Raw genomic sequence first — 144179 nt, 5'->3', positions numbered from 1 at the left:
CTGATGATGCTGGCTGCCTTTTGCAGGCACTGACTCCTGTAAATCTCTTTGATGGTGGGGAGGTCAGAGCCAGTGATGGACTGGGCAGTGTTCACCACTTTTTGCAGTCCTCTTCGCTCTTGGGCCTTCAAGTTGCCGAACCAGGCTGTGATGCAACCAATCAGTATTCTCTCTACTGTACACCTGTAGAAGTTCAAGAAGGTCCTCTCTGACATATCAAAGTCTTCTTAGGAAGTACAGACATTGATGGGCTTTCTTTATAATTGCATCAGTGTGCTGGGTCCAGGAAAGATCTTTAGAGATATGTACGCCCAGGAATTTGAAGCTTTTGACTCTCTCCTCCATCATCCTGTTGATATAAACATGTTTCTGGATCCTCATCCTTCCTCTTCCAAAGTCCACAATTAGTTCCTTGGTCTTACTGACATAGAGGGCCATGTTGTTGTGCTGGCACCATTTGGTCAGTCGATCGATCTCCCTTCTATACTCTGACTCATCACCATCTGTAATTCGTCCAACAACGGTGGTGTCATTGGCGAACTTGCCCTGGAAGAACTATGGGGTTCAAGTGGTGGGCACATCAATTTAATATGAATTGGAAATAATACAAACAAAATAAACAGTGGCTTTGCAAGGTACATAGATCACAAGACCACGAGGCCATACCAATGTGATAACACTGAAGGCAAAAGGATTTTGGAAAGAAAAGGATGAATAAATGCAAGAATGGACATGAAATATTGGTGACATGGCAAGGGAGTTGGGAGGCAAGGGAGGTGGTGATTATTCTGCGAGTCAGCATGCACTCAATGGCCTGAAAGGACATTTTTCTGAGCCATTGGAAAAAATATCCTATGAGCCTATAAAAATCAGAAGGTACTCTTCAAACTGTTGGTTTCTTCCCCCATGCGTCTGGTTCCGCTCTTGCCCTAACGTACTGTGCATTATTTGCTTGTTACTTTGTTCCATGTTCAGGCTTTTCAACATTGTCACTTAGTTACACATTAATAAGGTAATTTAATGTTTAGCTCCATCCAATCAAATGATGGTTAAACATTACCCTTCTATTTCCTGAGGTGTGCCCTACAGCATAGTTCCAGCTAATATTACCAATGAATATCAGCCGACACAGAATGGAAATAAGCAAGATTCAAAGCACCTCAACCGTTTCCAGCTAGTTACTGAAAAACGGTACTTGCTATTAACACAAAGATTGCTTTAATTCAGTCAATCAAATATTGTATATTCATATTAATCTTCAGTCCTGGTTTTAATTTATTTTCACAATCTTATCCTCTGCTTCTAACAACACAGCAGAATGCCTTTCCGCCCGATTCCATGTTCACTCCCAAGGTGGCAAACCTCTCAGCCCTTCTTTATTTTCCCCGTTTCCTTTAACTTGTCTCTCTCACACACACACACAACTCCTCTCTAGCACATTTACTTAGGGGTAATACATAGTAGCTAATGATTTTTATATTTAAGGTAGGGGCTGAAAATGAAGCACTTTGAAGTACTTGAAGTTATACCGCTGGGTTGTAAGCTGCCCAAACGGAAAATGAAATGCTGTTCCAACAATTTACGTTTGGCCTCACTCTGACAATGGAGGAGGCCCAGGACAGAACGGTCAGATTGGGAATTTGAAAAGTAATTAAACTGGTTAGCAACCACGAGATCCAGTAGGCCTTGGCATAACGAGCGCAAATGTTCGGTGTAATGACCAGCCGATGTACAGGAGGCCACATCAGGAACACCAGATGCCGTAGATAAGGTTAGAGGAGGTGTTTGTGAACCTCCTTTTCACCTGGAAGGACTGCTGGGGTCCCTGGATGGAGGTGAGGGAGGAGGTATAAGGACAGGTGTTTGCAGGGGCAAGTATCTGGGAAGGGGATGATTGGGTGGGAAAGGATGAGTGAACCAAGAACACAGTTCTCATGCAGTTCTCAAAATGACTGTTCATTCAGGTGCTGCACAAGGGAATTTCATTGTTCCATTGTCAGCCCACATGACAATTAAACACTCGAACTATTAAAATGTCTTCATTTTCTAATTTTGAGAAATAAATATCCTGTCCATTCTAAGTCTAGTTCAGGACATAGTTTGTAAAGAATTAGCATGCATCATAAAGATAATCGAGTGTGTGACCCAGGATTAATATTCATGTCAATACCTTGTGAGATTTCCAGCAACTGCATTTTGCTTTTCAAATCTTTCCAGCAACAATGGGGATGTATATTATCATTTGACATCAATAGAAAGCAGTTCCATGTGCCTACCAATACAAAAATGCAGTGTAATTCAAGTGTCACGTCCAATCTGACGCTTGAATGCACCAAAGACAAACAATCCAATCCAAATCTTATTTGACTGTTATCTCGAAAGGGATTAAGTTAATCAAGTGTAAAAGTGCATGTTGAACACAATTAAGTTTCAGTGAAATTTGTTGAAACTCTTACAACTTCCAGCATTATTAATGGATTATAGAGCCACACCTACAGACGTCGGGAATCACCATTCATGTATGCATGTTTAAATGACTCCGGTCTCTATAACATTGCCCAGTTCTATTCTAGCCTCCTGTGTGCCACTGTTTCATTCTCCCACTACTCCTCACCTTGCCTTCATCCATATGGAACCCAAACCAGAAACATACCTTTATGATAAGCACTTTGTCATCTGCCTGAATAGCACAACTTTTAATTTTGTTCACTATCTGAGAGATAACATTCCAAGATTACAGCTTGGAACCTTGCTTTTTTAAAGCCACTGTATAAATGCAAATGGTTGCTGTTTATGTAGCTGCAGAACTCCTTAGTCAATGTCAATGTATCAACTAGACAGAGATGTTGCCGGCAGCATAATCCAGGTCTGTTGACTGCACACATAGTTCAGTCTGACTCATGCAGTTACAGTACAGTGTGGCCTCTATTAAATGAGGAGCAGAACGAGGTTCCAGGAATAAAGTTTATCTGGAAGGAATTTTACTATCCGAGCAAACCAAGTATTTATTCCGAACTTCACACAGGAGAGTTCAATAAAAATATGATTACCAGAGTTGTAAGTAGACTGGTTCGATTCAGAGACACCAAGAAAAGGCTCAAAATCACTGACTACTGAACAGAGATAATGCAGAGAAATTTGAAGAAAATGATTTTGGTTTCCCCAGTATTTACTTGGCAGAAAATGCAGCGTTTTCAGGTGACTGAGAGTTGAGGCTCTATAATGGAGAGGTCAAGGCTGCCGTTATATCATGGCTGATTTATTTATTTCCTGGGAGTCACCACAGGCCAGCCATTCAATGAACCAGCCCCATAAATACCAAGGCTACGAGCGCAAGTCAGAGGTCAAAGGCAACATATCCTGCAGTGAGTGATTAATTTCACCACACCTTAAAGCACTTCCACCATCGCCAAGGCACAAGTCATTTACCTGGACTAGTACGGTGCCAAAACATTCTTAAGAAGCTCTACAGCATTCAGGACAAAGTAGGCACAAGTGTTGATGCCCCATCAATATCCCTAACCATTTACTCTATCCACCTAGGGAGCACAGTGACTGGAGTGTGTACCATCAACTAAATGCATCACAGCTGCTTACCAAGGCTACTCCAACAGCATATCCCAAACCCATGGCCTCCAAAACATAGGAGCAGTACTACCGAGGATAGCACTGCAAGTCACGCATCATCCTGACTTGCAAATACATCATCATTGTCACTAGGTCTTAACATTGCAACCCCCAGCACCAGCAACACTGCAGCTGTTTAAGAAGGCAGCTCGTCCCCATGTTCTCAAGAGCAATTAGAGGCAAGCCATCAACACTGACCCTGCCAATGATGCCCAAGTCCCTAAAACAAATATGAAAGAAACACATAAACTGACTGTTTGTCCAATAAGGATTACATTTCTGGGAAATAGCTGAGCACATTAAATTCACTTTATTTGAAATGCTTAATCCTGACAGGACATTCTCAGCCATTGACCTGATAGTAAATTAAACATGTCCCAGTACAGAATATTCTCAGTGATATAATCAGTGCTTGGAGGCGAATATACAAACAGATGGAGCAATGTTTAAAGGAATAAAAGGCACAAACCCCATTACTGTTGTAGATGCTAGACAAGCTAAAAGCTTTCTGATGCTATTCTAATTTTATTTGATAAACTATCTACAATAAAATAAAAGGCCAAAAGCAATATTGAGACACCAGAAACTGCAGATGCAGCAATTTTGAACACAAAACAAATTGCAGTAGGAACTCCACATCCACTCAATACATCAGGCAGCATCTGTGGAGGCAAATGGATCGATGACAATTCAAGTTGGGACCCTTTCCCACCCAAAACGTTGTCTGTCCATTTCCCACCACAGATGCTGCCTGATCTCTTGAGTTCCTTCAGCAATTTACCTTTCTGATTTTCTGCATTACGTATTCTTGTAAAGTGTAACTTTTAGATAAATTTCTTCCATAAGTTTAGAGGCATCCTCGGTTTTGATATTAAGACGTAAAAAGGGACGTTACCCCATGGCACAGATTGGAATCAGAGATTTCCTATCCATTAGACCCATCAATGAGTTCAGGATGAATCATCCAAATTTGTTTTAAGATCACCAACTCACTGTCACGAGGTTAATATTTACTCTGTAAATCCAATCTAGGGGTAAGATGTCCTCTGGGCACACGTTGAAACAAAATCATAAGTCATAACTTTCTGAAAGTGAATTACTGGCCCTGCATTTCCTACTAAAAGACAGTTTTAATGTAAACTGATTGGTGAATCAGTGTTAAATATAGATTTTATTCATTAAAATGCCCGGAGGCAAATTCTCTATGATTATTTTCTTCGGTGTGATAACTCACTTCAGCCTTGGCCATTTAAAATATTATGCAGTTTAACTGAAATCTATCGAGAAGATATTAATCAAGATAAAAATAAAGGCACAGCAAAAACATTTTCTCCTGATGCCAAGTTGCAAAGACAGTGAGTAGCCTGAAGTTGTTACAAATTGCCAAAAAATCAGAAATGGGGTGTGATAATGGGAAGTGAATCATTAACTCTCAGAAGTTTGAAATAATCAGCGCTACGAATATATAATTGTGGCTTAATGTTTACCTTTTTTGCTTCAAAGTGCCATACCTCGCACTTGCTTGGGTTAAACACCATGTGCCATTTCTCTGCTCATTTCGGTAGCTGAAAGGTTGGATGCACTTGAGGAGTTCTTTATCAACTACGGAATCAAGGCGTACGGGGTACTGATTGTGGATGATCAGCCATGATCACATTGAATGGGGGTGCTGGCTCAAAGGGCCAAATGGCCTACTCCTGCACCTATTGTCTACGTACAGTATCTAGGTAACTGGAATGACATGATGGGCTGAGTGGACCCAAGTGTTGTAGGTTTGCTCTGAGCTACGCACAGCAGCGTTTTTCTATTGAGAACAACCTCCTTTTTTCATTTTTGAAACCAAAATATCTTGCAATGTCTCCACCTTTCACCAAGCCACATGACTTCCCCTGATACATTTGTAGGAAATGGAATGTTAGGGCTACTTGAAAAAAAAATCTACTTGATCCAATTTTGAATTTATGCTGAAAGAATTTATCAATTTATAGTAAATGACACTGCTCATGAAATTAGGCAAAACCCAGTCCTGTCAGGAAACATCCGTCCCATTTAGAGTCCCTTAGTGACTAATTCCACATTTTGCAGGGATCCTGAATTAGTACTTCATTAAACAGCAGCTTCAAGGTAATGTTTCTTTGGTAAGCTGCCTTCCTCATTGCCTTTAGAATACCATCGATATCCTCCCCACCAGACACCGCCCACTCGTATTTCAACTGCAAATTCCGTTCTTACCCAATCTCATGAAATGAGGCCCATGCATGGATAAGCACCAAGAGACTGCATTATGAAATGATTAGACGCGAGGCAGGATACATACTTCCGCACACATCAGTTATGTCAAGGCCAGGTACTATCTAATAGGAAGGGCAAAGCAGAAAACTCATAGTTCTATTAATAGTGTGCCATACAGTTTAATGAAGCATTTCATTGTGGTTATAAATATTGGGTAGATGCAGCTCCTAACACCATTAGTCAACCTTCATAGGAACTACATTGCACCATACAAGACATGTCATGAATGTTAAGTTCACTGACACAAACAGGGAGACAAGGCCAAGGTTGCGCTCGTGCATTTAAAGTGCCCTGCACATCAGATAAAAGTATAATATACCACTGATGTACAGAATTAATTTTATATTTGGTGCAATTTAAGATAATAAGGAATCAAGACAATCACAGAGGGAATCCTTGATGTACTTTAGAGAGATGGAATTCTGTATAAAACTATAACATTAATGTTGTGAATTGAGAATTTGAGAACTACAGCAGACAGTTCACTGTGTAAACAGTATGCAAGTTTAGACAATTTCACACCCACTGTTGCTATTGAGATAGTCAAATAGTCTCCAAGAAAAACAAAAACAATGATGTTTGCTGAAATTCTAGAATAATTAATGTACAGTTCGCCATATCGAAGCATTTAATTTTGAAGAGTCTCGACCTGAAACGTCACCTATCCATGTTTTACAGACTTGCTGCCTGACCCGTTGAGTTACTCCAAGACTTTGTGCCTTTTCTTGTAGACTAGCATTTGCAACTTGTGTCTAATACTTTAGTTTAGAGATGGAGGCCCACCGGGTCCACACCGACCAGCGATCCCCGAACATTAACACTATCCTATACCCAGTAGGGACAATTTTTACATTTACCAAGCCAATTATCCTACAAATCTGTACATCTTTGGAGTGTGGGAGGAAACCGGAGATCTCGGAGAAAACCCACGCAGGTCACGGGGAAAACATACAAATTCCATACAGACAGCACCCGTAGTCGGGATCGAACCCGGGTCTCCGACGCTGCATTCGCTGTAAGGCAGCAACTCTACCACTGTGCCACCAGGCCTCCCGCTTCAATACTGAAGCATTGTTTGAGGAAACTACAATTTCTGTGCAAGGATTTCTCACACAGAGGCAGCCAATAGCTTTACCCTTTCTGTAGATAATATAAATCCCAAATCTTCACATGGGAAGAAATGTATTTTTGGAACACTAACAATGCTGCCAAGGGATCACAATTTTGTGGTTGCATTATACGTTTTTGAAGAATATAACCAACTGCTGAGAAGAAAAATCATCAACAGTATTTCAAAGATAATGTCAGTGGGATGCAATGGAGGAATCTGTGAATTAAATTAGGATTGGATTTGGTCTGACTTTCTATTTTGTCGTGTATATAATTAACTTCTAACATTATTCAGAAGTTTCTTACATCACCGAGGGATTTATTACGAATCAATAGAAACCACTTGCGGTTTCTCACTGCAGACAAACATCATGTAACTTAATTTTAATTGTACAATAATGATCACATTTCTTGATTTAGAGAGTAATTCATCTCAGCTACTAAGGTCAGTGTGTCATTTGGAACATTACGATGGGGCATTTGACTGAAATGAGTGTAATCACATCCCTGGAGGCAGACTTGTCCAATGAGGAGTGTGGGCGGTGGCCCAACGGTAGAGTTGCTGATTTACAGCGCTTGCCGCGCCGGATACCCGGGTTCGAACCTGACTACGGGTGCTGTTTGTACGTAGTTTGTGCGTTCTTCCCCGTGACCTGCATAGGTTTTCTCCGAGATCTTCGGCTTCCTCCCACAGTCCAAAGACGTATAGGTCTGTAGGTTAATTGGTTTGGTATAAGTGTAAATTGTCTCTAGTGTGTGTCAGATAGTGTTAATGTGCGGGAGTCACTGGACTCAGAGGGCCAATGGGCCTGTTTTCACTCTGTATCTCTAAACTAAACTAAAACTAAACTAAAATTATGTAGACTGGGCCTATGTTCTCCAGAGATTAGAAGAATGAGAGATGATTTTAGTTAAATTACAAGATTCTTAAAGGAATTGCCAGGTAGATGAAAAGTTCCTGACCAAGTGTCTGGACCTAGAGGATACTGTCTCTAAGTGTTTGGCCACTTGGGTCAGAGATAAATGGAAACTTATTTATCCAGCATGTAGTGATTCTCTGTCATTCTCTTCCTGAATTGGTGAGTCACTGACTACATTCCATTCAGAGAAATATTGATTTTTAGATATTTCTGGAAATCAAAAGGGCATGAAGTTAAAACAGGAAAATAGGTCTGAGCAAAATAATAGATCACCCTTGAATTTCCTGAATGGCAGAGCAGGCATGATGAGCTGACTAGCCTACTTTTCCTTCTACTTTCGAATTACAAACAGTGAGTGAATAGCACTAGATCAAATCTCCAATAATATGAAACCAGAATAAGCAATCCTAAATATCACACTTGGTATAAACACTTTATGGCTCTCATAAGACGTAAGAATTTATTCTGAGATACTTTGTCTTTCTAGTCATAGTCATATCGCGTGGAAACAGACCCTTCAGCCCAATTGCCCACACCGGCCAACATGTCCCAGCTCCACTAATCCTACCTGCCTGCATTTGGCCCATATCCCTCTAAAACTGTCCTATCCATGAACCTGTCTAATTGTTTCTTAAATGTTGGGAAAGACTCTGCCTCAACGACCTCCTCCTTGCAGCGCGTTCCATACACCCACCGCCCTTTGAGTGAAAAAGTCACCCCTCAGATTTCTATTAATTGTTATCCCCTTCACCTTAAACCAATGTCCTCTGGTCCTGAATTCCCCTGCTCTGTGTGTCTATTTTTTTTGATGAATGGATGTTATGGTCTAAATCCCAAACACTGCATGAGAGGAGAAACACACACATGCTAAGGATAATTAGACATCTTCCTTTAGGTCGATCAAATTAATCATCAAAGTCGTTCATTGCAGTAGCAGCCAGGTGTAAACCAGACTCATATGCAGCAGATACATGTCTCTCACACCCCCAACAGCTGATTACTTCACTTCAGAGCATAATTTTGCTTAATTTCTGGATTCTAGACTTGATCAGCCAGGAGAAGAACTGAATAGAGAAGAACAGGCACTTAGAAACTGAACACACCATGTGTTTCATTCCCAGGCATAAATTGTGCAAGTTAAAAGCTAAAGTAAAAATGACACCTTCTATTTCCGGGTTCATCATAACAAGTGAATCCGAGGTGTAAAAATAAATACATCAAATTCACCGGTGCCATCAGATCATAAAATATAATTTCAAGATACAGTTCCTGTTCCAAAACAATGAAATGACAAAGTTTTTGCAAGATCATAAACTTCTAACTGAGAAACACAATGCAAAGCTTATTAATTAAATTGGGTGTCCATGGAATATTCCCAGTGGGAATTGGAATATCAGATAACATGGTCCAATTATGTGGTGTTGGACAGGAAATTGAAACAAGAGTTTTGAATGAAAACCTCATTATGACAAATTGTAAATATGAAACCAGCAAACCTGGTCATTTCAAGGGTGATATGTAAGAAAATTGATTGCATTAAGGGCTCAGCAGCAGGTCAACTACTCAGCTGGCCATTTATTAATCATAACTATTGACCATAAAGATGACAATGGATGTATTTCAGTCAAGTTCATGTTATAGTCTTGAACTTCTATAGAGAAGCCATGAAACACACTTGTTTTCCAGATACTCTGCTTTATGAGGTTGATTATAAAATGATCTAAAAATCCTTGGATTTTTGTTTTACGCTTGTGAGGTACAAACTTATTGCTGAATGGGTCATACTGTGTTGCAATACTTTGCTGGTTCCTAACATAGCCAAAGGCAAAGGCATCTCTGTTCTTGCTGTGGTAAGCACATTATTCTGGCACTGGTTCAAGATGCATGCACCTTCGCACTGGAGAGAAAATGAGCTCCCTTCATTTAATATATTGTGAATCAAACCAAAATAGGTATCATTTCAAAATGAAAATTAAACTGGTTCCAAGAAAAATGCATGCAATTACAGGCATTCTTTAATGTCATGAAGTCTTTGCAAATAAGACAGCATACCAAGTTTTCACTTAAATATTTGAATGTCAAGTTTTCCACACTTCATCCTAAATTATTCACATTTGGATGAGGAAGCACCCCAATGTCCCAGACTGGAAGGAATGAAATGTGAAAAATATGTGAATCATTATGTGGAAGGTTTTTCGGATATTTTAAAATTCAAGCTCAATAGTTCGCATAGTTCCAAACAGCACTTTATCTGAAGAAGGGTTTCGGCCCAAAATGTTGCCTATTTCCTTCGCACCATAGATGCTGCCTCACCCGCTGAGTTTCTTCAGCACTTTTGTCTACCAGCACTTTAAGAAGCCTGCATTTGATCCAGGATTGGTAAATTCAAATTGCAAATTTCTTCCGAAAGAGCAAGAGCAAAAGAAGAACCTGAAGTAATTATCAAAAAATATGCAAAATAAAGTCATTTGTCAGATTACCAACCATGTCTCATTTTGAATCTTTTTGAAGACAGCCTACCTGCTGGATTAAGTGTTTTTATGTGTAGGAAGCACCAGAGACCCAGGTTTGATCGTGACAATGGGTGCTACCTGTGTGGAGTTTGTACGTTCTCCCTGTGACTGCGTGGGTTTTCTCTGGGTGCTCTGGTTTCCTCCCACATTCCAAAGATGTGCAGGTTTGTAGATTCATTGCCTACTGTAAATTGCCCCTAGTGTGGAGGATGTGAAAGTGGTTGCCGGAGGTTGCAGGTAGTGGAAGCAGGTAGGGAGACTGACAAAAACCTCCGGGAACCGCACGGAAACCTTGGGTGGGGCGCAAAGTCTCCAGAGGTTTCCGTTCAGGTTTCCTAAGTGGGACAGGGGCATTACTGTACAAGGAATTATGGCATCCTAGGTATCCCAGATGGGGAATTCACATCAGGGGTGCTAAGCTGACCCGCACCCAGAAACATTTACAAATTAACATGAAACAGCCTGAATATTGTCAGCGTCATGCTAAAAATCAATTTTCAGTTGCGTAACACTGAAAGAGTCTGATGCAATTGAATTTCTGGGCACATGTTTTATAAACAAGATGTTCTCTGCAGATGGTTGAAAAAACCCAGCCAGTTTACTTTGGGCTTGCTGCCAGCAACATATGACCCATATACTGCAACATCAGTTTGGCATCAATCAATACAAAAGCGCTTGATTCTTTGTAACTTGCTTCTGTTCTTTCCTCCTTGACTGACCAACTCCTCATGTCCACAGACAAAAAGACATCTCTGATTTCCTTCAGGGATGTTTTCTTCTGAGATTCGAGATCAGTGAAAAAGTCGAGTGTGTGAAGTGTGGTGAGATAGGACCACGCAGAAAAAAAATAACTTTACATTTTCAGAGCCAATTTTTAAAAAATCCAACATGCGTGGCTGAATGAATATGAGGATACACAGCAGATTAATTTGAAGCCAAATTTATTTTTAGGTGTTGCTTTTGGATCGAGTCTCAACTCTGAAGCAGGAGTGCAAAATAAAAGTATCACTGCGCAAATCTTCTTTGGTTGAAAAAGATCCTTTAGGTTTTGCCTATTTAATGTCATTTATATGGAACACCATCACTACCCCTTTCCTGTTGCAGAATGTGCCTGTTGCTTAATTGAATAATCCTGTGTCATAGCCTCAAGTCTTACTGGCAGCTCTTCTAGCTGTTGATCAACATCGGCATTGAGTAATATGTCCTAGCTGATGTTCTAATCTTGCCGTTGACAATCCTACATCTGTATCCTCATTCCTTACAGCCATAGAGTCATCCAGCATGGAAACAGGCACTTCGGCTCAACTTGCCCACACCAACCAACCCCTCCACACTTGCCCACCTGCCCAGGTTTGCCCTCCAAGCCTTTCCTATCCATGTACCTGTTCAAATGTCTTTTAAATGTGGTTACAGTACCTGCCTCAACAACCTCCTCTGACAGCTCGTTCCATATAGGGTGATTTCACGAAAGGTCACTGGGTCATAGGTCTTCATGCACGGAGCCACATAATCCAACTGGGGTACAAACGTCACTTCCAGTACATGTTATTGACGCTAGAAACGCGAACTTTCAAACCTGTTAAAAACCGCGAAAACGGTTAGTTTTTGCGCTATAAATAACTGTGCCAGTCGGGATGACCGTGAGACACAGTTATCCTGCTTTAGAGTTCTAAAGATTAAGGAAAATGAAGGTAAAGAGAAGAGAGGGCTGAAGGGAAAATAACAGCGGAAGTTGTTGGCCGTGCAGATATAAAGATAGAAAATATCGGGAATTATCGTGTTTGCTCTACGCATTTCATCAAAACTAAGTCATTATTGAACCGTTTTCGCGGTTTTTAAACAGGTTTGAAAGTACGCGTTTCTAGATCAATACCATGTACTGGAAGTGACGTTTGTACCCCAGTTGGATTTTGCGGCTCCATGCGTGAAGACCTATGACCCAGTGACCTTTCGTGAAATCACCCTATACTCTCTGTATGAAAAAGCTACCCCCTCAGGTTCCTTTTAAATCTTTCCCCTCTCACCTAAATTATTAAATATGTCCCTTAACTCTTGCTACAGTATTACAGGTTCACTGTGCACTGTTCAGGATGAAACTAAACAAAACATCCCAATATTGCTTTGAGGCCTTTAGCAGATTCAGCACCTCTGTAAATCAACTACTTATTTCAGTGAAGTTGTCATTGGTATTAATATAAACAAGACAATTTTAGAAAACCAGCAGTCTTATCATATTGGGAATGATTCCCTACGGCTGTGGTGCAATGTATTACCAAAGTATTCATCAAAAGCCATCTCCTGGAGGGTCCTATGTGTCAGAGTTGTTCCATGGGCATGTATCACAGCTGCTCAGCTGGAGTAAGTTTTCCTCTGAATTGTATGTTTTAAAGGCAAATCATCTTCAGAGATTTGCACATGTACATGTGCTCTGCATTATCAAAGGAGCATCTAGTAAAGCATAGATGAAAAGATTCTGTACACACAAGGAACTGCAGATGCTTGTTTACAAAAAAAGACACAGAGTATTGGAGTAAGTGGATCAGATAGAATGTCTGGGGAAATGGATAGATGACGTTTCAGGTCGGGACCTTCCTTCAGGCTCAACATCAGAGATACTGCCTGACCCTCTGAGTTACTCCAGCACTTTGAGTCATTAAAAAATTATGTGGTCAAAGCAAAGCACCATTTCTCCTTGATCCAATACTGATCCCTCAATCAGCATCACTGGAAATATATTAGCTGGTCAGCATCATATTGTTTCCTGTGTTTTAAACATTAGGACCATGCCTTTTTGCTTCAGAATAACTCAACCAGTTGTGTACAGTTTTAGTGGCAGTTTGTAACTATGAAGGTTCTCCCTAGTTTCATCTTATGCCCAGGACTTGCGAAGAGAATGCCACGTGCTTGGAGGTGTTCATAAGAACATAGCATCAAGTGAATGGTTCGAGCTCAAACAGTTCAGGGAATTTTAGTTCTAAATTATTTTCATGAAAGGCTTTGATATGGAACGTGGCATAGACTGGGCAACAGGGAAGATCACTGCAGGCACAGACCATGACTCAATACTCATGAATGTTACTCAGTTACTGTATGAAGTCTATAAAATACAAAGCACTTCCACAAAAACATCCTTGCGGCAGTACCAAGGAGATTCCAAACTAGTTCACCAATTTTTATCATCCGATTATCAAATAATCTTTGGCATCACAAACCAGAAAACTAGGTGTCACCCTCAAACTTACTAACTAACCCATCTGCGTTTAATTCATTTATATATAATGAACAGCAAAGGTCCCAGCACAGTCCTTCCACCATAGCCCTCTGTCAGCCAGTTCTGAATTCAGATCACCAAGTCACCGTTAATCCCAGGCATCTTAATCTTCTGGTTCAGCCTACTATGGGGGACTTTATGAAATTCCTTACTAAAATTCTTACAGACAACATCCACCTCCATACCCTCATCGATCACCTTAGGTACTGCACAAAAAACTTGATCAAATTAGTGTCGCACTAGTGTACAACAGAAAATGTCAATTTGACTATATTGGCTGCAGAAGTAAAAGTTGTCTCAGATGCTAGGGGCAAAAGTTGGAGAGCTTTAAGAAGAAACCAAAGTAGAGATTGTTACAGGTTGCAGATGCTGCAGATCCTTCGCTCCATATCTGCTGCCTCACCCGCTGAGTTTCTCCAGCATTTTTGTCTACCTGTAACAATCTCTACTTTGGTTTCTTCTTAAAGCTCTCCATAGAAACATAGAAAATAGGTGCAGGAGTAGGCCATTCGGCTCTTCGAGCCTGCACCGCCATTCAATATGATCATGGCTGATCATCCAAATCAATATCCCATACCTGCCTTCTCTCCATACCCCCTGATCCCTTTAGCCACAAGGGTCACATCTAACTCCCTCTTAAATATAGCCAATGAACTGGCCTCAACTACCTTCTGTGGCAGAGAATTCCACAGATTCACCACTCTCTGTGTAAAAAAGGATTTTCTCATCTCGGTCCTAAAAGACTTCCCTCTTATCCTTAAACTGTGACCCCTTGTTCTGGACTTCCCCAACATCGGGAATAATCTTCCTGCATCTAGCCTGTCCAACCCCTTAAGAATTTTGTAAGTTTCTATAAGATCCCCCCTCAATCTTCTAAATTCTAGCATGTACAAGCCGAGTCTTTTGCCCCTATTTTCATGTTGCCTTGCTTCTTGGCTCCCTATCCAACTTTCGTAGCCACTGGCACTTTCTGCTTTTCTCCTGTTGTTTTGAAGTAACAAATGCATCTGCTCTCCTTCTCCCTACTAGGATCATCATGCTTGGTTTCAATTCGACCTTGATTGTTTGCAGCTTCACTTGCCAGACGGTGGCTACACTGTATTAGACTGACATTAGTCATCCTGATCTCCAATGCTGTTTGTGTGGAGTTTGCATGTTCTCCCCAACACCCATGTGGGTTTCCTGTAGATACTCCAGTTTCTTCCCACATGCCAAAGGTTGTTAGGTTAATTGACCACTGCAATTTGCCTCCAGTAAGTAGGTGAGCGGTAGAATCTGGAGAAGTTCATGGGAATGTGAGAAGATTAAAATTGGATAATTATAGGATTTGTGTAAATGGTGTTTGATATTCAGCACAGGCGAGCCAGCATCCACACGGTGTAGTATCATCTCTTTTTAAGGGAGCATATCAGTAATTTATGGGAGCAATGGACTCATAAATCTCTCATTCATCTTCAGCTCTGACTCTGACAACAACATCTTTTTCCTTTTCTCATATATCAATCTGTTCTCTTTCCTCCCCCAGAAATTTGATGATACCATTTGTCCACCCACGCCCCGCACGTTCACCAATGTATTTTCCACATCCACTGCCCCCCATCATTGCTATTTCATCAGACCCCCTCCACCAGTCACAATCCAAACATCAGCGTCTGCAATCTCCGTGCTCTTCTCAACATTGCAGATCTCCAAAGGAAAACAACTGGGCCAGAGCTCATAACAGAACATACTTTATAACGGTGGTGTTTGCTACAACAATATATCAGGCATACCTCCCAGTACATTTACTTCTCTAGGCACACTGCTCCATAATATAATCTTAATATACAACTGTATATTTTCAGCATTTTATGGGGAAAAAAAATCAATCAAAACCAGTGAACACCGGCAAAATACTTTCATCTGAGACTACATCCAAATCATTCACTGCTTAAATGACACATTGAAAAGAAATGCAAGTTATATGATGTAAATCTACATCAATTAATTTTGTATTTGTAAATAAATGCAAAAAAAACCTGGTAAAACAGGCATTATAAATTCAGGTCTGCAGAGGTACCTACATTTCTCATGGACAAGAGTTGCTCCCGTTAGAAGTACGTGTCTTTTATTACTTATATGAATGAAAATAACTACCTAATTATTGAATCATGTGACACATGAAAGAGATAATCATGCCCTTTGGATATATATTTTTCAATCTCCATAATATTAGGGTGGAGGAAATCCAGGCACAAATTATTGCACAGCTTTATTTTACAGCATGTGTAGATAGAGAGTGGAAAAATAAAATAACAAACTTCCCATGCAATTGCACTTTTTGTCGGATTGCCTTACTGGTACTTCCGGAACTATCTAACGTATTGAACCGTTAACCCTCTACATTTTGGCATTAAGCCCAGGAACTTCATTTCCCTGTGGTCCACTGTTTTTGTTTCAAGTGTCACTTCTGAGTCAAACAGGAAACTCCATGTCCGAGAGCAGATTCGAGCGGCCTGACTTGGCAATGATCTATAAATGACTGAAGGTCATAGGTGTAATGATTACTAAGCACTTTTAAGCTTTTTTTTCGCAGGACATATTTTCTAACATTCCATTTCGATTCAAAAGGTTTTACCTCATCTAGATCCACATCCATGTTCCCATCCTATTCTTCTCTGACAGTTGCACGTGCCATTGGCAACAGTGATGTCCCCAATAGCCCAATTACTGGTAATGTCAGAATAAGCAGCCAGTTATTCAAAGATGTTCTTTTAACAAGAATTATGTTAGAAGGAAGGAGTAAATTAATTTGATTGGAAACATTGGAGGAAGCTTCCAATACTTATGTGTCTCATGAGTGCAATCTTAAACATTCATTTTATCAACCCACTGCATAAATGGCCAGAACATTTCTCACCGCCACCATTGCTCTTACATTATAAACCATTTAGACAATCACCAAATCTTGCAAATGAATGAACGAATTAAAGCATTCATATCCATTTTGAGCATTATCTTGTACACGTTAGTTTTTGCTTATTATTTTTCCAAAACATAATAATTTATATTCTATTGGTCATCCCTTATGATTTGACACATGCTTACAGATAATTCAAACTCCCAGTATCTTACATGGTTGGCTCTGAACTCTAACAGTGAGCTCCAACTCTCCATTCTGATGTGCAGCACAAAATAACACATCCCATTCCATCATTCACAAATGGGAACGTATTTTACAGCAGAACTCACCAGCTGTTGGTAAAAGCTGGTTAACCTGGTTTGTTTCTGCCCGGTAAGCTCAAAAGCATCAACATCGGCATCAACATTTCCCAAGATAAGCTAACTAACTGCAGATCTAAAAAGGATTGCCTAAAAATGCCTTAAAAAAGGATGGATTTCTTCCTAGCATAATGCATGATAAAGTGGTTCAATGCAGTGACGGATCACAACATTGCTTTCTGGATGTAGGCCTGTCATCTGAACAGAAGGGAAATAGGCCAGGCTTCAACTCTCAACAGATAACAAGACAGAGAAGAGACCACACTGAAACATACATTTTTGTTTATAAAAGGAGGGCTTCACTGTGTAGATATGGAGAGGATTCAGTATTCAGTATTTCTTTAATATCATTTTCACTGAGTACTCACATACAGAGAGGAAACGAAAAAACGTTGCTCGATCGGTTTCCATTCAGTGTATAAATAAAAAAAGGATAAATACATAGAGCTTTAAAAACAAATTAAAATTACCATGTTTACAACAGAAAGTAGGCCTAAAATTAACAATATGATAAAAACAGACATTCTGATCGACAGTGGCTTTACAGTGGCCTTACTTTGACAGGTGCCTAACTGTCAAAGTATGGGCGGGGTTGGATGTGTTGGTGAGCGATATTTTGGGAGGGGACAAAGTCCGTTAATCAGTCTTATTGCCTGTGGGAAGCTGAGGAGCATCCTGCTGGTTTTGCAGCTGATGCTCCTGTACCTCTTCCCAGATGGCAGAATGGAGAAGATGTGATGTGATGGGTGGTAGGGGTCCTGGATGATGGATATGGCTCTACTGATGCTCCTCTTCTTGTATATCTCCAGCAGGAAAGGGAGTGGGGCACCAATAATCCTGCTGGCGGTCTTCACTATCCTGTTTAGTTGATATTGTTCGTAAGCCTTGCAGTTCCCAAACCAGGAAGTGATGCCGTAGGTTATTATGCTTTCAATTGTGCCCCTGTAGAAGGTTCTTAGATGGGCAGTGGGGAGACCTGCTTTCCTTAGTCTCCGGAGAGGGTGGAGTCGCTGTTGGGCTCTTTTGACCACTGCTGTGGTGTTGGTCATAGAGGTCAGGTCATCCAACAGCGGAGTCCTTGGAACTTCACACTGCTGACCCTCTCCACAGCAGCTCCATCAATATACAGCGGTGTGTGGTGTTGGTTTCCCGCCCTCCTGAAGTCGACCACCATCTCCTTAGTTTTTTCCACATTAAGAGTGAGGTTGTGGGATCTGCACCATCCTGTGAGCAGCTCCACCTCCACCCTGTACGCCGACTCATTATTGTCGCTGATGAGACCCACCACTGTTGTGTCATCAGCGAACTTGTTGATATAGTTGTTGTTGAGTCTAGCAGTACAATCATGTGTAAGCAGACTAAACAGCAGGGGGCTTAGGACACAGTGGATGTTCTTCCACTGCAAGTTGAAGGAAGACACAAATTACCACCTTCAATGTTTGGCACAGACTTTGATAGGTATAGGAAAAGGCTATTTGAAGTCCAAGACCTCAGGGCTGGGCAGCAATGACCTCTTCACTCCCATAAGCTTCTGAAACCTGGATCATCTACAGAAGACATCAGAAAGCATTGGAAAAATACCACCAACCCATCTTTGTAATATTCTCCAGATGCACTGGAAGGATAATCAAACCAATAATGTCCTCTCCCAGCCCTTGGTTACACTCTATACTCTACATTGGGCTGTTCAGGTCCGTCATGAGCCCATGCCAGGCAGGAGATCCCGAAGCATTAAGTCCACACCACCAGGTTCACAGTAAACAGTTTATTTCCTACAAACATAGCTTCTTCAACTGACCAACACAATCCCAAACAAAATAAAGTGCTGGAGGAGCTCAAATGGGTCAGGCAGCATCTGTGGAAGGATGGATGAAATGGATCTTTTGTTTGGGAACCCTTCTTCAGTCAAATGAAAAGTCTCGACTCAAAACCTTGTCTGTCCATTTCCTCCATAAAAGCTGCCTGACCTGGTGAGATCCTCCAGCAATTGGTGTTTTACGAGGTGCTGCCCCAGACATCGTTCATCAAAGTTCCTTGTGTCTTCAGCACAGTCCTAATCCTATCGCAGCAACGGAACATTGTGGACCACGTTTTGTACTAGCATGGACCTGTTTTACTAAGTGTTTGCACTAATGTTTGTTCTTGTTTTTGTCGTCTTTTGTCTTTCATCGTCTTGTACAGTACAATTTAAGTATAATTTATGTTTTGTTTGTCGCCAGCGTCTACGTGTGTCTGTGATGCTGCTGCAACACATTCATTGTACCTGTTCCTCACCATACCTTTGCAATGACAATAAACACCACTTAACTTCCATATACTGATCACACAACGTCATTAATACATACACCAGTGATGTACTGAAACTTGGTGGTTCTTTTATTTCAGGATAAGTGATTGTGATTTGAGGTGAGTCAAGAATCTAATGATGCATAACAATATTTCAGCACTGATTAGATTATGATTCATGTTATCTTGTCTCTGAGGTTAGAAAGAGTTCTTATCAAGAAGTTGATACACAGTATGGAAATGTGTTTCATTGGATGACAATAATACATATCTGAGTGGCAGAACAACAATAAATTAGGCCCCGACCCATTTAAATATGTTTGAGCTAAATAACTGATTTGAAATGAACAGGTGCTTAAGCAATAGGCTGCTATCCCTGACTAGATTGTAGGTATTGAGCTGTATTGCTGTTGAAATCCAGGAGGGTGGGGAAAGTGGAGGGTCAGAAGACATCAAGTCAGGATAAGGCAATGGTGCAGATGGTAGAGGGCAATTAGAGCATGGCCTCATCACACGTGAAAGCCAGATACCAGTGGCTAGAGGGTCAGGAAGTAACTGTGTGTGTGTGGGGAAACTAGTGAGGGAATGAGTGAGAGCTGAATAGCAAAGGGGGTGAGAGGAAGAGAGGACATGAGGGTTGGCATGCGAGGGGACTGGGGAGGTGATGAATGAAAAGAGCATGTATGCTTGTATCTATCCGAGTGTGAATATAATGTAAGTGCACACATTCAGCTAACGATCAGTCTGAAGAAGGGTTTTGGCCAGAAACGTCACCTATTTCCTTCGCTCCATAGATGCTGCTGCACCCGCTGAGTTTCTCCAGCATTTTTGTGTACCTTCGATCTTCCAGCATCTGCAGTTCCTTCTTGAACACTTCAGCTAACGTTTGGCTGGTTACCTGTGCACATGTTCACATGCATGTGTGGGCACACAGAATGGTGTGCTGCTTGGTCTGGTCTCCAATCACCCTACACCTCCATGCCATCCTTGTCCTGTCAGAGGGATATGGGTCAAACATGGGCTAATGACACTCTTTGAGGTCAGCATGTGGGTCAACATGGATGAGTTACAGTGAAGGGCCTGTTTCCGTGGAGTATACAAGACCAGGCTGTAGCTGCTGCTCAGCTTCTATCCTATATTAAAATTAGAGTACAAACACCTTCCACTTATCCATGAATGTAGAGGACTTTCTCCAAAGAGAAGGTACACTGCTAATAAACAAAACAGTACAGAAACCAATAGATACAGATGATCAAAATGCTTCTGAGAAGAGAATGGTGTGTAATGTGGAAATGATTCAGTGTTGCTTTAACAGTTGAAAGTAGGATGGATCAGCTGAGTTGTGGCTTGTCACAGTTTTCCATGAGTTACGGTGGAGGATGACCTACATAAACCTTCTCTGTTAATTGCAGAAAACGATGGCATTGTTGCTGAACTAATGCATTTAGTACTCATGGCAAGCATAACAAATACTCGTGTGCTTCAAAGCACTTATGTATAAAAATCAATTCAATCATTTGGTATTTCATACAATGAAATAATATAAAGAATAAACAAGTAATACTGCTCTTTACACAATTGAAGATATCACTATAAAGCAACATGTTTGCCAACATACCATCAGCAGCAAGTTTTATATTAGGAGAACAGTGTCTGGAGTAAATAAGATCAGAATCAAATGATGATGTCAAAATATATTAATATTTTGGAGTTCAACTTTAATTGCCTCTGTGTTTAGAGAATATTTAAACGCATTTTTTCCGCAGAAGTCGAAGCAAAATCTATAATTGGATGGATTACGTGATCCTTGTAAAAAGCTGTCTTGCTATCCACATTGTGTTACTGTGGTTATGTATTAATAGGTGACTACATGTAGGTTACTATTATGGGGCAGAAGCAATATACTGTTGGTACATCACTGCTGTGTCATAATAAGCCAAAAACCTTTATTAAATATGTTCAGGACAGGAGGAAAATGATAGTATTATTTCATGTGAAAAGAAATTAGAAATAACAGCAGATTGCTGAAGCTCTCGACCTTCTGTGCCATTAAATAAGAACATTAGAGCTTCTGGAAACATATTCTGGTATACTGAAGATGCACGGGATTCATGGAGACTAGGGTATATGGATTCAGTACTGGCTCACTCATAGAAGACAGTGGGTTGTGGTGGAAGGACAATATTCAAGCTGAAGGTCCATTATCAATAGATCTCCACAGGGATCCAATCTGGGACCTCTGATGTTTGTGATAGTAGTTTTGGTTTGTAACTTTGCAGATGACACCAAAATGGTGGTGTTGCAGACAGTCAAGACAGTCAGTGTTGCTGTCAAGGTGTACAGCGACATGTAGATCAGCTACAGAAATGGGCGGAGAAATGGAATGTGGAGTGTAATCCCAGTAAACATGAGGTTCTGCACTCTGAGAGGTCAAAATGAATGTATTGCATATATAGTAGGAGTCTGGAAGTTATGTTTCAGCTTTATAGGACTTTGGTTAGGTTGCATGTCCAGTATTTTGTGCAGTTCTTCTCACCCCATTAGAGGAATTATTTTTTTCCAGGATGAGGTCAAAGGTTAGATGGTATAGCTTTAACTTAGAGGGTAAAATTGTAAAAGAGATGTGCGGGGAAAATATTTTTTACAGAGTGGTGGATGCCCAGAACATACTGCCTGGGGTGGTGTTGGCGTCTGGAGCAATAGTGGGATTTAAGAGGCTTTTAGATAGGCACATGAATGGAGGGCTATAGATCACGTGTAGACAAAGATTAGTTTAATGTGGCATCAAACTCAGTTGGAATATTTTGAGCTGATGGGTCTGTTCCTGTGCTCTGTTCAATGCTCCATCTTGGATGATCTGATCTTGGCTTCAGTTTCATTCTTTAATCTGGTTACTCTCTCCTATAGATCCAACTGTTTTATCCCTGCCTTGAATATATTAAACAATTCATCCTCCACTGCACTCTGTGCCACTCCCTGAAAGGATAAATTGCACCTTATCTCCACCAAAAATGGTGTGTTTATTCTAAAACCAAGCCATGGGTTTTAGATTCCTCCATGCAGGGAGAAATCTACTCATCAAAAAAACCACATCGTCCCATCAGAATCAGGCATGTTTCAGTAAAATCACATTTCATTCTTCTAGATTTCAATGAGTTCAAATCCACCTTGATAAGGTTTTCCTCATATGACAATCTATTCATCCCAACAATCAGGCCAATTAACATTCTCTGAACTCTCTAGAAGAACATCCCCCCTCCCCCCCCCCCCCCCCCCCCCCACAAAGAATATACCCTGATCTCACCAATATCTGAATAATTAAAGCAGCATTTCTTAAACTCATCCCTTTTGCAATATAGGTCAATATACTTATCGTCTTAGTCATTTGCAGTACCAATGCCAACACCCACATCTGCCCAGTGCATTTTTATAGTCTCTCTCGGTTTAAATAACATTCTATTTTTCTATTCTTCCTACCAACCTGGATAACCTTGAACTTCCCCACATTACACATTATCAGGCAATGTGTTACACACTTGCTTAACCCATCTGAATCCATTTACTGGTCTATTACAAACTTGGTTTTTTCTTGTATTGCAGCCATACAAGCTGAAGATACACTTGGCTTTCTTCACCCATGTTATTACAATATATTCCAATGGTTGGGGCCCCAGCATTGATTTATTTGGTATCTGACTGGTTATATCTCACCAATCTGAAAACGATCCATTTATCCCAACATTTCATTTTCTAACAACTAACAAATCCTCCATCCATGTTTATATGAAATCCAAAATGACAAATTGGACTAAGAAATGGTTTTAATTCATCATCTACCTACTAATTTATGGGAAGCATGTGTGCAGATTTAGTGGTAGTAACACATGTGTAGGGAACTCCATGAGAGTAGCTTGAATTAAAGATTGTTTCTTCCAATATTTTCTGAAGCAAATATTATGGTGTAAAAGTAATAGTCACAAGAATGCTGAGTGCATAATCAGTTTAAATAAGATCTAGGTCTTGTCAAAGACAGAGATGCCATTGAGGATTTGATGTATTCTGTTAGCTGTATCAATCCAAAATAAACCAAACAGAATATTGAGAGAGAAGCAACACTGCCAGTCAGCAGTTTGCAGGAAATTCAACTGTGTAGCATTTTTAATCTTATTATAGAATCAAAACACCATAACAACCATATTCAAGACATCTTGTGCTACTTGAATATACGGCCAAGTATTTCCTACTATGAGTCATCTTTGCAACCTCAACATAATTTTTGTGTTACCAATATGGATGGGCTCATTCTACATTCAGCGATCATTTCGCACCACTGTGGAAATACATGGTTGTTGGCCTTACTTGCACGGAACACGAAGACCTTCATGATAAGTAGAATATATACCTGAATGCTTGGCAAGCTCTTCAGACAGAGTAGTGCAAAGATATTCCACACTGCAGCAGTAACCACTGATGTCTGGAAGCTGCACAGTTCCTTAATCTGAATCCCTCACTGTAATTCTAACATAACAATTCAGAGATATTAATATTCCTCCACCATGAATGAGAATTTTCCCTATGACCCACCCCAATTCCTGACCTAGATTACAAACTCTACACACAGCACCCGAGGCATAGTGATAAACCTTTTCTCCCAGTTCCCAATGTAGATTATTGTTCCTTCCCCCAATCCTTGATATGGAACACCAGTCCTCTCTCACCCCCACTTCCCAGAAGTAGTATGCTAATTCTTCCAACAATCCCTGTCTTCCCCAGTCCTTCCCCCAAATCCAATACAGAATGCCAGTCATTCCCCAATTGCTGATGGAGAATGTCTATCCTCTCCCCCACCCCACCTCACCTCACAACTGCTGACATGAAATGCAAGCCCTTCCACCAATCCCTGATGCAGAATGGTGGTCCCTTCCTCCTCATCCCCCCAATCCCAATTATTCTGCTGCGAATACCTTCCTCTTCCCAACCTTCCCCTCACACACCCCAGCCCAGCGGGGTCTGAAAGTGACCAACGGCCCAGTATGTTGCTGCTGCTGCAGGCTTGGACCTTAATCTCAACTGGAACATAATGCATTGGGTTGGTTGGTGACCCAAATATTTGAACACTCTTCTGCGCTCCTTACTGCTAGTGGCCTAAGACAAATATCCACCTTAAATCTATATATTTAAAATTGACGATGAGGATGTCCATTCTAATTGGAAAGAAACTAAGATAAGAAAAGAGAAGTCAGACCTGGATGGGGAAGATCATGCGATAAAACCTCTAGGATAACCAGGGATGGTCAAGCAGGCAAAGGTTAATTACTGATATAGGTTAATCGAGTTTTAATTAGAAAAGCTAACGCTAAGCATGCATCTCACGCCCTTAATTAATGATCTCCTGGTTAAAAAATCCTTCAAATCCAGAAATGCAACTGGTCGGATGATCCAGGTTAAGCGGCTGCTGCATACTTGGTATTTTCAGGATAACATTTTGGAACAGAAGAGACATTTTAACTTATATTAAATGAGAATTATTTCAATCTGATCGTAGTTTTCATTGAATGGTTAACCTTATTTTAGTTTTCAAAACCAATCTATGTTTTGCATTTTGATGAACTGCTGTGCGAATTCATAAAATCAAGAACTACAGCTATATGGATATTAGGGTTTTGCTAACATTAACACACACACATGTACATACATAAATGTGTGTGTGTGCATAAATATGTGTGTGTGCGTATACATAAATTTGTGTGCATCTAAAAAATTATCTAAACCCTCGGGAACTAACCCAAAATGTCAACATTAAGAATATTCCCGATGTTGGGGAAGTCCAGAACTAGGGGTCACAGTTTAAGGATAAGAGGGAAGTCTTTTATGACAGAGATGAGAAAATCATTTTTTACACAGAGTGGTGAATCTGTGGAATTATCCGCCACAGAAGGTAGTTGAGGCCAGTTCATTGGCTATATTTAAGAGGGAGTTAGATGTGACCCTTGTGGCTAAAGGGATCAGGGGGTATGGAGAGAAGGCAGGGATGGGATACTGAGTTGGATGATCAGCCATGATCATATCGAATGGCGGTGCAGGCTCGAAGGGCCGAATGGCCTACTCCACCTATTTTCTATGTCTATGTAACATTAAATCTACATACAGGGGTAATGTATATTTCTAGACTTTCTTTCCCGAGTGAAAATTAATCAAAGTGTTGAGAAGTCCTCTGCCCCCCTCATTGACACCTTGAGCCCAGGCCGAGCCCCGGCGTGGACAGCGAGGACTGGGACAAACATGCCGCTGGGTGTGGGCTGGACACCAAGATGTTGGCATCTTCGCAGTTGCTCCACATTTCTGTTTACGCGCGTTGCCCTCTAGCGGAATGTGACAAGCGGGCGGCGGAGGCAGGAACTGGCCAGATTCCCCCACAACCAACACTGCCACACAACAATTCCAGAAGAGGCAGGGAGGGAATCAGTAAATCATCTTCATTCCCAACTCCACCTTCAAACTGTGACAACTTCCTTTGCAATGGGCTCACTGTGCAAACTTTAAATAAACGATTCTCCAATAATTGCCCAAGATCCCCACAATAATGTCAGAATTTCCGGACCGTTGAACCGATGTTTACTCCGTATCTTTGCATCATCAGAGCCGTGCTCATGTTGCTGTGTCTATCGCAAGGCATACGAGCACAACCCAGCTCTCTCAAGTCTCACAATTAAATTAAAACAGCGCTCAAATCCCCCGTGACCACATCTGGCCAGCCTGCAACTTGAGTCACGGGTCCTGCCCCGTCCTGCAGCGATTCACAAGTGAGGAGTGAGGAGAGTAGAGGGGGAGAGTGTGGGGGCATTTCTGCCTGGCTTACCTCTAGAATCTCCACGTAACTAGCAGGGAACCATCCCCTGACACCGTCCTTCTCACCTTCCCACCATCCGCCGTTCAGCACCTGTAACACCTTGATAATCTCCCCAGCCTCGAACTTCAGCCCGTGCTGGTGTTGGTCTCCGGAAAACGCGTACAAAGTTTTGCACAGAACTCCGGCCATGGCAACACCCTCGACTTTTCTCCCCCTTATTTTTGTCACCAGTGAAAAGCTGAAGTGAAGAACGGTGGGAGCAGGGTCGTTTCCTTCCTTCCTTCTCCTCCTCCTCCTCCCGGGGTGGATCCGATGCTAGAGACGGGACTCCCTCATTGTTTGTTCCATCTGTGACTCAGTGCTTGGTTCATGACGAAACGGGACGGGCAAGACTCGGGGCGGGCGATAGAGGGATAGAGGGAGAGCGCCGCCGCTCCGGTATCCTCTCGGTCAGATCCAGCGCCCGGCTAGCGTGCACTGCGGGCCGCTGCAGTTCTGAATGGTGGCGCTTTGAGGGGAAGGAAACGGAGCGATGGCTCAGACTCAGCTGCTGTGATTAATTCCTGTGCGTTGGGGGATCGCGGCGTGCGTTCGCTTTATGTAAACAAAGCAACATTACCAATCACATTGAGCACAAATAGCAGTCGCACTGCCGTGTCTTTCACATCTTAGGGTTTTATTGGCTTTCCCTGAATTTTATTTTGATAAATATTAATTTCATCTTTAATAATTTTAGTTTCCTTAATAATCACATTCGGGGCTCGGCTGGAATGGTTGTAACTTTTGTTGAAAAAGTGGTAAATTATTTATCCAATCCGTCCCATTATCCTACACAATCCCAGTCCTGTTCACTTTAATGATGTCTTCAGTGAGTGAGATGCGTGGCTTCTGCCCGCTGCTCATGTGGAGATGTGTTCACTTATCTGTGACCCCACGCGTGAAGCGTTTGTGCAGGAGCTTCGTTTTAATGATAGGACAGACAGACTCCTCTTTGGCTCCCCGCGTGTCCACCAGTTTCCCACTCCCCTGCCAATATTATGCGTGGTGCGTTTTTCCCGTGCAGCTCGGTGAAATGCAGTCGGCGCCCCTCCTGTCCTCAAACTGTAAGCAACATCTCTGCTTTAAACGCGAGGGGATTCGGGATTTTGCCAGGAGGATGGCATTCTAAATTTAGCGCCTTTCCTCTTGACTTCTAATGACCCTTATTCTGGATGTCAGGAAATTTGCTTTTCCTTAATTTATCCTTTTGGGGGGGTTCTGTACTGTTCGAAGTTACAAATACAATAACATTGATCATCCACAGCATCATGACTGAATTGGCGATCAAAAGAATCGTGGTCAATTGTTGACTTTCATATTCTTTCTCCTTTTGCCTCTTAAAATCAGATTTAATTCTACTGAATAGATCTTTGGCCATTACTATCTAGTTTGCATGTCTGAATGTGCAAACATTCCCCAGTCTCGGGGTCCTGAGCCCAAAGGTTTACATTTTCAAGATTCAAGGGGAGTCAATAGTGTTTTATTGTCATATGTCCCAGATAGAACAATGACATTCTCACTTGCAGCAGCACAAGAGAGTATGTAAAGCAAAGATGTTGGTTATTGGAAACAAAAATAAAAACGAGAAATAGAAGTTAAGTATTGTTACTGATATTTTTCAATCATAATTTAATCATTAATTTGCACATATCATAATTCCACATAAGCAACGAGATAATCTCTTTTTGCTGGGTGTTGATTGAATAACCATCCACCAAAAACAGAAGTTCATTTTCTTTGAGCAGTGAATGACATAAGTTCAGTACAGATCCAAGCCATTCCACCCTGCTGGATTACTGTGTGTGTGCCATTTCAGCCTCCTGCAACTCAACTTCATTTAACCCTATCAGCAGAGCCTCCATATTCCTACAGTCTGAAGAAGGGTTCCGGCCCGAAACGTTGCCTATCTCCTTCGCTCCATAGATGCTGCTGCACCCGCTGAGTTTCTCCAGCATTTTTGTCTACCTCCATATTCCTACACTCGTTTATCAAGTTTCCTCTTATGCTGTGTTATTTTTTTCCTGATCAGCTGTAACACTGCAGGCCAACTGATTTCCTGCGGGATCAATTGTCAAGCTATTCCAGACAGGAAGCTGCTGATGGTACCATCACTGGATTTAAAATGACGGAATTTGCAGCACAGAAATAGGCCATTTTCTCCATTAGGCTGGGATTCATTCTACACTCAAAGCTCCTATTCCAATTAGTGTTTTACATCTTCTTCCTCATAGATGGATCATTTTTTATCTTAAACACATCACTGTTTTTAGTACGGCTATTCCACACATTCCTGCAAGACACACACTCCTTCCAGGCTGTGAAAGTACAGAACCAGTAAATATTTTAAATGTCTGATTGCGATTTATGCCATCTTTTCCTGCATTCATCTCTTTCCTTTCAGATCTATCGTATTGAATCAAATTGTGATTTGAAATATTTGTATATTGGGCATCTTCTATCCTTTATTCCATAATAAAAAGCTCCAGCTTGCGTAGTTTTTCTTGCTGGATATATACCCCTAACAAACCCCTATTCTGTTACGATTTCAACCATTCTCACTTGCTTCTGTGGGTTATTCTGCCTTTTACCACATGAAACCTTCTGTAATGACGAGCAGTAACTGTTTATCTCCTGGTAATATCAAATTTCAATTGAAATATATACATGTGTTTATCATCAAACCTTCCAACCCTACATCTTTTCAATATGCATTAGAAGAGAAAAATAATGCTATTTAAAGAATATTTTTTCCATATTTCTGAAGTTAATGACCATGCACTGTAAATTTAGTAAGGCCTGCAGCAAAAATGTAAAAGGGCAATAGAATCTTTGGCATTCAGATGGTGCTCATTTTTGACATATCACCCAGGAGACAGCAATACCTTAAATGCAAGCCTCCTGCATCGTATTCAGAGTCACCCTGAGGCTGTGAGAGGCAGTATTTAAATACAGGTTTTCTCCTTGATTCAATGATTTTTGTAAAAAGTCTGGGTCTCACAGATCATAAGAAGCATCTGATAGATAGGCTGGCTCAGGGGAAAAAATTGCAATGTTAATACTGAATAAAATTCTAGGTTCTATAAATTTCCCACTGGACCATTTAACCTGAAACAAGGTTCCCTCAATGAAGTTAATGAAAAGAAACAACTGCTGGAACCTATTTATAGATCAACCTATTTAACTGATTTATTCAGTAATTTTAAGGTGCCACGTGTGAGGTCTGCTAAACAAGGGAGCCCATGGTATTAGAGGGAAGATACTAGCATGAATAGAAGGTTAGCTGAATGGCAGAAAGCAAAGAGGGGTGCAGGATTGCTTAATACGAGTGTCAGAGGTTATGGGGTGAATGCAGGTGAATGGGGTTAGGTGAGAGATAGATCAGCCATGATTAAATGGCGGAGTAGGTTTGATGGGCTGAATGGCCTAATTCTGCCCCTATCACTTATGATCTTATGAGCGGGAATAAAGGGGGATTTTTTCTGGTTGGTCTCCATTGATTAGTGATGTTCTGCTGGGGCCAGTGTTGCAACCAATCCCCCCCCCCCCCCCCCCCATAGCTTGTATCTGCCTATCACTTGCCTGCCCTCTCCTGCCCCCAACTCTCTTCCAACTTTTTGCCTCCACTCCCACAACAATCAGTCTGAAGAAGGGTCCCAAACTGAAATGACGCCTCTCCATGACCCCCGGAGATGTTGCCTGATCAGCTGTGTTACTCCAGCACTGTGTATTTCCTTGCAGATCCCAGTTGCCTCCCTTTCCAGCAGTTTTCCATTCTTCTTCTTACTGCTGAAGAACACCCTAGTGCAGCACACAGTTCATCTGTTTGACTTTTGTATTTGCAGCAGAATAACAGGCCTGTAAACACAATACACAATACACATAGATAATATATAACAATCAGAAGTTCGATTTTATGAGGATGTTGCCTGGGCTTGAGGGCCTGAGCAACAAGGAAATGCTGGGCTGGCTCGGACTATTCCTTGGAGTGCAGGAGGCTGAGGGATGATCTTACAGAGGTGTTTAAAATCATGAGGGGAATAGATAGGGTGAATGAACAGAGCCTGTTAACCAGGATAGGGGAATCAGGAATCAGAGGACATAGATTTAAGGTGTGAGGGCAAAGATTGAACAGGAACCTGAGGGGCAACTTTCTCACTCAGTGGGTGGTGAATATGTGAAACAAGCTGCCAGAGGAGGCACTTGGGGCAGGTACTACAACAACAACATTTAGAAGACATTTGGAGAGGTACAAGCAAAGTAAAGGTTTATAGGATATTGAGTCAAGTCAAGTTTTATTCGTCACTTGCACATAAAGTGCAGTGAAATGAAAATGATATGGGCCAAACATTGGCAAATAGGACTAGCTTAGGTGGGGTATCTCAGTCGACATGGGCTTGTTGGGCTGAATAGCCTGTCTCTGTGCTCGATGACTCTATGACGAGTACAAAAAAAGCTTCACCAATTCCCAAAATATGCAGTTTGGTAGGTTAATTGGCCACTCTAAAGTGTAGCTGCAATATAGAATCTATGGCGAAACGTGGGGAGAACTTTAAAAAAATGATTAATTAATGTAAATAATAGTTGATGGATTCAGTGGACGGATTGGCCTGTTTTCATTCTGTATCTCCACGACAATATGAATTATTGTAATCTGTTGCGTGCCAGATTTCTGCACACTTAGACATCAGACAGATGTTGGTTGTGGTCATTGTTGTCATGCATCAGCCCATCCAACCTTGTGTCCAGGCTAGAACACAACCTCCCAACAAACTTAAGTCACTTCCTCACTGGCTGGTATGTGCTCACAATTCAGTGCAAATACCCAAGGCAAGATACAGTTGGAGTCCTGGTGTGGATGGCTCAGTGACACTGAGCTGCTGCCTAGTGGGTGCAGTGATACAAGTTCAAACCAGCGCCTGGAACTGCCGGTGTAGTGTGTGCACATACACCCTGTGACTGCGTGGGTTTCCTTTGGGTGATCTGGTTTCCTTCCACATCCCACGATGTGCACGTTGGTAGTTTCATTGTAAATTGCCCCTTGTGTGGTTTGGTGTGTACTGAAACCTGCATAGAGTTGATCGGTATGTTGAGAAAGTAAAAACATGAGATTAGTGCATAGAACTGTGGAGGTATCCAGCCCATGTATGATCTCTTAAAACTCATCCTGGCCTTGATGCTTATCTATGCCATCCCATTTACCTGCATTAGGCTGGCATCTCTCTATACCTCATCAATCCAAGTACATGTCCAAATGCTGTATAAAGAGTGTAAATATATGAAAAGCACAAGGCACAAATTACCACTAACTGCATTTCCTGATAGAGAATATTGGTTGGTGAGTAATTGGCGCATATTAAATAGAAATGTTTCTGGGGTAGTGGAGCAGATCGCATGATACAATATAGGAATAGGAGAAAGGGAGGGGGGTTTGTAGGGGTTATTTAAATATTTCACAAGCCCCTGGTCCATGAACATACAAAGTGAAAAGTAGAGGATGATATTAACACTTGAATCAATTAATCAGGAGTGGATAGAAACAGACTACTTCACAAGCTGTCACTCTATCTCATGAGGCATCTCCTGGTCTTTCTGTGGGAAGATGGACAGTTTAGACATTGGCATCCTCAACCACGTCAGCATGGAACCAAGTCAACATGGACTTTATGGACTGGCCCAGATGAAGGTAAAGAAACCATCACTAATTATTTCATCCTTTCATGATGACTTCCTCCTGTTCCTGCCTTAATTCTCTTGCTCTTATAGAGCACTAAACTAGCTATTTTAAACATTTGACACCCGCTCACAAGATGCAATCAGCCATTGATGGAACAGATAGTTCTTTAGCGGCAATCATAGAAATGCACACACAGCATTAAGTTGGATTAGTCATATTTAGCTTCCTCTTCCATCAATCCTAACAACATATTCTTCTCCTTTCTGCTTCATACACTTGTGTGATATATTTGGGTATGATCAAATAAGGGAACAAACATACTTTTAATGAGACTGCATAAGAAAGAGACCCAGAGTTGCATAATGCTTTGCAGATTGTCAAAATGGTTAACAAAAGTATGTGGGATCTTCAGCTTTGTAACCCAGCCAACATTTTCTGTGCTGGAACAATTCACAATTTGTATGGTGTGTGGGCATCTTTCCCCTGATACAGCTATTCTTTTAAAGGAGCTATTTGCCTCAACAACATGTGGTGACAGGTTCCACTTTCGAACTATTCCTTTTGGTATAAAATCAATTCAGTCTTTTTTTGGAAGCATTCGTGACTATTGATGGCACCTAGTTTTAGGCTTCCCGACAAATTGAAAAATCGTCTTTGCATTAATTCTCCCTGCGTGGGTGAACCTGCAGTTCCAACATTCCCCTCATCAACCAACCACTTTAGAAACCCACAGTTTCAAATGATCCTAGATCTGGAGGGACAGCCTGAGCAGAAGGGAAAAAAGACCATTACTAAACATTTCATTGCTTTCTTGATCATTTTCACTTTCTCCAGCTACAATGCACCTTCACTTATGGGGACTGTTGAAAGCCCCTAACTGAGAGACTCTAAAGTTAGCTTTTGAAAAAACTCCCTAATGCCTTCCTGTACCAATTCAATTCAATTCAATTCAATTCAACTTTAATGTCATTGCACAAATACTGAGTATGGGTACAACGAAATGCAGTTTTGCGTCAGTCCGTAGTAGTGCAATATAGAAATTTAAAAAAAAAGAGGATACAGAATAATAAAAAATACAGAATAATTAAACAATGGGGACGGAGGGACCGGAGGAATCTATCGGCGGGACTCCGAGTTCAACAATGCGACGGTATGATTGTAGAAGCTGTTCCTCATCCTACTGGTACGAGACCTGAAGCTCCTGTACCGCCTCCCTGATGGGAGGAGGGCAAACAGTCCATGGTTGGGGTGGGAGGGGTCTTTAATGATCTTCCCAGCTCGTTTCAGACACCGTTTTCGGTGGAGGGCATCCATGGCAGGGAGCGGGGCACCGATGATGTGCTGCGCGGTTTTCACCACCCGTTGTAGTGCCTTCCTGTCCGCAACAGTGCAGCTGCTGTACCATACCGTGAAGCAGGTGGTCAGGATGCTCTCGATGGTACACCGGTAGAAGTTGGTCAGGATCTGGGGGGACAGGTGGGCTTTCTTGAGCCTCCTCAGGAAGTAAAGGCGCTGCTGTGCCTTTTTGATCAGCTTGGAGGTGTTGAGGGACCAGGACAAATCCTCCGAGATATGTACCCCGAGGAATTTGTAGCTGGAGACGCTCCACCTCAGTCCCGTTTATATGGATGGGGGTATGTCTGCCCCCTCTGGCCTTCCTGAAGTCGACAATAAGTTCCTTCGTCTTCTTGGAGTTGAGGACGAGGTTATTATTGGCACACCAGGTTGTCAGGTGCTGGACCTCCTCTCTGTAGGCTGACTCATCGTTGTCACTGATCAGTCCTACCACCGTGGTGTCGTCAGCAAACTTAATGATGGCGTTGGATCCGTACTTAGGGATGCAGTCATGGGTGAAGAGGGAGTAGAGGAGAGGGCTGAGCACACAGCCCTGTGGCATGCCGGTGTTCAGTGTTATAGTGGTGGAGGTGAGGTTGTTGACCCTAACAGACTGTGGTCTGTTGGTGAGGAAATCCAGTGTCCAGTTGCAGAGGGAGGTGGAGATGCCAAGCCCGCTGAGTTTGGTGATCAAGCTGGCGGGGATGACAGTGTTAAAAGCGGAGCTGAAATCAATGAACAGCAACCTGATGTAGGAGTTGTTGTTGTCCAGGTGGGTCAGTGCAGAGTGTAGGGCCGCCGATATGGCGTCCTTTGTAGACCTGTTGGCCCGGTAGGCAAACTGATGGGGGTCCAGTGTGGGGGGGGAGGCTGGCTTTGAGGTGAGCAAGATCAGCCGCTCAAAGCCAGAAAGAAAACTAACGATTACTGTCTAATTCAATCATGTCTGATAGCTATAAACGAGACTTTCTATAATACATTTCATAAATAATTCTTGGCATTTCCCACAATATTAGATAATTTTAGACAATATATTAAGTTGTCTATAATTCCTACACTTTCATGGTGAGGACCAATAAATTACTTCGGAAAACCTGATCTAATTTGCAATATTTCTCCTCTGCCAAATTGTTCAATTACCAAAAGCTTCCATTTAAAACTCTTAAGCGGTCTTTTCTCCCATAACTATGTGCCTAACTTGAAAGATGCTTTAAAATATCCCCCCAAATAATATAAATGATGTTGCTTTAATTGTTACAAAATATAAATTAAAATACAATGTAAAATTGCAAAGTTCCACTCAGAAGTAAGTAGTATGCAGTGATTGGGACGACAGATGGCACAATGGGCTAAGTGTTCGGCTGGCAACCGGAAGGTAGCCGGTTCGAATCCCGCTTGGAGTGCATACTGTCGTTGTGTCCTTGGGCAAGACACTTCACCCACCTTTGCCTGTGTGTGGATGTGTGTGAGTGATTGGTGGTGGTCGGAGGGGCCGTAGGCGCAGATTGGCAGCCACGCTTCCGTCAGTCTGCCCCAGGGCAGCTGTGGCTACAGAAGTAGCTTACCACCACCGAGTGTGACTGAGGAGTGAATGAATAATGCGATGTAAAGTGCCTTGAGTATTAGAAAGGCGCTATATAAATCCCATCCATTATTATTATTATTATTGTTGAAGAAATGGGCCGAAAATATAAATGACCTAAATTGATCTTTTTAAAGCAAAAAATCACCTCAGTGAAAGTCAAAGTGATTAAAGGATTGAATTGGTTTTGCTTTAGCGCTTGTGGACAGATTGTGAACTGTATTATGGTCCAAACTGCAGGCTTCTCACATTTCTTCTCCTGGCTTTTCTGATCATTATCCAAGGAAGTGACTATCTGTGTTCCCAATTCAGATTCGCAAGTCCTCTTTCACGCTATCATTCTTCAATAATCAAAAATAACTTCCGGGCCCTGGGTCACAGAGGCCGTGTGAAACGAGGGACAGTGCACTCATGGATTGATTTTTCTAGATCAAGGTGCTGGTGGAGTTTGAAAGCTGGAGACCCTGCAGCAGCCTGGGACTTGATGAGATTGAACGCCGCTCCACGAGGCCAAGCACGCAGAACGATCACGGTCTGTAGCGAAACTGAGCGGCAGGGCAAATGTGGAGGACATCGATAATAACACCTGGTCAGGCCGACCCCTGCAACTATAATAGTGTTGCCGCTAGGACAATGAGCTGTTATGGCCAAGTTAAGACTCTTAACATTTGTAACAACCCTGAACGTGAAAGATGCAAGATGATGTTGGAAATGTGATAACTCGTGCACTGTCTCATTGTCCATTGTGTACATTTGTACTGAGGTATGATTGTGCTATGTATAGTAAGATTTTCACTGTATGCATAAAAATAATGTCACTGAACATGTATACGTGATAACTAAGTACCAATCAACCATTGAAAAAATCATCAAGTAAATAAATTTAATTTAGTAGTGAAACACAGGTGAATTGCTATTGAGATAAATGTACTTGTGTCTCAGCAGCTTAGGCTCAAATGGCTAAAAATTGGAGCAAATAATTAAATTTATGGTCGGCACATTGGTATAACTGGTAGAGATGCTGCCTCACAATGCCAGTGACCTAGGTTGGATTCTGGTCTTGGCTGCTGTCTGGGTGGAGTTTACTCGTTTCCTCTATGATCGTGTGGGTTTCCTCCGGGCGTTCTAGTTTCCTTCCACATCCCAAAGACGTGCAGGTTTGTAGGTCTGTAAATTGCCCCTCCTTTGTCGGGAGTGCATGTGAAGGTGGGATAACATAGAACTAGTCTGGTCTGGTGCTCAACGTTTGGCATGGATTCGGTGGCCTGAAGGACCTATTTCAATGCTGTATCTTTCAATCAAATAATAAAGGTAAAATACATTCCCTTCACTGCTTCTTACATAACATTTTCCAATTAGGGAAAATTAGCTCAAAAGTGACATAAAGAATTAAAGATCACAACAGATAATCCTCCGACATTTTCATCACCTCCAACGGGATCCCACCACTGCCCACATTTTCCCATCTCCTCCCCTTTCGGCTTTTCCCAGAGACGGCTCCCTCCGTAATTCCTTGGTCAATTTGTCCCTTCCCACCCGAACCACCTCCTCCCCTGATACTTTCCCTTGCAACCGCAGGAAATGCTACACTTGTCGCTTTACCTCCCCCTTCGACTCCATCTAAGGAACCAAGCAGTCTTTCCAGGTGAGGCAGAGGTTCACCTGCACCTCCTCCAACCGCATCTATTGCATCCACTGTTCTAGGTGTCAACTGATCTACGTAGGTGGGACCAAGCGCAGGCTTGGCGATCGCTTCGCCCAACCTCTCCGCTCAGTCCGTATTAACCAACCTGATCTCCCGGTGGCTCAGCACTTCAACTTCCCCTCCCATTCCGAATCCGACCTTTCTGTCCTGGGCCTCCTCCATGGCCAGAGTGAGTCCACTGCAAATTGGAGGAGCAGCACCTCATATTTCACTTGGGTAATTTACACACCAGCGGTATGAACATTGACTTCTCCAATTTCAGATAGTCCTTGCTTTCTCCCTCCTTCCCCTCCCCTTCCCAGCTCTCCCACAACCTACTGTCTCCACCTCTTACTCTTTTCTTCCCCCCCCCCCCTGCACCTCCACATCAGTCTGAAGAAGGGTCTTGACCCGAAACGTCACCAATTCCTTCGCTCCATAGATGCTGCCTCACCCGCTGAGTTTCTCCAGCATTTTTGTCTACCTCTGATTTTTCCAGCATCTGCAGTTCTTTCTTAGAGATTAAGATTAAAGTTACTACAAAATAGTTGAAGAAACAGTAAATTTGATTCAACATGCAGGCTGGGATATGATGAGATGAGGAAGTAGGTAGCTGTTCAGAATGGTGCATGACCTCATTCCATGACTGAATAAAGAACCATCTCAAACCACAGGTGGGCAGCAGTGCAGAAAAGGGCAAGAAAAAGGAACATTAGATTTCTTCTTTTCTAGGTATCGTTGAAATCTCATTTGTGTCATGTGGATCTGGTGCTACAAGCTGACTTCACATTCAACAAAGAATAAAATGGTCACATTCGAGTAGTATTGATATTGTAAGTGGCACATTGTTCATTTAATTAAATTGTAAAATATTGACAATATCTGTACAGTTAATTGTTCAGCTCTTATACATCAGAATAAAATACAAGTTGCAAAACTATTCTGTACGCACTCACTAACTGCTTTCAATCTCACTAGTATTTTACCTCTGTTGCCGATCTTTCCAAACAAATGCATTCATCCATGCATGCTACATATGAAAGCATATGAGTCTATGTCTTTCATTTGAAATGATAAAAAAAGGTAAAAATCTACTGTATGTGAGTGTATAGAAATGACATGCTAGCAATTCTATGCTTACTGTCCACATAACAACCTAACTGACACCCTTACCAGCACTCTCAATAAAATGAACAAAAACAAGGAATGACTTTAAAAAAGGCAAAGAAACAGAAAAACAATATGTATAGTATAGTATAGTATATCTTTATTGTCATTTTCCTGAGTACTCACATACCCAGAGGAAACAAAAAAACGTTGCTCAACCAGTGTCCATTCAGTGTGCATTAAAAATAAAATAGAAATAAAAATACATATATCATGAACAAATTAAACACTCTACTCTCTACTAAACATCAACAGGCGTTCCGATCGGCAGCGGCACGACAGTGGCTCTGCTGCAGTGTGTCCAGGTTGGTGGTTGGTGCGCGATACTTTGGCAGGGGGCAAAGTACGTTTATCAGTCTTATAGCCTGCGGGAAGAAGCTGAGGAGCATCCTGCTGGTTTTGCAGTTAATGCTCCTGTACCTCTTCCCAGATGGCAGGATGGAGAATATGTGATGCGATGGGTGGTAGGAGTCTTTGATGATGGAGAAGGCTCTGCTGATACATCTCTTCCTGTATATGTCCAGCAGGAAAGGGAGTGGAGCACCAATAATCCTGCTGGCGGTCTTCACAATCCTGTCTAGTTGGTGCCGTTCGTAGGCCTTGCAGCTCCCGAACTGGTTATGGTGATGCCGTAGGTTAATGTGCTCTCGATTGTCCCCCTATAAAAAGTTCGTAGGTGTGTAGTGGGGAGACCTGCTTTCCGTAGTCTTCGGAAAGGGTGTAGTCGCTGCTGGGCTCTCTTGACCAGTGCTGTGGTGTTGGTCGTGGACGTCAGGTCATCTGACAGGTGGAGTCCTAGGAACTTCACACTGCTGACCCTTTCCACATCAGCTCCATCGTATAGCAGAGGTGTATGGTGTTGTTTTCCCGCCCTCCTGAAGTCAACCACCATCTCCTTAGTTTTTCCCACGTTGAGAATGAGGTTGTGGGATTTGCACCATCCTGTGAGCAGCTCCACCTCCATCCTGTACGCCGACTCATCATTGTCACTGATGAGACCCACCACTGTTGTGTCATCAGCGAACTTGTTGATGAAGTTGTTGTTGAGTCTAGCAGTACAGTCGTGTGTAAGCAGACTAAACAGCAGGGGGCTTAGGACACAGCCTTGGGGCGAGCCAGTGCTCACGGCTATGGTTTTTGATGTCCTACTGCCAATCCTGACTGTCTGCTGCCGTTGCGATAGAAAGTTCAGGACCCAGTTACATGTGCCAGCATCAACCCCCAATAGCTCCAACTTCTCCACCAGCTGCTACGGAATGATTGTGTTAAAAGCAGAGCTGAAGTCTATGAAGAGGATCCTGGCATAAGTATTTTTCCGATCAAGGTGTGACAGTACGAGGTTCAGTGTTGTTGAGACTGCGTCCTCTGTGGATCGGTTGGCTCTGTAGGCGAACTGCAGTGGGTCTAGGTCGGCAGGTAGACTATTTTTGATATGCTGCACAACCAGTCGCTCAAAACACTTCATTACTATGGGTGTTAGAGCCACTGGTCGAAAGTCATTGTGTAAGGCAATATAACAATATCACAAAGTGCTTGAGTAACTCAGTGGGTCAAGCTGTATCTCTGGAGAAAATGGATGTGATGTTTCAGGTCAGGTCCCTTCTTCAAACTGTATGATGTAGTTACATGTATAGTGACATGTGTAGGAAGGAACCGCAGATGCTGGTTTAAACCGAAGATAGACACAAAAAGCTGGAGTAACTGCAGGACAGGCAGCATCTCTGGAGAGAAGGAATGGGTGACGTTTTGGGTCGAGACCCTTCTTCAGACTGGTCAGGGATAAGGCAAACGAGAGATATAGACGATGATGTAGAGAGCTAAAGAACAATTAATAAAAGATATGCAAAAAAGTACTGATGATAAAGGAAACAGGCCATTGTTAGCTGTTTGTTGGGTGATAACGAGAAGTTGGTGTGACTTGGGTGGGTGAGGGATAGAGAGAGAGGGAAAGCCTCTCTCAAGACCAAAGTTGGACCCTAAAGACAGAAACAGGTAAATTTATTATAGGTAACAAGGAAATGGCAGGCACGTTGAACAGGTTCTTTGGATCTGTCTTCACTAAGGAAGACACAAACAATCTCCCAGATGTACTAGTGGCCAGAGGGCTTAGGGTGACAGAGGAACATTAGGCAGGAAATGGCGTCGGGTAGACTGATGGGACCGAACACTGATAAATCCCCAGGGCCTGATGGTCTGCATCCCAGGGTACTAAACGAAGTGGCTTTTCGGAGGTACCCGAAGCAGCCCAGCCCCAAGCAGCCCAGCATCGGAGACCCAGCATGGGAGACCCAGCATGGGAGACCCAGCCCAGCATCGGAGACCCAGCATGGGAGACCCAGCCCAGCATGGGAGACCCAGCATGGGAGACCCAGCCCAGCATGGGAGACCCAGCATGGGAGACCCAGCCCAGCATGGGAGACCCAGCCCAGCATCGGACACCCAGCATGGGATACCCAGCCCAGCATGGGAGACCCAGCCCAGCATGGGAGACCCAGCCCAGCATGGGAGACCCAGCCCAGCATCGGACACCCAGCATGGGAGACCCAGCCCAGCATGGGAGACCCAGCCCAGCATCGGACACCCAGCATGGGATACCCAGCCCAGCATGGGAGACCCAGCCCAGCATGGGAGACCCAGCCCAGCATGGGATACCCAGCCCAGCATGGGAGACCCAGCCCAGCATGGGAGACCCAGCCCAGCATGGGAGACCCAGCATGGGAGACCCAGCCCAGCATGGGAGACCCAGCATGGGAGACCCAGCCCAGCATGGGAGACCCAGCCCAGCATGGGAGACCCGACCCAGTCCGGAGTTGGAGATGTTGCCAAAAGGAAAGTGGAGACTCTTTTCCCAGCGGAGGAGAACAACCAGCGACCAGTGACCAGCGCTCACTGTGAGTCCCCATCGCACCGCCAATTCCAGCCACTACCCCTCTGGTCCCTCTCGCTGGCTCCTCCCCCCCCTCCCCAGTGATACCCCGCTATCCCCCTTGGCTCTTCCCTGCCTTTTCTCTTAGCTCACTCCTCTCCCTATCCCCCTGCCCACACACCCCTCTCCCCCCACATCTCCCCCCACCCACACCCCCCCCCCCTTTCCCCACAACTCCCCACACCCCCTCCCCCCACAACACCCCCCCTCCTGCCATAACACCCCCCCACAAGCCCCCCACCCCCACAACCCCCACAATCAAAGGGGACAAAGATGAAGGAAATTGCAGAATAGATCATTTTTAGCTCGGGGAAAGTGTCAACGAGGCATACAAAGTAATTTGAATCAGGAGATCAGTCAAACTAGTCAGAGAACTAGGATGGGGGAGGGATGGAGAGAGTGGGAAAGTAAGGGTTACTTGGTGGTCAATATTCATACCGCTGGGTTGTAAGCTGCCCCAGCGAAATATGAGGTGTTGTTCCTCCAATTTGCGTTGGGCCTCACTCTGAGAGTGGAGGAGGCCCAGGGCAGAAAGATCAATATGGGAATGGGAGGAAGAGTTAAAGTGTTTAGCAACCGGGAGACCACATAGGCCTAGGCAAATTGAACGGAGGTGGGGAACTTGGCAGCTCACAACCCAGTGGTATGAATATTGACTAACTTCAAGTAACACTTGCTTTCTCTCTCACTGAGACCAGCTTGATTCAATTTCAGACATTTTCCCAAGGAAGGTGATGAAATGTTTAAGAAGGAGCTGCAGATGCTGGAAAATCGAAGGTACACAAAAATGCTGGAGAAACTCAGCGGGTGCAGCAGCATCTATGGAGCGAAGGAAATAGGCAATGTTTCGGGCCGAAACCCTAAGGTGATGAAATCATTGGTTAAGGAAGGTATTTGGTGGCAGAGACAAAAAACACAGGATTCAGTCTTCTCTTTAGTTTGTGGGAGAAACTTTCTCTCCACCTGACATGAAAAATTGGGGTCATTATTTGCACAACAGGAAACGTTCAGCAGAGTTTAGTGGACATAATCTAAATCATGATAGAATAACAACAAAAAAAACAGTTTATGACAGCAGAATGGTCACGCACAGACTTAATGTGATTTATAATAGATGTGAGGAAACCAATCTTAAAAGCAAGTGAATTACTGTGATCTGTGGAGCATGGTGGTAGGAGATGCAACTGCAAATTCTTGACTGAAATGATTTCGATCAAACATTATAGCCGAACTTTACCATGGGATGAGTGATGATAGCTAGCAGTGGAAGCCGAACATTCCTGTCCACATTCAAGTTCGTTAATATCTGTATCATTTTGTAAATGAACAGACATCAATTTGAATTATCCTGATATTACACATTTCAGTGCTCATAAGAGTTGAAAGGGGATTATTGCGCTTTGAGAAAACACCGAGTGAGTGAGATTAATTTGATAATTATGAATGAGCTGATGAAGGTGTGGTGAGCTACATGAATGCACCCAGTGCTGCATCAGTCCCAAATACCAATTTTGCAGCAAAAACACTGAAGGAGCTGAAGAAAGGAAATGAATCAGTGCAAGAGTGTAAAACGTTTCTATGCATTCAGAACAATGCACCAAAATGTTGCTTGTCACATAGACAGAATAGATCTGTGCCAATGGATCAAGATGTAAGGAATTAATTATGAACTTATTCTAAAGATCTCCCGAAGCACAATTGTTCACAAGTTTACAATCAGCTTGCTCTGCACAGATTACTTTGTGTGTTTTTCAAAACACTGCAAAACTCAAAACTTAAAACTCTTCAAGTTTGCTTCATTGGGTGTGCAGTGTTTTGGAACAGGCCAAAATCTTGAAAGATGCTCGATAAATGCAATACTTTCTCCAGAAGTGAGAACTGCTCTCAAGATCACTCTCAAAGTTCTGATATCCAAAGACAATCCTTTTTATAAAGCCATCTGATTTTGACAAGAGTATAACAGAATTATGTTTCTTGTTGTACATTGACTTCAAACAGCAGCAAGAATTTTATTGCTTTGTTCTCCCGAGCATAATATTTTTCCATTTTTCACAAACTCTTTTTTTCCAAGCAATGATGTATTTTGCTCCATTTTCTATTTCTTTTGGTCCAAACTCGAGATGGATGACCTAGATGTAGCTCTTATTGTTTTGTCATCATGAAATACTTGCGAAAGTTCAAGGTGCCAGGAGTTGTGATTTGTCACCATGTCTGTGGGAAGTGCTTGTGTTCTGCACTAACAGGAGATTGATCATGTACTGAATCACAGCTTAAACTTAACATTGAACTTCACAACACAGCTTTTTTATTCGGCAACCAAAGTGATCATGCACTATGCACACCACAGGATGAAATCACTGTTTAAAAAGTAAAGACAAAATAAGACATCTACAGTAGACACAAAATGCTGGAGTAACTCAGCGGGTCAGGCAGCATGTCTGGAGAGAAGGGATGGGTGACATTTCGGGTGAAGACCCTTCTTCAGTCTGAACTCGAAATGTCACTCATCCCTTCTCTCCAGAGATGCTGCCTGACCCGCTGAGTTACCCCAGCATTTTGTGACGACCTTCGATTTAAACCAGCACCTGCAGTTCTTCCCTGGACAAGACATCTACAGTGGCAGCTAGCTATCTGCATTGCTAGTGGATGTGTTAATGTTTATTTACTATTCTAGGTTCCTTTCTAAATGTAAAGGATTATTTGAATTTGCAAAGAACATTTTTAAATGAGCTGGACACTTGGCAGATGGATTACAGAATTTACCGTGTCCAAAATGTTCAAAAGCCATTGAAATAACTTTGAATCCAGGCAAGTGACACACAGGAGGAAATGCAACGTCCAGTTCAGACAAAGTAAACTCCCACCAACAGGAATACAATATTGAGCAGATCATCTGTTTTAGAATGATTGAATGAGGGTTGTGACAGCAAGATAACTACCCTGATTTTCGTCAAGAGGTACCGTGGGCGCACGTACATTCACCAGAGGGAGCAGATTGCACCTTGGTGTTATGTCTCCTCTGAATGACGACACCATTTGCTTTATCCCACTGTAGGAATATGTTATGCTTTGGTCTTCAAGCCTCTGAAGTGGATCTTTAGAAAGTTAGGCATCGTGACTCTGGAGATCTAAAAGAATCACAAACTAAAATGGCTGCGAACTGTATCACGATTTATAAAAAAGTGAGACCAGATCCCGCTGAGCCATCACAGACAGGGAGTTGAAGGTAGACACAGGGGGGGGTCAACCTTCAACTTCAGAGCCAAACAAAAAACACAGAGTGCTGGAGGAACTCAGCGGGCACCCGCGGAAGGAACATATCACTTATCAGGAGCCGCCGGGGGCAAGGACTCTCCCCCCCCCAAAAAGAAAGGAACCGTAGATGCAGCTGTCACCGCAAAATGTCTAAGAAGGAACTGCAGATGCTGGAAAATCGAAGGTAGACAAAAATGCTGGAGAAACTCAGCGGGTGAGGCAGCATCTATGGAGCGAAGGAAATAGCCAACGTTTCCAGCTGGGTCTGAAGAAGGGTTTCAACCCGAAACGTTGCCTATTTCCTTCGCTCCATAGATGCTGCCTCACCCGCTGAGTTTCTCCAGCATTTTTGTCTACCGCAAAACGTCAATGATTCAGGGAATGCCGAGGCAACAGGGTGAGGTAGAGGGAATGAGAGGGCTAGAGAGAGACGAGATGGGGAGCGGGAGAGAGAGCGAGAGAGAGAGAGGGAGGGAGAGAGCGAAAGACAGAGAGACACAACGTGGGTTGGTAGGTAAATTGAATGACTAACCTGCACACCAAGAAGCTCACCAAGAAGAAGCCCTCAATCATGATGGTGAGTTTTAAGAAATTCTTAATGTGTCATCAATGCATCTATCTACATTCCTCAGTAAATGTAATTGTGTTTTGGACAAGTATTAATGACGCTGCGTGAATTGTATTCAAAGGAACGCAGATTCATTAATACTTGTTCAAAACACAATTACATTTAATGAGGAATGTGGATCGATGCATTGATGATACATTGTATAACTACTTGTTAACTACTGGCTGTTAACAAGTGCTAGTAACAAGTAATAGTAGTAATTAACAAATCGTTTGTGTCTGATGGCCGTGCAGCGGTTGTTATCCATGTTCATTTCGTAAAATAATCCGCATGGCAAATGTTTTTTTTAAAATCTTTATTTAACAAAACAAATTTGTATTTCTGTATGAAATACGGAAAATTAACGCCAGGACCCCATTAGGCACAGGGCTCAATTGGGAGAAATCGGTCCAATTGGCTTCAGGCCGGCCCTGATCCTGCTGGCAGAAATTCCTATGCAACATTTTCTGCTGCACAGGCAGAATGTGTTAGACTTCTGAGCATCCAAGTAATGTTCCTGCTAAGTTCACTTTGCCAAGGAAGACGTAACGGGATACACACTTGGCAGAAGCAGAATTTATGAGGATGAAACCTCAAAAAAGCTGTACAGATGTAATTTGATCAGTGGATTAATAACACATGAAGCAGGGATAAATAGTGAACTTTATTAATAAGTTACATATTTATTACAGTACCTTTAGAAGGAACAACTGATAAAATCACTACCCCAAAAAAGTACTTAATTATTAAGTCATTTATTGATGAATAAATATGATAAGGTCAAAGCAATGAAATTAAATCATCAAGGCAGCACATCTGTTATGGCTTAATCATGATGATTGAAATTTACAAGTAATTCAGTTGCTCAAGTGATTATCTAAATGTACATTACCTATAAATGTGGATTGTTATATTTGTATGAAAAAACCATACTGTTGGAAATACAAACTATTGCTTTTAGTCAAATTCATAGAACACATTCCCATTTGAAAGATTAAATGGCCTATTCATATTTCAAATAATATGCTCTAAAAGAGAAACCCCCAAATATTTATCATACCTGTTTTTTCAGATGCTGAAGGTTTCCAGGATTCACTCATTCCGTTCATATTTGCAATATTTGCATTTTGATTTTTGCAGAAACTCTGTATGATCAACATACAGTTTACTGACTATTAATACTTAGCCGACCTCTATATTTGAGTGGAATTTGAAATGTGAGTGAAGCTGGAACAGATTCCACAGCTCATCTGAAGTTTAGCAAATATGGTGTCATTAGTGCGGTGAGAAATATTAGAATTGTTCTTTCCATAAGTTACTTTCCATGTGCAAGGAGAGAGCTTTGCTGCCTCCTGTGGTTACATCTTTAAAATTACAAGAAAGCAAATGCCAGTGTGTGTAAATGACGCAATATCTGGTCGATCTTTCAAAATATTATGGCTGTTATGTGAACCACTTTCCTACGGTAATCGCACAAAGGAGGGCGGGTCGATAGTTGGGGGGGGGGGGGGGGATACAAAGTAGAAGGTCGGGTCAGGATGTTGAAATGAGGGAAGTTTACAATCAGCTGGGGATGGGACCATGCGTCACTATTGGCAAGACTAAGTGAGGAAATCAATTGGGTCAGGAGGCGGTGGTGTGACAAAAATACATCCCTATAAAGGAGGATATAGGGGGCAAGGGGTAGGTAAAAATCTTAAAGGACACATGCCTGTAAAAATACACCTGCACTGGACTCCGTGATCATAAACACACCAGTGATCTGCATGGAGGCATGCCTCACCGGCCTTTTGAATGCCTGCTGGTGCCTTTTAGATGTTAAACCTATGAAGTACATGTGAAAATGAATTTTCTGCATTGTATTTGACACCATGGGATGAATGGTGAACATGCATGACAAACCCTGGCTTTTACTCTCTCATTTGATTCTCATCAAATCTACAGAGTAATTACTTGATCACATGCAACAATTAGATTTATAATTTATTTAAATATATTTATTTATTTTTGCATATGAATGACATGAAAGTTGTTTTAGGCTAAGAACTCTGATCAACTCCTAACAAGCTGACGCCTGGTCAGCAAATGTTTAATCTCACAGAAAGACACAATGAACCTTCTAACTTGCTTTATTAAGTTTTCAAAGTACCCAATGGATCACCTGCTACTTGATAAAGTCACATATGTGTGGAACTAGAAGTGACAGATTGACCTACCCCCCTTTATCATGTGATAATGAATACATGGTAATAGATCCAATTGCCTAGAAATTACGTTACTTTACACTGAGGTATATGCAAATTAGTTTCAATTTTGGCCAGACTGAATCACACCTTTTACTTAAATCACCCTCGTTAGACCACATTTGGACTACGCAGTTGCAGCATGGAATCCATACACAAATAGAAACATTTCTTCCATCGAACGTGTCCAAAGACAGGCAGCTCGATTTGTTACAAACACCTATGAGAGAGAAGCTAGTGTTACCAAACTTCTGAATTCACTGGCATGGAACCCTCTCCAAGACAGACGTGAAGCTCACCGTTTGACCTGTTTTTACAAAATGTGAAATGGTCAGCTCGACATAGATTACCAAACCTACACCAAACCCAAACCTATTAGGAGCAGACGAGGGCATTCAATCCAATTTGAGATACCAGTTACCAAGACAGATGTGTACAGCAAATCATTCTTCCCCCCCACAAATAAAGCATGGAATAGTCTTCACCCTACCATAGTTACCCAATCAGATGCAACTAAATTTAAGGTAGCTCTTCTTCTCCAATAATCCTTTTTTGCTTAAGTCCACCCTCCGCCACTTCCAGTTTAAATTCCATTTGGAATATTTTGGAGGACCAAGAAACAAGAACCAAGAATCCATAGAATTGTACTGGGACATTCTCAGTTCTCACCAGCATGGCAGCAGCTCACTCATCACCATTCACATAATGGATATTTCTACCTCAAAGTTCTGAACCAGGAGCGAAAATGTTAGTTTGTTGGTTTTCTACTGTATTGAACGATGAAGCAGTTGCAAGGGACCAAACACTCCTCTGCAACTTCTATTTCTAAGGTTCTTGCACAAACGGACATCTACTCTATTGCAACCTTAAATAAAAGCAGTAGGGGGCAGCAAAGCTCTCTCATGCGACAGTGAAAGTGTCTGAGAGGAACGTGGCAATTGTGGCCAGACTCCTGGTGGGTCAGGTGATTGTCCTCATCCTGCCGCACCAAACCATCCTCTTGTTGACTCAGATGTCCATGTGCCTCTGATGAAATTTGGGAGAGCACGCCCTTTTCCTTGCACTCTTTCTCTCCTGCATGCCAACAACAGTGCCAAATTCATTTTCAGGGTCTGGGTTCCCCTGGAAGATCAACATTTATTGCCCATCCCTACTTGGTGCAGAGGAGGTAGTGATAGGTCTCCTTCTTGAACTATTTCAGCCCTCCTGGTACCTGACAGTGTTGCTGGCGGGGCAGTTCTAGGATTTAAACCCAGCAATAATACTTATTTGCAAGTCGGGAAGGCGTGTGATTTGGAGGGGATCCTGCTTGTGGGAGTATTCCCATGCAGCCACTGCTCGTACCAATCTTGATGATGGAGGTCACAAGTTTTGGAGGTGCTGTTGGAGAACCTTTGGAGGTTAACATATTGCATTGGTAAACTGGTACACAATGCAGCATTGTGTGCCAGAGGTAGAGGGGTTGAATGTTTATAGTGGCTGAATGAGAGACAAGTAGACATCCAGGCAGCTGGAGTGTTTCCAATTAACACCAGACTTGTGTCTTGTAGATGATGGAAAAGAGGAGAGTCACACTATAGGATAACCAACCACTATCCTACTCTTGATTATATTCTGTCCTAGCACCGAGCCTTGCGGTACCCCACTAATCACTGCCTGCCATTCTGAAAGGGACCCGTTAATCCCTACTCTTTGTTTTCTGTCTGCCAAGCAATTTTCTATCCATGTCAGTACACTACCCCCAATACCATGTGCTCTAATTTTGCCCACTGATCTCCTATGTGGGACCTTATCAAATGTTTTCTGAAAGTCCAGGTACACTACATCCACTGGCGCTCCCTGTTCCATTTTCCTGGTTACATTCTCAAAAAATTCCAGAAGATTAGTCAAGCATGATTTTCCCTTTGTAAATCCCTGTTACTGCTATCCAAATTTGCCGCTATTTCATCTCTTATAATTGACTCCAGCATCTTCCCCACCACCGATGTCAGGCTAACTGGTCTATAATTCTCTGTTTTCTCTCCATGTCCTTTATTAAAAAGTGGGATAACATTAGCTACCCTCCAATCCACAGGAACTGATCCTGAATCTATAGAACATTAGAAAATGATCACCAATGCGTCCACGACTTCTAAACACTTGCTTATGTGCCCTGGGATGCAGACCATCAGGCCCTGGGGATTTATCAGCCTTCAGTCCCATCAGTCTACCCAACACCATTTCCTGCCTAATGTGAAATTCCTTTAGTTCCTCCGTCACCCTAGGTCCTCTGACCACTAGTACATCTAGGATTTTGTTTGTGCATTCCTTAGTGAAGACAGATGCAAAGTACCAGTTCAACTCATCTGCCATTTCCTTGTTCCCATTATAAATTCTTCTGTTTCTGTCTTCAAGGTACCCACATTTGTCTTAACTATATTTTTTCCTCTTCACATACCTAAAGAAGCTTTCATTATCCTCCTTTATATTCTTGGTTAGCTTGCCTTCGTACCTTATCTTTTCTACCCATAATGCCTTTTAAGTTATCTTCTGTTGCTCTTTAAAAGTTTCCCAATCCTCTGTCTTCCAGCTCATCTTTGCTATGTTACACATCTCTTTTATTTTTATACTATCCTTGGCTTCCCTTGTCAGCCATGGTACCCTCTTATTCCCCTTAGAATTGTTCTTCCTCTTTGGAATGAACTGATCCTGCACCTTCTCTATTGTTCCCAGAAATACCTGCCATTGTTTTTCCACTGTCATCCCTGCTTGTGTCTCTTTCCATTCAACTTTGGCCAGCTCCTCCCTCAAGCCTCCATAGTCACCTTTGTCAATAGTAATACTGACACTTCTGCTTTTCCCTCTCCCTCTCAAATTGTAGATTAAAATTGATCATATTATTGTCACTGCCTCCTACTGGCTCCTTTACCTTGAGTTCCCTTATCAAATCCAGTTCATTACACAGCACTAAATCCAGAATTGCCTTCTCCCTGGTAGGATCCAGAACAAGCTGCTCTAAGAATTCACCTCTGAGGCACTCCACAAACTCCCTTTCTTGGTGTCCAGTACCAACCTGATTTTCCCAGTCTACCTGCCTGTTGAAATCTCCCATATCCACCATAGCATTATCTTTGCTACATGCCAATTTTAACTCTTGATTTAACTTGCACCCTATATCCAGGCTACTGTTTGGGGGCCTGTAGATAACTCCCATTAGGGTATTTTTACCCTTACAATTCCTCAGTTCTATCCATACTGACACCACATCTCCTGATTCTATGTCACCCCTCGCAAGTGACTGAATTTCATTCCTCACCAAGAGCTACCTCACCCCTCTGCCCACCTGTCTGTCTTTTTGATAGGAAGTATACCCCTGAATATTGTTCCCAGCCCTCATCCTCTTGTAGCTATGTCTCTGTAATTCCCACAACATCATACTTGCCAATTTCTAACTTAGCCTCAAGCTCATCCACTTTACTTCTTATACTTTGCGCTTTCATATACAACACATTAACTTCGCTATTCACCTCCCCTCTCACATTATTGGCCCTGACCTTACTCTCTTATCCCTTCTCAAACTTTCCTTCCCATTAATTTGGGAGTCTTTTGTAATTTTCCCTGTACTCACTTCCCCTTTAACTCCATCAATGTACTCCCAATTTGTCAACCCCTCCCCCCCAGTTTAAACCCACACGTGTAGCACTAGCAAACCTGCCTGTCAAAATGTTGGTCCCAGTTAAGGTATAACCAGTCCCTTTGTATAGGTCACCCGTGCACCAGAAAAGATCCCAGTGGTCTATAAATCTAAATCCCTGCTCCCTGCACCAGCCCCTCAGCCACACATTCAGATCCCCTATCTCCCAGTTCCTGCCCTCACCAGCAAGAGGCACAGGAAGCAATCCAGAGATAACCACCCTAAAGTCCTGCTTTTCAGTTTTCTTCCTAACTCTCTAAACTAACTCCAACAGTACAGAACTTGGCAACTTGAGCGCCCTGGAGAGGAAGAGACTACAAAAAGTAGTAAACACTGCCCAGTCCATCATCGGCTCTGACCTTCCTTCCATCGAGGGGATTTATCGAAGTCGCTGTCTCAAAAAGGCTGGCAGTATCATCGAAGACCCACACCATCCTGGCCACACACTCATCTCTCTGCTACCTTCAGGTAGAAGGTACAGGAGCCTGAATACTGCAACAACCAGGTTCAGGAACAGCTACTTCCCCACAGCCATCAGGCTATTAAACCTGGCTCGGCCAAAACTCTGAACATTAATAACCCATTATTTGTTATTTGCACTTTATCAGTTTATTTATTCATGTGTTTTGTAGTCAATGCCTATTATGTTCTGTGTGCTGAAGCAAAGCAAGAATTTCATTGTCCTATCAGGGACACATGATAATAAACGAACTTGAACTTGAACTTGAGAATATAATCAGCTAGGTACTGATTGTGGATTATCAGGCATGAGCACAGTGAATGGCGGTGCTGGCTTGAAGTGCCGAATGGCCTACTCCTGCACCTATTGTCTATTGTCTATTATCTATTGTCTATTTGTCTGTAACTGCCTCTTCTGTAACTTACCTCTCCAGCTCATGCCAGATTGTTGTCGCAGTCTTCTTGCTTGCAGACATGAGTTGCTTTGTTTGCTAAGAAATATAATTGAATATTGCATATTGTGTCACGGTGGTGCAGCGGTAGAGTTGCTACATTATAGAGAATGCAGCAGAGACCTGGGCTTGATCCTGACTACGGGTGCTGTCTGTACGGAGTTTGTACGTTCCCTCCGTGACCTGCGTGGGTTTTCTCCGAGAACGTCGGTTTCCTCCCACACTCCAAAGACGTACAGCTTTGCAGATTAATCGGTTTGGTAAATGTAAAAATTGTCCCTAGTGGGTGTTGGATAGTGTTAATATGCGGAGATCGCTGGTCGGCATGGACCCGATGGGCCAAAGGGCCTGTTTCTGAGCTGTATTTCTAAACTAAACTAAACTATCAGCAAATATCCTGATTTCTGACCTTATGATAAAGAAATGTCAATTACGATGCGCCTGGGACTCAATGGTGAAACATTCCTGCAGTGATGTACTGGGGTTGGTTTGAATGACCTCTAATATTCACAACCCTTCTCCTTTGTGTGAGGAATGATTCAATGACCAGTATCTTCAATTTAATCTGGCAACATACTTGCCGAACATATTTAACAGAAGGAGAAACATCTATGAATCAGGCCCACTGGTTAAATGTTGCCTGCAATTCCTGCCCGCGCTAAGTAACCAGTTCCAGATATGGATAATTGATTGAGGTGAGTGCCCACAACCAAAGGGGATTCCATTGAGGTACTGAAGGCTCCATTGTGCTTCTGGCTTCCAGAAGTGGAATAAAGGACCTCTTCCTTTGTTGTACTGTTCTAAGTTTTATCTTGGAACTGATGGATTTTGACATTCACCATCCTCAAAGGCTTTTTAAATTGATTTGAAATGTCATTGATATAGAGAAGTCTAGCATCCATTCAAAAAGATTTGAATTATTGTAAAAATGAAAAGTAGCATAAATATCATGTTTTAAATTTTTATTGCAATTTAAAAATCTCTTATATGCTAACAAGTATGTAAAACATTAATATAAAATAAACAAGATAAACTACTTACCTTCTTTTACAGAATTATGGAATGATTTCACAGTTCTTATACAAGCTAGCTCTGGTATAAAGCTAGGAGCTACATGTAAATGATGAAACCATAACCCATCACTCACCTTGGCATGATGTTTCTTGCTGCTGGGCACAAATATAGACGCTGAAGCTAAATTGATCAGAGGTACCAGCCTCTGGTCTCCTGTTCATTTTGCGTTTTTGCATTTGACTATGAATGCGCAGACATATTGAACAATGGACAGTAGATAATCCATGATTCTTGAGAGGGCCATTGTCCAAAGGGAGCTCAGTCCCGGCATTGATGTTTTCAAGACATAATGGTATGCAATACAATGTGGAAACTCAGAGTGGTGGTGTTCCCACATGTCACGTTTGGTGGTAGAAGTCAAACATTGGCATGTTCTGTTGCACCCAGGGACATTGCTTCAGTGCATCACCTAGATGTGATATGTTGCATGCAGCCTTGGTGTCTTTGTGGCAGTGGGAATGAAATTTAAGATGATGGACTAGATGACAATCTTATATCTGATTTATCATACGTACTACCTTGCTTCTTAAGTCTTTTTCATGTGTAAGCAACATGTCCGAGGTACTTATTGAATTGTTTTCCGATTGGTTTATTATTTTTGCACTGACATCAATCCTGCTGCATTTAGTAATTCCAGGCGGTTTCTCACTAAACTGGCCACCAAGACTGGCCAGATCTGAGTTTGCTTATGTTGGTACCATAGAAAGTACAACAAGAACAGTGATCCAATGTCCCCCTTTGTAATTAGTGTTGGATCTGCATCCATCCACACCAATGGAGACTATTCCATCACAAACCTGACTAGTGCCTTGCAGACAGTGAAAGGCTTCAAAAGGCAGAAGGCAAATCACTTGTTGCAAGTTCTCATCTGATTTCTAACCTGCTTTTGTACCATCAGCATATTTTGTGGTTGGTCTTGTCAGTGATGATCCCCAGGATATTGATGTTGGAAGAGGAAGTAAATGGATTTCCATCAAACGCCATGGCTCAGTCTCGCTAGAGAAGAACATGCTGCTGGATGTTATTTGTCAAGAATCAGTCCCTGTCCTTGCTCATAATGATGAAATATTTCCCTTGAGCAACTGTGAATAGAACTGAAAATTATGTAATGACAAACAAACGCCCGGATAATTGAAGAATGGTCTTTCAATAAGCACAAAGCAAAGGCTGGATTTTGCAGTTGTCCCCTGGAACTCCAATAGCAATATACTCTAACTGCGAAATTGGATCCAATTGAATCATAATACTTTCCTCTGATTTCAGAATATTTCTGCAAGTTAATCCACATTTTTTAGTCCAATGTTGATTTGATGTCAAACACTGTCACTCTCAAAGATTCTCTGCATGTCGCATGTTGAAGGTATCCGCGATTCTTCTCCTAATCTTGATAAATGGAAAAGCTTCAAAAGATCTGTTTTTCGGTGATTCCGGTCAATTTCAGGCACTAGTTGAATAACATTGAGAGATTTGGCGACATGGAATAAAACGCTCATTCATTAGATATTTTAAATGTGTGAACATCGAACTCATGTGTTAAATATCAACAACCATCAAGACTCGTTTAAACGTGTTATGCTTTGCGAATAATCTTTCAAAGCTTCTCAATAAAATATTTTGTATTTGAAGTTAAATTCTTAAATTTGGTTCCCACTATTCTTTGATGGCGACGTGCCAACACCTTTATTCCCATAAGGACCGAGTGACAACGCATCCTTAAAAATAACTTAATATGTGAACGCCGGAGTTGACGGTTTGATGCCCAGACCGTTGTGCACCAAATATAGACGCTGTTTTGCTGCGTTAGCGAAAAGTTGTCTATAAAGATGCACGGGGAACGGCGCCAATTAGCCACAGTCTCAGCTCCGCCGACGTACGTCAGGCAATGCCGCTGGTTTGCTCATTAACAAAAAACGCTGTCGCAAGTATTTTGTAATTTAAACATTTGTGCTGTTAACTTAACTTTCATAAAAAGGCTTAGAGCCGGCCGCGTTATTAATATAGCATGTGGCGTACTGGCAGGCATTTAGCATAAATTGAACCAACACGTTCGAAAATTATCTGTATAGCAACTTCACAGGTGTAAATGTCTTAACAATACAAGACTAATATTTTCATTGATTTCTAGTGCACCTGGTGCGGTAGCCGTTTTCCTTCTGGTGTGGAGAAAACAAGGTACGGACCGGCGCCCCACTATTGTGTTCACGGGGGACCCAACCATTCAGTGCAGTCCATATTTACACTCAACATTGGTCATTGGACAATGTATGGAGCAGCCATACGTGTGTGGGAAGGAACTGCAGATACTGCTTTACACTGAAGATAGACACAAGATGATGGAGTAACTCATGGAGCAGGATGGGCAGCTTCTCTGGGGAGAAGGAATGGGTAATCTTTCGGGTCGAGACACTTTTTCAAGGTCGACCCGAAACGTCACCCGTTCTTTCTCTCCAGAGTAGCAGACATTGATATTATGGACCCTCATAACTGGGGGAATAAACCCGGCGGGGACCTTAGGATGTTAATCGCCAGTTGAATCCACCTGTTGCTCAGTTTGTAGGTAGTAGTTGGGAAGAGAACACAACTGGCGTAATGTTTCGGTTATTTGGACGGGGAGCTTTTGAAGAGATTGAATGGTATTATTCATTTAATGGTGAAGGCAAATACCAACAATACGGACATCTTCATCTGTTCTATTTTAATTTAAAGTGCGGGGAAATACACGGTTGGAAACGTATGAAACGCATGAGCCTGCCAGATGTAATTGTGCAGAGATCAAAGATTGCCCACGTTCTTGCCCAAATGATTCTTTAAGCTCAAGTCGAATGTGTTTATCGGGCCTTCCGATGTAAAGGGTTGAGCGCCAGATTATCGTCATCTAGTGTTAGGAAACTAGGCGTATGTCATGGAAAGGTAGGGAAAGAGATGCGAAATATCAACCAAGACAGTTTAGTTTCGGCACGAGTTTCCAGCGTGTGTGGTTGTATTGGAAGTGCAGCTATTATAACCGTGTACTGTGTTCCAGCAATAACCCGAAGCCATGGGGGATGCGGAGATGTCCGTGTTTGGACCGGCAGCATTGTATTTGCGTAAGTCTGATAAGGAAAGGATTGCAGCGCAGAACCGTCCATTCGATGCCAAAACTGCCTGTTATGTCTACGAAGCCAAAGAACTGTACGTGAAAGGGAACGTCAAAAGTAAGGATGGTGGCAAAGTCACCGTGGAAACAGAGGGCAAAAAGGTCAAGAATTAAACGTGAATATATTATTTTTGAAATTCTTCACTGTATTGACTTTTCCTTAAATAACACGATGGCTTGTTGATGTATTTCAGATCCTAACTGTCAAGGACGACCAAATCTACCCAATGAACCCTCCAAAATTCGATAAAATAGAGGACATGGTCATGTTGACCCACCTGAACGAGGCATCCGTGTTGTATAACCTCAAAGAGCGTTATTCGGCCTGGATGATCTACGTAAGTACAACAACTAACACAGAAGGCCATCCTTTGACACAGCTCTCCAATTAGTTCTAATCTCCGTAGCTTCTTCCCAAAAGTCACACAGAACAATACGGAATCCAATTTCAAGTGCCGATGGAATGCGATTTCACATTTCGAGGAGTCTATGCCAGATATTAATAATTCCCTGAACGTAAAAAAAATCTCACCCCTAAAATGTAATTGGATCGGATCTGCAACATTTGTCCCTATGCACGTGTGCCCCATGGAGGATTCAGAAATTGCAGAATTTGAAGAAGCGCTGATATATTTGTACAAATCTGCATGGAAAATTTCAATGGATAAAAATATTCATCTCAACTCTGGGTCATTTCCTCGTTCCTTTAACCTGCCGTAATCTAGCCTCTTGCCGGTATATCCAACTTTTCCCTGGAGCCTCAATAATTCAGAACATCTGATTTTACCCAGTCTCCCCACATGCCTGTAGATTGTGCTCCTGTGTTCTGTTCAAGTAAACTTGCTTTGCTCCTCGACATGTGAATATAGTTGAAAGGAATTTGGCACTGCTGTTGCACTCGAATACCCAGTCATTTACCAAACCCTCTATCATCCTCCGACTCTGTTTACAAACCCATGGCAGGCACACTCTACCAGATTTTCATGGCAACTCCAGTGATTTAAAGACTCTTGCTCTTGCATCCTCTTCTAACTGCAAAATGGAAAGTTTAAATCAATAAATGAAAGAAACTTAATATGAAACTCCTCTCTGCCTGTAGACCTACTCTGGGTTGTTCTGTGTCACCGTGAACCCCTACAAATGGTTGCCCGTGTACAATCCCGAAGTTGTAATTGGATACAGGGGGAAGAAGCGTCAGGAAACTCCTCCCCACATCTTCTCCATCTCCGACAGCGCTTATCAGGCCATGTCAACTGGTAAAGAGAGTTCCATTTTCCCTAGTATGGTACTGCGATTTTGATTTCTTTAAATTAGAATCATGGCACGAATTCATACATAATTTTTCATTTGACTTACAGACCGGGAAAACCAGTCTATCTTGATCACGTAAGTGTTGTACTTTCTGGTTACCCTTTTAAACCATTTTATTGCTTGTGGGATAATTGCTGCTTTCTTCACGATACACTGTCACCTCCTCCAGCGGAGAATCCGGGGCGGGGAAGACGGTGAACACGAAACGTGTCATCCAGTACTTCGCATTGGTTGCAGCTGTCAGTGACGTGGGCAAGAAGAAGGAGGCGCAAGCAGCATCCGGCAAGGTAGGGTCAGAAGCGACTTCAGACATTCGGAAACTTCTCATGGCTTAGTTGGAATTCATTTCTTCACTTAGTCAATTCTCCAACTCAGGGTGACCAAATGTATTTTTACAGGGGACCCTGGAAGATCAAATCATCCAGGCTAACCCACTGCTGGAAGCCTTCGGAAATGCCAAAACTATGAGAAATGACAATTCGTCTCGCTTCGTAAGTCCCTTGAAACTTTCCTACGTTACACATCGTAATGCTAAATCTGGTGACTATCCAATTTAACATTGGAACGGTTTCAATAACATATTATGCTCGCTCTCTGATAGTGTTTCATCTCTGACTTGAATAACTTTTCACATTCAGGGTAAATTCATCAGGATTCACTTCGGTACCACTGGGAAGCTGTCTTCTGCTGACATTGAAACATGTAAGTAGAGCAGATCTAGATATTCAAACTTTGGTTACTATTCAAATAGTTGGCACGTTGACTTGTTCTTTGAATTAAATCTACATTTCCACGTGTCTCCCCAGATCTACTGGAAAAATCCAGAGTGACATTCCAGCTGAAAGCTGAAAGGAGTTACCACATTTTCTATCAGATGATGACCAATCACAAACCAGAAATCGTTGGTAAGATTCAAAGATTTGGAAAGTTTAAAAGTTTCAACATATTATTCTTTGTAATATTATTTTTCATTGCAGCCTCTAAGTGGACAGATATCAATAAAATTGCCGTTGTCAGCTTAATATAATGTTATGTTCAATTTCAGTTAATGTTTATTGTATATTGTCTCATCTACAATACTTTCCAGTATTCTTCTACAGTTTAAACTCAGTTTAACAATGGAAGAGGGAAAATTGAATTATATTGTTGGATTACATGCTGCCGTTCATTTGATTAATCGCAAATCCACCAACAGAGCATTTTGCTTCCAACAGAGTCTTGTCTCATTACCACAAACCCCTATGATTACTCATTCATCAGCCAGGGTGAGATCAGTGTTGCCAGTATTGATGATAAAGAGGAACTAATGGCAACTGATGTGAGTATCTATTACACACCATCATTTGTAGCTTCCTCTCTTGATAAGTGTATCGTAAGTGTGCAAATTTTTCCACATCCATTGCTTGCAATCCACCTTACTGAGCAAGACTTGGTTTGAGCCAGAATATTGAAAAATAGGAAAACTGTCATGAACCAGAGTTTCTCTGCATCATCTATAAAAATATTCAAACCTGTAAATTCTTAACCTAGAACGAGTGTCACGAGGATTATTCACATTTCCCAAGCCTTGATTACAAAACTCAGATAATGTTTCATTGTGTTGGTCTTTTGGATGTTGTTATTATGTTGGCATTGTGTTGGTACGTTGATATTTTGGATGCTACATCTGTTATTTGCATGTACAGACTGCCATTGATGTCCTGGGCTTCACCATTGATGAGAAGGGTGGCATCTACAAACTCACTGGAGCAGTAATGCACTTTGGAAACATGAGATTCAAGCAAAAGCAGCGTGAAGAGCAGGCAGAGCCTGACGGCACAGAAGGTATCCAGCGGAATGTCATTATATAATCATTTTAATATACTTACAATTAACGTTCAATCAAGTGCACAATTTAGTTTAGTTGTGTTGAAGTGGTTTGTAAATTTTTGTTTGTGAAATGATTATTGACTCTGAAAGTTACTGCAATGTCTTCCTCAACTAGTCCTGTAGTTGTATGTTGTTGTTCAAGTATATGGCATCCAAGGAGAGATAGCTGAATGGATAGCAAATTGGTTCCATGGAAAGAAGCAGAGGGTGATGGTGGAAGTTGCTTCTTGGACTGGATGCCTGTGACTATGGGTGTGCCTCAGGAATCAGTGCTGGGCCCATTACTGTTTGTCATCGATGATTTGGATAAGAACATACAGGGCAAGATTGGCAAGTTTGCTGATGATACAAAAGTGAGTGGTTTTGCAGATAGTGAAGATGGTTGTGAAAGATTGCAGCAGGATCTGGATTGATTGGCCGGGTGGGCTGAGGAATGGTTGATGGAATTTAATACAGAGAAGTGTGAGGTGTTGCATTTTGGGATGCTGAACAAAGGCAGGACCCACACAATAAATGGCAGGCCTCTGGGTAGTGTTGTAGAGCAGAGGGATCTAAGAGTATAGGTGCTTGGTTCCTTGTAGATAAGGTAGTCAAATAAGGTAGATAAGGTAGTCAAAAAGGCTTTTGGCACTTTGGCCTTCATCAGTCAGAGTATTGAGTATAGAAGTTGGGAGGTCATGTTGCAGTTGTATAAGACATCGGTGAGACTGTATTTAGAGTATTGGGTTCAGTACTGGGCACTGTGTTATAGGAGATATAATGTCATGCTTGAAAGGGTTCAGAAAAGATTTATAAGGATAAAGATTTATATTTAAAAAAAAGAAAGGGTTCAGAAAAGATTTATGAGGATATTGCCAGGACTGGAGGGTGTGAGATATCGGGAGAGGTTGAGTAGGCTGGGTCTCTTTTCCGTGGGGTGATCTTATAGAGGTGTACAAAATCATGAGAGGAATAGATCGGGCAGATGCAACGTCTCTTGCCCAGAGTGGGGGAAATCGAGGACCAGAGGACATAGGTTCAAGGTGAAGGGGAAAATAATTAATATGAATCCGAGGGGTATCTTTTTCACACAAAGGGTGGTGGGTGCATGGAACGGGCTGCCAGAGGAGGTAGTTGAGGCTTGGACTATCCCATCTTTTTAGAAACAGTTAGACAGGTATGTGGATAGAACAGGTTAGGAGGGATATGGACCAAGCGCAGTCAAGTGGGCCGAAGGGCCTGTTTCCTCACTGTATCACTCTATGACTCTAGAACAGATCTCAAAAGGGAATCGTCATAATTCTTTATCTTTCTAATATTACTCAGTGTAGGGTAATTGGGTATGAATGTGAAGTAACAGCCTGGAGCATCTCGTCGGTATTTCCAACATGGTCAATTGCTCTTTATTTTGTCCTAGATGCCGACAAAGTTGCCTATCTAACCGGCCTCAACTCAGCAGATTTACTAAAGGCATTGTGCTATCCACGAGTCAAGGTTGGCAATGAATTTGTGACCAAAGGTCAGACGGTTCAGCAGGTACAGTTACCAAGACACTAGGTCATATAATACATCAATACTTAAAGCATTTAATCTGGCCTGCTGTTTTCTATATTGCTTTACTGCTTTATTTCAGGTCTACAACTCAGTTGGTGCTCTTTCCAAATCAATTTTTGAGAAAATGTTCTTATGGATGGTGGTCCGTATCAATCAACAACTGGACACAAAGCAGGCCAGACAGTATTTCATTGGTGTGCTTGATATCGCTGGTTTTGAAATTTTTGATGTAAGAATCAGAAACTTAAATATTTATCAAAATATACTATTTAAATCAAAGTTAGAGCACCTTATAATTTCCTTGTATATATTTCTGTATTTGTTCAGTACAACAGCTTGGAGCAGCTATGTATCAACTTCACAAATGAGAAACTGCAGCAGTTCTTCAACCACCACATGTTTGTTCTGGAACAAGAGGAATACAAGAAGGAAGGAATTGAATGGGACTTCATTGACTTTGGTATGGATCTGGCTGCTTGCATTGAGCTCATTGAGAAGGTAATGAATGTCATGTAAGACATGAATGAGAATTGAATATTGTTTTAGTATATTGTTGCTAGGAAATGCTCATAAGAAATAAACATTGGCATCCACACAGCCCATGGGTATCTTCTCAATCCTCGAGGAGGAGTGTATGTTCCCCAAGGCCTCAGACACTTCCTTCAAGAATAAGCTGTATGATCAGCACCTTGGAAAGTCAAACAACTTCCAGAAGCCCAAGCCAGTCAAAGGAAAGCCTGAAGCTCACTTCTCACTGGTCCATTACGCTGGCACTGTGGACTACAACATTTCTGGCTGGCTGGATAAGAATAAGGATCCACTGAATGAAACTGTAACTGGGCTCTTCCAGAAGTCATCGGTGAAACTCTTGGCTCATATCTACGCTGCGGTTCCTGATGGTAAATCTCTGCTACAAGCAGTTGTTACCAATATTTTTTTTACTCGCATCGATCTCTTCCTTTTCCTAATCCTCGTGGAACAACATCTTTTGTTTCTTTGCAGCTGAAGGTGGTGGTGTTAAGAAAGGAAGCAAAAAGAAGGGTTCTTCCTTCCAGACAGTGTCTGCTCTATTCAGGGTAAGGTTTTCTCATTCGATAGATATTTCAGTCCATACGGAAATATGTCACAATATCTTCATAGCAAAACTTGATTGAAATGTAAGAAGTCGAAAATAAGACAACCTTCTGTGATTCTGATAAACATCTTACAAAGAAATAGAGATTACTATCAATTTGTTACATATCTCAAAGGAAAACCTGGCGAAGCTGATGGCGAACCTGAGAACCACACATCCACATTTTGTGCGCTGTATAATCCCCAATGAGACAAAGACACCAGGCAAGTTTGATTCTTTCTCTATCTTACACTTCATGACATAGTTGTTACATAGGGAAAATAAAACATCTAAAAACATGAACATTGTACTAAATTGCCTTTAGCTGGATCATATTGTAAACAAAATGAACGGCTGTTGTATTTTAATGTTCATTTTATATCTATCAGGTTCTATGGAAAATCACCTTGTCATACACCAGTTGAGGTGCAATGGTGTGCTGGAAGGTATCAGAATTTGCAGGAAGGGATTCCCAAGTAGAATAATCTACGGTGACTTTAAGCAAAGGTAAAATACATTTCAAACACTGCACCAATTTTCATTCTGATAAAGATATTTATTCTTTGTTGAAAATAAACATCTAAGTATGTTAATTTTTTTAATTAATAAAATAGATATAGGGTTCTCAATGCCAGTGCCATTCCTGAAGGTCAGTTCATTGACAGTAAGAAGGCCTCTGAAAAGCTACTGGGATCCATTGATGTAGATCACACGCAGTACAAATTTGGACACACAAAGGTAAATATCTCAAGCGTAATTTTAACATTTTGAAGTAATAGGCTGATGATAGTAAGCAATACCTCCCAAGGGAGGTGCAATTTGAATGAAAGAATAATTACCTCTTCCCGCTGTTCCATTAATGCCCAAACTTCCAGAGTCCACTCACTCCTCCACATACATAAGCAATTGTATGGGACAGGACAAGAAAATATGGCAATAAAATATGAAAATTACAGGAAAAATGACGTGCTATTTTCGCGAATTCATTTCTCTCGCATTGCAGGCATTTTATCCATCCCTATCTGCTCGTGAAAAGATAGTCATAAGCCACCTTCTCAATCAGCGGTAATCCAAATGTGCATACTACAGGTGTTTTAATAGATAATAGGAACACCAAAGTAATTGTTCTTTTTGCACTGAACATATGTAAAATGAAACCTTGTATTCCTTTCTTTAAGGTATTCTTCAAGGCTGGTCTCTTAGGTACACTTGAAGAGATGAGAGATGAAAAGTTGGCACAGCTCATTACCCGCACTCAAGCTATTAGCAGAGGCTATTTGATGAGGGTTGAATTTAAGAGAATGATGGAAAGGAGGTAAATGTTACTATTTAAAACATGCACAAGTCTATCTGCCAACAATGAATATCTTTTATCTTCACCCACCGTTTATATTTACTCAAGTAATGGAAGGATTGTCATGCATTGAATTTCTTGTTTATGTGTGTCCTTTAGGGAAGCTCTATATACTCTACAGTACAACATCCGTTCATTTACCAATGTCAAACACTGGCCATGGATGCAACTGTACTTCAAGATCAAACCTCTCCTGAAGAGTGCTGAAACTGAAAAGGAAATGGCAAATATGAAAGATGAGTTTGAGAAAACTAAGGAGGCACTTGTTAAATCTGAAGCACGGAGGAAGGAATTGGAAGAGAAAATGGTGTCTCTTGCCCAGGAAAAGAATGATCTCCAACTTCAAGTCCAAGCAGTATGAATATTTCTTGTGTAGTAAACTATATGCTGTATTTACCCTTAAAATCAGCCAAGTAAAATTAGTTTCATAATTTTTCTATAGGAAAGTGAAACCCTGGCAGATGCAGAAGAAAGATGCGAGGGATTGATTAAAAATAAGATTCAACTAGAGGCTAAAATGAAGGAAGCTAACGAAAGATTGGAAGATGAAGAGGAGATGAATGCTGAGCTGACAGCTAAGAAAAGGAAACTAGAGGATGAGTCCTCAGAACTGAAGAAAGATATTGATGACTTGGAGCTCACATTAGCCAAAGTAGAAAAGGAAAAACATACCACTGAGAACAAGGTGATCTTGACACCTAACATAGGCAACTCGTAGAATATTTTTATATGTGATGATCACATGTCCTCAATTCCTGTTCTTTTTTGTTGTTGCTGAGTTTAGGTTAAAAACCTCACTGAAGAGATGGCTAGTCTTGATGAAAGTATTGCTAAGTTAACCAAGGAAAAGAAAGCTTTCCAGGAGGCCCACCAGCAGACCTTGGATGATCTCCAGGCTGAGGAAGACAAAGTCAACACTCTGACCAAAGCAAACTCTAAATTGGAACAACAAGTTGATGATGTAAGTATTTTAAAACATAACCAAATCAGATATTTGTTTTACAATTTTCATTGTATGAGGTCAGTTCTAATAAAAAAACATACCGTTTCTTTAAAAGCTTGAAGGTTCTTTGGAGCAGGAGAAGAAACTCCGCATGGATCTGGAACGTGCTAAGAGAAAGCTTGAAGGCGACTTGAAGCTGTCTCAAGAAGTAACAATGGACTTGGAGAATGACAGGCAACAACTGGATGAGAAACTAAAGAAGTCAGTATTTAACATTCTGAACAAATGTGTTTTGAAAACACACTGTTTACATTCTCAACTTATATGTGATGGTTCTTGAACACTATATATCCGCAATTGTTTAAACCAGTGTACATTGGTTGAAATAACTGCAGAAACATAGTTTTTTATGCAGAGGGTGCCGAGTGCCCGGAATGTGCTGCTGGGGGTGGTGGTTGAAGCAGATGTGTTGGTGGCATTCAAGAGAATATTGCATAGGCATACAGATATGCTGGGAAAGGAGGGATACGGGTTATGCACAGGGAGGTAAGTGTTGGTCTTGGCATAATGTTTGGCACAGAAATTGTAGGTAGAAGGGTTTGGTCTTGTGCTGTACTGTTCTATGTTCTATGTACATTGGCGTAATGAATAATAAAGTAATACAGAGGAAATAGGAATTATTTTAAATGTCTGCAACATTTTATATAATTAATGCCTCAGCACAAAGAAAATAAGGCTAAATTTGTGAATGTTACAGAACTTTATTAATTAATTTGTTTAATTTATTTATTTCGTTCTTACTTTTAAAAGGAAGGAGTTTGAAATCAGCCAGCTTCAAAGCAAAGTTGAAGATGAGCAGGCTATGGGTTCCCAACTGCAGAAAAAGATTAAAGAATTACAGGTGATGGATAAGTCCAGTAAAATTATCAATGCCTTTCAGTGAAAGTCATGCACATGAATTGATACTACTGGTTCCATGATTATAATCAATGCATATTTATCTTAAGGCTCGTATTGAGGAGCTTGAGGAAGAAATTGAAGCTGAACGTGCCGCTCGCGCTAAGACTGAGAAACAGAGAGCCGATCTTTCTCGGGAACTTGAAGAGATCAGTGAGCGACTGGAAGAAGCTGGTGGGGCAACTTCAGCTCAGATTGAAATGAACAAGAAACGAGAGGCAGAATTTCAGAAAATGCGCCGTGACCTGGAAGAATCCACCCTCCAGCACGAAGCCACAGCTGCTGCTCTTCGCAAGAAGCAGGCTGACAGCGTTGCAGAACTTGGGGAACAAATCGATAACCTGCAGCGGGTGAAGCAGAAGCTTGAGAAGGAAAAGAGTGAACTGAAGATGGAAATTGATGACCTCGCCAGCAACATGGAATCAGTGTCCAAAGCTAAGGTACGGTGATAGAGGACACTAAATACTAGTAGAGTTTAACTAACAATTTGTGTTCATTTTGTGTCTCGTTTCTTGAAAACTGGTTGTTTTGATTTCAGGCAAACCTTGAGAAAGTAGCACGGACACTAGAGGACCAGGTCAGTGAAATGAAGACCAAACACGATGAACATCAACGGTTGATCAATGACTTATCAACTCATAAAGCACGTCTTGCAACAGAAAACGGTAATGATTATTTCTATATTATGTAGCATGTATGCATCCACTGCAAGATTTTTACAAAGCATAAAATGAGCTTCACAGCCAAATGAGAAGGCACCCTTGAAAGATATCCAAAGAACTGTGCCAAGTTGAGGATGGGTCAGACCATGCTGGTTAGTCTCAGCATTTTATCTTCGTCATGAAGATTTCCTGAGTAACATTGCTCCTATATCCTTGCTCAATATCTTTAGTTTCACTTCTAACAGAACAATAGCTTCCTTGAGATTATTAGAGTAACAGAAATAATGACACAAGGCCAGCTTTAGAACAAAACTGTAAAGTATTCAGGATGGGTTCAGATTTAATGTGGTTAGGTTAAATTTTAATTTTATAACTGAGCAGGCCTGTAGCCTGAATCCCTTCCTAATTTTGGTGAAAGGACACAAATGGCCTGTGTGATGGCATGTTGTTCTCAGATCAGTCTCCTTTTCCACACCAGAGTCTAACATTTGTCACAAGGTCAATGATTTAAATATTAGATGGCCTCTGTTTTTCATCACAATACAGAATGTGTAACCTTACGATGTGATATTTTAGCTTGCCATCTCTACTCATTCGCAGGTGAGTTGAACCGCCAGGTGGAGGAGAGAGAGACCTTAGTATCTCAGCTAACAAGAGGAAAACAAGGATATACACAACAGCTCGAGGAACTGAAGAGGCAGCTGGAAGAAGAAACAAAGGTATCAAAATAATATTCTGTAAATCTTTGTTTCAGAAGAATACAACATAAACAATAATACTGGGACAGAACATGCTGGGAAATGCTGACAGTTCCATATCACACCACAGCCAATCATGCTCACAACCACCCTATTTCTATTCATCCCGACTATAAATGAACAAGGTTCAATAACGCACCAAGAATTAGAGGTATTATTTTGATTCTTAACCTTCACAATCTGCGCAATATTGATTTCAGGCTAAGGGAGCCCTGGCCCATGCTCTACAATCTTCCCGCCACGACTGTGACCTGCTCCGTGAACAATATGAAGAGGAGATGGAGGCAAAGGCTGAGCTCCAGCGTGGAATGTCCAAGGCCAACAGTGAAGTGGCTCAGTGGAGATCAAAATATGAAACTGATGCAATCCAGCGCACAGAGGAACTGGAAGAGGCCAAGTATGTAACAAAGAAGAACCTGTGTTCAAGCACCATATTCTGTCAAATGGTTTTACTGTAACATTCTCTGGATTTGTACTTCTCAGAAAAAAACTTGCTCAGCGTCTGCAAGATGCAGAGGAGCATATAGAGGCCGTGAACTCCAAATGTGCTTCACTGGAAAAGACTAAACAGAGACTACAGAATGAAGTGGAGGATCTGATGATAGATGTAGAGAGGGCAAATTCAGCAGCGGCAGCTCTGGACAAGAAACAAAGAAACTTTGACAAGGTAAGAGCAGAATATTTTCCCCGTCTTGCCTTTTTCGTTATTCTAAAGAAAGTTAACAACATCATGTTGATATCAAAACAACAATCCAGATGCAGTGAATCACTGGAATGGCTGCATAACTGTGGATTAGATCCAATTGTTGAACAGAGGGGTTTGGCCACCCACCCCAGCACTCACTCCCAAATATCTATGAACATTGAGTCAAATAAAATTATGACGGAATGGGCAGAGTTTGGTTAAATAAACTTACCAAACCATCTGTAGAAAAGGCAGGTGAATGCTCATTGCCTCGTAGAACAGTGGTTCATGATTAATGGCTTCCTCTTCCTATGTGTGAAATCAAGCTTAATACTCAATTAGATCTCATTGAATACACTGGGTCATTTAAAGATAAGAAATGGTCGTTTTCAACTCTGCAAGAAAACAAATATTGTCCCCCTATTGTGGCCTAATAAATATGAATAAATGAATTCAGTGTGTCCACCCACACACACGCATGCAAATCATGATTTATTTTGTTAAGACAGGGTACATTACAATAATTGCCGTACAGGGTATTATTCGAGTTTTCAAATTAAACCATATAACGACACATTGTCTCACTTTGGCACTAAACTATCATTACTCCCATCTTTCATACACAACGCTTACTAATGTACAATATAGATTCTGGCAGACTGGAAACAGAAGCAGGAGGAAACACAGGCGGAGCTGGAAGCTGCTCAGAAGGAAGCGCGCAGTCTAAGTACTGATATCTTCAAGATGAAGAATGCCTATGAAGAGTCTCTTGACCAACTGGAAACTCTTAAACGAGAAAACAAGAATCTACAAGGTAAGTGCTCAACTTCTCTTGTCATGTAAATGTGTTAAGTTGCTAAACTTATTTAAATGATGTGCTCAATCTGGGAGTTAGAACACATAGTTCCATCTTTTACAAAAACTACCTGCACCTGCATTCACAATGAAACAAACAGCAATTGCTTAGTGCGGGAATCTGGGGTCAGCTCGCCTCCATTGATCAGTCTCTTCCATTCCCCTTAGCATAATTGAGTAAAATAAAGTAAAGTAAAATTCACGAAAAGCCAAGGCACTCTGAACATAAATCCCCTTGAGATTAGTTATATAGAGTGTCATAGAGTGATACAATACAATACAATACAATTTATTGTTATTTGAACCTCAGTGAAGCTCAAACGAAATTCCGTTTCCACAGCCATACAAACAAAGACAATTTCCTACAGACATACACACAATTTAATTCACACAAACATCCATCACAGTGAACCCATTGTGATGGAAGGCAAAGTCTTTTCTCTCCCCTGTACTCCATTTCTCTCCCGATGTCCAAGCCCCAGGCGGGCGATGATAAGTCCCACGGCCATTTTAGGCCGTGCCGGGCGATTTACGGCCCCGCTCCCGGTCTAAAAGTCACAGTGTTGGAGCCCCCAGCGGGCGCTGTAATGTCCCACGGCCATGAATCCGCGCCGGGCGATGTACGTCCCAGCTCCGGGTCGTTCCAACCCCGCGACACGGGCTGGAGAAGTCGCGTTGCGGGAGCTCCGGGAAGCGGTCTCTCTCTCCACCCGGACCCGCGAGCTCCTGATGTCCCAGTCCATTGGACCTGCGGCTGCGTTGCTGGAGCCTCCGAGCCACAGGAGTCGAGTCGCAGCAGCGAGTCACCACCGCTCCCCATGCTCCGAGGCCGGCCAGCCCCACGATGGTGAGTCCGCAGCTCCGCAGTCTCCCGAGCCCACGGGTCGTTCAGGTTGGAGGCCGCTCCACGGTGCTAGGTCCCAACGACAACGGAGACCCGACAGGGAAAAGGTCGGGTCTCCCGGACAGGGAAGAGATTTTAAACAGTTTCCCCCTCCCCCCTCCGCCCCCCACATATACACAGTTAAAAACACGATTAAAAAACACAAACAACTACATTTAACTAGACAAAAAATTAAAAAAAGACAGACAGGCTGTAGGGGCCGCTACAATGGGTGAGTCGCGCAACCATTAGCCATACAGTGTGGAAACTGACACTTCTGCCCTTATAAATCTTTTCTCAACCCTTTCAAGCTTGACAATATCTTTCCTATAACATGGTGTCCAGAACTGAACACAATATTCTAAATGCGGTCTCACCAACGTTTTATACAACTGCAACATGACCTACCTACTTCTATGCTCAATACTCTGACTGATGAAGGTTAATGTGCCAAAAGCCTTTTTGACCACGTTATCTACCTGCGACTCGGCCTTCAGGGAACCATGCACCTGTACTCCTAGATCCCTCTGCTCTACACCACTCCCCAGAGGCCTACCATTTGCTGTGTAGGTTCTGCCCTTGTTAGACTTCTCAAAATGCAACACCTCACACTTCTCTGTATTAAATTCCATCAACCATTCCTCCACCCACCTGGCCAATCGATCCGGATCCTGCTGCAATCTTTCACAACCATCTTCACTATCTGCAAAACCAATCACTTTTGTATCATCAGCAAACTTGGTTGACTGGGAGCATGACCACAGCGTTTATAATGATGTACTAAATTTTTATTGAAAATGCTGAAAACACTCAACAGGTCAAGCTGCATCCATGAAAGGAGAAATAGAGTTAACATTTTAGGTCAAAGATCCATCATCAGATACTGCCTGACTTGCAGTGTTTCTAGCATTTTGTTTTGTTTCAGTTTTCCAACATCTGCAGTTTTCTGATGCTCGCCTCAATAAGTTTTAACTACTTCAACTCTGTTCTGAACAAAACCTTATGTATGCATTTTGTAAGTCGCTAAGATAAATATGTCATGATTTTATAAGGAAACCTTTCATTTTAGTGACAAATTATGCTTTTCTCTTCCTTGATTGAAATATTTTGTCATCTTTAAAATAATTAGACCTCCTGATGGCATAATTTCTACCAACTCTATAAAAGGGAGTATCTGTGCCTCAGATATGTAGGCAGTGTCCTCCAAAAATCAGCAACAAATGCCACTTGTTGACTGGTGTCCAGAACATCTGGATCATTGTGAAATTCACTTCCTAGCCATTGTACTACAAACTATTCAAGAATGATCTCAGTTCACCAGGATCATTACATATCATCCTTGCATTTATTTTGCAATCAGCATTAACCTACAACATAAACCTAATTTGAAATTATTTTCACAAAACAGAGGAGATTTCTGATCTGACTGAGCAACTGGGTGAAAGTGGCAAAACCCTCCATGAGATGGAAAAGGCAAAGAAGACAGCTGAGCGTGAGAAGTGTGAAATTCAGTCAGCATTGGAAGAAGCAGAGGTAACATTTATACTTTCACCAGCAGTACATGTTACAAACTGAACTTTAGACCAACCGTATTTCTCAGATGGCCCAGCAGTTTTTCACGGCAGTTGAATAAATCAAGCAGTATGTAAAAGATATAAAAAGGATACATTCAAAAGGAAAACACTAAATAGTCAAAGTAGCATCTACTGACACTAATTGAAGGATTACTCTTTTCACGGCACAGATTATTTTACCATGGAATAATTAATCAACAACAAGATTTATATATTGCCCATTATAACAAGATGGTAGTTAAGCTAGTTTGAGGGAAGACTTTCTAAATAGAACACAGTTCAAATGACGACATATTAAATAAAAACAACAAATGCTAGAATTATTCAGTTGGTCAACCAGCATCAGTGGAGAGAGAATCAATTAATTTGTGATTCTTTGCCAGTATTGTGCTGGAAATCATATCTAATCAATGGAATGAATCTCAGAGGTACTGCTGATTGTGGAGAATTTCCAGGTACACACATACACAACCAGCATAGTAATGAACAAGCTGACTATTTTACAGAAATACCATATAAAGGTTATGTTGACCATGACCCCTTTGGTCGCTGAGCTACCCGATCTGGTAAATCTCCATTTTTAAATTCCCAGCTGTTTCCTATAACCTCCTCTAACCCTACACCCGCCAAGATCTCAATACCCCTCCAGTTCTTGCCATTTACTCGATTACTCCACCACTGCTGTATGTGCATTTAGATTCCTTGGACCACCCAACTGGAATTCCCTCATTACCTTGTTCTATCTCTCTCTATTCTACCTCTTTCTATGTATTTGTGTTATAACTCCTTGAAATTGATGGGGCTTTTTTATGTAATGCTCCTTCAAACACCATTTCAAATGTGGGACACAAAATGTAATTTACTATCAATTAGCTGACAAATAAAAGATTTCTTCAACAAAGGTTAGCGAACAGCAACTCCTCACTCCTAGGAGACAGGATACGGATGAATTCACACAAAAATCCAACTGTTTCCCCTCAATGATCATTTGCATATAGCAAAACAAAAAATAATTTGGGATTCAGGAAAATTCCAATAGCTAATTTTTCAATAAAACAACTGTGGCAAATTACTTTCTTCATGTAGTGATGTCGAAGTTCTTAATAACAATTTCCTTGGAGGAATTTAATTCAGCATCAAATTGTTCTGCTCTTGTTCAAAACATCTATTATGTGTGGGATCCAAGAATGTTTGGAGCTGTTATATAGGTTACTATGCAAGTCATAATGTAATGTTCCAGAGAAAGTCTAATTTAATGTATACCAATATCAGAACATGAAAAGCAACAATGCAGGAAATAAACAAAAATCTCTCTTGTAGGCCTCTCTGGAACATGAGGAGAGCAAGATCCTCCGCATTCAGCTGGAACTGAACCAAGTGAAATCTGAAATTGACAGAAAGATTGCAGAGAAAGACGAGGAGATCGATCAGCTGAAGAGGAACCACCAGAGAGTTGTGGACACAATGCAGAGCGCTTTGGAGGCTGAGGTCAGGAGCAGGAATGATGCCTTGAGAATCAAGAAGAAAATGGAGGGAGATCTAAATGAAATGGAGATTCAGCTGGGACATGCCAATCGCCAGGCTTCAGAAGCTCAAAAACATCTTAGAAATATACAGGGTCAATTGAAGGTCGGTATGATGGGATAATGACTTCCAGTTTACAATAAATTTATATTGCTAAATATTGTGCAATTATCAATTAATTAAGTAGTCGTTACATTTTCCTATAAAAGCTTTGTAATAATACTTGTTATTTCAAATGTTAAATAGGTAAAATCTAATGAAAAGGTTATTAAAAATGGTACTAATATGAAATAAATATTTAGACGTTACCATAATATCTGATAGTAAAACAAGCCTGTGTCTACACAGGACGCCCTGATACAACTGGACGATGCCCGCAGAAGCCAGGAAGACTTGAAGGAGCAACTGGCCATGGTGGAGCGCAGAAGCGGCCTGCAACAGGCTGAGATTGAAGAAATGAGAGCCGCTCTGGAACAGACAGACCGAGCTCGCAAAATTGCTGAACAAGAGCTGGTCGATGTCACCGAGAGAGTTCAGCTGCTGCACTCTCAGGTCTGTGTCCATACATTAACATCACTTTGAATCTAATAAGCTTGCACGTCCTGCTGCATAGAAGCATGCTGCCGTGGTTAAGGACTGAAATGGCCAAGGGCCAGAAAAGGTCATGGATGAACTTAACAACAGGATCTGAAAAAAGGTCCCAACCTGGAACGTCACCTACCCATGTTCTCCAGGGATGCTACCTGGCCTGCTGAGTTACTCCAGCAGTTTGTGTCTTTTTTGTTGTTGTAAACCAGCATTTGCAGTTCCATGTTTTTTTTACATTTCCTGCCCTGGGCCCAACTGGCCTTTAGAAGGATCTCTCGTGAAAGGCAGGTCTGTTTGTGGACTATAATGACTGCAATGTGGGATTCATGAAATGAACGCCCAACAGACTCTTGCAGCATAATTTAAATATGCTAAATGCCTAAGTCACACCAAAGCATGACATCATGTTCCCTCCAACAGAGGAATTGACAGAACATAGGTGTTTAATTACTTTGTTCACGCAACACTCCACCTTCTTGTGCTAGGGTTTTATATTCGCATTGATCATCGGACAAAACCTTACAAAGTTTGTCTTTTTCCTCCAGAATACAAGCCTCATCAATACAAAGAAGAAGCTGGATGCCGACCTGAATCATATCCAGTCTGAAATGGAAGAAACTATCCAAGAGGCAAGAAATGCTGATGACAAAGCAAAGAAGGCTATCACTGATGTAAGTCAAAAGTTATTTTAATTTTTAATTTGTTTTTTGTGCAAATATCGATTCATATTCATTTCAAACACCTAGTTGGTATGATTTTGATTTTGAAATTAAATGATGATTTGCCCAATTGCCTCATATTGCAAGGCTGCCATGATGGCTGAAGAGCTGAAGAAGGAACAGGACACCAGTGCTCACCTTGAACGAATGAAGAAGAACCTCGAGCAGACAGTGAAGGACCTGCAGCTTCGCCTGGATGAGGCTGAGCAGCTGGCAATGAAAGGAGGAAAGAAACAACTCCAGAAACTGGAGGCCAGGGTAAATATTGAGGCTGTTTCACAGCATGCAGCACAATGAAACCTTTGGATATGAGATTAATATCATGCAATTAATCTTATTTGCTGGCCTTATAGGTGCGTGAGCTGGAGAATGAGCTGGAGGCCGAGCAGAAACGAGGTGCTGATGCCATTAAAGGTGTTCGCAAGTACGAAAGAAGAGTCAAAGAAGTGACCTATCAGGTATTGCAAAAGGAAAATAATCTCATTATTTGGTGTGGCATAAAACTATGGGATTTAATAATATTTATTGATCTTACAAATGAGTACAAACATTGCTTTGTTTGCAATATTCACAGTCAGAGGAAGATAGAAAGAATGTTCTGAGACTACAGGGCCTGGTTGACAAGCTGCAGATGAAGGTTAAAGCCTACAAGAGACAATCTGAGGAGTCCGTAAGTCACTAGTTCGTCGATTTTCGTAAGGTTTCTATAAAACTAACATCTAGGTATATAGAACCATTTTGATTACACTGTTAATCCCCGACTCTTTAATAATCTTGAAAGAAATATTACAGGCCCCTTGATCATCATTGCTTTTGGCTTTTCGCCATTTAGAAAGTATTCGTTTTTTTCATTTCTCAATCTGAAGTGAATGATCCAATATTTCCTAACATTTATTTGCCAATTTGTAAGTGAAGCTTTCTTTAACATTGCATACAATTGTGCCTATTTATGTTCCCCCTGGAAGATATGGACATCTGGTTTGGTGTCCTTATTTGGATGTCTGGTTTGCTAATTATTTTCAACCATGGTAGTTAATTGTAACTGCAGCCCTGATTCTTCCAAGTCTACATCCTGACAATATGATACCTGTGCATTATGTCCATTCTTGGAAATAAGATAAAATCAGGATTAGAAGTAGACCCAAGGACCACTATATGTATTGACATTTTGTTAAGCGAATGTTGCTCAGTCTGAGCTGGGTTTAAATTCAGTAACTATAGTAAATACAAAAGATCAGTACTAAGCCAGTTCATTATTCAATCTTCACTCTTAAAAATACATGCAGAAATCACTGTTCTGATAAAATAATGATAAATGGCAATAACTTTATGAATAATTTACAGGAATCTTATCCAGGTGACAATTTGCAATTCTCCTACCATGTTTGCAATCTGATGTTTCTTCACACTGTTTTCCTACAGGAGGAACAGGCCAATGTTCACCTGTCCAAGTTCAGGAAGGTTCAGCATGAACTGGAGGAAGCTGAGGAACGTGCCGACATTGCCGAGTCTCAAGTCAACAAACTTAGAACAAAAACCCGGGAAATTACTATCAAGGTATCGCAGCTAAATAAACTTTGGTAATAACTTGCACCATGGAAGTAATTATTTTAAATATCATGCTGGTAATATTCTGGGGGCATTCTTTCATTGCACTGATTTAACCATTTGCATTTCCTTTTCACCCATTAGAGCGCTGAAGAGTAGATGACAACATGAATTTCCCTAAAGAAGAAATCCACAGAATGTGTATTTCTTTGTGACATACTTTTTATAATTGAAATAATATTGAATGAAATAAAAGTGCAACACTGAATATTCTTTTTGTCGACTTGCCTTTGTCAGATGATTCAATAATCATGGTCGGATAAAAAAAAATGTGCTGATAGACTCCGGAGAAATTATATTATAAACATAAATGTTGGTGTGGGTATAGAATGAGAAAATATTGGAATGGTGTACTAAAACACTACTTAATTAAGACACAATCATATTTCACATCAGAAATGAATGAAGAACAAAAGTAGTATGAAGTCTAAAATATAAACAAAAAATGCTGGAAATGTTCTGCAATGCAGGCTGAATCTCTGGGAAAGGAAGCAGAGTTAAGTCCTTGACCTAAAACATTCATTCTGCTTTCTTCCCACATGTTTCATTTTCGGTATTTATTATTTCTTCGTAACGACATTTCAATTTATGCGGTGGAGATTTGTCCAAGCCTGTAAGTGTGCTAGTCCAAATTGAAATGCTTAGGCCAGGCTTCATCGTAGTTTCAGGCCCAGTCATTTTATTTCCCTTGCAGGTGCCATTATACTCCTAACAATAACGCATATATTTTGAAGTTGCCATTGGCAGAGTCACCAATCTTCCTTACAATTGCCAGAAATTCATTTTTGAAGCAGAATTTGAGTCGGCACCACCAGAGCGATTATGACAACTATCAAGTTGTAGGTCCATTTTAATTCCTGCTCCCAGGACATCGCTCACACTTTTTATGTACTTTTGAATTGTAAACACAAGCTGCGGAGAATGTAGCAGTCCATTGTACCCAACAAAGATGCATAGAAAGTGACACGATCGCCACCAAATAATTTTTGTATTAGTAAAACTAATAATTCAGAGAAAAATATTCACCAGAAGAATATTCTTCTCCTCGTGTTTAAATTAGTGTAATACTACTATGATAACAGACAAGGACAATCTGAAATATCATCTCTAAAAACTCACCTTAAGCATTGCAACATTTCCTCAGTACTGTACAAACTCCCCACACATAAGTAAGGGGATTGGGGTATTTAATTAGTGCAAGGTTATTCACTGAGTTGCTGACAACGTATTAAATTAATATTAAATTAACTTTGCTTGCAATCTGCTCTTCTCAATGCCTAACTTTTTCCACCATGTTTAGATGTAACTACCGGGTTAATCAGAACAGATGAGCCCAGTCTATATGGGCCAAGCAATTGTTCACCCCTTTAACTAATACAAATCACGATTGAGCATTGTGAAATCTATACCAGGGCGGTTAAAATATTGGTGCCTGTGTCAAAATTATATCGAGAGCAGAATAAAAAGGGGAAGGAAGATTGGATAAAGTGAAAAAAAAAAAAACGAATGAGACATTAAAAACTAAGAAACATTTATTTTAGAAAGCTTTCACAATATTTAAAGCTGAAATAGTGGAATCCACTCTTCTCTAAATTTACATTAAATGCTGGTAATTCAAATCCATCGTGTTGTTAAAAGCATACTTACATTGCAGTGGGCGGACTCACCTTTCTCAACAATCATGGCATCAATAAATTAGTTTGGCATCTCAACTTCATGTTTACTTCACTGATGAATCTCTTGCTAAGACACATTGAGTTATACCACTTTAGTCCGATATCCCCATCTGGAAACATTGTCTGTGGCTGCCTATACTTGAAATCAAACTGAAGACGCAGGAATCTGCAATAAAATATAACATACAGAAAGCCCTCAGCAGGTTAGGCAGCATCCTTGGAGAGAGAGAGAGAGAGAGAGAGAGAGAGGGGGGGGAAGAGAGAGAGACACACACACGGAACTAACACATCAAGTCAACTACCCTTTGTGTCAGAATAGTTCTGATGAACAACCTTCCATCTGATATCAGATGTTCATCCACACCTCAGCCTATTTCCAAGGTCTGGACTGCAACAGGGACTCGGGTAATGAACACTGATTAAAACCCCATCTGTGAAACACTTTGATAACCTCTAGAAGCTGGAGTTAAAGGTTTCTAATATTCAGGACTATTACAAGTTAGCAAAATTAAATAAAATATTAAAATATAAAAAAATACAGCTTTTTTATTTAATCAACAAAAATAATGACAAATAATTAAAAATATTAAAGCAACATAGAATCCCGAAGGAAATTAATGCAGTCTCTAATCCTGCACATTTGGAAGCAATTTCTTCAATGTTATTTTGAGTAATTAAAAATTCCGCCCAAATCTGAATTCTGTAACAAAGTTTCTAACATTGATAGTTAGCACAATTTTCCTGCCATTTATATAGAACTTGAGGACAGGTGATTAAAAATTCTTAGAATCAAAGAAGCTTCTGATCTAAGAAGAATCTAAATCTTAGCTCTAGTGATAGACACAAAATGCTGGAGTAACTCAATGGGTCAGTCGGCATCTCGATGGTTGAATGAATGGTTGTCATTTTGGATCGGAACCTTTCTTCAGACCAGAACCAAAATGTCTGCTATTCCTTTTCTCCAGATACTGCCTGACTCGCTGAATTACTCCAGCATTTTGTGTCTATTTATACCTTTGGTATAAAACATTTAAGACTTTTATAATCACAGCAGATACTCCAATATCTACCATTTTTGAAAATCTATTGCTATCATTCAGCAGCACAGAATTTTTTGCTCAAGAAAGCATTTAGTTCAAATAATGCATGTACCTCTACCGGCTCTGTAGTCTGCTTGACTGTTTCACTTCCATCTTAAATGTTTTTATTAACTCAGCTTCGATGATATACCAGTTGCGGTGCATTGATGCCAAATAATTTTCAGTAAAAACATTTTTCTAAGCTCTCTCTTATACTTGGTCATACTAATTCAAATTTTTTGTTTCTGATACAGCCTATCTTGTCAGCTAACAATGACACTTATGTAGATTTTCAGATTTCAGATTTTATTTTAGAGAACACAATGAGGGCATCATAATGGTTCTGTTCATGAAATCAATCAGGTAGCAACTTCTGTTCTCTACCCATATTCAGTTAGATATGGATATCCTTTCTTTCTTCACAAGGTTTCTAAAACCAGTTCCTGACAGAGATTTGGTGCAAAACCTCACAAAAAGTATGATGCTACTGTTACTGTCACTTAATTGTCCACAAAACATGACAGGAAGCATTGTGACTGCTGTATTCAGGAATGTGTGAATTTCCAGCAGCAAGAATTAGAATCACCAGTCATATAGACATATAGCACGGAAACAGGCCCTTTGGCCCAACTTGCCCATGCTGATCAAGATGACCCATCTACGCTAGTGTTACCTGCACACGTTTGGCCCATTAGACCCCTCCAAACTTTTACAATCCATGCAAATGTGCAAATGCCTTTCAAATGTTATTGTAGTTCCCGCATGAACTACTTCCTCTGGCAGCTTTTCCTGTATACCCATCGCGCACCATTACCGTGAAATAATCTCTCTGGCAGTAAACTGTAATAATAAAATCTTTGAATTTTAGTTCTTTAGAATTTGATTATTGTCAAAGTTTGTATTTAGAGAGTAAAACTTAATTTGACCCGAAGAGATACAAAGAACTGCAAATGTTAATTTACAAAAAAGACATAAATGCTGTAGTAACTCAGCGGGTCAGTAAGCATATCTGGAGAACCTGGATAGGTGACATCCTTCTTCAGGCTGATTATGGTGGGTGGGGAAGCTTTCTGCTCATCACAATCACTGAAGAAGTGTCCAGAGCCGAAAAGTCTCCCATCCATGTTCTCCAGAGAAGCCGCCTGGCCTGTTGAGTTACTCCAGCACTTTGTGTATTAATTTGACCCTATCTCTTATATCCCTCTTAATCAATCCTTAATCAATCCTTGTTTTTCTTCCTTTAGTGTGCTCTCTGAACACAAATTTGTATTGGAATGTACGTTTGGGATTAGCGATAAATACGTAAGAATCCTTTGTTTAGACAGACAGCAACTATTTAGCTGACACATTTCACAGATGCACTGCAGAGGGCACTATGCTGAAAGGAATCTCCCGTAGGAAACTATCCAAAACGCCAGGAAGATCTTTGGCAATTTGCAAGTCCGACGTTTTGGCAGGCAATAAAATTTCTAACCACACACTGCTTTTACTCTCTGCAGTTTTGGCTAAGATGATAATTAAATTGTATTATTATTGAATGTCGATAATACGGATGATTGGACTTCAACGCTGCCAGGCGAGCAGATTGCCCGCACTATTGGTTGTCATTCCTATTAATACCCCAACACATTTTAACTAGGTTTTTAAAAGATTGTGCACAGTATTATAATACATTTTCTAGTTAAGGCGGTAACGTTAAAAGGAGCGCAGGAGAGTGGAGGTCTGGTGAATGAGCGCATGGTGAGGCTGCTGCCGGACTGCACAATCACAAAATGCCAGCTGGCCGATTATAGTTTTAACGCATTTCCACAAAGACTGCACAATATAATACTTCAACGGTAGACTACCTCGTCAACACACGTTTTTAATTTAACCTTCTCTGAGCTATTTCAAACACTAATGCAATGGTAGCGGCACAATCCTGAGCAAAGAGCAAACTGCTGGAGGGGAAGACAGAATCTGTGGACGTGAGGAGGGAATCGATGTTTCAGTCGACATCCTGTGTACAGACTGTGTGTGTGTGTGTGGGTGTGGGTGTGGGTGTGGGTGTGTGTGTGTGTGTGTGGGTGTGGGTGTGGGTGTGGGTGTGTGGGGGGGGGGGGGGGGGGGGGTATACAGCCAGTAACAAAAGGTGTGAGCAAAGGGGAGGCGATAGGTGGCAGCTGAAACCTGGTGGTGAGAAGGGGAATGACGGGCAGGTGGAGTAGAGGAAACAGCGGTCGGGAGGTGATTGATAGAAGCAGATAAGGAGAGAGAATAAAGGAGACAAAAAAGATCCCGGTGGGGGAACGGGAGGATAGAGACAGATAGGCGAGAAGTGAACACAAGTGGCTGCTGATGCTGGAATCTGACAATTAAGGAAGGTGATAGTGGAACTAGATCATGGAAGGGAAGATCTGGGTGATTGGGTGGTGTCACAGTCTGCCCTCTCCTCATTCTCATCCACTTCACCTCCCAGCACTTTTCCACCGGTCCCTCCTTCTCCTCACCTGCCTGCCTGCCACTCCCCTCTCATCAGCCCAACTCTCCTCACCTGTTGCACTCCGTTGCCTCTGATCACCAATTAACCCAGTATACAGACTCTCCTCACCGTTCACACAGTGCCAGATTGTTCTCAGCATTCATGCAAGACTCTCCAGCGACTTCTCGACTTCCTGCCTGGCTTCGACTCTCCTTTCGTCTGTCCCTCGTAGGTTTGTTTGCATCGTGTGTTGGATCTCCTGGTTACCGGACTTTCCGCTACCCCGACTACGTCTCCTGCCTGCCCCTCTTCAGAACCCTCGCTCAATCCGGAGTCTCTGTGTGAGTACGGTGTACCCATTCCTGTGTTACTACTCTGTGTTACAGTTTCGTAATAAAGTTCATTACCAACTATACCTGCCTGATTCTGTGCTGCTATTGGGTCCAAGCTATACCCGTTACAGGTGGAGATGTTAGAAGAACCTAGATGGATCCGGATGGGAAAGCACACATGATATGGGTAACCTGAAACACGAAGGTGGAATGTTCATGCCATTGAGGTCCAGACTACCCAGAGGGAGTGTGAGGTGATGATCTTCGAGTTTGCGTTTGGTCGCACCATGGCCGTGGAATACTGTTAATAATTGAGCACATTTCGGAATAGGTGCGAGTACAGTTCCGATGATTACTGCATTTTAGTTGTGGCATGGAAAGCGGGAGAAGTTTTGAACAGATAGACAGATTTATCTTCGACCAACGTGATCAAATATCACTGAAATCGATACCTGGTTCTGTGTACTTCATTTCTGACACATCTCCGCTTGATAAATTTCCTCTTGGCAAATAATCAGAAATATCTAACTACTTCGCTAATGCGCAATTGCCGCATAATCAACACGTGCGATTAAATTCAACTTTTTAAAATTAAATATTAACGTCGTTTTCCCTCTCCGTGCAATGTGGATTTGGCCACCTAACATTCCTTACCTTGGTCAACTGCTGAATTGAGGCGCGTAACAGCTACTGCAACAGCAAAACAAAACACACCATTAACAAATGGACATTAACAAATTATACAAAATAAGTTAACGTTTTTTGAGCAAATTTCAAAACAATCCAATTCCAAGGCATGATTACAAAGGATACAGAATAACATCAATATGTCAAACATGGTAGAATATTTAAATAACTAATTCACAATTCGTCAAGTGTTAAGAAATCCGAATAGCAGAATTAGACGCGGACGCTTGCACGCCTGAACCGTCCGATAGTTTGTCGCGCAACCTATATACACGGAAACATTCTGCCTACACAGCTAGTCCGCTCCTTATTTGGTGGTTGAAAAGTGTGACGAACAGCTCTGGTTCTCAGATTAATTCTTGTTTTCTCCTATCAGGATAAAATTAGAGAAGCGGTGTCAATAGTTCCGCCGAGCTATTAATCCATGTCATCACGTCAAAAGCAGAAGCGGCAGAGCGAACGTGTGCCAGGTTTAACACTGCACCTTACCGGAATAAATGAATTTGCTAAAATAAAGTCATAAGGCACAAATAAAATTCAGCAAATTTATCTCCCTCCCCGCCAATATTTTAGTTTACAATAATTACTATAACTCTCGTTTTGAACGCGCGAAGTTTCATTGGAAATGCGAGACTTGATTTCTGTCCTCAAATGTCACTGAAATTAAATCCAGAAATCATCGTATTTCCTGAGCATCAAAAACAGATGTTGGCAGCCTATGAAAGTAAGCATGCAGGTACAGCAGGCAGTGAAGAAAGCGAATGGCATGTTGGCCTTTATAACAAGAGGAATCGAATATGGGAGCAAAGAGGTCCATCTGCAGTTGTACAGAGCCCTAGTGAGACCACACCTGGAGTATTGTGTGCAGTTTTGGTCCCCTAATTTGAGGAAGGACATTCTTGCTATTGAGGGAGTGCAGCGTAGGTTTACAAGGTTAATTCCCGGGATGGCGGGACTGTCATATGCTGGGAGAATGGAGCAGCTGGGCTTGTACACTCTGGAGTTTAGAAGGATGAGAGAGGATCTCATTGAAACATATAAGATTGTTAAGGGGTTGGACATGCTAGAGGCAGGAAACATGTTCCCGATGTTGGGGGAGTCCAGAACCAGGGGCCACAGTTTAAGAATAAGGAGTAAGCCATTTAGAACTGAGATGAGGGAACACTTTTTCTCACAGAGAGTTGTGAGTCTGTGGAATTCTCTGCCTCAGAGGGCGGTGGATGCAGGTTCTCTAGATACTTTCAAGAGAGAACAAGATAGGGCTCTTAAAAATAGTCTGGGGATATGGGGAGAAAGCAGGAACGGGGTACTGATTGGGGATGATCAGCCATGATCACATTGAATGGCGGTGCTGCCTCGAAATGCTGAATGGCCTACTCCTGCACCTATTGTCTATTGTAGTCACTTGCCTCACCTGGCCAGCGTTCGATCTTTGTGCCCCAGGGGTGTCGTTGCCATCATGAATCTTTTTACCCTCCTCTCCGGCCCTCAGGCACTAGCAGACCAGTGCTCACAGCTTGCCTCTTGGGGATGGGTTTCCCAGCTATGTGGAGGGTGAGCCAGGCCCGATACCAGGAGAAAGGTGTGGCAACAGAGAATGGAAGGATATTGATGTAGGAAGGAACTGCAGATGCTGGTTTAGAAACATAGAAAATAGGTGCAGGAGGAGGCCATTTGGCCCTTCGAGCCAGCACCGCCATTCATTGTGATCATGGCTGATCATCCCCAATCAATAACCCGTGCCTGCATTCTCCCCATATCCCTTGACTCCACTAGCCCCTAGACCTCTATCTAACTCTCTCTTAAATCCATCCAGTGATTTGGCCTCCACTGCCCTCTGTGGCAGGGAATTCCACAAATTCACAACTCTCTGGGTGAAAACATTTTTTCTCACCTCAGTCTTAAATAGCCTCCCCTTTATTCCAAGACTGGGGCCCCTGGTTCTGGACTCGCCCAACATTGGGAAAATTTTTCCTGCATCCAGATTGACCAGTCCTTTTATAATTTTATATGTTTCTATAAGAGACCCCCTCATCCTTCGAAACTCCAGTGAATACAAGCCTAGTCTTTTCAATCTTTCCTCATATGACAGTCCGGCCGTCCCAGGTATCGATCTCGTGAACCTACGCTGCACTGCCTCAATCACAAGGATGTCCTTCCTCAAATTTGGAGACCAAAACTGTACACAATACTCCAGACGTGGTCTTATCAGAGCCCTATACAAATGCAGAAGAACCTCTTTATTCCTATACTGAAATTCTCTTGTTATGAAGGCCAACATTCCATTAGCTATCTCCATTGCACTAGCTTTCTTCAGTTTAAACTGAAGATAGATACAAAATGCTCAAGTAACTCAGGGGGACAGGCAGCATCTCTGGAATGGGTGACATTTCAGTTCATAACCCTTCCTCAGCACAGACAGAGGAGATTAGTTTAACTTGGCATCATGTTCAGCACAGACATTGTATTCATGTGTTGTACTGTTTTGTTCTATAACTCAGCGAGTTTTAAGCAACTTCAAATGGTGTTTCTATTGCCACTGCAGCAGCTTTCTTCAAAATCCTTGGAAGCAGGCCTTCAAGTTTGGTGATTTGACTGCTTTTAGTTTCATTACATTTTTCCAAGATACTATCTCTCAAGGTAGGGATTGCAGTAAATTGTCCCTCCTTTTTGAAACTAAGGAATAACTAAATGTTAAGTTTGGGATGTGTGAAGTGCCCTCTAGTGAAGCTATGCAAAATATAAGCTTAAACTATCTGCCCTTTCCTTGTTTCCTATTACTAATTCTGAAGTCTCACCTTCTAGAAGCTCCACACTCACCTTTGCCATCCTTTTCCACTTCATTTGATCATTGAAAGCTCTTGCCATTTCTTTTATTTCAGTATTACTTGCCAGTTTACTTTCATAATCAATTCTATCCTTCCTTACGTATTTGTTGCGTCCACCATTATTGGTTACTGAAAAATTCCCAGTCTACCACAAGCCTTTGTTACTTTCTACATTTATTTTGTATTTAATATTTTCTTTGTCTTTCTTTACAAACTACAAATGATTTATCTTTCTCATGGAGTCCGTCTTTCTGATTGGGATAAGTTTCTACTGAGTATGGTGAAGTAACTGCAGAGTGGTGCATCTGGCAAAGCTGCTATCTCACATCGGCAGAGAACCAGGTACGATCCTGACCTTGGGTGCTGTCTTGTGGAGTTCTCCTTGTGAACATGTGGCTGTCCTCCAGGTGCTCTGGTTTCCTCCCACATCCCAAAGATATGTGCTTTGTCGGCTAAATGCCTTTGTAAAATTGTTCCTAATGTGTAGGGAATGGATGAAAAAGTGGGATAACACAGTGTTAGACACAAAGTGCTTGAGGAACTCAGCAGGTCAGGCATCATCTCTGGAGAAAGAACATGGATGATGTTTCACCCATGTACCCATCCTTTTTCTCCAGAGATGCTGCCTGATCTGTTGAGTTACTCCAACACTTTGTGTCTATCTTCGGTATAAACTAGCATCTGCAGTTCCTTTCTACACACTAATCTTGAGTGGGTATCGAAAGTCGGCATGGACCTGGTAGTCTGAAAGGTCTATTTCCATGCTGTATCTCTAAACCAAACATACTGCTTATCTACTGACCTTTCCACTAACCTTGACTTTTTCCCAGTCCAGTCGGTACTCTTTTGGCATCCCTTTGAAATTGCCTATAATACTCAAGTGAAGAATACTGCTTTCAAACTGAGGTGACTGCACCCAAACTATGTCTACAATTCCACTATGTTATGATCAAGACTCTCCAACATTTCTTACTGGGACTACCTCACGAAAGATGACCAAATCTAAAAAAAAAACTGTTCCCACGTAGATCCCATAATATATTGTTCCATTAAGAAACCATTCCTGACACATTCCACAAATTCCTTTTCCATGGTACTATTGCTAGTTGATCTGTCTAATCAAAATATGAATTAAATTCTCTCATGCTAATTGCAATTCCTTCTTGCATGCTTTTGATATTGCCCATTTATGTTTGCCTGTCCATGAGTGAACATTTTGGGTGCCTTTACTTCACTCTCAATAGTTTTTTACCTTCTTGCTAAACTTAATTTTCATCCCAGTTATTCCACATGACAACCCATTCCATGAATGTCACTATTATCAGTGCACTGATGCCTTTCTTGATTTACAACATTAACCCATCTCCTTTTGCGTTTTTGTCTTTTCTTTAGGAAAATTGAAAAGTTTGGAATATAGATTTTAGGGTCCTGGTTACCTCATAGTCACACTTCTTTAATAACTAATAATCAAAATCATTTATTTCTATTAGTGCGTTAAACTAATCTATCATGCTAGACGTGGTGGAAGAATAAAGATTGGCTACTATGATTTTTATAATTTTTAGTTATACATGAGTTCAAATTTTGGTTGGAAACTTTTGCTTATCTTTCCTGCCCTTTCCTATCATGGTTTGATTTTCATTCACCCTTTCACTACCATGTGCTCGGTACTATTTTTTGATTTATAAAATTCCATCACAGATATCTAAAAATAGGAATATGGATCAAAATGTCCACAAGCGAACAATTTATGAAACATGAGGCCAAATTGCAGGGATAAAAATAATTTTAACCAAACTGACAGATGTGTAATTTCAATGTGTCCTATTATTTTAAGTGTAACTAGAAGAATAAATAAAAATACACTTCTGTGGAAAGATTTGAAACAACATCAACAACATTCAACCTAAATCTCCAAAGAATAGATAATTTAAAAACTATTCTTGATTCCACAATCTCACACATCAGCCAAGGCTGGAGTGGGCCAGTGATTATGACTGACATCAAACAGTCTATATATTTGCACAGAAGAAATAATTAATTACCATAAAAATGAAGTCCATTTAGTGAATCATGGGATTAGAATCCAACTGCAACTTCATTTCAAGAGAGAAGGGTGTTTAATTGTGATATGCACTGGGATTGGAACAATGAAATGCTTACTGGCTGAAGTTTAACATGCACATTAAATGCAACAACACAACAAATGTACAATAAATGATCAGTTACACGAGGTAAACCATACCATTATTATGAAAGTCAAAGTACATAGAGCGACCTTAGTAATACAGATTCCATAATAGATTTTTTGCAGAAAATGCTATGGAGGACAGTGAAATAAACAAAATCCATGCATGAAATCAATACCAGTCACTTCTTGCAGTGTGGTCACCAAGTCTAGTTCAAAGGAATTATCCAAACATGTCCACTTGGCCTGGCTACAACTTTACCACCATATCCAGCCAGCAAGAAATTGCATTATACTGATTATGGCACAGTGGAAGAACTGGCATTAAAATTCATCTAATGCGTGATGATCTTTCATGTCATAGCACATGGCTTTCCAAAATGACAGAAATATTTTGCATGTGCTATTTAAATTTAAATATTATATTACTTAGTTACTGGATATCACCAAGTCAATGCGGAGTTATATTTCAGTCTTAAATGTAAATATGAGCTGCTAATCTTTACACTGGTCCTAAAATGTGCATCATCAGCATTTTTGAGGCATGTGTAACATTATCTTACAAGGAATATTTTTAGATTTTGAACTGTAGGCTGTTCATTTAGAAACATGTGTTAGCACTTGTATAAAGTTATAGACAAATAAACAAAATTGTTCTCAGTAGCTCGGTTTATAGTATCCGTGTCTCTAATTCAAATAATTGGTTGATCAAGTTCCAATCAATACATTTTATCTTTTTAAATTCAAACTTAGAGCGGTTGTCAGTAGTCATTTTAACCGAGTTGAGCATTAATTAGAGTTCAATTATTTGATATTTACTCAGAGAGCAATCCTTATTACAAGCAAGGTCCCAGAGGATTGTAGAGTAGACAATGTCTCTGCTTAAAGAGGAAATAGCGATAATCCAGGAAATTATAGGCCATTGGTAGATAAGGGAGCTATTTGAGAGAATTCTTAGGGATATGATATATTCGTATTTGGAAGAGAATGGGATAATTAATGACAGTCATGGCTTTATGCGGCCTGCATTTTTTTGAGGAGACAATTTGACAATGACGATTGATGGGCCAGTGGATGTTGTCCACGTGGATGTTGGTAAGACAGATGACAATGTCCTTAATTACAGGCAGATCTAAAAGCCTAAAATGGATGGGATCCATGGTAATTTGGTAATGTGTATTCAGAACTGGCTCACTCATAGAAGACAGAGTGTTGTGGTGGGATCTCATAGAAACATATAAAATTATTAAGGGATTGGACACGCTAGATGGAGGAAAAACATTCCCGATGTTGGGGGAGTCCAGAACCAGGGCCACAGTTTAAGAATAAGGGGTAGGCCATTTAGAACTGAGATGAGGAAAAACTTTTTCGCACAGAGAGTTGTGAATTTGCAGAATTCCCTGCCTCAGAAGGCAGTGGAGGCCGATTCACTGGATGCATTCTAAAGAGAGTTCAATAAAGCTCTTCGGATTAGCGGAATCAAGGGGCATGGGGAGAGGGCAGGAATGGAGTACTTCTTCTTTCGTGTCCATCATCCATGTTTCAAATGTTGACATCGCTGTCATTGTCCGTCCTGAAAAGGAAGCAAGCTTCTGGCGACAATCAGTGGGAGCCATCACTTGGTGCAATAGATGATGATGGTAGCAGAATTAGCTCAGGATACTTCCAGTTTCCAGCCCCGCGACGTGGACGCTTCTGCTATGGGGCCAAAGTGGTACTGATTGTGGATGATCAGCCATGATCATATTGAATGGCGGTGCTGGCTGGAAGGGCCGAATGGCCGACTCGTGCATCTATTGTCTATGTATCTATGTCTATGTATATATGTAGAAGGGTTGGTTAATAAGTTTGCATTTGACACAAAAATGGTAAAGTTCCTTACAATTAAGAAATCTGTCAAAGGATAAAGAAGGATATAGATCAGTCACAGATATGGATGGAGAAATGGCAGATGGCATATAGAATGCAGACAAGTGAGGTATTGCACTTTGAGTGGTCAAATGCAAAGGAAAAGCATACATGTATGGCATGACTCATAATAACAGTAATGTATAGAGGGATCTTGACATCCAAGTCCATAGCTCCCAGTAAGTAGAAACATGAGTAGATAGAGTAGATAGATACGGTATATGAATATTAGTGGATATTTTTAAGGCAGAAATAGATAGATTCTTGATTAGAACAGGTATCAGAGAAGGTAGGAGAATGGGGTTCGGAGGGAGAGATAGATCAGCCATGGTTCAATGGCGGAGTAGACTTGATGGGCCAAATGGCCTAATTCTACTGTTATTCCTTATGACCTAATGAGTTGCAAACAAGGTGTATGGCATTGCGTATGAGTCATGAAGTCATATTGCAGCTTTATAAAACTTTGGTCAGGCAGCATTTGGATTACTGTGTGCAGTTCTAGTTGCCCCGGTATAGGGAGGAGCTGGAGCCTTTAGAGAGATTGTAGAAGAGGTTTACCAGGATGGTGTCTGGATTGGAGGTTATTAGCTTTCAGAAGTGGTTGGATAAACTTTGAGTGTTTTCCCTGGAGTGCCAGAAGCTGATGGGAGTCCTGATAGAAGTTTATGTAATTATGAGACACCTAGATCCGCTAGGCAGTCAGAATTGTTCCCCAAGATAGAAATATCAAATACTAGATGGCATAGTTCCAAGGTGAGAGAAAGAAAGTTTAAAGGAGATGAAAGGAGCTGTTTTCTTTTACTCAGAGAGTTGTGGGTGCTTGGAAAATGTTGCCAGGGGTGGCGAAGGAGGCAAATATGATGCGTTTAGATAAGCATATAAATATGTGCGGGTGGCACAATGACAACGAGACCTGGATTTGATCCTGACCTAGGGTTCTATCAATGTGGAGTTTGCGCATTTTCCTTATGAGTTTTCTCCAGGTGCCCCGTTTCTCCCAAATCCCAAAGACATGCAGGTTTGTAGGCTAATTGGCTGGTGTCAATTGCTCTGAGTATGTCGCAAGTGGATGCAAAAGTGGGATAACATAGTACGTCTGAGAATAAGTCATCGATGGTCACGGTGGACTCGGTGGGCCGAAGGGCCTGTTTCCACATTATATCTCAAAATAAAAATATGCAGGAAATGGATGTGCAGATGGAAGGGATTTATTTAATTTGGCATCTTGTTCTGCACAGACATCCTAGGCCGAGGGTCCTGTTCCTGTTTTGTACTGCTCTATGGAGTACACATGGAGTGTAAATACCTAAAGATCTGGCCAGGACTGAACTGGATGGTGTGAAAATAGAATGTGAAGCCAGATAGGACTAGATGGCAGGAAAGGTAAGTACTGGCGAAAAACATGTGGTTGTGGTTAAGGGACTGGGTGTGAACATGATGGAGGATCAGGAGAACTCTGCATACTAAGCCTAGATGTTGCAGTTGAACAGTAAATTCAAGACCAAAGAGATTGCAGTTGTTGGAATCTGGAGCAAGAAAAATCAAACTTCTGGATGAACTCGGTTGATGTCCATTTCACTCTACAGATTCTACCCAGACTACCGTGTTTGTCAGCAGTGTGTTTTATGCACTGCATGTGCTTGGGTGACTGTGCATCAATCAGGAGACATTACTTTATTGACAATTAATTATCTATTAATCTATTCAATTGATTTAATGCCATCCCTAATATTTGCCTATTGTGTAGACATTATCCTGTAGGGGTATAGCAGGGAAACAGGCTCTTCAGCCCACACAGACCATAAATATCAATTTTCACCCTAACCCATTTCATTCTCTTCATATTCCCATTAACTAGCTCTGGTTCATCCTAAATGATAAACTTAATCCACTTCTGTTAATCTGAACCTGGACCAAAATGGTTATGCAGGAAGGTCTGGTAGTGTTGTGCTGGAGGGTATAAATTAATTTGACAAAGGAATGGGGCAGATGCACAGTTTAATGTGGTGGTGCACCCAAATATTCAAAGAAAACTAAGTCAGTTCAGTTGGCGGGACCCAAGTGACCATGGGCATTAAGGATATAGGAGGAATGCAAGGCTAAATGTATTTGTTTCAATGGAAGGAATCTGATGAGTAAAGTGGATGAACTGAGAGCATTGATCAGCAGATGGGGATAGAATATTGCTATTATAAGGACTAGGTTTAAGGAAAGGTAGGATTGGCACTTTAATATTCCAAAGTATAGAATCCTCTACAGTAATGACGCGCATATCAAAGGAGACTCTTCAAAAGAGGTGATATCGGTAGAATTTAGGAAAAACATGGAAGGAATGGATTACTTTGCTGGGAATATATTACAAAATTAACAAATTGAGAGAAGAGCAGACATGTAGATAAATCACAGAGAGATGTAGATGATTTGAGATTTAGCAACAGGAAATTTCAACTTTCCTGATATTAATGGGAATTGTTGTTAAAGTGTCAATGAGGCTAGAATTTTTAAAGAACATCCAGGACTTTTAAGCCTGCACATTGATAGATCCATTGGAGAAGGGGTAGCACTGGACCAAATCTCAGGGAATGGAGCCAGGCAAATGGTTGAAGTGTCAGAGGGACAGCATTTCAAATTGACCATAATTCTATAAGTTTCAAGGTAATCTGGAAAGGAATAAGATAAGAAAGGAATGATCTAACATCGGATCTTAAATTAGGGGAAATGTGACTTGAGTCTCATGACTAGAGCTGGTAAAAATAAACTGGGAGCAGTTACTTGCAGGTAGGTCAACAAGTGCGAACCATTTAACTGTGAACTAGCATGAAATCAGGCCAATGTGTACACCTGAAGGTGAAAGAAAATGACAGCAATTCTGGGCAACCCTGAATGTCAAGGGCTAGATCGATAAGCAAGTAAGCAACTGAAAACAAGGGAGACACTTCAGGTATAGAAAGAGGATACTTAAAAAAAGGAGATCGGAAGGGCACAGAGAGGGCATGAAATATCACGAGCAGGCATGATTAAGGATAATCCTAAAGTTATTTATAAGTATATGAAGGTCAAAGGAGTAACCAGGGAAGGAGTCGGGCTCATAGAGAAAGAAGGTGGCAAGCTATGTATAGACCCAGCGTACCTAGCTGAGATAATAAAAAGGAACTGATTCATACCAACGATAGACATAAAATGCTGGAGTAACTTGGCGGGTCACGCAGCATTGCTGGAGAAAATAGACAGGAGACTGAAGTCTGAAGAAGGGTCCTGACCCGAAATGTCAACTATCCATTTTCTCCAGAGATACAGTAATGCCTGGCGCACTGAGTTACTCCAGCATTTTGTGTCTACCTAGCTGAGGTACCAATTGAATGCAAACTGGATTTAGATGTGGCTAGGTGATGGCAGGGAGAGGGTGATGTTAGTGGGGTTTTTTGTGATCAGAAGTCTGTGACAAGTCATGTGCTATTAGGAGAGTGTTGGGATGCTCATGGTTTATCATATAAATTAATAATTTTGATATGAATGTAGGAGAATGTTAAATACATTTGTAAATGGTCCATAAAATGTTGGTGTTGTTAATAATGAAGAGATAGCCTCAGGCTATAAGATAATATTGATCAGTTGATAAAATGAGCAGAACAATGGCAAATGGAGTTTAACCCTGCTTAGTGCAGGTGGTGAAAGGGCTATAATCACATATATCTTCTTCGCATGTGTTGTCACATTCAGGGATTTAGTTTAGTTTAGTTTGGAGATACAGGCCCTTTAGCCCAACAGGTCCGCGCCAACCAGCGATCCCCGCACATTAACACTATCCTACACCCTTGCGACATTTCTTACATTTACCAAGCCAATTGACCTACAAACCTGTACGTCTTTGGAGTGTGGGGGGAAACCGAAGATCAAGGAGAAAAACCCACGCAGTTCACGGGGAGAACGTAAAACTCCGTTAGGCAGCAACTGTCTCGCTGCGCCACCGTGACCGCCCAAGATTTTTGTACCCGTATGCCAATGTTTCATTGCACCCTACCATTCATTATGGTATTTCTAGCCTATTAGTCCTTCAAAAGCACTTTAGCCAGGGAATAGAATTAAAAGCAGTGAGGTTGTGAGACAGCTTAAACTGTTTGCTGTTCTGTCGCCATGAATATTGCTTGGGATAGGTTTTTCACTTTGAAGAGAAACAAAATTATTAGAGGAGGTTAAGGTGAGAAATGATTGAGGTATGCAGAGGAATGATAGGCATACTCAGGAGATTCATGAATAGAGGGAATGTACTCACCAATGCTCAGTTCGCATTTTGGCAGGAAGTAAATGCACCTCAATGCTGCTTTAATCCCGGACAGAATTCTTGACGGAAGTGTTTCAGGCCCAATCATTTTCAGATGGTTCCTCCAGTCTTTGGCTTGAAGTGGATGTCTTCAACAATGGCTGCATAATGTTTAATTCCATTTGCACATTACACACACAGTGAAGCAACCCTTGCCAAGCATGCAGAGAGACCTGGAAAACATAGAGGTGTGAGCTGATGAGTGAAGAGTAGCAATTGTGCTGCACAAGTTCCAGCTAATGGTTCCTTCAGAAGGACATCTTCCATTGACATAGAGCAGCATTACGATTGATGAGATCCCAACATGACACCCTGACAGTCATCATTGATTATTGATTGGCAAGATTTATAAATACTATAACAACAAGAGTAGCTCAGAAACAGTGGGGAGAGTTGCATCAATGACTCGCCAAAATCTCACGGTCATCTACAAGATATAGCTACTTATTTACAGGGCTAAGTGTGTGAATGTGTGTGAATGTGTGTGAGTGATTGGTGGTGGTCGGAGGGGCCGTAGGCGCAGAATGGCAGCCACGCTTCCGTCAGTCTGCCCCAGGGCAGCTGTGGCTACAGAAGTAGCTTACCACCACCGAGTGTGACTGAGGAGTGAATGAATAATGCGATGTAAAGCGCCTTGAGTATTAGAAAGGCGCTATATAAATCCCATCCATTATTATTATTAAGTAAAACTCAACCTTCAAGCTTGATATCCTGCACAACACTGTAGCCCACTGCATAGGTGCCAAATCCTCCCCTGCTCCCTCAATCATCTTTGGACCTTGGCTGCAGTGTTCCATGAACAAAAATGCACTGGAGTTATCACCCAACTATCAACAATGGCATCCCCGAAACAAAAAAACCCCTCTAAAATAGAATGGCAAGGAACAAAGGCTGATGGAAATGCCACCTTCCACAAAGTCCTTTTCACATCATTCATGAGCAGTCTTAGGAAAGGCATTGCAGGTGCACCTCTTCAAATTGTCATCTACTGCATTTGGTCTTCCAATATGACCTCCCTTACACCATTCTGACCATGCGTAGATTCGGAGACAGTTTCGCCAAACCCTTGTGCTCTTTCTGTTAAGGCTTGCTGGATCTCTCGGTTGCTAACCATTTCAGCTCCTCTTTGCATTCCCACACTGTCCTTTCTGTCCTAGGCCTTCTCCATTGCCAGAGTGAGGCCACTCCTGTTCTGCCTGAATAGCTTACAACACAGCAGTGTGAAAATTAAATTCTCTAATTTATATTCATACTCCTCTACCCTTTCATGTGCCCCCATTTTTCCCACATCACCCGTCACCCTGCTCCTTTCCCCTCCTTCGAATGTTTATCTCACTTCCCTGACTTACCAATTACCCTTTTATTCTTCCTCTTTCAACCTCCCTCCTCTTCTACTCACATCCCTTCCTCCGGAGTTTTACATTTCATTTCTCATCCTTATCACTAATCGCCCCTGTCTATCCAGATGCATAAATATCTTATCCCTCAGAAATCTCTCTAGTAATCTGCCTACCTCAGATGTTAGACTCACTAGTCTACAATTCCCAGGCTTTTCCTTGCAACTCTTCAGAGGCACAATATTAGCCACATCCCAGTCATCCCTCACCTCACCCATGCCTAATGATGATTCATATATCTCAGCCAGAACCCCTGCAACTCCTTCTCTAGCCTCCCAGTGTCCTCAGACATGTCTGATCAGGTCCAGGTGATTTATCCACCTTCAGTGATGTCCAGTACCTCCTCAGCTGTAATACAGACTGTCCTCTGGACATTTCCATTAACTGCCCCAAGTTCCCCAGACCATGTAAAAACATAGGAGAAATATTCAATTAGGACCTTGCCCATCTCCTGGGGCTCCATATAGAGGTGACTACTTTGGTTTCTGAGGGCCCCTATTTTCTCTCAAGTTATCCTCTTTCTCTTAATGTACTTAGAATTTTTTTTCAAATGTCCCTTAATATTATCTGTCACAACTATTTCCAGCCCCCTTTATGCCCTCATGAATTCCTTCTTAAGTATGTTCCCCAGTTCCTGAAACTACTCCAAGGACACACTTGATCTCCTGCTTGTATTTGTCCCAAGCCTTCTTTTATTCTGACCAGAGTTCCATTTTTTCTCGTCATCCATTTCCTTTCTTCCGCTTGCATTCCCCTTCACTCTAATCAAAACATGCATGCCCTGAACTCTTTACATCACTCTTTTAAAAGCATCCAGTTGTTCCATAGCCCACAAACAACCTACTCCAGTCAGCTTTAGCAAGTTCCTGTCTAATACTATCAAAGATGCCTTGACCCTATTCCATATTTTAATCTGTGGGTCCATCCTCTCTTTATCCAAAGCTATTTTAAAAGTACCAGCACTGTGGTTGCTAGTCCCAAAAGGCTTGCCTACGGACACGTTCCTAAAAGTTTCCTAAAAGTTTACCAGACTTTGCCCACTCTCTTGTTCATCCCTCTACATACTGCCTGAGAAAACTTTCCTTTGACAAATTCCACCCCATCTGACCCTTTGGCATCATGCCAGTCCCAGTATATATTGCCAAAGTTAAAATCCTTTGCTATGATAACAACATTGGTCTTGCAGTTGCATGTAATTTAACGGCATATCCATACCTCAAATTCCCATTGACCTTTGGTATGGTACACTCCCAATGTAATCATCCCCCTTATATTTCTCAGCTCCATCCATATAACCTCACAGGGTGAACCATCAGTAATGTAATCTTGGACTACTGCTCTGACAGTCTCCTTAATCAACAAAGCAACATTCTTTCCTCTCTGGCCCCCACCCCTATATCGCCTATAGCACATGTACCCTGGAACATAAAACAGCCAGGTTTCCATAATTGAATGCAATTCAATTCAACAGTCCTTCCTTGCTCTCTGTCTTGCTCCTCTCTATCCTGTCTACTGAACATTCTTTCATCATCTTCCATACCAACTTTTAGCCTCTCACCTGCCTCAGTCCAGCATTGGATCCCAACATACTGCTAATCTAGCTTAAATTCAGTCAATTCTTAAAAGTTCTCCTCACAATCACATAGAGAGATACCTATATTGGGAGAACCAATTTCGGGGCAGAGGTAAGCACTAGCTTACACTTACAGAAATGGCCTATGTTTCAGCCAGTCTTCAACAATTCCAAACTAATCCTGCCAATATCCTGTCACACTGGCAAGGCAAACCCTCCAGAGTTAGTGGCCCTGTCATATACACTTAGACGGAAATGCTCCAGGGCATATTCAGCAAAATCTCCAGCAATGGCTGCCTCGCCAACAGTCTGTCTGTCCATTCCTTCTTTGTCTTTAAATAGTAAGTGTTAAAGTATGTTTTTAGTGTTCTTTAGCTTGTTTTATGTGGGTGGGTGGGTGGGTGGGGGAGGTTCAGGGAAATGTTTTCTAATCTAATCTCGACGGAGATGCAATTTTTCCCCATATCGTATCTCTGTCCACACTGCAGCCTAACATCGAGGAGTTGCCGGCCTTTGCTGGATACCGACTTTTGAGAGCTCCACCATGGGTGCCTACAGGACTTTATCATCGCAGAGTCCGTGATCCCTTTGCTAGGGATCGACCTTGGAGCTCCAATCGTGGGTGCCCATGGACTTAACATAATGGAGCTCGCGGTCTCTGTTCAGAGACCGACTTCGGGAACTCCAACCCACAGGAGATTCGACCACCCCGACGCAGGAGGTTTGATCACCCTGACGCGGGATCTTCGAACGCCCCGACGCAAGAGGTTCGATCGCCCCGACGCGGGGGCTTCGACCGTTGGCTGCGGGAGCTTTGATCTCCGGCTGCGGAGGCTTGGACCGCACCGACAGATGGTTCGACTGCCCCCACCGTAGGAGAATAAAGAGGAAGAAAATTTGACTTTTTGTCTTCCATCACAGTGAGGAATGTGGGGAATCTGCTGTGGTGGATGTTTACGTTAACTTTTATGTAATTGTGTGTCTGGTCGCTTTTTTTTCTGTATTGACTGTTTGGTAATTCACACATCACTTTTACCTTAATTGGTACGTGTGACAATAAAAGACCTTTGAAACCATTGTGGGTCCCATGACATCAGACCATATAGGACCCAGAAAACCTGAAGTTAATTACCATTTCTACCTCACTCCCATAGACGATCAAATGGTATTTGTCTACATTGAGCATCACTTGGAGAACACGGTGAAGAGAGCATTTGGGTGAAAGAAAGACTAAAAAAGTGATATATTCAAGGACCACTATGGGGCTGGACCTGACTCAAGTGTTGAGGTAACAAGAACCAGGAAGACTAACTTCATCTAGTCTTCTCCAAATGCCTGCTATAGTTGCATCTGTTTATGATTGAATTGGAAGTCATGCCCATTTCACAGTCTTCACAATGTTTCACCTCAAATTCTTAAAATTCCAGGGTCAGGTGGCCTCCCGCTCCTATTTTCTTGTGTATACAGTCTTGCAAAGCTGTAGCACAGGACTGCATACTCAGAAGATAAAGAAAAAGTAGCAGCAGGAATAGGCCTCGAGGCTCATTAAGCCTGCTCCGCAGTCCAATATGATTACGGCTAATCTATGCTGGCCTCAACTCATTTTCTGTGCCAGCTCCCCATTATTTGTAAAACAGAGGAAGTAACATTAGAACCCTCACGTTGCCAGGTGAGGAGGGGGCTGTGGGCCCCCAGCAGGACCAAAAACAAGACTTGTCAAAGGGCGGATGAGCTTCTAGCGAGCCAACAGCCATCCACACTTCAGTAGAAGTTGCGATCACTGTGGTACATAGCATTGTAAGGAATGATGATAAAGCATGCACACCAAAATCCTGTACTTCCAGCGGCGGAAGTCCGCAGGAACTGGAGGACAGAGATGTGTGGTCCGTCTGTCACCGTTCCCGTTGGAAACCAGCACCACTGCGTCACTAATGTTTTCAACAATGATAAATGCATCCTCCACATCCAATTATGGTGAAATAAAATCCTCATCGAAGGAGAACAAACCATGATTGTTCTCAATGAAGATGCAGACCATCAATGAGGACTGAAGCATTTGGGAACATCTCCTGTGAGGGATGATAACTGGATGATGCACCTTGACCTCCTTCTGGAATTCTTGGAATCACAGACACCAGTCTTCAGCAATCTTAATTCACTCCAAGAGATATAATGAAACCTCTGAGTGCAATGGATGTAGCAAAAGCTCTAGCCTCAACAATATCTCAACAGTAGTGGCTCGAAGGGCCGAATGGCCTACTCCTGCACCTATTTTCTATGTTTCTATGACACAAATAGACACAGTCGTAAAGAGGGTTTATGGTATGCTTGCCTTCATTGATTGGGGCATTAAGTGTGACTCAGGGAGTCACGTTGCAGCTGTATAGGACATTGGTTAAGCTGCATTAGGAGTTTTGGGTGCAGTTGTGGTCGCTCCATTACACAACAGATGTGGAGGCATTGGAGAGGATACAGATGAGGTTTACTGGAATGCTGCCTGAATTAGAGGGCATTAGCTTTAAGGAGTGGCCTGACAAACTTGGATTGTCTTCTCTGTAACACTGGAGCCTAAGGAGAGACCTGACCTGACCTGACCTGAAAATCATGAAAAACAAAAATAGGTAGACAGTCAGAACCTGGACTGTTTCCTGGAATGGCCTGCCAGCAGTGATGGTAGAGGCATTTAAGAAGCTTTTGCATAGGCACATGTATATGCAGGGAGTAGAAATGCATGGATCACATGCAGGCAGAACAGGTTAGTTGGCACAGTTTTGCACAGACATTGTAGACTAAATGGCCTGTTCCGAGCTGTACTGTCTGTTCTATGTTCTAGTCAATCATAAACAAAATAAAGAAGGATGTGCTTCCATTTACAAAGCTGTCTATTTATATCTCACTCAATCTACTTTCTACTGTATGATATTTTCAAAATTAATATGCATCTGAGAAATGTAAAATTTATATTATAAATAAACTGTTAAACATTATATATTGATCTTTTATTCCCATACATTTGTGATCTTTATCACCCACAAGAACATAAGCAGAATTGGGGAATGGATATGTGAATTCTAAACATATTTGTCCCTGCCAAGATAGCAGACAGTTATTTTAAAGGTTCTCTGACGGAAGAGTTAAAACATTGGACTTATCATGTGTCAGTTTTACATTTTTAACTTGTATGGACAAACGCGAATGGTGAATAAATGAATGGTAAAGAATTCCAAAGCAAATTACTGACTGTGCTTCTCTAATTATAGCCTGATATTGGACGACCAGCTGATGCAGGTATACTATATATGGGAAATGAGCCCGCTGTGCTAACAAATAACAACAGTATATATAAGTTGCCAGAGAACACACAGAGCTGCTGGTGTCCAACCATCGGGGTAAGTTTCCAGCTGACTTCATCTATTTTTTTCAGTAATAAACACATCGTTATGTAAAACGTTACTTAATAACAGAAAAAAATAATCCAGTAATCTGCCTCGCGTATAACCCAAATGATGTAAATGTATATTTAAATCACAGGCAAAGAAGAAAATGAATTTACCTATTGTGTTTTGATTTTGTTAGAATTGGCGTGGAGGATTTTATTTTACGAAGGATTGATAAAGGTAAGGAGACACGAGAGAGAGAGACTGCCGATATTGTAGTCTGGAGCAACAATCTGAAGGGCTAACTCGGAGGGTCGAGCAGCATTTGTGCGGGAATGGAATGTGGATGTTTCTAAACGTCGATGGTAGACAAAAGTGCTGGAGAAAGCGAGTGTGGAGCGAGGGAAATAGGCAACGTTTCTGGCCGAAACCCTTCTAAACGTCGATAGTTCCTTTACGCACAGATGTTGCTCGACCCACTGATAAAGGTAATACGATAAAAACAAGCAAGTGCTTCTTTTAGAAAACCAATAAGAAAAGTTTAATTTTCCTGTGAATCAGGTTGTGTTGAATGTGTGGTTTTGCGTTCAGACCCATGAGGTTACATTCAGTTATCTGCTGAGCACTTCAATCATTCCGCTTGTTATTCGAAGCCGCATCGCAAGCGGCTGTTCAGCTCCCGAAAGAACGTTATTGTACATCTATGATATATAAATATGACACACATTCCATGCGACTGCGACACGACAATCCGCACTTCCCTTAATTCCAAATAAATGTTGTTTCATGTGATTGAAACATAATATGCCTAGGATCAGCTACTTATCATTCTGAACACGCCGAACAAATAAATATTGGATGATAAAGATATGTAAACATGGTGCTTCCGAAATGTTGATCTCATATTCTTCCTCTTAAAATAAAATTATAACCCATCAATTTTGCCATGGTATGGAAGCCACGAGAAAAAAATATGCGTATCATATTTTTAAATTGAGAAAACGCCACTAATTAGGTTTCCATGGGTAACTAACATAGTTCGTCGAGGCTTAATGAAGTCAAGGAGAAACTGTATTTTCTAATCTGCTATCAAACATATCAATAACGTGATTAATTCAAGGATCTAAATGCAAGAAATAGTAAAGGATACAAATTATACTGTAGCACATTAAGGTAAAATATTGTTACATTTATGCATACTACAGGGGGATCAGTCAAAAGTTATTAAAAATGCTTCTTTTAAAAAGTTAATTCAGTGCGATGCTGCAGTTTAAAGAAAAGATGAATTATGTATTCCTGTCGACATGTAATACCATGAAGTATGCTGATACTATTTAGTATCAAATGATTGGGATGTTCCTTGTGTGATCCAGCAATAGACCGAAGCCATGGGGGATGCGGAGATGGCAGTGTTTGGAGTGGCGGCGTCGTTTTTACGGAAGACTGATAAAGAAAGGCTTGAAGCTCAGAACCGACCTTTCGATGCCAAAACCTCCTGCTATGTCCACGATCCCAAAGAACTGTACGTGAAGGGAACCATCAAGAGCAAGGAGGGTGGCAAAGCCACCGTGGAGACCTTATTAGACAAGGAGGTCGGTTAAATTGTTCTGAAAAAAATGTTGGCCTAACAAACCAACGCTTGATTTAATATAACACGTGATTGATGTCTGTTGATCTTTCAGACCGTAACTGTCAAGGACGACCAGGTCTACCCAATGAACCCTCCAAAATACGATAAAATAGAGGACATGGCCATGTTGACCCATCTGAACGAGGCATCCGTGTTGTATAACCTCAAAGAGCGTTATGCAGCCTGGATGATCTACGTAAGTACAATAATTTGAGATGATGATGATCAGATGTGGAAGAAGTTGGAGGAATTCAGAGTCAAGTAGCAACTGCGGAGGTGAAGGGATTGTCCACGTTTATGCCTCTGCCTCTCAACCTGAAATATCCACCATCCCTTTGCCTCCACAGATGCTACTCGACTCACTGAGTTTCTCCAACAGCTTTCTTTTTCCCTCCAGATTCTAATATCTACAGACTCTTGTGTCTCCAGTTTGACAAAGTTTCTGCACATGCTGTTATGCTCCCGTATTCTATGGCTCTATTTACAAAGCCAAGGGATGCACATATTATGATTTCACAGACGTATACAGCACAGAAACAGGTCTGTTGGCCCGACACATCCTTGCTGACCAAGATGTCGATTGGCATTTGCCATGTCTCTGGCCCATATCCTTCTAAGCCTTTTCTATCAATGTACCTGTCCAAACGACTTTTAAAGATTGTAATTGTCTTTAACGCCACAGCTTCCTCTGCCAGCTGGTTCCCTAGACCCACCATCTGTGTGAAAAACCTGCCCCTACCTTTTAAACTCCCCCCCTCTCATCCTAAACCTATGTCCTCTGGTTTTATACTTTGCCTCTCTTGGAAATAGATTGTAACCATTCATGTTGTCTTTGTCCCTCCTTGTTGTATATAACTCTATAACATCACTCTTCAACTTCCTCGGAAAAATGTCCCAGCCTATCTAGTTTTTCATTATAACTCAAGCCCTCCAGCCTGCTAACATCCTCCTGAATCATTTCTGGACCCTTTTCTGTCTAGTGACCAGAATGGTGCAGAATACTCCAGGAGAGGTTTAACCAATAACTTGTACTGTTGCAACATAATATCACATTTCATGTACTCAATGCCCTGACCAATGAAGATAAGTGTGACAAGTACCTTCTTCACCATCTTGTCTACCTGTGTCATCACTCTCAGTGAACTATGTACCTGTACAAGATCCCCTAGACATCTAGATCCACTTGTAATCTTAAATAATTTTCATCACTCTCCATTGCACCAACAGATTTGGTGTCATCCACAAATTTACTAATCGTGTTACCAATATTGTTATCTATACTGTATTAATGAGCTGGATGACAAACAATGGGGGTCAGCACCTGTACCTATGGCACTCCAATGGTCTGACTTGATAAACAACGCTCCACTACCAATGACACCTTCCATCAAGCAGATTTTGCATTCACTTGGCTACCTCATCCTGGATCCCAAGTGATCTAACTATCCAAACTAACATACCACGGGGTCCTTGTGAAAGGTCCATGCAGCCAACATCCACTGCTTTGCCCTCATCAATCTTCTTTGTTCTCTTTTCAAAAAACATAATTACATTTGTGTCACATTATTTCCCATATGCAACACCCTACTGACTACCCCAATCAGAGTTTGCCTTTCCCAAGGCTGGTAGATCCCGTCCCTCAGACTCATCTCCATTAATGATGCTTTCCATTAATGATGTTAAGCTCACTGGCATAGCTTGGTCACATGGCCCTTCTTAAATAAAGGAACATTAGCCATCCTCCATTCTTCCAGTATCTCACCTGATGCAAAGATCTCTGTCAGAACTTCTGCAATTTATTTCCTAGCTTCCCACAATGTGCAAGGGCACACTTGATCAGGCCCAGGGATCCATCACTTAATATACCCACAGCCAGCCAGCATCTCCTCTGTTGTAATGTGGATATGTCACAATATTTCATTATTATTTTCCCTTAATTCCTTAGCTTTCACGAGTTTCTCCATGTAAAATTGCGGATGAGAAATATTGAGTTAACACCTCACCCATCTCCTGTGGCTCCATGCATTAAAGATGAATACCTTTTAAAACATACTGTACTTTAACACAGAGGGGAGCCATACAGTCCACCAAATTCATGCTGCTCCAATGTCAACCCATTCTCATCATTATTTTCATGTCACTTATTCTATTCATGTGCACATCAATTTCTACAAATTCTCCTGAACCCAACTACACTAGGGAAGGGGGTAATATACAGTGCCAACTAAAACCTCCAATACATCCTTGGAATGTAGGAGGAAACTGGGGCACTTGGGGTACCGCACTTAGTCACGCGGAAAATATTTGAACACCACATACACAAGATCAGGGTTATACACGGAACCTGGCCGTTGTACGGCAACAATGATAACTGCTGCGCCACCCTCTGCCAACTTCAATAAAACAAGATCCCCTAGACGTCTTTCTTCCTGCAACACTTTTTGATTGCAAAATAACAATGAAAAGCGCTAATTCATGACTGTGAACATCTTCTCTGCCTGTAGACCTACTCTGGGTTGTTCTGTGTCACCGTGAACCCCTACAAGTGGTTGCCCGTGTACAACACAGAAGTCGTGAATGGATACAGGGGAAAGAAGCGTCAGGAAGCTCCACCCCACATCTTCTCCATCTCCGACAGCGCTTATCAGGCCATGTCAACTGGTAAAGAGAGTTCCATTTTCCCTAGTATGGTACTGCGATTTTGATTTCTTTAAATTAGAATCATGGCACAAATTCATACATAATTTTTCATTTGACTTACAGACCGGGAAAACCAGTCTATCTTGATCACGTAAGTGTTGTACTTTCTGGTTACCCTTTTAAACCATTTTATTGCTTGTGGGGTAATTGCTGCTTTCTTCACGATACACTGTCACCTCCTCCAGCGGAGAATCCGGGGCGGGGAAGACGGTGAACACGAAACGTGTCATCCAGTACTTCGCAGTGGTTGCAGCTGTCAGTGACGTGGGCAAGAAGAAGGAGGCACAAGCAGCATCCGGCAAGGTAGGGTCAGAAGCGACTTCAGACATTCGGAAACTTCTCATGGCTTAGTTGGAATTCATTTCTTCACTTAGTCAATTCTCCAACTCAGGGTGAGCAAATGTATTTTTACAGGGGACCCTGGAAGATCAAATCATCCAGGCTAACCCACTGCTGGAAGCCTTCGGAAATGCCAAAACTATGAGAAATGACAATTCGTCTCGCTTCGTAAGTCCCTTGAAACTTTCCTACGTTACACATCGTAATGCTAAATCTGGTGGCTATCCAATTTAACATTGGAACGGTTTCAATAACATATTATGCTCGCTCTCTATTAGTGTTTCATCTCTGACTTGAATAACCTTTCACATTAAGGGTAAATTCATCAGGATTCACTTCGGTACCACTGGGAAGCTGTCTTCTGCTGACATTGAAACATGTAAGTAGAGCAGATGTAGAAATGCAAACTTTGGTTACTATTCAAATAGTTGGCACGTTGACTTGGTCTTTGAATTAAATCTACATTTCCACGTGTCTCCCCAGATCTACTGGAAAAATCCAGAGTGACATTCCAGCTGAAAGCTGAAAGAAGTTACCACATTTTCTATCAGATGATGACCAATCACAAACCAGGAATCGCTGGTAAGATTCAAAGATTTGGAAAGTTGACGCCTTAATTTGCCCATGTTCTATTATTGCTGGAACTAGAGGTCATAGCCTCTGAATTGAAGGAGGTTCCTTTAGGATGGAGATGAGGAGGGATTTCTTTAGTCAGAAGGTGGTGAATCTGTGGAATTCTTTGCCACAGAAGGTTGTCAGGGGTAAATCAATGGATATTTTTAAGGCAGACATAGATTGAAGAAGGGTCTTGCCCCGACACATCACCCATTCCATCTATCCAAAGGTGCTGCCTGTCCCACCGAGTTACTCCAGCATTTTGTGTCTATTTTAGATAGATTCTTGATTAGTATGGGTGTCAGGGGTTATGGGGAGTAGGCAGGAGAATGGGGTTGGTTGGGAGAGATAGATCAGCCATGAATAAATGGCGGTGTAGACCTGATGGGCCAAATGGCCTAATTCTGCTCCTATCACTTATGACCTTATGACCTAAATGCGAGAAAGGTTTCTTTCAATAGATTTCAATATATTATTCTTTGCAATTTTATTTTCCATCTCAGCCTCTAAGTGGACGAATATAAATGAAATTGCAGTTGTCGCTTAAATATAATATTATTTCTTTCTTTTTATTCAATTTCATTTTATTTGTATCTTATATTGTCTAATCTACGGTATCTATGTAGTGTTTTACTATAACTTAAACCTTGACAAGTTGCTTGAATGGAAGTGAGAAAATTGAATTATATTGTTGGATTACATGCTGCCGTTCATTTGATTAATCGCATATCCACCAACAGAGCATTTTGCTTTCAACAGAGTCTTGTCTCATTACCACAAACCCCTATGATTACTCATTCGTCAGCCAGGGTGAGATCAGTGTTGCCAGTATTGATGATAAAGAGGAACTGCTGGCAACCGATGTGAGTATCTACTACATACCATTATTTGTAGTTCCTATCCTGACTTGTGCATGTACATATTTCCACATTCACCATGTATAATCAATTAACTAAACAAACAAAGGATTGGATCAAGATGTTATAGAATAGCAAATGGAAGATAGTGAGAAAACTAACAAGGACCAGTTTGTCTGCATTCTCAAATATTGTCACTATCTGTGGAAATACTGGTGTGGTGAAGATATTTCCCTAGCTGTTATTATGAAGCTGAGTAAACATGATGTTCTTGGTCTTTTTGTTGGATGCTACATCTGTTGTTTGCATGTACAGACTGCCATCGATGTCCTGGGCTTCACCATTGATGAAAAGTGGGGCATCTACAAACTCACTGGAGCAGTAATGCACTTTGGAAACATGAGATTCAAGCTAAAGCAGCGTGAAGAGCAGGCGGAGCCTGACGGCACAGAAGGTATCCTGCGGAATGTCATTATTTACTCATGTTAAGATACTTGTAAATAATCTTCAATCTAATGCACAGTTTAGTTTTAAACCAAAGTCGAAACAATAATGAAGTGTTTTGCAACTTTATATTAGGCAAATACCCTGAGAGTATTGTCTGTGGGTTCCTGTGTTTGTGCTTAGCTGTATATTTTTGGTTAGGGTATGAAAACTCTTTATCCAGTTAGACAACAGAAAAAAAGAGAAAAATCATTATAAATTATTTTCACTCACTGAGTACGGTTGGAAAATAAATGGGCATATACACTAGCAAATTTGGTATATCCCTTTAATACCTCTAACATGCAAGATTTTCCTTTTCTATGTGTTAGATGCCGACAAAGTTGCCTATCTAACTGGCCTCAACTCAGCAGATTTACTAAAGGCATTGTGCTATCCACGAGTAAAGGTTGGCAATGAATTTGTGACCAAAGGGCAGACGGTTCAACAGGTACAGTTACCAGAAATTATAGTAAAATGTGCCTGTAAATAATTAGAACAGTTGGCTTTCAGTTATTGACCAAATTGTATCATTTAGGTCTACAACTCAGTTGGTGCTCTTGCCAAGTCCATTTTTGAGAAAATGTTCTTATGGATGGTGGTCCGTATCAATCAACAACTGGACACAAAGCAGGCCAGACAGTATTTCATTGGTGTGCTGGACATCGCTGGTTTTGAAATTTTTGATGTAAGGATCAGAAAAAAATATTGATTTAGGTTTTTTTTTATAAAGAGGCAATTAAATTAAACTATAATTTGCAATATATTCATGCAGTACAACAGCTTGGAGCAGTTATGTATCAACTTCACAAATGAGAAACTGCAGCAGTTCTTCAACCACCACATGTTTGTTCTGGAACAAGAGGAGTACAAGAAAGAAGGAATTGAATGGGAATTCATTGACTTTGGAATGGATCTGGCTGCTTGCATTGAACTCATTGAGAAGGTAGGCATCATCAAACAATACAGAAATAAAGTTTAACATTTATGTAACATGGAGTTATCAATGCTGCTAACTCACAAATAAATATGTTGTGATCCACACAGCCCATGGGTATCTTCTCAATTCTCGAGGAGGAGTGTATGTTCCCCAAGGCCTCAGACACTACTTTCAAGAGTAAGCTGTACGATCAGCATCTTGGAAAGTCAAACAACTTCCAGAAGCCCAAGCCAGTCAAAGGAAAGCCTGAAGCTCACTTCTCACTGGTCCATTACGCTGGCACTGTGGACTACAACATTTCTGGCTGGCTGGATAAGAATAAGGATCCACTGAATGAAACTGTAACTGGGCTCTTCCAGAAGTCATCAGTGAAACTCTTGGGTGTTCTCTACGTTGCATCCCCTGAAGGTAAATCTCTTCTAAATACCATTGTCAGGAATGCTTTGAACTGGTTTTGCTCTTTAGCTAATCTTAATCTGTTGGGAACAATCACACTTGTTGTTTCTTTGTAGAAATTGGCAAGAAAGCAGGCAAAAAGAAGGGTGGTTCATTCCAGACAGTGTCTGCTCTATTTAGGGTAAGATATTCCCTTGCACATACATTGTCACTGCATACTGAATTACATTTTAATAACTTGCAAATTATTGATTGAAATGCATAAACTATTGTCTCATTTTGTAATTGCCTTTGTTGGTCCATTGTTCACTCACAGGAAAACCTGGGCAAGCTGATGGCTACCCTGAGAACCACACATCCACATTTTGTGCGATGTATCATTCCCAATGAGACAAAGACACCAGGCAAGTCGTAGTTCCATCTATCCAGTCAATGTGTCATAGAAAATTATTTTGTGTTCTATTTTATTCTTTTAAATAATTATGTTGTAAACACCAGGTGCTATGGAAAATCGCCTTGTCATACATCAATTGAGATGCAATGGTGTGTTGGAAGGTATCAGAATTTGCAGAAAAGGATTCCCAAGCAGAATCATCTACGGAGACTTCAAGCAAAGGTGAAATATCTCAAAAACTACATTTCCCTTTTCTATCCAAACAAATTGTTCAACATTTTTAGTTCAAAAGAAAATCAGCTGTTAACACATATAAAACTCTAATGCAACAGATACAGAATTCTAAATGCAAGTGCCATCCCTGAAGGTCAGTTCATTGATAGCAAGAAGGCATCTGAGAAGTTATTGGGATCCATTGATGTAGATCATACCCAGTACAAGTTTGGACACACTAAGGTAATTATGTTGAAATTATAACTTTCTTCATGAGTAATAATATGGTGATGAATTGTGAACAGAGTTTCAAATGTAATTTTAGAAACAAATGAATTGATATACATCGATGATAATCTGTAACTTAATGTATGGAGCAACTTCAACCCGATTCAAACCTAATCCATTAGGACAGCATTGCAAAATGCATGTGTTATTCTAATTTTCTGATGTAATTATGAGTAGGATAACAAATTAAATTGTGCTTCCAAAATGAGTTATGTTTAGACAATCAAACATCAAAACCAATCACTTAATTTGTTTAAGGTGTTCTTCAAGGCGGGTCTCTTAGGTACGCTTGAAGAGATGAGAGATGATAAGTTGGCACAGCTCATTACCCGCACTCAAGCTATGTGCCGTGGCTTTTTAATGAGGGTTGAATTTACGAGAATGATGGAAAGGAGGTAAATAATCCTTTTCAAATATCTAACAATATATTTGCACATAAACAGATTTTGTACATGAATATAGTATTTTACTCTTTAAACAGAATATTGCTCTAATCTTTGTTCATTTTACCATGGCCTTTAGGGAAGCACTGTATACTCTACAGTACAACATCCGTACATTCACCAATGTCAAACACTGGCCATGGATGCAACTGTACTTCAAGATCAAACCTCTCCTGAAGAGTGCTGAAACTGAAAAGGAAATGGCAAACATGAAAGATGAGTTTGAGAAAACTAAGGAGGCACTTGCCAAATCTGAAGCACGGAAGAAGGAATTAGAAGAGAAAATGGTGGCTCTTGTGCAAGAAAAGAATGATCTCCTACTTCAAGTCCAATCGGTACCTACATTGGCTATCTTTGCATGGTTATACATGTATACAAAACACATGGCCTGGTATAATTCATTGTATCATTTTATTGCAGGAAGGTGAAACTCTGGCAGATGCAGAAGAAAGATGTGAGGGGTTGATTAAAAATAAGATTCAACTAGAGGCGAAAATGAAGGAAGCTAATGAAAGATTGGAAGATGAAGAGGAGATGAATGCTGAGCTGACAGCTAAGAAAAGGAAACTGGAGGATGAGTGCTCAGAACTGAAAAAAGATATTGATGACTTGGAGCTCACATTAGCCAAAGTTGAAAAAGAAAAACATGCCACTGAGAATAAGGTATTAAACAGTGATTTTGATGTCTGATGTCTAATTAATCTCCAAGAAGATATTCATTTCTACTGATTACATATCATCGAATTATTCCATTCTTTTTATTTGCTGCTTAGGTTAAAAACCTCACTGAAGAGATGGCCAATCTTGATGAAAGTATTGTTAAGTTAACCAAGGAAAAGAAAGCTCTCCAGGAGGCCCACCAGCAGACCTTGGACGATCTGCAGGCTGAGGAAGACAAAGTCAACACTCTGACCAAAACAAAGACTAAGTTGGAACAACAAGTTGATGATGTGAGTATATTAGAACATAACCAAATCAAATATTTATTTTAATGATTATCATTGTTTGAGGTCAGTTCTAATAAAACATACTGTTTCTTAAAAAGCTTGAAGGTTCTCTGGAGCAGGAGAAGAAGCTCCGCATGGATCTGGAGCGTGCTAAGAGAAAGCTTGAAGGTGATTTGAAGCTGTCTCAAGAAATAACAATGGACTTGGAGAATGACAGGCAGCAACTGGATGAGAAACTAAAGAAGTCAGTATTTAAAATTATGAACAAATTCTTATTTTGTTCATAATCCACTGTTTAAAATTATATTCCAATTGTCACGCTGATGTCTTGCAAAATATATTTTATCGACGTTGACACTTAGTTCTGTGCAAGGAACTTACATTAGCTTGCACCTCTGTGACTCAGACAACCTTTCATTATTTAAATGAAAAAACTCTTCAAATAAATTTAAAGTTTATTTTAAGTATCCGTTAATTATCCTATAACTATCTCTTCAGAATGTCAGCGAGAATATGTCCCGTTAAATTACTATTATAACTGAATTCTTCCTTTTCATTATTAAAGGAAGGAGTTTGAAATCAGCCAGCTTCTAAGCAAAGTTGAAGATGAGCAGGCTATGGCTTCCCAACTGCACAAAAAGATTAAAGAATTACAGGTGATGGATAAGTCCAGTAAAATTATCAATGCCTTTCAGTGAAAGTCATGCACATGAATTGATACTACTGGTTCCATGATTATAACCAATGCATATTTATATTAAGGCTCGTATTGAGGAGCTTGAGGAAGAAATTGAAGCTGAACGTGCCTCTCGCGCTAAGACTGAGAAACAGAGAGCCGATCTTTCTCGGGAACTTGAAGAGATCAGTGAGCGACTGGAAGAAGCTGGTGGGGCAACTTCAGTTCAGATTGAAATGAACAAGAAACGAGAGGCAGAATTTCAGAAAATGCGCCGTGACCTGGAAGAATCCACCCTCCAGCACGAAGCCACAGCTGCTGCTCTTCGCAAGAAGCAGGCTGACAGCGTTGCAGAACTTGGGGAACAAATCGATAACCTGCAGCGGGTGAAGCAGAAGCTTGAGAAGGAAAAGAGTGAACTGAAGATGGAAATTGATGACCTCGCCAGCAACATGGAATCAGTGTCCAAAGCTAAGGTACGGTGATAGAGGACAATAAATACTACACTTTTATAGTTAACTTTGAATCACTGGTGTTGTTCAGTTGGTTTTGCTTCTCTTGAAAACTGGTTGCTTTGGTTTCAGGCAAACCTTGAGAAACTGTCCCGGAGCCTGGAGGACCAGGTCAGTGAAATGAAGACCAAACACGATGAACATCAACGGTTGATCAATGACTTATCAACTCATAAAGCACGTCTTACAACAGAAAATGGTATTGATCAGTTCTGTATTTGTTTTTTATCATGTAGAAAATGCTATCATACTTTCACTCACAGCCTCCTTTATTTCCAGGCGAGTTGAACCGCCAGGTGGAGGAGAAAGAGGCCTTTGTATCACAACTGACAAGAGGAAAACAAGGATATACCCAACAGCTTGAGGAACTGAAGAGGCAGCTGGAGGAAGAAACTAAGGTATCAAAATGAAACATTATAAAATATTACAATGCAAACCATGAATATCCAACAATAATATCCTTTCATTGTGACCAGAATCAGAAAGACAAGGTTGTTACTTTCTAATAATCACAACAATAGTAAATATAATTTAATTCATGCCACTCTGTAATCATTTCAGGCTAAGGGAGCCCTGGCCCATGCTCTGCAATCTTCCCGCCACGACTGTGACCTGCTCCGTGAACAATATGAAGAGGAGATGGAGGCAAAGGCTGAGCTCCAGCGTGGAATGTCCAAGGCCAACAGTGAAGTGGCTCAGTGGAGAACAAAATATGAAACTGATGCAATCCAGCGCACAGAGGAACTGGAAGAAGCCAAGTATGTAACAAAGAGGAACCTATGTTCATGCAGCACATGCTGTCAAGGAGAATGTATGTTCTTCCAAAATTTCCTGTGAGATGGACATGATGATTTTGTGTTTTTCAGGAAAAAACTTGCTCAGCGTCTGCAAGATGCAGAGGAGCATATTGAGGTCGTGAACTCCAAATGTGCTTCACTGGAAAAGACTAAACAGAGACTACAGAATGAAGTGGAGGATCTGATGATAGATGTAGAGAGGGCAAATTCAGCAGCAGCAGCTCTGGACAAGAAACAAAAGAACTTTGACAAGGTAGGAGCTGGTTGTTGCGTTGTTTCTCTTTGCATGTCGTTCTGAAGGAAGTAACCAACATCATGTATTTCCATTTTAGCCAGGGACTGGCAAGCAGCTGGTAGTTTAATTTTATGTGACGATTTGTCCTCATTAATGACGACAAAAATACCTCCATGGAACCAAATTAATAACATTGATGTTTCTCAATGGATAGATTGTAGAGGTCCACGTGTTGGTAAACATTTTGTTTAATAATTATACGATACAGCCCCGTCGCTCAAGCGCGTGAACAAGAGATCAACTCCAACTCCAACCCCAACTGCCAATCCTTCAAATTCCAACCGCCTAACGGCCCGCCCCCCCTGACCCATTGATTGGTCGGCCCATCGAGTCCGACCATCGAAGGTTCGGGAGACAAGTGGCTTGACCACAAGATGGCGCCACAAGTTTATATTATTCTCTGCCTAAAGACTGGAGATTTGGTATCAATCAATCTTTAAGTTAAATTAGCAGGTTATTACGTGTAAATAGGTCATTAACTGCAGATCAGCCACAATGTAATAGAATGCCTCAACAATTGCAATACTTCAGATTTAAGAGATACTGTGTGTAACAGGCCTTTCAGTGCACTGATTATGCACTGGCCAGTGATCATCGCATAGCCTAGCAGTGTCCTACACACAGGGACATTTTATCAATGAGAGAAACCAATTAAACTACAAACATGTACGTCCTTGGAGTGTGGGAGGAAGGCAGTGCACTCGGAGAAAACCCATACGATCACAGGCAGAATGTACAAATAGCACCCATAGTCAGGATCAAACCCAGGTCACTGGCAAATCTACCGCTGCACCACTGTGCTGCCCAAACGGTCCAGAGATTTGGGCATTTCCTATGTGTGAAAATGCAATAACATCACATTAGATTTATTGAACATATTTAATTATTGGCGGCATGGTAGCACAGTGGTAGAGTTGCTGCCATATAGCGCTTGCAACGCCAAAGACCCGGGTTCGATCCGGGTTCTGTGTGTACGGAGTTTGTACATTCTCCCCGTGACCATGTGGGTTTCCTCCCACACTTCAAAGGCGTACAGGATAATTGGCTGGTCGGTGCAGACTCAGTGGGCCAAAGGACCGGTTTCCGCACAGTATCTCTAAACTAAACTAAATTAGTGAACACTTTTAATAGTGCGAAATAATAAACATTGTCCATGTACCATCCTAAGAAACAGTCCTTTCTCATCTGTTTACAAGTTTGTGTATGATATTATGTTGTGCAAGGCACCCTGGATGCTGGCAAAATATAAGGCCAATTTTCACATTGAAATCTAACTTTCATTCTCTGGCTATAATGCCTAATTTCTATTGAGATAGAAATTGAATTTGAGAATACATTTCTAACATTTACAATTGTACAATTAAGGTTCTAGCAGACTGGAAACAGAAGTATGAAGAGAGCCAGGCAGAACTAGAAGCATCTCTGAAGGAATCTCGTAGTTTGAGTACAGAAATCTTCAAAATGAAGAATGCATACGAGGAGTCTCTGGATCACCTTGAAACTCTTAAACGGGAGAACAAGAATCTACAACGTACGTTTAAAACCTCTCTCTTACTTAAGCATTTTAAATTGTTGGTACTATGAAAACGCTGCTTGTTTACCTTGGAATTAAACACCTATTTCAATTCCATTCTTGTTCAATGGCATTTATTCCCTCTGAATTTCCACAAACAGTGTAATATATGCTTGTAATTCTCTTGTAATCCAAGTTTTATCAACTCAAGATAGATTGAACTAACACTACCTTTTAAAAAACAGAGGAGATTTCTGATCTGTCTGAGCAACTGGGTGAAACTGGCAAGGCCCTCCATGAGATGGAAAAGGCAAAGAAGACAGCTGAGCAGGAAAAGAGTGAAATCCAGTCAGCATTGGAGGAGGCAGAGGTAAAGTTAACAGTTATTCCAACATTACATTTTAGAAATAGACATTTTAAACTATCATATATTATAAAGGAATCAACTTTTGCGACAACAATGTGCAAAATACTGAAAAACACAGTTAATCTCTCTCGTAGGCCTCTCTGGAACATGAGGAGAGCAAGATCCTCCGCATTCAGCTGGAACTGAACCAACTGAAATCTGAAGTTGACAGAAAGATTGCAGAGAAAGACGAGGAGATCGATCAGATGAAGAGGAACCACCAGAGAGTTGTGGACACAATGCAGAGCGCTTTGGAGGCTGAAGTCAGGAGCAGGAATGATGCCTTGAGAATCAAGAAGAAAATGGAGGGTGATCTAAATGAAATGGAGATTCAGCTGGGACATGCCAATCGCCAGGCTTTAGAAGCTCAAAAACATCTCAGAAATGTACAGGGCCAATTGAAGGTTTGTATGATGTGATAATGACTTCTAGTACACTGTTATTTTTAATGTTGTATGATTGTCAGTCAATTTTGTAAATATTGAATTTCTTCTTTCAGAACCTAATGTAAAATGCAAGATTTGTTATTTGCCAGATGAGTTAGATTTTTCAAGCTACTTATTGATGAAAAACAGCATATTACTACACCTGTTTCAAACACAAGATAAGCATTACAATGTACTGTAATACCTGGTAACAAAGCAATCTTGCATTATAAACAGGACACCCTGATACAGCTGGATGATGCCTGCAGAAGCCAGGAAGACTTGAAGGAGCAACTGGCCATGGTGGAGCGCAGAAGCGGCCTGCAACAGGCTGAGATTGAAGAAATGAGAGCTGCTCTGGAACAGACAGACCGAGCTCGCAAAATTGCTGAACAAGAGCTGATCGATGTCACTGAAAGAGTTCAGCTGCTGCACTCTCAGGTTAGTTCAGGTTTGTTAACCTGTATTAGCACCAGGTCTTGTTAACATTGCAGTGTCTTGAAGATACCAAGACAAATAATGCCTCTGCTGATCTTAAAATGGGGATCTCATAATTGTTTTTGCTTCAGTTTCTTGCTTGGCTACCAAGTTGGTTCTTGGGAAGAGATCTCCAGTGATAGGTGGCTACAGTTTGTTGCTCACTTTTCCTGCTGAGTTCCAACCTCAGGAATCCAGAACAGCAACCGATAATGATGCAATGCCAATTTAAACATATTATTGGATTTCCTCATCTCTCCACAACATGACTTCAGGCATCCAATATCCACTGGCATATGGAAAGCACCAGACTGATATCCATCTCCTTCTTTTGTTTGCCACTTCCTTCCTCAATATTTTTCATCCATACACAACTGCGCCTTACTGTGGATTAAAATTGAGATTGCAGTCATCTTTACTCCTGCAAAAATGAACTAGAAATTGTGTTTTCCTGCAGAATACAAGCCTCATCAATACTAGGAAGAAGCTGGATGCTGACTTGAATCATATCCAGTCTGAAATGGAAGAAACTATCCAAGAGGCAAGAAATGCTGATGAGAAAGCAAAGAAGGCTATCACTGATGTAAGTTAGAAGTCACCTTAACTATTTTTGCTTATAAAAGTTACCTCACTTAAATTACATTGATATTATTTGAGTGTGAATAATGATTTGCCCAATTGCCTCATATTGCAAGGCTGCCATGATGGCTGAAGAGCTGAAGAAGGAACAGGACACCAGTGCTCACCTTGAACGAATGAAGAAGAACCTCGAGCAGACAGTGAAGGACCTGCAGCTTCGCCTGGATGAGGCTGAGCAGCTGGCAATGAAAGGAGGAAAGAAACAGCTCCAGAAACTGGAGGCCAGGGTAAATATTGAGACAGTGTTACATTATATGCTACATTAATGAACCCTTTGGATATGATATTAATATTAAGTAATTGATCATTAATATAGGTGCGTGAGCTGGAAAATGAGCTGGAAGCCGAGCAAAAACGCGGAGCTGATGTCATTAAGGGTGTTCGCAAATATGAAAGAAGAGTCAAGGAACTGACTTATCAGGTATTGTACAGTCACTAATCAAGTGATGCACTTACTTTACCCAATGCTCTGGAAGGACAGCTCTAAACACAAAACCATATCTCCTCACAGCATACAGGCTGTCCCAACACCTTACAAGATTGCCTATTCTATGTGAGACCTTGATTGAGTTGTTAACTTTTCAATCTTGGTTGATTTAAGAATGCTTTTTGAATACCATGCATCTGGTCGGCACAGTACAGCTAATGTGAAGAACATTCTGAGGTTGTATAGATCACCAACTTTTGAATCATTCGTATTAAAAACACTTTCTCATCAACTATTAGAGGGAGGCTCCTGCATTTAATTAAGGCAGGAAATTTCAAAGTCATTCTCATGATAAAACGAGCATTAAAGGTGATGAGCAGGTGACGGAGGCAGTGATGAAGATAGTGGAGCACTGAGAAGGTAACAATGTAACATTGCAGGGGGAGCAAACGAGTCAGAAAGAACTAGGATAGATATCTTTAAAAATGTGACATAATGATGCAAGAATGTTAAAAGATCATGATAAATGTTGCTTTGTTTGCAATGTTCAGTCAGAGGAAGACAGAAAGAATATCCTGAGACTACAGGACCTGGTTGACAAGCTGCAGATGAAGGTTAAGGCCTACAAGAGACAATCAGAGGAGACTGTAAGTAACCAATTATAATCTAAACTTTTCAAGAAAATGACAACTCATTACATTTTGACATTTTTTGTAATATTAAGAACAAATGTTCATAAGGCCATGTGAAAGGAGTAGAATTAGGCTGTTTGGCCCATTATGTCTACTCCGCCATTCAATCATGGCTGATCTATCGCTCCCTCTTAACCCCATTCTCCTGCCTTCTCCCTATAACCTCTGACACTAATCAAGAATTTATCTATCTCTGCCTTGAAAATATCCATTGACAAATGCTAACTCTACCTACATGAACAGGATGTTAGAAATACAAATCTATGTACACAAAGCAATGAAGTTAATCTGGTATATCAGGCCATCTCCATTAAATGTTCCAGAAGTTCTATCCTGTTTAATGAAAACACATTTGATTTATATGTTTCCAGTGATAACTTTGGATCATAACCTAAGAAGCTAAAGAATCTTTGTTTTTGTTTCTAACTAAACTCTTATTTGCACAAACATTTTGTTTTAAATAAGATGAATAGAAATTTCACAGCATTATAGTTGTATATTTATCATCCACACATTTGGATGACTTCTTTATATATTATAGATAGATAGTTTTTAATTGCCACACTAAATTGTGCTGAAAGTATAAATAATCACACAAGTTTAAAACTTACCTTGTTGGTTTAAACTTACCGCTGGACAGCGCAAAAAGCGAGTCAACGTAATGACGCGCCAAGTGGGATGACGGCCTTCTTCACGTAGTCACTCACGTGACTCCGAAGTAAAATCACACATGCTTTATTTTTTTATACCCTATTTGATATTGCAAACTGTGTCATTCCTTTGCAACTAATTTCCATCAGGCCCAGGCCTGGATGTGCTCTGTGACCAATAACCGATAACCATGTCTTCCGTATTAGAACATTCCAAAACAAATAACTCTCCTCACTTTAGTCCTAAAGTGATTCAAATCCTCTGCTCAATAGTTCTCATCTCTCCAGGAATGGAGAGTAGCCTCTCCACAACTACTTTACCAAATGTCTCAAGAATCTTAAACGTTTCAGAGATACCATCCCCTGTTCTTCTAAATTCCACAGAATGTAGGCAAGTTGTATGCAATATCTGCTCATATGACAACTCTCACAAGGAAATAATGAAAAGGGCAAGTGGAACGCTAGCTAGATAGGGGAATGGAGGACTTTTTATGTTACAGTTACACAAAACATCGAATAATGCACAACTGAGATCATGTGAACGGCTCTGGATGCTGCGTATTAGGAAGAAAATATTTCCTTTGGATGAGATTTACCAGAATGAGATTTACCAGAATGGCACCTGGACTTCGAGTGTTAAATTATGGGGAATTTTCCAAACTAGAATTCTATATCATGAAATCTCAAACACATAAACATTTCTATTACCTAATAATCCCCTCTTCCCACACAAACAAATGTTGGGTTTTGACAAATAATTTACACAAATAATTTAGTGATAGGTTCCTGCTCGCAATCTAATGATTTCTCACACTGTTTTCCCACAGGAGGAACAGGCCAACGTTCACCTGTCCAGGTTCAGGAAGGTCCAGCATGAACTGGAGGAAGCCGAGGAACGTGCCGACATTGCCGAGTCTCAAGTCAACAAACTTAGAACAAAAACCCGAGAAATTACTATCAAGGTATTGCACCCTAACAAATTATGGTGGCAATTATTTTAAATGCTACCATGTCAGTTGTCATAACACAAATATTATTTTACAAGCACTCTTTCATTGTATTAAATCAATAATTTGTTTTTCCTTTTTACCTATCAGAGCGCTGAAGAGTAGATGACAACTTGAAATGATCCAAAGAAGAAATCTACAAAATGTGTATTTCTTTGTAACATAGTTTTATAAATGTAGCAATATCAACAGAAATAAACGTGCAACACTAAAATGCCGCTTTGTCAGCTTGTGTTATTTAGATGATACAAAAATCAGAGCAGGATCGATGCGATGCATGGAAAACCTTCACAGGAAAACATTTTGCAAGCAAAATATTGGACAGAGAGCGAATTAGAATAATGCATATGAAATCTTTTTCAATCATGAATCAAGAATATCTATATCAGCATTGACATTATGGAGTGAAAATTAAACTGTTTCTCACACTTAGTCAAGACTTGTGTGCCCAGTGTCAGGCTTAAAATGACCTACAAACCTTATGAACACATTCTGGCTGTAGTGCCTATGCTACCTCCACTGGAAATTTTGACTCATTGTGCAGATTTCTAAGCCATTAATCTTGCCAACAGCAGCCTTAAATTCATTTTCCAGAGCTGGATTTAAGTGGCATTTCTTGAACAACTGAAGGGATCCTTTATTATTTCTTAAGGCTTAAAATATTTTATCTGGTTAAACATAAAACTTACCTTCTGTAGTAAGTCACCATTTTAGACTGCAGACAATTCAAGTAGAATGACCAGGATAGAACCAATACATTCCACAGTCCCTGCTACTTACAATTTCTGCAAGCGTACTTAAATAATAGATTGCTTCTTCATTGATATGTGCACTCACTTTGATTTGCTGAGCTCATGATTGAAAAATAGAGCAAAGTCTGAAGATTGAACAAGTTTCCAATGAGCAGTTGAATTGTCAAGATGTAGAAGACTATGGGACAAATTATGGTAAATGGATTAGTGGGGATAGGTAATCAATGTGCTGGCATGAACATGACGGGCTGAAGGTCTAGCTGGAGGCTCCTCAGGGAATTGTTGGCTACCTACTGTCAAGATTCCTGACTATGAATTATAACTCAAAAATGAGCTGCTGCGCAGATCCCAGCACATCTCACTTCCCCAACCCAATCTATCAGAAGCTGTACACGGGGTTTAGGGGTGGAATAGATATACAGCTTAGGGGCAGATCACAGACACAACTGTCAATAATTACCCTTTGCTTCCAGCCACTGAGCCACATCATCTAAATGTGGATCCAAATTACCTTGCTCCTTTAATCACCTGGAATTTTTTTTTTAGCAGACTGTTATGTGGGACCTCATCAAAAGCCTTGCTAAAAGTCACCTCCTCTATATCAAATGTACTGTTGTCATAAACAACCAGAAGCACACCATCCCCACACCCTCTTCCACCTGTCTTTTGCTACCTTCCCACCTCTACACGTTGCCTGTCCATCATTAATCTATATTTTGCTAAATTAAAGTATGAAGCTTCCTCAGAATTGAGTCAAATAATTTGGCCTCGACTGAATTCAGACTAATTGACCATAATAGCCAGGTCTATTCCTTCATTTATTTTAAAGCAACAGTACAACGTTAACAGTTAATTGATCAATTAATTGGTTGTTGTAAATTGTTCTGAGTGTGTAGTTGTGTGGTAGAATCTAGTGAAGATTTATAGTCAACTACAAGAGAAAGGAGGGATTCAAAATTTATGGTTTGTGCTTCCAAAATTATATTCATTGTTTTATTAAACAGCCTGGGATATATTTAATCTAGGCTGCTGTTAAGTCACTTTAAAGATGTTGAACTCTAAATATAGTACATCTGCTTCTGCATTACTTATTCCATCCAATAGTTTAGCCATGCTTTCTTTAACTACTACATCATCATCTTTTCTCTTCCATGTAGAGAAATCAGCAAAGTATTCTTCTGGAATGTTATCTCTATCCCACACATACTGTAGGTTATAGTTTTGGTCAGGAGGAGGAAGGAACCGAAGATAGACACAAAATGTTGGAGTAACTCAGCGGGACAGGCAGTATCTCTGGATAGATCATCTCTGGGTCCAAAGAAGGGTCTCAACCTGAAACGTCACCCATTCCTTCTATCCAGAGATGCTGTCTGCCCCGCTGAGTTACTCCAGTATTTTATGTCTATCTTATTGTTTGGTCCCCACTCTTAGTTATTTTCTTGCAAAATAGGATCTGATGCAAATGTTCCTTTTTTGGTTTATCTATGCACTTGTCATCCAGAGACCTATAGGTTTAACACTCTGTGGAAACATGTTTACACAGAATAACTTGAATTTCCTTCTTGAACACTTCCCCTTGTTCTGAGACTGATTTACTGTCACATACTGTACTTGATTCCACTTTATTTTCCACATCGCTTCATGTCCCAGTCAAATTGTTTTCACTTACAAAGTCATGTGCAAGTTTTCAATGGGACATTGTACCTCCTAACCCTAAGAAATATAAGTATAAATACAAACAACAAATACAAAGGTAATTTAGTAATTGTTAATGAATCCTTACCAAGCACTATGATTTGTTAGTCTACGATGTATCAGTGTGTGAGTGTCATTCCTCAAAAGATTAACTTGTTATGCAATCTAACTTTAGATCTAGATTAATGGATTTACTTATGCAGGATGGATAAGTGAAAAACAAACAATATCACAGTAAAATGCATAACATATTTATTCATGCATTGTAAAAGATGCAGTTTTAAAGTATTCCTAAAACATGTTGTTTGAAGAGAACTTCGTTTCTTATAAATATATCCTTTGTTGGGAAAGAATCATAACATTCAAACCTAATGTGATTGGTTTTCAGTCTGAAAACTGACACTGACAATTAGATGCTAAGAATAAGTCCCTTACACTAAGTATTTCTCCCAATCCACTGGTCACTCATAGAGTCATAGAGTCATACAGCATGGAAACAGGCTCTTCTGTCCAACTTTCCCATGCCAACCATGATGTCCCATCTACTTTATTCTTACCTGCCCGTGTTTGGCCATGTCCCACTAAACCTTTCCTACCCACGTAACTATCCAAAAGTCCTTTAAATGTTTAAATGTTGTTATAATACCTGCCTCAACTACCTCCTCTGGCAGCTATATACCCACAACCTTCAGTGTGAAAAATGTGCCTTTCAGTTTCTCCCCCCCCCCCTCCTCCCTCACCTTACACCGATTTCTTCTGGCCCTTGTTCTCCTACTCTGGGTAAAAGACTGTGCATTTACCCTCATTGCCCTCATGTTCTTGCCCCCAATGTACTGAAAGCCTTTACTTACCTATCTAATTGGGACACCACTTTCAAGGGACAATGAACCTGCACTCGTAAATCCCTCTGCTCTACAACACTACCCAGGGCCTGCCATTCACTGTAAAGGTCCTGCCATGGTTTGACTTCCCCAAAGGCAAAACTTATCTGCATTAAACTATCAACCATTCCTCAGCCGACCTGCCCAACTGATCAAGATCCTGCTGTAATGTTTGATAACTATCTTCATTATCTACGATATCACCACTTTCAAGTCATCCGCAAACTTACTAATCATGCCTTGGCCATTCTCATTCAAATCATTAATATAAACTACAACAACAATAAGCCCAACACTGATTCCTGAGGAACACTAGTAATCACAGGCCACCATCACCCTCTGCTTCTTTCTATGTAGCCAATTCTCTATCCAGTCAGTTAACTCTCCCTGGATTCCATGTCATCTACATTAGCCACCTATCAGTCTTCGAGCACCTCATCTATGTCTAATTATGATTCATATATTTCAGCCAAGGGCATCTGCAATTTCTTCTCTAACGTCCCAGTGTCCTTGGATATATCTGATCAGGACCAGGAGATTTATATACCTTCATGCACCTTTGGGCATTCACACCTCCTCATCCGAGTATGGACTGACCTCAAGCCATTTCCATTAACTGTCCTAAGTTCCCCTGTCCTCATGCCTTTCTGCAGTAAAAACAGAGGAGAAATATTGAGGATCTTACCCTTCTCCTACGGCTCCACACATAAAATGCTGCTTTGATATCTGAGATGTCCTATTCTCTCCCTAGTCACCCTCTTTCCCCAAATGTACTTGTAAAATCTCTTTGGATTCTTCTTAATATTGTCTGCCAGAGCTATCTCCTGCCCTCTTTTTGGCCTCCTGATTTCCTTCTTAAGTGTGCTCCTCAGTGCCCAGAAACTCCTCCAAAGATACACTTGATTCCAGTGGCCTCCACCTGCCCGATGCCTTTTTCCTGACCAGAGCCTCAGTTTTTCCTCATCATTCAAGCTTCCTTAACTCCCTCCTGCCTTGCCCATCAATCTAACAGGAACATGTATACCTTGAACTCTTGTCATCAGCAACCCTAACACTAAAGCATCTCACTTTATGGACGTCCCTTTGACCACAAACAAGCTTTCTGTCTCATACCATCAAAGTTGGTCTTCCCCCAATTCAGAATTTTAACACAAGGGCTTGCCATGCACCATTGAGGGAATCGTTATTGTGAAGAAATGTTACAGTCGGTGCATTAAATTATAAATCAAATTTGAATTATTGCTAAACAAACTCAGTTGTAGGAAAAGTTTAATTTTACGTGTAAAATCTCAGGTTTTCAGAATTTAATTATTCTCGGTGATTTTCTAAAAATATATATTGAAGTTTTCTTTTTACTCCATGTTTATGTGTTCATATGTGATAGGAGTAGAATTAGGCCATTCGGCTCCTTCGTCTCCTCCACCATTCAATCATGGCTGATCTATAGTTTATGTCCATTTCTCCCCACTTTAGTTTGCGCTCAGTTTTATATTGAATTTCAGATTTTCCAGGACTGGGTGAAGATACTTCAACCTGTTCAGTAATTTGCTCTGGACAAGCACTATAGGGTGATTTCACGAAAGGTCACTGGAGCGTAAATCCCCACTCACGTGACCGAAAATTTTAACTGGGGGACAAGCGTCACTTCCGGTACATGTTAGTGGATGGGAAAACACGCACTTTCACACCCGTTAAAAACATCGAAAACGGCCAGTTTTTGAGCTGCAATTAAGTGAGCCGGTCGGGGTGACCGTGAGGAACAGCTACCTAAATTTACAGTCCAAAAAAAAGATAGAAACTAAGGTAAATACAAGAGGGAGCTGAAGGTGTAAAAACGGCGGAAGTTGATTGCCGACATTTTTCGTGGAGATTTAAAGTTCCAAAATATCGGGAATTATCGCGTTTGCTCGCTGGATTTCATCAAAAGTGGCATTATTGACTTTGTTATCTTTATTCATTTGTTATATGAAAAGTATTAAAAGTTAGAAACCCGTCAGTAAAATTGCAAAATCGCGCATGGTTCTCGGGTGGGTTTTAACATGCAAAATGAAAACGCTTCTGAAGCTACATTTACCATTTAAATAATCGTAAACTCTCAATGCGTTTGGAAATCAATTTTACCGAGATGCAAGCTTACGATTATTTAAATGGTAAATGGAGCTTCAGAAGCGTGTTCATTTTGCATGTTAAAACCCACCCGAGAACCATGCGCGATTTTGCAATTTTACTGACGGGTTTCTAACTTTTAATACTTTTCATATAACAAATGAATAAAGATAACAAAGTCAATAATGCCACTTTTGATGAAATCCAGCGAGCAAACGCGATAATTCCCGATATTTTGGATCTTTAAATCTCCACGAAAAATGTCGGCAATCAACTTCCGCCGTTTTTACACCTTCAGCTCCCTCTTGTATTTACCTTAGTTTCTATCTTTTTTTTGGACTGTAAATTTAGGTAGCTGTTCCTCACGGTCACCCCGACCGGCACAGTTAATTGCAGCTCAAAAACTGGCCGTTTTCGATGTTTTTAACGGGTGTGAAAGTGCGTGTTTTCCCATCCACTAACATGTACCGGAAGTGACGCTTGTCCCCCAGTTAAAATTTTCGGTCACGTGAGTGGGGATTTACGCTCCAGTGACCTTTCGTGAAATCACCCTATATGCTGCAAAGGTTCTCCAGCAAAAAAACTAATTAACTCAGGCATTTCGCGAGCTTCTCATAACATTCATAGGACATGTCGCTTAACATATTGTCAATTTATGATTGTTCTCCTGCGCGATCGCATTCAAATCTGACTGATTGTGGAGAGGATCTTTAAACGTAACGTACGGATGTCTGAATATCCTTGCTGTGGTTCATGATTATTTAGGGTCCGCGAGGAAGGTGGGACGGTCATAAAATCTGCCCCTAATTATTAATATAAACAGTAAGATCAACAATGCGAAAATAACACATCTGATAAAAAACTAAACTGTATTACATTTACTTTAGTGATGTTGAACAGAAACAACTATCTAAATACAGATTTATAAACTAACGACTTACATTAAAAATATCATTTAAATACTAATGCATTTCCAGATGGCAGGCAGCTCTCGCGATCATCCTTACATTTCAATCGCGGCATTAGAGTACATTTAGGAAATCGCTGAGTGTTCTGTGCGTAATAAGCAGCCATGATCAGATGTCTCTGCAATTGACATATGAGATTTTGTGTACTTCATTTCGGATTGAACCTATTGCAATATGCTCTCGTTTGGCAAAGAGCCACAGATTTTATTTGACATGCAGTTAGGTCTTATGTTTCATTTCACAGAATTAGCAGTTGCGATCAAATTCCAAATTTCAGATGATCTCCTAAAGGTTTATTTTCTCGTCAGGAAATGTGGTTTCGGCTGCGTAAGCATTCCTTACCTTAATCGACTCCGCTGAATAAAAATCTGTACTGCAACTGTAATTAAAAAAAAACTAGCTTATACCCACGTCATTAGTTTAAAAAAGGTATTATTTACGAAACATTTCATTCACTTTAGACATACAGCCATTGGGCCACCGAGTCCGCGATCACCCACCCGTACACTAGCACTATCCTAAAAACCCGCAGGCGTTTAGAGTGTGGGGGGGGGGAAACCGAAGCACCAGGAGAAACTCCATGCCGGCACAGGGAGAACGTACAAACTCAGTACAGACAGCATCCCTCGTCGGGATCGAACCCGGGGCTTTGGCGCTGTCAGGTAGCAACTTTACCGCTGCGCCACTATACACCCCCTTATTTACAAAATATTTTCCATTCAAATCTGCATTCCAACATTACGTTAAACGCGGAGGGATGTCTAAATTAATAATTTGCAATATAAGCAAAGATAAGCATAAGATTACACATTATAATAAGGTAAAAGTGCATACGTCAATGAGTGATGATTCCACAACAGAAGCCCTTGATGTTCTGTTGGGTAACCTATATAGAGAAAGCGCCTTGCTTATTCAGCAATCCAGTTCCTATTTCGTAATTGAAAAGTCTGACGAACAGATTTGGTTATGGATAAAATTAGAGAAGCAGTATCAGTAGTTTTGTGTCAATCCGCTGGTCAGCACAACTCCAGAACAAACCACGCGAATGACTCGGGTGCTAATTTGTATCGTGCATGAACTTCTAATTTAGGTTTAATGTGCGCAATTGATATCTCGTACATGGAACGGTATAACGCAAGAACAGGCCCTTTGGCCCGCATTGCCTGTGCTGGACATGATGGCAAGACCATCTCTTATCTACCTGTGCATAATCCATATCCCTCCATTCCCTGCATATCTACATGCCTATAGAATAACCTCTTAAACACCACTATCCTACCTGCCTCAACAACCCCCTACTGGCAGTGCCTTCCAGACACTCACACCCTCTGTGGAAAAAAAATGCTCCGAAAATCTCTTTAAAACCACACCCCTCTCACCTTAAACCCTCTTCTATTTGATTTCTCCATCCCGGGAAAAAGGTACTGACACAAAAAGCTGACACAAAAAGCTGGAGTCATCGGACAGGCAGCATCTCATGAGAGACGTATGGGTGATGTTTTCGGTTGAGACCCTTCTTCAGGCTGTCTGCCCTATCTTTGTCTCTCATCATTTTACATAGTACATTTATTTCCCCGCTTTACAAAAAACGTTCAGTGAATTTTTTTGATTACTTTATATACCTGCATCGGTATTGTGGGTCTACTTGTGGATTACTTCTCAATAAAAATTAGCGGACATTTCCCCCTCTATATTTCCTATTGACCACATAGCCCTCAGTGCAGGAATGTACCTCGCATTTCCCTATCTCCTGACTCTCAGAAGGGTGGACCAGAAACATCACCTATTCCTTTTCTCCAGAGATGCTGTCTGACCCGCTGAGTTACTGCAGCTTTTTTGTCTATCTGCAGATAGATAACAATATCTCCTCCTCCCTGACCTTCCCTGACACAGGTGTGCCTCAAGGACAGACGTTTGGACTCCTGCTCTACTCTCTTTACATCGATGACTGTGTGGCTAGCTAGGCACAGCTCCAGTGCCAGCCACTAATTTGCAGATGACACCACTTTCCTTGGCTGAATCATAGGTAGTGATATGTCAGCATACAGGACAGAGACAGAACACCTGGGTGAATGATGCCACAACAACAACCTCACTCTAGGTCAACCATACCAAGGATCGAATCATTGACTTCAGAAAGGGGAAGTTGGGAGACCACATGCAGTTTTCATTGGTGGGTCAGTGGTGGGGGGGGGGGGGGGGTGTTAGCAACTTCAAATTCCCGGGTGTTCATATTTTGGATGATTGGGGGCCAGCACATAGATGTAATCATGAAGAAAGTGTGCCAAGGCCTCTACTTTCTTGGATGGTTAAAAAGATTTGGAGCATCACAGAATACTCTAACAAACTTCTACACTTCTGCACCGCAGAAGGTATCCTGACTGGTTGCTTCATGGCCTGCTGCGGCAATCCCAATGCACTGGAATGCAAAAGAGGCTGCGATGAGAAATGGACTCAGCCCAGTCCATCATGGGCATAGCCCTCCACACCATCAAAAGCATGTACCTTGGATGCTACCTGAAGAAGGTGTCATCTATCATTCAGGATACCCACCCATCTTACCCCTGCCCTCTTCTCACTGCTACCATTGGGCTGGAGGTACAGAAGCCTGAAGTCTCACATCACCCAGTTTAGAAACACTTACTATACAATAACCATTAGGTCCTTGAACTGACCTGCACAACCTTAATCCTACCTCAGAACTGGGACACTATGGTCCAACTCTTGCACGATCATGGACTTGATCTCTAACTGTTCTTTACACTGATGTCTTGGTTTTTGTTTATTCTTTTTCTTTTCATTATTTTGTAGGCTTGGTACAATGAATGTATAATATATGTATATATATAATATATATACAAATAAACTTTTAATTTAGTTTAGTTTAGAGATACAACACAGAAACAGGCCCTCTGGCCCACCAGGTAGACACAAAATGCTGGAGTAACTCGGCGGGTGAGGCAGCATTTCTGGAGGGAAGGAATGGGCGATGTTTCGGGTCAAGACCCTTCATCAGACTGCTTCCTCTCTCACTGCTCCATTTGGCCCACCAAGTCCGGACTGACCAGCGATCCCCGCACACATACAGTATCCTACACACACTAGGGACAATTTACAATTATACCAATCCAAATAACTTACAAATCTGTACGTCATTGGAGTGTGGAAGAAACCAGAGATCTCAGAGAAAACCCACGCAGGTCACGGGGAGAACATACAAGCTTCGTGCAGACAAGCACCTGTAGTCAGGATCATACCCGGGTCTCTGGTACTGTAAGGCAGCAACTCTACCGCTGCGCCACCATGCCGCCCATTTGTTGTTTAAGTTTGTATGCCTAAATTAAATTCCAAAAGTGTGTACTGAAATATATTGTATGGATATTGTCCAAAAATGAAAAAAATAATTATCTTCCTTCTAATGGCTACCATTATGAAGGTCATTAAAATAATTTAACCTAATTCCCATCTGCACCTTTATTTTTTGTACAGCTCGAGTGAACTGAAGAAACAGCTGAGTTTTATTTGCAACCTGTTTCCTACCTATATCCATAATCCAAGATTTTACATCCAAATAAGGTTGATATCTCCAAACTCATCGATTGCCAATCCGCAATTTAAACAGTATTCTGAAAGAGCAGTCCTATCTTAACTTTATTACCATTTGAAGATTAAAGAAAGGTTTCCCTTTTAGCATTAAAGAAATAAACAAAATAATAATGAGTTGTTAGATGCAGATAAAAGCAATTCTTGAAAATCTGGAAATAAGAGAGACAGCTGGAAATACCCAGTACTCTGAGAATAAACCAAAATAGTCTTTCTACTGATGCCCTCTTAAAAAGACTGGAAACTGGTGGATGCTGTCCCGTTTCCATGGGATTTAACATTGGGGTAGAGAAGCATCTTCAAGTAAGGATGGTCTGAGAAAAATCTGAGATAAAATTGAAGAAATTGGATTTTACATAAATTAACAGATTTTATCCATCCAGCATAGCCATTCTTTGCATCGGATTATGTGACAAAACAAAATAGCATCCATTCTGTGAACTGACTGCAACAACTCTTGAAGTTAGACCACTGCCTTTCAATACTATTCTGGGTCCCTCTACAATCATCCAATAAATCTGTTCATTGATTGTGAATGATAAAAAAACTGGAATTATGTCTGTGTAGTGGGCAACTACTAATTTACGGCATTACTTTGTTGCACAATAAATTGTGAGACATAAATACTTTGTATGTGGTATTTACTGTAGATGAAACTATAATGTTACATCGTTACTAGATACGTTTAACATGGAACTCTGGTATATTTCAGTCTGGAATGTATATATGAGCTGCCAATGTTAATAGCAGCCGTTACATAAGCACCAGACATAGTTTCAGGCTCATATAGTGTAACTTTTCCAGACATTTTAAAATGTTGGCTATTTGCAAAACAACATTACTACTTACCTATAACTGTAGGTGCATTTGTTGTCGTGTTGTTTCTGTGGATTCCTGAAAAAAAGGTTTACAAAGTTGCACCAAAGGAGTAGTGCACAATCAAAAGTTCTTGTTATCAGGTCAGACCTTAATCTGAGGCTCCATATGCTGTCCCAGAAGGCACCCCATGACTGTATTCTGATGAAGAAGAAACTAGTATGCTCAGTTTTCTGACTAAAATAATTATCTGTTGTTGATCTTATTTTTGGAAGTTACTGTGTACAAATTGGAAGCTGTATTTCTTAATTACAACATTGACTTCACTTGTCATAGTATTTTGATAATTAAAGGGTCCAAAACATAGAGGCCAAATAATAATGCCTAGTAAGCAATGAGGATCAATACAACTATGTCTTGATGTTAAATGTGAGTATAAGCAACAGTGCTTGACCATTTGCCTTGCAAGGCAATGACACCTTTGCCATTTGTCTCGCAAGATATTTATTATTTCTTTTTTTTTGCCATCATAATTATTCCTGAATAACCTCCAAACTTCACTAATCCACTTTTTTCTCTTTTTGCATTTCTTTCCAGTTTATTATTATTCTACATTTTCCAACTTTATAGGACAATGATACTGATTTTCAAAACTCTCCCAGTTTTCAGGTCTGTACAATACTCTTAAGCAACAGCATGATCTTCTACTGAACTAATATTATCATTAGTTTAGAGTCATTGAGCCATTCTACACAGAAACGGGCACCTCGGCCCAACTTGTTGGTGACAATTGTCCCCATTGTCCTGCAATTGGACCATATCCATCTAATCCTTTCCAATCCATGTACCTGTCCAAGTGTCTTTTAAATGCTGTTATACCACCTGCCTCAACTATCTCCTCTGACGGTTTGATTCATATACCAGCCACTTTCTCAGTGAAAAAGGTGCCCCTCAGGTTCAGATTAATTCTTTCCCCTCTCACCTAAGGTCTACATATCCATGAGAATAATTTATTTAATGCAAGATCATGACTGAGATCAGTCTTAATACCAGAGAAGGAAATAGGACGAGTTAATACAATTTTATTTGGAGAGGGAAATAAAGATAAAGCAAAGAGGGAAGTAAAATCAATGGAGATACAGAAAGAAGGCAGACAGAAAGATAAATTAAAACGTAGAGGAAAAGCAGGAGTGGAGGACTGTGTACTTTAAAAGAGGTTAAGAATTTGAGAATTATTATGGAATGCAATGGAATGGAATATTTTATTGTCACATGTGACTGGACACAGTGAGTTTCTTTGCTTCTATACCCAATGTATATAATTTTAATACTTGAAGGGTTAATAAATGAATAATAGTTTAAATCATTTTTTTGTAAGTTTTTTGGAATTAGCTGGTCCAAAAAATCATGATCAGAAACAATGGCTTGCATCATTGGAAGTCATTACAGCTGATGTTGCTAGAAAGTCCTGTTTCCAATACCAACAAATACTTTAATAACAAGACCGGCATTAGATTAAAAAAATTAGCTTTTGACCATTATTTACTTCCTACACCTACAATATTTTGTGTCATGTCAAACTTGTTACTCGTACTATTAATAGCAAGGTTATAACTAGACTAACCAATTATAATGGTATAGATGAGATTAATTGGCATTAATTTAATAGTATAAATTTGACAATGTATAAGAATCTGTTTGTCTTGTCGTAGCTTTATAAGACTTTTGTTAGGCCGCGTTTGGAATATAGTATTGTGTGCAGTTCTGGTCGCCCCATTACAATAAGGATGTGGACACTTTGGAGAGGGTGCCGAAGAGGTTTACCAAAATGCTGCTTGGATTAGAGGGTATTAGCTATAAGGAGAGGTTGGACTAACCTGGATGTATTTTCACACTGGTAGACAAAAATGCTGGAGAAACTCAGTGGATGAGGCAGCATCTATGGAGCGAAGGACATGGGCAACGTTTCGGGTCGAGACCCTTCTTGAGTCTGAAGAAGGGTCTCGACCCGAAACATTGCCTATTTCCTTTGCTCCAAAGATGCTGCCTCACCCGCTGAGTTTCTCCAGCATTTTTGTCTACCTTCAATTTTCCAGTATCTGCAGTTCCTTCTGAAACATGTATTTTCACACTTCTGTGTCTGGCATTCTCTGGAACATTGAAGGTTGTCGGGAAACCTGATAGAAGTATATAAAATTATGATAGGCATCAATAGGGTAGACAGACAAAATGTATTCCTCAGGGTAGAATTATAAAAGACATGGGGACGAAGTTTAGTTAAATTATCGTCATATGTACCAAGGTGCAGTGAAAGGCCAAGCTGGCCATCCGCGAGTCACGGCGCCAGACGATGGAGGGCTCTACCCGAGCCAGCTGCCTGCCCCTTTTCCGGGGTTACGTCCGTGCCCGGGTGGGATTAGAAAGGGAATACGCCCTGTCTGCGGGCACCCTGAGGGAGTTCCGGGACCGCTGGGCTCCGCAGGGTGTTGAATGTATCCTCAATAAGGATTGTATCATAGTTGTATAGTAGTTTATTACATGTTTGTATTGTATTATGGTGGTGGGTTCTGGCTTGTTTTATTGTAGTGTAAATATTATTTTTAATAATTGAATAAATTTTTTTGATTAAAAAAAAAAAAAGTGCAGTGAAAAGCTTTTTTGTTATCCAGTCTGCAAAAAGACTATACATGGTTAAGCCGTCCACAGTGTACAGATACAGGATAAAGGGAATTAATGTTTAATGCAAGATAAACTCCAGAAATGTCAGAAGAAAGATAGTCCAAGGGTCTTCAATGAGGGAAATGGTATGTCAGGACCATTCTCTAGTTGGTAATAGGATGGTTCAGTTGCCTGATAGCAGCTGGAGAGTAACTGTCGCTGAATCTGGAGGTGTGCGTTTTCATACATCTGCACCTGATGGGAGAGGGGAAAAGAGGGAGTGACTGGGGCGAGACTAATCCTTGATTATGATGGTGGCCTTGTTGAGGCAGCGTGAAGTGTAGATGGAGTCAATGGAAGGGAGGTTGGTTTACGTAATGGTCTGTGCTATGTCCACAACTCTCTGCAATATCTTACGGTATTGGATAGAGCTGTTCCTAAACAATTATGTGATGCATCCCGATAAAATGCTTTCTATGGTGCATTTGTATACGTTGGTGAGAGTTGTTGGAGGCATGCCGAACCTCCTAAGCCTTCTAAAGAAGGAAAGGCATTGGTGTGCTTTCTTGGCCAATACTTTGATATGGCTGGTCCACAGCATGATGCTGGTGATATTTACTCATAGGCAAAGTTTAAATGAGATCGGCAGGACAGGTGCTGGAGAAACTCAGCAGGTGTGGACAGGTATTGTTTTATTATATAAAGTGGTGGGTGGCTGGAACACGGGTTATGGTGGAGGCAGATGCGATTGCGGTAGTTAAGAGATTTTTAGATAGGCGTATTGATACACAGGGAATTAAGGGATATGATTCACATGCTGGCAGAGGAAATTAATTAATCTTGTCATCATGTTCAGTGTGGACACTGTGGATTAAACATCCAGTTCCTATGCTGTACTATGTAATTTTCTATGCCCCAGCAATTGTCGGTTTTCTATCAGCTTGCAAAACACACACACACTCGTATATATCTATATATAATATTTAAAAATAAATTCCAGCTAAATCTATTTTGATGGGCATATAATTGTAAAATCTGAGTTATCGAGAAATAAATTGGGGAAGGCACAGTGGCACAGAGTTGCTGCCTTACAGCGCCAGAGACCTAGGTTCAATCCTGACTACAGATGCTGTCTGTATGAAGTTTGTACATTCTCCCTGTGACCACATGGGTTTATCCAGGTGCCCCAATTTCGTCCCACACTCCAAAGGCGTACAAGTTTGTAGGTTAATTAGCTTCCGTAAATTGTAAATTGTCCCTAATGTGTAGGATAGTGGTGGTGGTCGTTGGTCGATGCCGCCCTTGTGGGCTTAAAGGCCTGTTTCTAAGCTGTAACTCTAAAGTTCATAAGTTTTAGGAACAGAATAGACCATTTGGCCCATCAAATCTATGCTGGTATTCATTCAATCAAGGCTGGTCGATCTTTCTCTCTCAACACCATTCTCCTGCCTTCACCCATAACCCCTGACACACTTACTAATCAAGAATCTATCAATCTCCGAAAGTCTAAATTGTCAAATTTATTTGTAAATTATAGATTTACTACTGCCTGTTAGGTACTAGCTATTTTGGAGGTTCACTGACTGAAAATTATTAACATTTGACAGTTCACATATCAGCTTTACAAATGGACACAATTCATAAAAACTGAATGAATTGTAAAGTACTCCATATCAAATTACTGTCTGTGCTTCTCTAATGAGATTAAAACAATGCAATGATTTAGCAAGTATATTTGGTTAGCAACTGCTTAACAAATATAGGAACTGAACCTGCTGTTTTGACAACAAATAGTTTGATGTAAGTTGAGACACAGGAACTGCAAATTATGGTTTAAAAAATAAAACACAAAGTGCTGGAGTAACTCAGCTCCGCGGAAAGAGATGGAAATGTAAACTTTCAGATCGGGACCCTCCTTCGGCTTTGAAGTCCACGGGATCAGTCTGAAGAAGGGTCCCAACCCAAAACATTGCCTATCCATGTCCTCCATGTCCTCCAGAGACTGGCCCACTGAGTTACTCCAGCACATCGTGTTTATGTCATGATATAAGCTGTTTGGTGAGCATAAAGAGTTGCCTTTGTCAAATTATTAGGTTAACCTTTTCATTAATGCAGGTCCTTTTAATTGGGATATTGATTGTGATCTCTCTTAAGAAGGAGAAGATGACAAGATCTTATGTAAAATATTGCATTCCACAATTGAAGAAATCAACGCAGAACATTTAAAAATAAGAACCAAAAGATATTAATACATTATTATCTTTTAAATTGGTCTATTTAAATTGGACAAAAAGTAGAGGAAATTATCGATTATGCCTTTTCGTTTGGTGGAATTGCCCAAGGGATTTAGTTTTGTTCACAGACATTGAAATGAAGACAAGCAAAATACATTTTTGAAATCATAAACTAACCCCCAAAGTTTGATACAATTTTTCAGAATGGATATTATAGTTTTTCTGATGTCGAGTTTAGATCAAGATTATTAATTCCCCACAAGTTGTTATCCAACACCGCACTGTAAGTAGTTGGATCAGTATCCACAAGCACTGCATCAAGTGCCAGTCCAATTAAATATACAATTACCACACACTATTCAGGCAGCTGTGACATGGCAATCAACATTCTCTACAATCTTGAAATCATAACACTGAAATATTATTTCATGTAATTGAACTCTGGGGTGGTTATATCATCTACCTACCACAAAATCATATTAAAATCGCAAGCTGAATGTCCTGGGCACGAACAATAAATTTGTTAACATGGGACTAACAAAATAATTATCTCGTTTTCAGACCCAATGGATTAGGCACCCTTCAGTGTTACATCTAACCTATTGCAATGTCATTGGAATGGCAGACCAAAGATGTATTTGTGGATTGTTCTCTCAGTAAATCTGATTTTAATTAAAGAAAAACAGCAAGGCTGACTCTGTTGCTCATGAAGAGCTCATTTGGATTGTTTTGCAATCTTATCAAATGAAACATAAAATCATCAATCACTTCATGGAATTAAAACAAATAATAGAGAACATAATATTTAATATACAACAAATGTAAATCGATAAATATAATGTTGCTACAAAATAAATCCCACTTCATCAATTACTACAAAGCAAAGAACACAATGCCTTTACAACTCACAAATAAAGCAATGAACTATATTACACCAGGAAACAATAATTAGATCAAGTACAATAATGCACTATATCACTTTGTGATTAAAATAGCAGCATTAATTATGCCTGGCAACAAGTAATTTTACTGATTTTATGTGGGATTCTTTACATCAATTTTCTTTGTATGTTCCAGTAATAGACCAAAGCCATGTGGGATTCAGAAATGGCAGTCTTTGGTAAAGTGGTGCTGTATTTGAGCACGTTAGATAAGTAAAGTAATCTGTACATGAAATGGATGATCAAGAACAAGGAGAAAGGAGATCCCAGGCAAGAGTTTCCGCTGAGCAGTTAAACATGAATAAATTATTCTGGTTAAAAAATGTCCTTTATTATGAAAGGAAGACCTTTCAAGCAGCCATCTACAAATTAAAGTAGACAATGTGTAGGCAACAGGTGCTGTGCTGCAGAAAAACGTTAAAGAAATACAGATGGTGTACGTGTCCAGTGAAATTATCAATGTCACTTTAAACAGATTACATGCATGAACTGATATTACTGGTTCCATGATTCATCAATGTATTTTCACCTTGAGGTTTGTACTAAGCAGCCTGAGAAAAAAAATGTAGCTCAATGTGTTGCTCAAGAAAAGAGATAAATTAGGGAATCAAATTAACATGTCTATGTTTCATTAAGACGTGGAATACAGTGCTACATTCAGAAAGTTTATACAATAATCTGTTGTATTTTAATATAATATGGGGGGGGGGGGCGGGGTAGTGTGTGTGTGGGGGGGGGGGGTGGTTAGTGTGTTTGTGCGACGCTGCAGCCCCCCCCCCCCTCCCCCCCTCCCGCAACCACGCGTTGAGGGGACGGGACCCAACGGGTCCCACTTGGTCTATTACTAATAAAAGCTTTGGGCAGGATAAAGAGACCATGTTGACAACAGTTATATAATCTAATCTTAACCTACCGAATCAAACCTTTCTCGATTTAAGATTTAATAAAATATTAATTTAATTATAAGGTTTTTTACTGGACAATCCATTTCATTCTAATTTCTGCATTAATATAAATGCAGTCAAATGGTAAATGTTCTGTGCAGAAGGATAGGTACAAGGTGCAGTCTGGTGACACTAAAGGTGATAGGGGATCTTGTAAAGAACATGTTGCAACCAGCAGGATAACCAGTTAACTCAGCGGGTCAGAAAGCATCTCTGGAGAACATGGACAGGTAACGTTTTGGGTTGGGACTCTTCTTCAGAATCTGAGTTTCTCCAGCACTTCATGTCTTTATTTTGTACATCAGCATCTACAGCAGTCCTTGCACCTTTTTTTTTAAACATGCGATTGATTTTCAGGTCTAAATAAAATATCAGGAATAAATAAAATATCATATTCGATTATCAACTAAAGCTTATTTTACCTTTCACGCAATGTAGCTTAGATTCACATGCCACAAACGGCTTCTGATAACTTCCATCATTCCAACTCATCCAAAGATGCCAATAGCATCTGCAACAACAGAGAAAGAGGATTCGCCCGTAATTATTAAAATTGAGAGGCGCTTTTCGGAAACGACCCAAAGGATGTGTAAAATATTATCATTTTATCAAACCCATTTTACAAATACCGTTCCAGAATATAATCGCAAAGAGGTATCAATCCGGTTCCATCAAATATGACGGAATATTTAAACATTTCATTTACAACACCGCAAATCTTATCGTGTTTAATTTATAACATAAATACCCCGATTCGCGTGAAGAAAGTCAGGGAGGAAGAGACCTGTTGGTTGCACCCCAGAAGCCGCCAATGTTCTGTCAGATAACCTATATACCACGTCCCCCCCCCTCCCCTTGCAGCAGGTCCAGACCGTATTTGGTCTTTGGGAAGTACGACGGGTGGATTTGGTTGTGGGATTAACTGTCGCTTTCTCGTATCAGGATAAATTTAGAGAAGCTATGTCAGTAGTTTTGGAGGCATTCTTCAGCGATTAATCCAATCATCATCATGTGTCCTGAGACTTTGCACGGAAAACATGTGACATGTTTTTTGGTCGCTAGATACTTCCACCAGATGGAACATTTGGTCGAGGAACTCTGCATCAGCAGAAAGAGCAAACGCGCGTCATGCATTCCCACTAAAATACGTTATCGTTTCCTAATCGTCGCTGGTTTTAAAGCCAAAACCAGAAAGTAAATTTTGACTGTTATCCTAATATATGGCGTTTTGCAGATTGTTATCCTATGATTAAAAATACAGAGCATGTTTGCCCGCCGAAATGTTGCATAAACCCCTTACAGAAAGGATCCCAGCGATTCGTAATCTTGTTAGATCCTCTAGTTCAAAGCCCAAGTACAAATGGCAAAATTAATTTCATTTGTAGTTTACGTCGATCTTTGGTTTCTATTCATTTCAAATCTTTTAAACCAGCAACTTGGTCTTAAAACAAGAAAGTTAGTGATTTAAGAGGTGGAAAATGCATTAATTCATCTTCACGAATATGAGCCCAATCCCTATCTGCGCCTTAGTTATTAGTATTATTGGACGTTGCTGAATTTACATGATATGGGAACCTGATATGGGGAACAACAGTTCTGCCAGTAACTTTCCTACCACCAGTTTCCTATCCCCACAAAAATTGGGGAATACTCTGATACCATAGACTTGCCAGACTTGGAGTTAGCATTCATCTCTGCAACTGGATCCTTGACTTCCTGGCCAACAGACCCCAATCAGTGAGGATAGGGGACAATAATCCATAACACTAGCGCTCTGCAAGGATGTGTTCTCAGCCCTCGTCTTTACTCCTTATACACCCACGACTGTGCAGCCAAGCACAAATCTAATTCAATATACAAATTCGCAGACGACGCCACCATTATGGGCTGGATATCAAATAATGATGAGTCGGAGTACAAGAAGGAGATTGAGAACCTCGCATCCTGGTGTTTAGACAACAACCCTTTTCTCAATGTCAGCAAGGCAAAAGAGATAATGATTGACTTCAGGAGGTGAAGTGGAACACATACTCCAGTTTGCATTGACGGCGCCGAAGTAGAAATGGTTGAAAACTTTGAATTCCTAGGAGTAAATATCACCAACAACTTCTCCTGGATCTCCCACATTGAAGCAACCAAGAAAGCACAGCAATGCCTCTACTTCCTTAGAAGTATCCCACCCATAAGCATACAAAAAAGATAAAGCTAGAAATATCTAGACATGGCTATAATATACTAACAGTAACTAACTTAAGCATAAATGGCTCCTACAGCTTCGAAGTTCAGTTTAGTTTATATTCACGTGTACCGAGATACAGTGAAAAGCTTTTCGTTACGTGCTAGCCAGTCAGCAGAAAGGCAATACACAATTTCAATCGATCCATTTAGTGTATAAATACAGGATAAGGTAATAATGTTTAGTGCAAAGTAAAGCCAACAGAGGATTGTCCGAGGGTCATCAAAGAGGTAGATAGTAATTCAGCACCGCTTTCCGGTTGTGGTAGGGTGATTCAGTGCCTGGTAACAGCTGGGAAGAAACTGTCCCTGAATCAGGCGGTTTTCAAACTTCTATAACTTTTGCCTAATGGGAGAGAGGAGAAGAGGGAGTGGCCAGGGGATGACTCGTCCTTGATTATGCTGCTGGCCTTGCTGAGGTAGCGTTAGGTATAAATGAAATCAATAGAAGGGAGCTTGGTTTGTGTGATGGTCTGGGCTGTGTACATAATTTGCTGCAATTTCTTGCAGCAAATGGAGCTGTTCCCAAACCAAGCTGTGAGGCATCCAGATAAAATAACTCTATGGTGCATCTGTAGAGGTTGGTGAGAGTTGTAGGGGATAAGCCAAACTTCCTAAGCCTTCTAAGGAAGTGGAAGCGTTGGTATGCTCTCTTGGTCGTTTCTTCAATTTGGGTGATCCAGGAGAAATTGTTGGTGGTATTGACTCCTAGGAATTTGAAGTTTTCAACCATCTCTACTTTGGCTCCATCAATGCAAGTCCCGCTAGTTTGGTGATAAGCTTGGATGGCATATTGGTATTAAAGGAAGAGCTGTAGTCTATGAATAGGAGTCTGACGTAGGTGTCTCTCTTATGCAGGTGTTCCAAGGATGAGTGCAGGGCAAGGGCAATAGCATCGTTTGTGGACCTGTGTGGCAGTAGGTGAACTGCATTGGGTCAAGGCCACTGGGTAGACTGGATTTAATGCGTTCCATAACTAGCCGCTCAAAACAATTCATGATGGTGGATATCAAGGCCACTAGACAGTAGTCGTTTAGGCATGAAGTCTCGCTTTTCTTCGACACTGAGATGATGGTGGTCATCTTGAAGCAGGTGGGTACCTCAGAATGGTGTCGGGAGAGATTAAAGATGTCCGCGAATATTCTTGCTAGCTGCTCCGCGCAACTACCAAGGGCACGGCCAGGAACTCCGTCTGGGCTAGATGCTTTTCGTGGGTTTACCCTCAGGAAAGCCTGTCTAACCTCTGCTACAGTCACCCTGGGGAGAGGCACACTGGAATCTGAAGGGCCAGGTGTATCCGCCCTGTTGGCTTTCTGCTCAAAGCGAGCATAGAAAGCATTCAGTTCATCGGGTAGGGTCGCACCATCACCAATGATGTTGCCTTGCTTTGCAGCCAGTTATCTTATTCAGACCTTGCCATATTCTCCTTGTGTCCGAGTGATTACACTGGGAATCAAGTTTGTCCTGGTATTGTCTCTTGGCATCCTTGATAGCTTTGCGGAGATCATAACAGACCTTCTTGTACCACTCGGGGCCGTTTGATTTGTACACAGCAGACCTGGCCTTAACGTGTGAATGTACATCGTGGTTCATCCGTGTTTTCCGGTTGGGGAACACACAGAATGTCTTTGTCGGCACACCTTCCTCTATGCACTAGTTGATGAAGTCAGTCACGGCAGTCACGGCACTCATTCAGGTTAGCTGCGGAATCCCTGAATATGGACCAGTCCACTGAGTTATAGCAGTCAGGATGAGATGTCATCCGTGTTCGTTGACCAGTATTTCACAACTCTCCGATTTCTCCTGCCTCAATTTTTGTTTGTAGGCAGGGAGCAGAAGTACTGCTAGGTGATCAGATTTCCCGAAATGTGGTCGAGGGGCAGAGCGGAAGGCATTTTGTATTGATGTATAGCAGTGATCGAGGTTGTTCTGGCCCATGGTGGGACAAGGGACATGCTGGTAGTACTTTGGCAGTACACCCCTGTGGTTGGCTTGGTTGAAGTCTCCCGGTACAACAACCAGGGCTTCAGGGTGTTTTTCTCATGGAGTTGATAATAGAGTACAGTTCGTTCAGAGCAAGCTTGGCATCTGTGTGGAGTGGGGGGGAGGGGAGGGGGGGGGGGGGGGTGGGGGTGGGGGGGGGGGGGGGGGGGGGGTGGGGGTGGGGGGGGGGGGGGGGGGTGTTGACTGTGGTCAGGATAGCTGAGGTGAATTTCCTCGGCAAGTAGTAGCGGCGACACTTCATAGTCAAGTATTCCAGGTCTGGGAACATGAACTCACCAGGATTGCTACGTCTGAACACCAGGAGGCCTTGACAACCCCCTTTGGCTTTTAAATATCACCTCTAATTCTTCTAAATGCCAAAGAATACAGACCCAACTTTATTTAGCTCTTTGTGATAGGATAACCCTCTCATGCCAAAAAATAGTGAATCTCTTCTAGACGGTCTCCTATGTTAGTACATCCTTTCCTAACTAAGGAGTAAAAATGAAACATATTGAGCCACGACTTACATTTGGCACCCAAAGACCACATTGCAGAAATGATGTAGTAATCAAAGTAACAGATATATACTGGCAATTTTGAGTTACCTAATGTGTACTTGTGAATATACTATCGAACAATAATTGTGGATAAGGACAGGGCAGATGCACAAGTTAAAGTTCTGAATTGGGGCAAGGCCAATTTTGATGGTAACTATTTGCTAAAATTGATTGGAATAGTTCCCATTGAATGGAACTATTTGATTGGAATTGTTCGCAGGCAAAGAGACATCTGGAAAGTGGGATGCTTTTCAAAGTGATGGTGAGAGTACAAGGTGTACAAGGCAGATGGGAGTAAGAAAGCAATCGAAATTGAGGCTCTGGTCAGAAAATAGAAGAAAGCATGGGCCAGGGATAGGCAGCTGGGATCAAGTATATCCCTGGAGGACTGAGGATAGAGAACTGAAGAGCATACTTAAGGAGGAAATTAGGAAAGCAAAAATCAGGCAGGAGATAGATCAGACATATAAAATTGTGGAGAATCCAAAGAAATATTACATTAAGGAAAACAGGGTCACTGGAGAGAGAATAGGGCACCTTGGAATCCCAAGCAATCATTGATGTGTGGAGTCACAGGAAATGGCCAAAATCTAATTGAATCCTCTGTATTTACCATGAAGGCTAGAGAACGGGATCGTTAATGGAGATATCTTGAGGACCTTCCAAATTATGGTTGAGGAGGTGCTGGATGTTCTAAGGCAGCTGGAGAGAGATAAACCTCATGGGTCAGAATGGATATATCCGAGGACACTGTGGGAAGCTAGAGAAAAGATTCCAGGAGGCTTAGATGAGATACATGAATCATCGTTAGACATGTGTGAGATGTGTGAATGACTGGAGAGCAGCTAATGATATACCTCTGTTTAGGAAGGACGGCAAGGAAAAGCCAGGGAACTATAGACCAGTGAGCTTAGGTATTTCAGGTAGATAAGTACCCCCATTCTGAGGGATAGGATATATATGCATTTGGTTTGACGGGATAGTTGGCATGGTTTTGTATATGAGATGACACAAAGTGGTGGCGTAACTCAGTAGGCCAGGCAGCATCTCTGGAGAATATGGGTAGGTGACATTTCAGTTTGAGACCCTACTTCAGACTCTATATATGGGAAATCATGTTTTACCGATTTGATTGAGATTTTTTAAAGAAGTAAACAAAAAGGTTGAGAGGGCAAGGTCGTAGATGTTGACCATATAGCAAGGGAAAGGTCACCCAGCGATAGGAAGTATGTCATTAAGCTGGAAGAATGCAGAGAAGATTTATGAGGATGATGCCAGGATACAATGGCATAGCTATAGGGATAGATTGGGCAGCCTTGGATTTTATTCCTTGGAGCACAGGAGGTTGATGCGTGATCTTATTAAGGTCTCTAAAATCATGAAAGGGATAGATGAATGCACATAGTATTTTACCCAGGTAAGGCAATCAAGAACCAGAGGACATCAGTTTAAGGTGACATGGGCAAGATTTAAATAGAACTTGAGGGGCACCATTTTCACTCGGAGGGTTACAAAAGACTCCCGAATTAATAGAAAGGAAAGTTCGAGAAGGGATAAGAGGGTAAGGTCAGGGAGCGGTGCGAGAGGGGAGGTGAATACCGGGGTCAAAGTGTTGTATATGAATGCGCGAAGTATAAGAAATAAAGTGGACGAGCTTGAGGCTCAGTTAGAAATTGGCAAGTATGATGTTGTGGGAATTACAGAGACATGGCTGCAAGAGGGCCAGGGCTGGGAACTGAATATTCAAGGTATACCTCCTATCGAAAAGATAGCCAGGTGTGCAGAGGGGGTGGGGTAGCTCTGTTGATGAGGAATTAAATTCAGTCCCTTGCAAGGGGTGACGTTGAAACAGGAGATGTGGAGTCAGGGTGGATAGAACTAAGGAATTGTAAGAATAAAAATACCCTAATGGGACATCTACAGGCCCCCAAACAGTAGCCTGGATATAGGGTGCAATCAGGGGTTAAAATTGGCATGTAGTAAAGGTAATGCTACGATTGTTATGGGAGTCTTTCAACATGCAGGTAGACTGGGAAAATCAGGTTGGTACTGGACCCCAAGAAAGGGAATTTGTGGAGTGCCTCCATGATGGTTCTTAGAGCAGCTTGTATTGGAGCCTACCAGGGAGAAGGCAATTCTGGATTTAGTCTTTTGTAATGAACCGGATTTGATAAAGGAACTTGAGTTTAATGAGCCATTAGGAGGTAGTGACCATAATATGGTCAGGTTTAATCTACAATTTGAGAGGGAGAAGGGTAGATCGGAGGTGTCAGTGTTACAGTTGAATAAAGGGGACTATAGAGTCATGAGGGAGGAGCTGGTCTAAGTTGACTGGAAAGATACACTAGCAGGGATGACAGTGGAACAACAATGGCAGGTATTTCTGGAAATAATACAGAAGGTGCAGGATCAGTTCATTCCAAAGAGGAAGAAAGATTCCAAGGGGAGTAAGGGGTGACCGTGGCTGACAAGGGACGTCAGGGACAGTATAAAAATAAAAGAGAAGAAGTATAACTTAGCAAAGATGAGCGGGAAGCAAGAGAATTGGGTAATGTTTAAAGAGCAATAGAAGGTAACTGAAAAGGCAATACAGGGATAAAACATGAGGTACGAAGGTAAGCTAGCCAAGAATATATAGGAGGATAGTAAAAGCTTCTTTAAGTATGTGAAGAGGAAACAATTAGTTAAGACCATCGGTGGTGAGGAAGATGCTGGAGGCAATCATAAAAGATGAAATGGCGACACATTTAGATAGCTGTAACAGGATCGGTCCGAGTCAGCATGGATTTACGAAGGGGAAATCATGCTTGACTAATCTTCTGGAATTTTTTGAGATGTAACTAGGAAAATAGACAAGGGAGAGCCAGTGGATGTAGTGTACCTGGACTCTCAGAAAGCATTTGATAAGGTCCAACAAAGGAGATTAGTGGGCAAAATTAGGGCACATGGTATTGGGGGTAGAGTGCTGACATGGAAAGAAAATTGGTTAGCAGACAGGAAACAAAGAGTACTTTCACTAACGGGTCCCTTTGAGAATGGCAGGCAGTGACTAGTGGGGTACCGCAAGGCTCGGTGCTGGGACCGCAGCTATTTACCATATACATCAATGATTTAGATGAAGGGATTCAAAGCAACATTAGCAAATTTGCAGATGACACAAACCTAGGTGGCAGTGTGAACTTTGAGGAGGATGCTATGAGAATACAGGGTGACTTGGACAGGTTGGGTGAGTGGGCAGATGCATGGCTGGTGCAGTTTAATGTGGATAAATGTGAGGTAGCAAAAACAGGAAGGCAGATTATTATCTAAATGGTGTCACATTGGGAAAATGGGATCTGGGGTCCTTGTTCATCAGTCAATGAAAGTAAGCATGCAGGTACAGCAGGCAGTGAAGAAAGCGTGTTGCATGTTGGCCTCCATAACAAGAGGAGATGAGTATAGAGCAAAGAAGTCCTTCTGCAGTTGTATAGGGCTCCAGTGAGACCACACCTGGAGTATTGTGTGCAGTTTTGGTCCCCTAATTTGAGAAAGGATATTCTTGCTATTGAGGGAGTGCAGCGTAGGTTTACAAGGTTAATTCCAGGGATGGAGGGACTGTCATATGCCGAGAGAATGGAGCGGCTGGGCTTGTATACTCTGGAGTTTAGAAGGATGAGAGGGTATCTTATTGAAACATAGAATACTATTAATGGTTTGGACACGCTAGAGGCAGGAAACATGTTCCCGATGTTGGGGGAGTCTAGAACCAAGGGCCACAGTTCAAGGAGTAAGCCATTTAGAACAGAGGTGAGGAAACATTTTTTCACACAGAGAGTTGTGAGTATGTGGAATTCTCTGCCTCGGAGGGCAGTTGGGGCCAGTTCTCTGGATACTTTCAAGAGAGAGCTAGATTGGGCACTTAAAGACAGCAGAGTCAGGGAATATTGGGAGAAGGCAGGAACGGGGTACTGATTGGGGATGATCAGCCATGATCACATTGAATGGCGGTGCTGGCTCAAAGGGCCGAATGGCCTCCTCCTGCACCTATTGCCTATTGTCTATTATCATCCCACTTTTCCAACCTGTCCAAGTTTTAGTCTTAGTTTTGGAAATACAACGCGGAAACAAGCCCTTCGGCCCACTGATTCAAGATTCAAGATTCAAGAGATTCAAGAGAGTATTGTCATGTGTCCCAGATAGGACAATGAAATTCTTGCTTTGCTTCAGAACAACAGAATATAGTTGGCATGAATACAGAACAGATCAGTGTGTTCATATAGCATTATATAAATATATACACACATGAATAAATAAACAGAAAAAGTGCAAATAAACAGATAATGGTCTATTAATGTTCAGAGTTTTGTTTGAGTTGAGTTTAATAGCCTGATGGCTGTGGGAAAGTAGTTATTCCTGAATTGATTGATTGATTGATTATACCTTTAATAATCCTTTACAGGAAATTACAGTGCCACGACAGCTTCAAGACAGACATAACACCACACATTTCCTCAAATAGCTTCCATACTTAACAAGTTAAAATACAAGTTAAAATACAAGTTAAAATACAATGAATGAAAAAAAAAGTGCAGTTATTTATGCGCATTATATAACCTTATAGCAGCTGGTATACAAGACTTCCTATGTCTAGAATCTGGACGTTGCAATCTTCAGGCTCCTTTACCTTCTACCTAAAGGTAGCGGGGAGATGAGTGTGTGGCCAGGATGGTGTTTGTCCTGGATGATGCTGCCAGCCTTTATGAGGCAGCGACTGCGATAGATCCCCTCGATGGTAGGGAGGTCAGAGCCGATGATGGGCTGGGCAGTGTTTACTACTTTTTGAGTCTGCACCAACCTGCGATC

At 41.2% G+C, this 144179-nt stretch overlaps 3 protein-coding genes and 2 long non-coding RNA genes across 6 annotated transcripts in view; 2 read left to right on the top strand and 3 right to left on the bottom strand.

Moving 5' to 3' along the window:
* Positions 1 to 26696, bottom strand: part of gas7 (growth arrest specific 7) — a 353513-nt gene extending 326817 nt beyond the window's left edge. The window contains exon 1 of the mRNA XM_033044096.1: positions 26140 to 26696. Within this exon, the coding sequence (XP_032899987.1) occupies positions 26140 to 26319 (180 nt within the window). The 5' untranslated portion in view covers positions 26320 to 26696. The remainder of the gene's footprint in view (positions 1 to 26139) is intronic.
* A 28641-nt stretch (positions 26697 to 55337) lies between these two features.
* LOC116987835 (myosin-4-like) lies at positions 55338 to 74581 on the top strand. The gene is made up of 39 exons (XM_033044091.1): positions 55338 to 55538; positions 55631 to 55774; positions 56536 to 56692; positions 56795 to 56822; positions 56917 to 57034; positions 57146 to 57238; positions 57386 to 57449; positions 57554 to 57652; positions 57962 to 58065; positions 58433 to 58571; positions 60013 to 60131; positions 60229 to 60378; positions 60477 to 60647; positions 60748 to 61048; positions 61152 to 61225; positions 61400 to 61487; positions 61653 to 61770; positions 61878 to 62001; positions 62442 to 62578; positions 62717 to 62972; positions 63060 to 63302; positions 63402 to 63578; positions 63676 to 63821; positions 64371 to 64461; positions 64568 to 64957; positions 65056 to 65182; positions 65780 to 65898; positions 66138 to 66334; positions 66421 to 66604; positions 67271 to 67436; positions 69769 to 69893; positions 71255 to 71563; positions 71807 to 72010; positions 72592 to 72717; positions 72853 to 73023; positions 73119 to 73223; positions 73340 to 73435; positions 74188 to 74322; positions 74458 to 74581. The coding sequence occupies exons 1-39, from the start codon at positions 55338 to 55340 to the stop codon at positions 74470 to 74472; spliced, it is 5811 nt and encodes a 1936-aa protein (XP_032899982.1). The 3' UTR covers positions 74473 to 74581.
* Positions 71367 to 80863, bottom strand: LOC116987841. The gene is made up of 3 exons (XR_004415806.1): positions 80576 to 80863; positions 76041 to 76215; positions 71367 to 71442 (listed from the first exon to the last, which is right to left on the bottom strand). It is a non-coding gene; the product is annotated as an uncharacterized LOC116987841 (long non-coding RNA).
* A 17263-nt stretch (positions 80864 to 98126) lies between these two features.
* On the top strand, positions 98127 to 117175 carry LOC116987834 (myosin-4-like). The gene is made up of 41 exons (XM_033044090.1): positions 98127 to 98212; positions 98400 to 98440; positions 99574 to 99792; positions 99883 to 100026; positions 102335 to 102491; positions 102594 to 102621; positions 102716 to 102833; positions 102945 to 103037; positions 103185 to 103248; positions 103353 to 103451; positions 104244 to 104347; positions 104657 to 104795; positions 105157 to 105275; positions 105363 to 105512; positions 105600 to 105770; positions 105872 to 106172; positions 106277 to 106341; positions 106477 to 106564; positions 106659 to 106776; positions 106887 to 107010; positions 107314 to 107450; positions 107578 to 107833; positions 107919 to 108161; positions 108272 to 108448; positions 108544 to 108689; positions 109011 to 109101; positions 109208 to 109597; positions 109706 to 109832; positions 109913 to 110031; positions 110195 to 110391; positions 110500 to 110683; positions 112091 to 112256; positions 112484 to 112608; positions 112740 to 113048; positions 113307 to 113510; positions 114004 to 114129; positions 114242 to 114412; positions 114502 to 114606; positions 115164 to 115259; positions 116782 to 116916; positions 117052 to 117175. The coding sequence occupies exons 3-41, from the start codon at positions 99589 to 99591 to the stop codon at positions 117064 to 117066; spliced, it is 5805 nt and encodes a 1934-aa protein (XP_032899981.1). The 5' UTR covers positions 98127 to 98212; positions 98400 to 98440; positions 99574 to 99588; the 3' UTR covers positions 117067 to 117175.
* A 6076-nt stretch (positions 117176 to 123251) lies between these two features.
* LOC116987840 lies at positions 123252 to 135393 on the bottom strand. Of its 2 annotated transcripts, none has more exons than XR_004415805.1 (5): positions 135344 to 135393; positions 134982 to 135070; positions 127816 to 127860; positions 123706 to 123742; positions 123252 to 123481 (listed from the first exon to the last, which is right to left on the bottom strand). It is a non-coding gene; the product is annotated as an uncharacterized LOC116987840 (long non-coding RNA). The 2 variants fall into 2 exon arrangements; XR_004415804.1 differs by having other exon boundaries at positions 135308 to 135352.
* Between the last annotated feature and the right edge of the window lie 8786 nt (positions 135394 to 144179).

Source organism: Amblyraja radiata, chromosome 26 (assembly GCF_010909765.2).
Source record: "Amblyraja radiata isolate CabotCenter1 chromosome 26, sAmbRad1.1.pri, whole genome shotgun sequence".
In the NCBI taxonomy this organism is placed as follows: domain Eukaryota; kingdom Metazoa; phylum Chordata; class Chondrichthyes; order Rajiformes; family Rajidae; genus Amblyraja; species Amblyraja radiata.
Note: the sequence above shows the minus strand (reverse complement) of the source record. Positions and strands in the feature narration are given on the sequence as shown.

Excerpts from the sequence above, each read along its gene's own strand:
- LOC116987834 (XM_033044090.1), top strand. The coding sequence starts at position 99,589 with ATGGGGGATGCGGAGATGGCAGTGTTTGGAGTGGCGGCGTCGTTTTTA. Across the intron at positions 103,038-103,184 it reads ATGACAATTCGTCTCGCTTC|GGTAAATTCATCAGGATTCA; the intron begins GTAAGTCCCTTG and ends TTTCACATTAAG. Across the intron at positions 114,607-115,163 it reads TCAAGGAACTGACTTATCAG|TCAGAGGAAGACAGAAAGAA; the intron begins GTATTGTACAGT and ends TGCAATGTTCAG.
- LOC116987835 (XM_033044091.1), top strand. The coding sequence starts at position 55,338 with ATGGGGGATGCGGAGATGTCCGTGTTTGGACCGGCAGCATTGTATTTG. Across the intron at positions 61,771-61,877 it reads TACGGTGACTTTAAGCAAAG|ATATAGGGTTCTCAATGCCA; the intron begins GTAAAATACATT and ends TTAATAAAATAG. Across the intron at positions 66,605-67,270 it reads AACAAAGAAACTTTGACAAG|ATTCTGGCAGACTGGAAACA; the intron begins GTAAGAGCAGAA and ends TGTACAATATAG.